This window comes from Scyliorhinus canicula, chromosome 14, assembly GCF_902713615.1.
Source record: "Scyliorhinus canicula chromosome 14, sScyCan1.1, whole genome shotgun sequence".
Classification (NCBI taxonomy): domain Eukaryota; kingdom Metazoa; phylum Chordata; class Chondrichthyes; order Carcharhiniformes; family Scyliorhinidae; genus Scyliorhinus; species Scyliorhinus canicula.
This window is the reverse complement of record NC_052159.1, coordinates 18,872,305-19,016,483: the sequence shown is the minus strand read 5'-3', so window position 1 is coordinate 19,016,483 and position 144,179 is coordinate 18,872,305. Positions and strand designations below refer to the sequence as shown.

Here is a 144,179-nt window from a genome sequence, read left to right as displayed (position 1 = left end):
CCAGTCATCCAACCTGAGTAAGCCATCTTGAACCACCTCCTCAGCCATGAGAAAGGTAGTCTCAACATCAACAGCTTGTATTTATATAGTACCTTTCATGTAAATATTGCTGATTGGTTGGCAAATTGACTCTGACTGGTCGAATCATTGCCATGGAGAAAGCATCAGGGAAGTATAAGCCCCCAAAGTTCCTGGATAATTAAAAACATTTTGCAAGGTTTGATCATATTCCTTTTGTTTGCAGAGATCAAGTCCCTGTATATGAATGTATGTCCCTTCCAGAAAGTGTAAATGAGCCACGTTACACATCTGAGTTTGATTGGTAGTGTGGCTATTAACGCACTCAGAATTGATCAGCAAGTTCTGCCCAACTACAGAATCATATCTAACAGTAGGCGTGTTGTTTCGGGTTTTGCAGGCATGGGCTGGTTGAGTATGGTCAGTAATCTGCCTGTTCCGAAAAACCAAACATAGAACATAGAACATAGAACAGTACAGCACAGAACAGGCCCTTCGGCCCTCGATGTTGTGCCGAACAATGATCACCCTACTTAAACCCACGTAACCTGTATACCCATAACCCAACAATCCCCCCATTAACCTTACACTACGGGCAATTTAGCATGGCCAATCCACCTAACCCGCACATCTTTGGACTGTGGGAGGAAACCGGAGCACCCGGAGGAAACCCACGCACACACGGGGAGGACGTGCAGACTCCACACAGACAGTGACCCAGCCGGGAATCGAACCTGGGACCCTGGAGCTGTGAAGCATTGATGCTAACCACCATGCTACCGTGAGGCCCCCAAAGGAACATATTGTTTGATTCCATCAGTCAATTGTTGGGGCTACAGCCTCCAAACCTAGCGCTGCATCAGCACTGAAATTCATCCTTTTAACAAGGAACTTCGAAAGAGCATCATCAAACAAAATCTGATGCCAAGCCAAAAAAGGAGGTATTAGGGTAGATAGCTTTAAGGATTGTCGTACAGAAGCAACGAGAGATAGGAAGTGGTGAGATTTAGAAAGGTAATTCCAGAGTTTAGGATCTCGGCAGACGAAAGCAGAACTGCCAGTGGAGGAGCGATCAAAATGGGGAAGGCTCGAGAGTTCAGAATTTGAGGAGTGCAGACAGCCTGGAGGGATGTCGGTCTGGAGGAGATTATAAAGATAGGAAGGGGGGAGGTCACGGTGCGATGTGAGAAAAAACATGAACATTCGTCAGCACAATCTTCGGTGGGCGTGCAACATGTCAGCAAAGGTCCTGCTGGCACAGCAAGGAAAGTAACAGGAATGTTGCACTTTGCAAACCTCCTGCAGGCCCCAGTTAACTTCGCTGTCGGGATCTGATGATGCCATTGCACATCCAGTGGTTGTTCCTGCCACTTGCCCCGCTCAGCAGAACAAGTTAAAATAGACGATAGTGAGGTCAGTGTCAGACGTTAACAGCTCACCCTCTCAGTCAGCTTTGTAACGTCCTCCTGTTCAGTTCTTTTGGCGGGCAATTTGGCTCTGGGAGGGACTCACTGTTAAGTCACGTTCCATCCTCTGCAGCTGCTCATCAATACGCATGATTCAGCAAAGGTTAGAAAGTAATCAGGAGTAAGACACAAGGCACGCTGTGCATCTACCAAAGCTTTCTGTGTATTGAGAATGATAGTTGAATGAAGAGAACAAAACTAATAAAAAGAGCAAGGTGGTTCACGTCGGGCAGGAGTTGGCTGCACATTTTTGCTTTTCGCATCGTAATCCAATTGCTTTTTAAATTTTGCGATTGAACCAGCCTCCAGCACACTCTCAGGCAATGCTTTCCAGATCTTCACCACTCGCTGTGCGAGAAAGATTCATCTCAAGTCTCCATTGCTTCTTTTGTTAAACACCTTGGGCGGGATTTTCAGTCCCGCCGCACCCGTAAACGGGTGCAGGGCGCACCCCCCACTGGCAGCGGGATTCTCCGTCCCACCGGCCGACCAATGGGGTTCCCATTGCGGGCACCCCCACGCCATCGGGAAGTTCGGCGGCGTGAGTGCGCTGCCGGCAAAATGGAGAATCCCGTCAATGGAGAATCCAGTCCCTTACATCTGTGCACTTGCGTTCTACATCCTTCAACCCATAGGGACACTTTGTGATTGAAAACTTCCACCAAATCACCTCTCAGCCTTCTCTTCTGTAAGGAAAACAGTCACAGACACTTCCTTGAAATTAGTGCCATGGGATTTGTTTTATACTCAGCTGAGAAGACTGAAGGGGCCTCAGTTTTGTTGAGGTACGACATCCCTGGCAGTGTAGCACATCATCAGTATTGTACACTGGAGTTTTAGTCAAGATTTTCTGCGCATGTCTCAAGATTGGGACTTGAACTTACAACTGACAGCCTCAGGGCTCTACCACATTAGGCAAGGCTGGGGGGTTGGGGGGGGGGGGGGGTGGCTAGGGGGAAATCTTCATTGTTAGTCCAGCGTCGCCATCAATGTCTGCCAGATGCTGTTGGACCAAGTATTTGCATGCATCATTTTGACAAGCTTTGACAAGGTGTAGCTTTAAACAACAAAGTCTGGGATGTCTTTCACTGTTTAAAGGGAAAAGTACAGAGAGAAAGTGAAAGATCTGAGCTCTGGGTCAGGTGGCATATGGTTACTTGCAAAATTGACATCAATCACACGGTGATTAAAAAGTTCCTGCTTGCAGCTTCAATTATCTCATTGCTCCAAATTCCCATATTTGCAGGAATTTCTTTCCTGTATTCTGCAATTGAAAGCAAAACCAGGTCAAGGGCAGTTCATCGCCGGGAACAAGTTGGAAAAGGAGAGAAGGCAGAGGAAGTAAAAAGGAAGAGAGAGAAGACAAGGCCAGAGAAAATTGTGGAGGAAGGGAAAATAAAGGATGGAGAAGAGGTGCAAAGGGGGAAAAAAATGACTGAGAGGGAAAGAGAGGGTGAGGAAGGGAGGCAATATGGAGAGACGGAGCAGGAAAAGCAGTAAATGAGAGACAGACCGACTGAGGAGAAGGGCATCTTCAATGACAACTTGCATTTATATAGCGTTTCTTCTTATTCTTCGGTGATTACCCACATGATTATCCACCGAAGAAACTCCATGTTAGTAGCCATGGGTTCTGGGGCCCTTGTGTGGCTACCGAGCCTGGACCTAGAGCCGCATCTTCGACCGCACACTTGGAAGGTGTTTGCGGGAGGTGGGATGGGTACTTGGACTCTGGATCGCTGGAATTCCATTCTCAGGCTCCTTCTCTGGGCATGCTCTTGCCGCCGGGTATCCTTGAAGGATTGTGTCCCTTTGATGAGGAAGTTCCTCCGAGTGGGTCTATTTTGAGCGAGGGATTCCCAGGCGGGAGTTAAAACATCGCAATGGGCTTCACAGGAATGTCATCAAACAAATATTCTTGTTTAACGAGGGGGGGTGAAAGGTTATCAGGGGTCGGCAGGAATGTGGAGTTGAGGTTCTAATCAAATCAGCCATGATATACTGAATGGCGGAGCAGGCTTGAGGGGCCGAGTGGCCTACTCCTGTTCCCAGTTCGTACGGTCGTATGTATATTTGACACCAAGGCAGAGCGAGATATTGCGACAGGTGACCGAATGGTTTTAAGGAATGTCTTAAAGGAGCAGAGGGAGGAAAGCTTTAGGGAGGAAATTCCAGAACTTAGGAAAGGGGCAGCTGAAGGTGCCGTGCGATAGCGGGCAATGGAAATCAGCAATGCACAAGATGCAACCTTTGTGAGTGAGTAACTGTTACAAGGACTAGAACCTGTCACTACAGTGGTGTTTATAAGTTAATGAGGTATTGCGGACTCAATGGAGAAAACTACTGTTCCATGTTAGTAAATTATAGAAACAAATTCACTGTTTCCATATCTGTCCTGGTATCTTTTCATTCATCAGTGCACAGAGCGGAAGATGTAGAGAATATAGTTTACAGAAGTCTGCTTATAATTGTGGGGAACCTTTCTCTTTACCTCTCAGCTGGAGCCATGAGGCAAAGCAATTTGTGATTCCGAGACGCATTGTAGATTTGCACACCGTTGTGCAATAAACAATCTCCTGTGCTAAAGTCCAGTCAGGCTTCCATCTGGTTTCCAGTAAAAAAAGTCCTTCGATATCTCCACATCCCGAGTTCCCAACCCTGGATGCTGTCTCACTGAAAAGTGCACCTTTGGCAAAATGAACTGTTGACCGCTGGATTAAAAAAAACACTATTTCTCCACCAACCTGGAACGTTGGGCTAGATTTTCCTGGAGGAGGCAGGAACGTTGAGACAGGAGACTTCCCATCAGATCTGTCTTCTTTCAAAAGGCCTCACCACTGCATCATGCCCACATTTTAATTCTGGGGGCAGGATGGGGACAGGCTTGCTGCCTCTGGAGGCAGGTCCGAGGCACCAATAGAGATGGGCAGATGTCCAGGCCGGCAGGCTGAAGTGCCAACCTCCAAAGGCCAGTGATGGAGTGGTGATGCCACCTGACCAGTAATCCAGAAGCTCAGGTTAATGCTTTGGGGACGTGGGTTCAAATCCTCCCATTGCTGCTGGTGGGATTGAAAAACTAGCTAAATTGGTAGAGCCTGAGACTCTTCATCACAGGGGATGCGTTTGTGCCCCATGTTGGCGGAACATTGCCCTCCCACACCTCAGGCGGGATTCTCCAATAATGGGAGTATGTCCCCACGCCGGCGTGAAAAGCAGCGGCAACAGGCTGAGTGTCAACCTGCAAATCCTCCCTGACACACCTCTGGTGTTCAGGCCGGAAAGTGGAGCTGAGTCTACAAAAGATCAGCCATGATCTCATTGAATGGCTGAGCAGGCTAGAGGGGCCAGATGGCCTATTCCTGCTTCTAGTTCTTATGTTCAACCACTCCGGCGTCAACGGTCCCCGATAATGGGGAATGCTCCCCTTCCTGGGGGGTTAGGTCAGTGTCGGAGTGGTCCCCGCAGCTCCAGACGGCGCGGATCGGCTGGCGCGAGTTCACGAATGCGTGATTCCGCGCATGAGCGCGGGGGTTCCCTTCGCCACACCAGCCCCCGGGCAATATGGAGGAGCCCTACAGGGCCCGGTGCGGTGGAACATAGGCCCCTAAGGAACCAGCCCGTCCGCCGATCGGTAGGCGCTTTCACGGGCTAGGCCACCGTGGGGGCCCCCGCCCGGGGTCGGATACCCTGGCCCCTCCCCTTCACCTCCAGGACGGCCCCTGCAGACACACCTTCCAGGTCCCGTCGTGTGGGACCTGGGTAACCCACGCTGGGGGTACTCGGCCGAACTCGGCGGCCATTCGGCCCATCGGGGCCCGGAGAATCGCTGGGGGGGGGGGGGTGCGCTTTGAACGCCCCCTGACTGGCGTCGCGGCAACCCCGCAGGCGCTCAAGAATCGGCGGGGGACGATAGGGAAGCGCACGGTTCCCGCGTCCCCCCCCCAGGGATTCTCCGACCAGAGAATCCCGGCCCACATGCCCCCCATTTTCCTCTCACGGGTCCCATGTCACCCTCATATGCCTGCCATGCCCCCTTGTCTTCACAATGGGCAGACCTTGTTTTAAATTCATTCAGGGGATGTAGGCATCACTGGATGGGTCAGTGTCTATTCCATCCAATTCTCTTTCCACACCTCGTGGTTCACTGAGGCAGACCTTTGCCTGTTTTCATAACCAGTAATTCCTGGAACAGGCCATTAGTCTGATGCCAGGGGCTTATAGCTTGAGTGCACCACTCCACATCAAATATGGCTCCCGTTCTTACCGCCAGCCAGAGGTGTCAGGGAGGATTTGCAGGTTGACACTCAGCCTGTTTGGCCACAATATAAATGCACCTTCCTTGGCCATCAAGTCCTGGGGTGGGACTCGAAACTGGAGCTTCTGGCTCAGAGGCAAGAGCACTATCCACTGCGTCACAATACCTCCAATCAGCATATATTGCCCATCCCTAATTACCCTTGGGAAGATGGTGGTGAGCTGCCTTCTTGAACTGCTGCAATGTGGTGTAGGTATACCATCAATGTTGTTAGGGAGGGAGTTCCTAGATTGTGACCTAGCAACAGTGAAGGAATCGCGATGTATTTCCAAGCCAGGATAATATGTGACTTGGAGGGGAGCTTCCAGGTGGTCGGGTTCTCGTGTGTCGGCTGCCCTTGTCCTTCTAGATGGATGTGGTTGCTTTGTCCCAGATGCTGTTGAGCATCTAGAGTGTTGTTGGACCTACATTCATCCAGGCAAGTGGAGAGTATTCCATCAAGTCATTCCTGCCTTGTGCCTTGTTTTGGGAAGTCAGGAGGTGAGTTACTCACCGCAGAATTCCCTGCCTCTAACTGGCTCTTGTAGCCACAGTATTTATGTGGTTAGTCCAGTTAAATTTCTGACCAATGGTAACCCGCAGGATGTTGATAGTGGGGGTTTTAGTGATGGCTATGCCATTGAGTCTCAAGGGAAGGTGGTTAGATTCTCTCTTCGTGGAGGTGGTCATTACCTGGAACGTGTGTGGCATGAATGCTACTTGCCATTTGACAGCACAATCTTTGATATTGTTCAGGTCTTGCTGTATTTATGACACAAAGCTGAGTGGGAGGGTGAGCTGTGAGGAGGTTGCAGATATCCCTCAGTGTGATTTGGTCAAGTTGAGTGAGTCGGTAAATTAACGGCAGATGGAGTTTTATTTGGATAAATGTGAGGTTATCCACTTGGGTAGCAAAAACGGGAATTCTATTATCTGAACTTTTATCTGAATGGCCATAAACTAGGAGAGGGGAATGTGAAACGAGACATGGGTGTCCTCGTACACCAGTCACTGAAGGTAAGCATGCAGGTACAGCAGGCAGTAAAGAAGGCAAATGGTATGTTGGCCTTCACAGCGAGAGGATTTGCGTACAGGAGCAAGGATGTCTTGCTGCAATTATACAGGACCTTGATGAGGCTACACCTGGAATATTGTGTGCAGTTTTGATCTCCTTATCTGAGGAAGTATGTGCTTATTATCGGGGGAATACAGAGAGGCTTACCAGCCTGATTCTTGGGACAGTGGGACTGATGTATGAGGAGAGATTGAGTCGATTAGGATTCAATTCACTGGAGTTCAGAAGCATGGGGGGGACCTCATAGAAACCTATAAAATTCTAACAGGACTAGACAGGGTGGTTGCAAGAAGGATGTTTCCAATGGTGGGTGCTCCCAAACTGTTTAATCTCTCCTCATACATCAACCCTTTCATCCCCGGAATCAATCTGGTGAGCCTCCTCTGAATTGCCACCACATCCTTCCTCAAATAAGGATATTAAAACTGGACACAGTCCTCCAAATGTGGATGCTGTCAGACCTGCTGCAATTGTCCTGTATTTCTTGTTTTTGTTTGTTTAGAGATGTTCCTTCAACAGGGTGTGGTACATAGATACATATAGATACATAGAATTTACTTATTTGGTGATATGATTTGCAGCGCTGTCTGCCATTGGGGCAGAACACCGGCTTACCATTGGCCCTGGTTGGTCATGTGCCTCTCGACTGATTGGTTGAGACCAGTCATGTGACAGCTCTCCGATTTGTCGAGAGGCTGAGTTAACCACGCCTCCTTGCCGAGGTATAAATAGTCAAACACCCGGTGGTCGTCCATTTTATTGACAACCGCAGGGCTAAGTTCTAGTTTATTAAAGCCTAACTTTTGTAAAGCAACTCGTCTCTCGTGCAATTGATGGCTCATCACAGGGTAAGATAGTGAACTCCGAAAGCCCGTTCAAACACTCTGCTGAAATTACTACAGATCACGTGGTGTTCCACCAGAGGGCCATATTACTTGAATACATCACAGAGGTTGGGCCGAGGACACTACCCTGAGGGACTTTTGCGGTAATGTCTCAGAATTGAGATGATTGACCTCCAACAACTACAATTACCTTCCTTTGTGCCAAGTCTGAATCCAACCAGCAGCGAGTTTTCCCCCTGATTCCCATTGATCCCAGTTTTGCTCGAGCACCTTGATGCCACGCTCGGTCAAATACTGCCTCCATGTCAAGAGCACCTCCCCCCTGGAGTTCAGCTCCTTTGTCTATGTTTGAACAAAGGCTGTAATGAGGTCTGGAGTAGAGTGGACCTGAGTGAACCCAAACTGAGCATCAGTGAGCAGGTCATTCCTGAGCAAAGGATCTCAGGAGCCATGTCCCAAAAATGAACCTGGAAAGAAACTTCTAAGAATCTAATAGAGCGCTCGTTCAAACACACTTCAATCTGGAAAACTCTCATTCAAATATTTAAGTCCACTCAAGTGGTTAAATTGTTGTTGAAGCAAACAAACATTTATTTAACCACACAACACAGGACGGCTGGAGAGGACTTAAATATCGAGATGTTACTCTCACGCAATATTGGAATATGTGGTAAATTCTGCAATCCAACCTCCCGATACAGAATTTCCTGCAATCAAGGAATTCAGGTGCAGAGGTCAGAGTGCCCAGTATCAATTTCCAACCACTAATTCAAAAGAAGGGAAAATCACATAGGGAATTCTCGTCAAACGCAGCTAAATTATTGACATGTGCTCCTGACACACACAGCTCTGTGCGAGGAGCACTTTTTAAAAAACAACATGGGATGTGGGCATCTCTAATAAGGTCAGGATTTGTTGTCCACCCCTAAATGCCCTTGGGAAGCTGGTAGATGAGCCACTTTGTTGAACCACTGCAACCCATGTAGTAAAGGTAGATGCACAGTGCTGTTAGGAAGGGGCATTAATGGATTTTGATGCAGTGGCAATGAAGGAATGCAATCTCCAAATCAGGATGAAATGCAACTAGAAGGAAAACTAGGTGGTGGCGCCCCCCCCTGAAACTTTGTAAAAGCTACCCTAAGTGCAAACTTCAAGTAAAAGAGATTATTTCTAACTTAATAGAGCTGGGCGGCAGATCCTAAGTGCAGAGCCAAGAGCTTGCACGTACAGTCAACCCCCTGGTTAATAATTTCATTCTAATTCATACCATTGTCCCACTGGCACCTCATTGAGACAATACAGCAGATGGTGTGATGCTGAGTCCTATTGACTAGGAAATTCCCAAGTTTCAGTGCCCAAGCTATAAGAGTAGGTGTAGCGGATTTGAATCACAGTGTTGGTAGATGGAGCATGTTAAATTGTGCTGTATGAATCAGCACCCTCAGGAGAAGGCAACGATAGAAGCAACAAAATTCATTATTGCTGATTTTAATGTCTCCAAAAACATCTTTAAAGTCCAGGGTGTGGAACATTCACTGCATCTATTTCTCTCTCTTCAGGTACCATGATCTAAGAAGGGATTGGCGAACAGGGACCACCATGTTAATCTTGCTCGCTAGGCGGGGATTAACCTCATCAGTGGTACGTCCATCCGGTTTGTGAGGTTCTTTAAAATGATTGTTCTTTATCTCTCTCGAACTCTTTTACCATCCATCTTTCCCATCAGCATCAGACTTTTGAAATCATGATTTCTTATTTTGTGGTACACGAAATCCCAACTTTCTCTTGGCCAGAGTTCTTTTGGTCTGGGTTCACTCGTCCCTCTTCATTGACAGTGTTGCTTTGCCAAGACATCTTCATTATTCACCTCGAATCCACAACTCTACAGCCTCAATTCTTCACCGCATTGCTTCACTAATCACCCAACACTTGTAATAACAATTTTAATAATAATTAATTGCATTTATATAGCGCTTTTTCTTAAATTTAGAGTACCCAATTTTTTTTTTCCAATTTAGGAGCAATTTCGCGCAGCCAATCCACCTGGGCTGCACATCTTTGAGTTGAGGGGGTGAGACCCATGCAAACACGAGGAGAATGCGCAAACTCCACATGGACAGTGACCCGAGGCAGAACCCGGGTCCTCAATGCCATAGGCAGCAGTGCTAAGCATTGTTAATGTAATGAAATGTCGCACAGAGATTAACAAGAACATTGCCAGAAGAAAGTTGGCACAAAAAGGGAGTTAGTAGGAGATGTGTTCAAAAGATAGGTCAGAGAGATAGATGTTAAGAAGTATCTCAAAAGGAGGAGAATAAATGAGGTGGAGAGACGGAGACATTTAGGGCGGGAATTCCACAGCTTCGGGTCCGGACAGTTGAAGACATGCCCACCAAGAGGCCAGAACTGGAGGAGCACAGAGATATTGGAGGGGTTGTAATAGTGGAGGAGGTAGAATGATCCGGCCTTCCAGAGGCTTGAACACAAGATTGAGAATCCTTTGGGAGACAATGGAGTTAAGCAAACTCAATGGATGAACAAGACTTGGTGTGCGTTAGAATACAGACAGCAAAATTTTAGATGAGCTTAAGATGCAAGGTAGTGGGGTGAGCATTAGAATACTCAAATCTGGAAGCAACTAAAACTAAACAATGGCTTTACATAGAGGATGATGTGGAGATGCCGGCGTTGGACTGGGGTGAGCACAGTAAGAAGTCTTACAACACCAGGTTAAAGTCCAACAGGTTTGTTTCAAACACGAGCTTTCGGAGCACGGCTCCTTCTTCAGGTGAATGGAAAGGCTTGTTCCAGAAATGTTTATATAGACACATTCGGTTGCTGCACTGCAGATCTCGCGGTCTGCTGTTCCGGTTCATTGGTCGTGTCCCTGGGTTCGCTGTCGGCCTCTTGGGGTCTGTGGAAGAATTCCCGGAGCCTCATTCGCCTGATGAATTCCTCCGTATCTGCCGCGGATGTCCCGAAGCGTGGTACATTGGCGAGACCATGCAGACACTGCGACAACGAATAAACGGGCATCGTGCGACTATCAACAGGCAGGACTGTTCCCTTCCAGTTGGGGAACACTTCAGCAGTCAAGGACATTCAGCCTCTGATCTCCGGGTCAGCATTCTACAAGGAGGCCTTCAGGAGACGCGACAACGCAAAATTGCTGAGCAAAAACTTATAGCTAAGTTCCGCACGCATGAATGCGGACTCAACCGGGATCTGGGATTCATGTCGCATTACATTCGGCCCCCACCAACAAGCCTGGACTTGCAGAGGCCTACCGACTGAACTGGCTTGGGACAATTCACACCTCTTTAACCTGGAGTTACCTCTCTCTCTGCATCTTTGATGATTTGATTGCCTGCAGGTGCTCGCATTCCGGGGCATCTCTGACTGTGTCTATATAAACATTTCTGGAACAAGCCTTTCCATTCACCTGAAGAAGGAGCCGTGCTCCGAAAGCTCGTGTTTGAAACAAACCTGTTGGACTTTAACCTGGTGTTGTAAGACTTCTTACTTTACATAGAGGATTATATGGACTATTTTTGTTTTTGACCTAGGTGACAGTACTTACCAATAGGTTTGAAGCTCCACATCCTCTTCCTCCTCTCTGTACCTGTCCTGTGTTGAAATCGAGACTAATCTTGCTGTCATACACAAGGGCCTCAAAATAACCCAGTTCCTTCCTTCCTTCCCTCAGACTTCACTTGGATTTGCTTCTGAATTCCAAGTTCCCCACAAACTAATTATCAGAACAGAAGAAATAGGCGGCACGGTGGCACCGTGGTTAGCACTGCTGCCTCACAGCGCCAGGGACCTGAGCCCAATTCTGGCCTTGGGTGATTGTCAGTGTGCAGTTTGCACGTTCTCCCTTTTTCTGTGTGAGTTTCACAGAACATAGAACAATTCAGCACAGTTCAGGCAATTCAGCCCACAATCATGTGCCGACCACTTGGTGGAGTTGCAGATGATACTAAGATTGGTGGAGTTGCAGATAGCAAGGAGGACTGTCAGAGAATACAGCAAAATGTAGATAGATTGGAGAGTTGGGCAGAGAAATGGCAGATGGAGTTCAATCCAGGCAAATGCGAGGTGATGCATTTTGGAAGATCTAATTCAAGAGCGGACTACACGGTCAATGGAAGAATCCTGGGGAAAATTGATGTAAAGAAATATCTGGGATTTCAGGTCCATTGTACCCTGAAGGTGGCAACGCAGGTCGATAGAGTGGTCAAGAAGGCATACAGCATGCTTGCCTTCATCGGACGGGGTATTGAGTACAAGAGTTGGCAGGTCATGTTACAGTTGTATAGGACTTTGGTTAGGCCACATTTGGAATACTGCGTGCAGTTCTGGTCGCCACATTACCAGAAGGATGTGGATGCTTTAGAGAGGGTGCAGAGGAGGTTCACCAGGATGTTGCTTGGTATGGAGGGTGCTAGATATGAAGAAAGGCTGAGTAGATTAGTATTGTTTTCGTTGGAAAGACAGAGGTTGAGGGGGGACCTGATTGAGGTCTACAAAATTATGAGAGGTATGGACAGGGTGGATAGCAACAAGCTTTTCCCAAGAGTGGGGGTGTCAGTTACAAGGGGTCACGATTTCAAGGTGAGAGGGGGCAAGTTTAAAGGGGATGTGCGTGGAAAGTTTTTTACACAGAGGGTGGTGGGTGCCTGGAACGCTTTGCCAGCGGAGGTGGTAGAGGCGGGCATGATAGCATCATTTAAGATGCATCTAGACAGATATATGAACGGGCAGGGAACAGAGGGAAGTAGATCCTTGGAAAATAAGCGACAGGTTTAGATAATGGATCTGGATCGGCACAGGCTGGGAGGGCCGAAGGGCCTGTTCCTGTGCTGTAATTGTCTTTGTTCTTTGTTTCATCTAAGATCAACCTAACCTACACCCTTCAATTTACTGCTGTCCATGTGCCTGTCCAAGAGTCGCTTAAATGTCCCTAATGACTCTGACTCCACCATCTCCACTGGCAGTGCATTCCACACACCCACCACTCTTTGTGTAAAGAACCGACCTCTGACCTCTCTCCTATACCTTCTTCCAATCACCTTCAAATTGTGTCCCCTCGTGACGGCCATTTCTGCCCTGGGGAAAAGTCTCTGGCTATCCAGTCTATCCATGCCTCTCATCACCTTGTACACCTCTATCAAGTCACCTCTCCTCCTTCTTTACTCCAGTGTTCTTTTCCTCCTGGTGCTCCGGTTTCTTCCCACTGTGCAAAGATGTGCAGGTTAATAGTGTTGCGGGGATAAGCTGGAGGAGTGGGCCTAGGTAGGGTGCTCTTTTGGAGAGCTGTGCAGGCCTGATGGGCTGAATGGCCTCCTTCTGCACTGCAGGGATTCTATGGCTAGACCACATGTCCAGTTGAGTCTGATCCACTGTTCAATATGATTATGGCTGATTTGAGGCTTCATTTCTCTACTCGCTCTCCATATCCCTTAATTCCCTGAGGGGCCATAAATCCCTGCCTTGAATGTATTTAATTTTGGAATATCCACAACCCTCTGGGGCTGAGAATTCTGGAGATTCATAACTCTTTGAGTAAAGTAATACCTCCTCATACTACAACCTGATTTATTTATCTCCCTTTTGGCATTTCTGAATTCAATGTTCTTCTGCATTATGGGCCTTGACTTCGTCACTTAGTTTCCTCAATTTAAAAAAGAAACAATTTCTCATTAAAATCGGCAGCTCAGGAGGCTTTGTGTTGGAAGGCAGTGCATCTTATCTCATTGCTTAATGGTGAACCATTAAAAAATAAACATTCAGAGCCAAGGTCTGGTCGTCAAAGAACATAGATGTTATTGCCGTGTTGGGCTTCTAATGAGGGTGTGGGTGTGACACATTGTAAGACAAAGTGGGCTTGGAAATAGAATTGTACCACTTATAATGAGTTTTAAAAATGTATTATGCTCTCGTTCAGCGCAAACGATGTTGTCATGCCAGCCCAAATCAGACAAGCTAATTGTTATCCAGTTAATACCCAATATGTTGAGCCTAATGGCCAACAAATGCAGTTTCAGATTTCAGACTTATTAAAGGGGGTGGAAAACTCAAGATTGGACTCGCAAAGGGGTCAAATCAGGTTTTTGGCAGGAACAATTACGCTCACCCTTCACCTGTTTGTACGCAACGACTAAAACTTTGCATCGTTTGCTTTTTTTTAGTGGTTCTGAGTGGTTGTCAGGGGCTGGCGGGGGGGGTGGGGTAGGTGGACCTTTTATTGACTTGCACAGCAAATGCAAAACAACGTCTCTACTTCCTACGGAGGCGAAAGAAATTTGGCATATCTGCATCGATTCTCACAAACCTCTACAGATGTACCATAGAGCGCAACCTATCCGGCTGCATCACGGTTCGGTATGGCAACTGCTCGGCCCAAGATCATGAGAAACCGCAGAGTGTGGTGAACTCAGCTCAACGCATTACATGAGCTTGCCACCCCCACATTGATTCTGTATACACATGCCGCTGCCTCACGAAGGTAGACAGCATTGCCAGAGACCCTTCCCACCCAGGCATTGCCTTCTTCCAGACCCTTCCATCAGGCAGACGATACGGAAGTCTGAAGACCCACACATCCAGACATATGAAGTAGCTTCTTCCCCACAGCTACTAGACTCCTCAACAACTCTCCCTTGGACTGATCTGTTCCCTGTAAGAACACTATTCACGATGCCATAAGCTGCATCATGTATTTGCTTTGTTTGGCCCTTGTTCAGCACTGTAACCAATCACTATTTGTCGATGTACTATTTGTCAATGTACTCTGTCGATTATTCTTTTTGTCTACTATGTACGTACTGTGTACGTTTCCTTGGCTGCAGAAAAATACTTTTCACTGAAATTCGGTAAATGTGACAATAAATCAATCAAAGCTATGTGTAGATATTTTTGAGACTGATTTGTGACTGTCTACTCTTTCTCCTACAATAACGCAGTGAGACCTATGATGACAAACGGAGTGACAATGCATTAAAAGATAATTCAATTAGCCAGGAAACCATTTTGGATCCTTAGCTGCTTCATTCAATTATCAAGCCATTTGATTCTTCTCAACTTGCCTTTCCAGTACAGTTTCAGCTTTACCTGGTGACTAGTTTTATATATAGACGAATAAAAAAGGTTCCCAGCGAAAAGTATTGGAGTTGGCTGAGGTTTCACCTTTCATAAGATAGTGGCTCAAATGGTTGCTGCTAACTCGGTAATATCTCCCAGCTGGGTCTGATTTACTGGGACTTACGAATAACAAATAAGAAAATCTACCCTGCATTGTTCCCCAATCTGACATTTCCTTTAAACTAAAGTTACTTTGTAAATCTAATTTAAGTTCCAACTTCTCTTTTAATTGGACCAATTAGGTTACACTCGGTTGCCCTCATGTCATCTGACCCAAGAATCTAACTCTTTTAAAGAGGTACAGTTAATGGAAAATTAAATCATAACATAAAAACAAAGGAAACCTGACAAATTAAGTCGTAATATTAGGAGTATGCCTACCAAACGCTTTACGAACACAGCTATGCACCAGGTTGCCCTCCGCCAGGGTTAAATTCCGCTCCCTTGCTGACCTCCTCTGCTATATTTAGCTGCATTTTAGAAAAATTATGGTCTGTACTTCTCAACGTCGATAAATATTTCTCTGTGGTGCTTATCTGGAACCCTGTTTTTTGCTGAATTTGTAGATCTCAGCAAGCAGTGGTGGTGGTTGTTATCGATGGTGTAGGGTGGTGGTGGGTGGGGGGGTTGCGGAGGAAAACGTCAAGCCAGTGCACCCTTTAACATCCAGGTTCACTCAAGATGCATGGTCATTTCTGTGATGAAGCATTACACCTGAAACATTGACCTGTGTGTCCTCCACACTTTGATTGCACCTCTAGGTATCTCCAAGCAATTTCATTTTTGGTTTGGGCTGAATTATTTCTTTGCTTTCAAATCAAAATGGTATCAACTGCATTGACTTTGATATTTCAAAGCAATGGTGGTGCCTATTACTCATGTGCTCCTGTCAGGGTGTTCTTAAAAATACATGGGGCAGAATTCTCCGACCCCCCGGGGGGTCGGAGAATCGCCCGGGGTCGGTGTCAATCCCACCCCCGCCGTGTCCCGAATTCTCCACCCCCAGAGATTCGGCGGGGGCATGAATTGCACAGCGCCGATCGGCGGGCTCCCCGCGGCGATTCTCCGGCCCGCGATGGGCCGAAGTCCCGCCGCTGACAGGCCTTTCCCACCGGTGTGGTTTAAACCACCTCTGGTAACGGCGGGATTGGCGGCGCGGGCGGGCTCCTGCGGGGGGGTGCGGGGCGATCTGACCCCGGTGGTTGCCCCCACAGTGGCCTGGCCCGCGATCGGGGCCCACCAATCAGCGGGCGGGCCTGTGCCATGGGGGCACTCTTTTTCTTCCGCCCCGCCATGGCCTTCACCATGGCGGGGGCAGAAGAGACCTCCTCCCCTGCGCATGCGCTGGTATGATGTCAACAGCAGCTGATGCACCGGCGCATGCGTGGACTTCCGCCGGCCGGCGAAGGCCTTTCAGCCCCGGTTGGCGGGGCACCAAAGGCCGTTCGCGCCAGCCAGCGGAGCGGGAGCCACTCCGCGCAGGCCTAGCCCCTAAAGGTGCGAAGAATTCTGCACCTTTGGGGAGGCCCGACGCCGGAGTGGTTCACGCCACCAGGACCCCCCCCCCCCCCCCCCCCCCCCCTCTCCCGCTGGGTAGGGGAGAATCCCGGCCATGGTTCCTTGCCTCACACTGTTTCCATTCAATTATCAAGCTATTTGGTTCTTCCCTGTTGCAAACTGATTTTCCGCTAATTTCAGACTCCTGAGGCAGAACAGGCTAGGCGAATGCAAATTTGAAGGCCTTGACAGGAAAACTCAAGAAGCTCAACATCATCCAGGACATAGCACCCACTTATTTGGCAACTGAACCACCACCTTAAACATTCACACCCTCCTACATCGGCGCACCCTGGCTGTCATGTGTACTGCATGCAAGATGCAACGGAGCAACCCTCCAACGCACCTTCAACAGCTCCTTTTAAGAGAAGGCTGAGATCTGAGCTGATAGAGATCTTTGAAATGGTGAAGGGGTTCAATAGGGTAGACATGGAAAAGGCGTTACCACCAATAGGGTTTTCAGAAACTAGCGACCATAAATATAATTCAATCAATGCAATAGGGAATTCAGAAGAAAACATTACCCAAAGAGTGTTAAGAATGTGTAAGGTGCTCCCACAAAGAATAGTTGAGGCAAGTAGGATAGATGTGTTTCAGGGGAAACTAGATGAGCATATGAGAAAGAAAGTAATAGAAGAGTCTGTTGATAGAGTTAGATTAAGATAGGGTGGGAGGCGATTTATGTGGAGCATGAACCAGCATAGACCAGTTGGGCTGAATGGCCTGTGTTATGCTGCAGTTGTAACGTGACACTCAAAAGTCAGATGGGAGGAAGTTCCAAATACTTAGGGATACTTATTGTGGCTTATGGTGATCTTGTAGTCAGAGATTTGTGGGGCAGGCAACTAATTGGAAATCTTCAGAACTGAATGTTTTCAACATGAGGGACAAGAATACAAGAATGTGTGGAACACAGAATTAACCAACAGGGACATTCCATCCTCAGAGGATTCAGAATCCACAATTTCCCATGGATCTGAACCAATCTGTTAATCTCGTGGTGAATTTTTCTACTTTTTGGGCAGGATTCTCCAGTCCCCCAGACGAGTTTCCTCAGCAACACCCCGTTCGCTGGAGGCGGGAGATGTCATGAAGCGAGATCCATTTGCCGCCCAATTATCCTGAGGCCCACGGTCGAACTCCTGCGGTATGGGAGACGTCGCCATGGCACCGTTTAGCACTGGTCTGCACAAACATGGACTAGGCGAAATGGCAGCTGGTGGGTCTCCCAGACCTTTGGAGGCCCCCTGGGGGTTGTGTTCTGGGCAGGGTGGTACCTTGGCACTCCCGCTGTCACCTCAGCATCTTGGCACTGCCAACCTGGCACCTTGACAGTTCCACCTGGGCACTCTGGCAGTACCAGGCTGACAGGGGCACTGCCAGGTTGCCCATGACAGGGATTGGGCCCAGGGGCAACCTGCTCTCAAGGGGTGGGGTGAGGGGGGGGGGTTCAAGGACCCTCTAAGAGGTAAGTTGGGGGGGGTCAGGAGGCTGCGGTGGGGTGGCTGAGGGGGTCGAGAGATCGGAGCGGCATTTGAAAATGGCACCCCGATCTCTTCCTTGTCAGTGCAGCCTCGGCAGGATGTTCCCCGCAGGGCCCCCCAAAAAAATAAAGTCCTGTTTGATCGCAAGGTCATTCTTGGCATTGAGAAACATCCCACTATTCACACCTAAAACAAACTTTTTTTTTCCGTTAAATTATGCCCCAGATATATTCCATCTGAAGTAATGAATACAAAACATACTGCGGGGAGAGACAATCTTAATTTTCCTATGGTAACTGCAGCCTTCCTGAATACCCATATCAGCCATGATTGAATGGTGGAGCAGACTCGATGGGCCGAATGGCCGAATTCTGCTCTTATGTTTTATGGTCTTATGAATGTTGCCTTGTCTGGCTAAAAAATACCTTGTTGGACGTGATTTTTTGGTGGATCTTTCTTCTGCCAACTGTTACAATATTGAGCAGAGATTCGCCCCTTTCCTCCAGGTCATTTCCTACAACCCTGGACATGAAAGAGGAAACACCTAAATTAAAAGCACAATGTTGAGGGGCGGCACTTAGCACTGATGCCAACGGCGCTGAGGCTCCAGGTTTGATCCCAACCCTGGGTCACTATCTGTGTGGAGTTTGCACATTCTCCCCATGTCTGCGTGGGTCTCAACCCCACAACCCAAAGATGCGCACGTTAGGTGGATTGGCCACGCTAAATTTATTTTTTTTAAATATAAAAAATAAACATTTTTAAAAAAGCAAAATGTTGCGGGTGCTGGAAGTGTGAAATAAAAACAAAAAATGCTGGATAGACTCAGGAGGTCAGGCAGCATCTGTGGAGAGAGAAACAGAATTAACGTTTCGAGTCCAATGTGACTCTACTTGTAGAGGGGTCAATTTAGTAGAAAAACCTCATAGTCAGATAAATATTCCATCTCTCATATTAACTTCCATCTTCTCTTTCTGCTGTGGATAATTATCTTCTGAACTTGAAAACAGAAACGGCAAGGAATACACAGCAGGCCAGTCATCATGATGGAAACATAGAAAGCTTGTGGCACTGAAGGAGGCCATTTTGTTTTGTGGATTTTCTTAAGGTCTAATCTATACTGGGAAGGTTTCAATCTCCTCGTGAGAAATCAAGTCTGACTCAGGTAGGTTTATCCAACATTACTTTCTTTTCACTATATACGTGATAAGCTACTAGGTAAGTACATCTATCCCTTGTGCTCAGATAATTCCATCTTTCTAACTGAGTCTCTGACTGCTGTTGATACCTCAGAATACACATCACTAGCTCATTACTATAGGTATTAACCCAATATGTTATATCTTCCCCCAAGTATAATGTCAGTTAGCTCAGTTGGCTGAAATGCTGGGCCGGGATTCTCCCCTACCCGGCGGGGCGTGGGGTCCCGGCGTAGCGGAGTGGCGCCAACCACTCCGGCGTCAGGCCTCCCCAAAGGTGTGGAATTCTCCGCATCTTTGGGGGCTAGGCCCGCGCCGGAGTGGTTGGCACCACGCTGACTGCCGGCAAAACCGGCGCCAAAGGCCTTTGACATCCGCCGGCTGGTGTCGGGGCTGGTCGAAAGGTAGGGGGATTCTCTTCCGCCTCCGCCATGGTGGAGGCCATGGCGGCGGTGGAAGAAAAAGAGTGCCCCCATGGCACTAGCCCGCCTGCCGATTGGTGGGCCCCGATCGCGGGCCTGGCCACTGTGGGGGCACCCCCCCAGGGTCCGATCGCCCGGCCCCCCCCCCCCCCCCCAGGACCCCAGGGGCCTGCTCGCGCCGCCAACTCCGCTGCCACCAGAGGTGGTTGAAACCACGGCGGCGGGTTTGGCCTCTCAGCGGCGGGACTTCGGCCCATCGCAGGCCGGAGAATCGCCGCAGGGGGCTCGCCGATCGGCGCGGAGGGCACGCCAATCGGCGTGGCGCGATTCCCCCTCCCGCCAATTCCCGGGTGGCGGAGAATTCCGGCCATGGCTGGTGCGGGATTTTCGCCAGCCCTGGGCGATTCTCTGACCCTGCGGGGGGTGGGAGAATTTCGCCCCGGTTTGTGATGCAGAGCAGTGATGCAGAGTAATGACAATTACTGCACTAGCTGAGGTTATTCAGGAACTTCTCAATTTTGCCTGTCACCTGAGGTGTGGTAACCCTCAGATTAATTCACCACCAGTCAGCTCTCCCCCTCAAAGGAGAAAGCCTGTGGTCCTCTGGGATTATGGTGACATTTAACACTGTTAAATTATTTCTTAAATAATTCAAATTACATTTACACTCCCACCATCATCCCCAACCCCCAAATCCAAAGTTCACAGTTGTCCTTACACCCTCCCTAATCTTGTTCTTGTCACCATAGAGTGAGGATGATGGTCTTGAACCAGTTCATTGACTGGCATTCCATTCAGTGAGGTGATTGATGTCGTCTTCGGAGAGGTTATCATCAAACTCATTTGTTTTTGCCACCTTTAATAAGATTAGAGCTTTCCTGTTTCCTCTGAACTGTTCTAACCAGAATTGGACAAGAGAGTAAGGTGGTTTGTCTGATCGTCTAAGGATTTGTGCCTTCAAACTTTTGGACTTGAACACAGACTTTCTGACCTGGTACTAATGGAGCTATTAGTCTTCACTCTATGCCTTGAGTTATACCACAGAGCCATAGAAAGGTTACAGTGCAGAAAGAGGTCATTTAGCTCATCGTGTCTGCATTGGCAAAAAAAATAGAAAAAAATAAACTAACCCTTGATTTTAATCCCACTTTCCAGCACCTGGTCCATTGCCTTGCAGGTCACAGCACTTCAGATGTAGATCCAGGTACCTTTTAAATGACATTTGAATAACATTTCAACCTCAAACACAGGCAGTGAATTCCAGATGCCCACCACCCTCTGGGTGGAAATGTTTTTCCTCATGTCCCCTATAATCCACTCACCAATCACCTTAACCCGTGCCCCCTAAATTCTCCTCAGCTAGGGGAAACAGGCCTCCACTGTCTACCGTGTCTAAGCCCCTCATAATTTTTGCACATCTCAATTAGATCTCCCCTTAGCATCCACTGATCCAAGGAAAACCGCCCTAACCGACCCAATCTCTCCTCATCGCTGCAATTTTGAAAACCTGGCAATCTCCTCTACACTCTCTCCAGAGAAATTTTGTCCTCACTTTAATGTGGTGACCAGAACTGCACACAGAACTCCAAATGTGGCCTAACCAGCGTTTTATGCAGTCCCACCATTCCAGCACTGCTATTGTATTCAATAGCTCGCCCAATAAAGGGAAGCGTTCCATATGCTTTCTTGACCACCTTGTCCTACCACCTTAAAGGACCAGTGGAGATGCACTCCGAAGTCTCTCATTTCCTCCACCCCTCTCAATATCTTTCTGTTTATTGAGCATTCCCTTGCTTTGTTTGCCCTCCCGTTACCTCGCACTTTTCCGGATTGAATTCCATTTGGCACTTCTCTGCCCACTCATTGAAAGCATTGATATCATTCTGGAGTCAACAGCTATCCACTTGACTATCAACTGCACGGCCAATTCTTGTGTCATCTGCACATTTCCCAATCATGGGCGGGATTTTCCGTAGCCCGACGTCGAAATTGAGAACGGCGATCAGGTGGAGAATGGCTCTTGATGTAAAATCGGGGCATGCGCTGGTTTGCCGCCGGTTGGTGATTCTCCACGCACTCCAAATCGGCGCCATTGGGACGCGTGCGCGCGCAGTCACAACCCCATCGGACCGCCATCAGCCAGCCCAATACACGACATCTTGACATTACCTCATTACCACTTCAGTATTATGATTGACTTTAAAAAACGTTATGCTAAAGCTTTCATCCTCCAAAAAGCTTTTGCATGCACTCCCACTTCCTGATTCAAATATTGATCTTCTAATTAACAATTCACTGATCAGCAGGACCACGCATTTATTATTTACTCTCGTTCATAATATTAACATTTCTATTAGCTTTCCCCTTCTCTTTCTTTTCTCTGGTGGCTCTATACTACGTCCAACGACGGCATGTCCACATCATGGCCAATGTGTGACTCCAGACTGCAGAACCATAGCAATGTGGTTATCACTTAAATGCCCTCTGAATTGGGCCGGCAATCTGCTCAATGGCATGAAAATAGCACCGAGGAAACCCCTTGATCAACCTTGCAATTAGTAATGAAGTAGGATTGACTGAGGTCCACCAGGAGTTCCTTTCATCACGGAGTGGGCAGTCCACTTTTACAGTTGGCTGGTTTTAAAATAACTTGGTCATCGAAAAATCCAAGGCATGCAATTGGTTTTCACAAAACAGGCCCTTAACAAATCAGCAGCTGATTTTTCAATCCATCCAGTTTCCTGCCACTGGATGTTTTCAGAATGATAGTTCAAACTCTTTTGGAGACTCATTTCCTGGGGTTGTTGCCAATCGGCACCGGAGTAATGTTGCCAATTAATAATGATGCCCTTTAGAGTCACCAGGTATCAAATGATACCACCACAAGGCCTTACAGAATATCGATCAAAGGACCACACAACCAGTTAGTCAGCTTAAGTTCAAAGATGGTTTATTTACACACAAGGATTACTTCAACATGCAACACAAAACACTACAAGTTAAACTACACCTAACAACTACAATAACCTATACTTAACTTTAGGGCAACCGGCTCTATGCAGATGGATAAGGCCTTTGTCTGGATCTTGCGTGGCTGGGTGGAAGAAGTGGCTCTGTTTCTGCTGGGCTCATCCGTTTGGTAGTGATCGTTGGTCTTGAACTTGTCTGTCTGGTTGTTATGCTGCACTTGGGTAGTGATCGTTGGTCTTGAACTTGTCTGTCTGGTTGTTATGCTGCACTTGGGTTGGCATAGGCTGGATCCAGGAGAGACTGAGCACATGGCTGTGCCTCTACTTATCCCTCTGGGATTTTGCGCTCTTTGGGGCGGTCCTTATCTTGGACCCAATAATTCAACAGGCTTCGATCACTGCTTTTGATTTTGGCCAATAAAGGGGCGGGTGCCTTGATGGCTGGGCATGCCCTTAGCAGCCATTGACCTTGGCTGTTTGGGCTCCCTGTGTCAAGGGTGTGGCGCCGATTAGTTTGCATCTGTATCGGTTACCTGAGTTCAGTTCTTTTGTTCTGCTGAAATGGGACATTAGAATACAAACGAGCGGGGGTTTCAATCGCAGCTAGCTATCTAGGTTGCAACAAGCTCTGAGTGTGTCTGAGTCCTGGGTTGGCCATAATTCCCATGGTCCTTTGCAGGTGGCCATCTGAGATGGCTACAGGGTTGAAATGGAAAATCCTGGCAATATTTTCCAAGTCAGTCGAAAATAAAATCTGCCGCCATGTATAATAGACTGGTGACCCAACAGCAACAACTTGAATGAAATGAAATGAGGGCGGCATTCTGTGGTCCTGAGGCGAAGTGTTGACGCCGTCGGAAATGCCGTCAGTTTTCTCGACGGTATCAACACGGCCTCAGGATCAGCAATTCTGGTCCCTACAGGCCGCTCCAGCTGCTGATCCCAGCGTCAACTGGGCGCCGCGGGATCCGCGCATGCGCAGTGACACCGGCACTAACGCGCGCATGCGCAGTGGCTCCCTTCAACGCGCCGGCCCCGACGCAACACAGCGCAGGGCTACAGGGGCCGGCGCGGAAGAAAGGAGGCTCCCAGCCAGTGTGGCCAGCCCGCCGATCGGTGGCACCCGATCGCAGGCCAGGCCACATCGGAGGCCCCCCTTCCCCCCGGGGTCAGACCCCTCCCTTCCCCCTCACAGGCCACCCACCGACTCTGCCACACCGAGTGGATGGCGTCAGTGGGACTAGGCTTTTTTACAACGGCCGCTTGACCCATCCCGGGCTGAGAATCGGCGGGGGGCTGCATAGAGCAGCCCCCGACCAGCGCCGGGCCAACCTCTCCGGTGCCAATGGCGCCGATTCTCCGCTCTGCAGATATCGTGTGCCGGTGTCGAGGTGGCATGGTGCGATTCGCGCTGGTTGCGGGGATTCTCTGGCCCGGCCCCGGGCTGAGAGAATCCCGCCCCTTATATTTACAAGGGGGGCAAATCTCTGGAAAAACTTCCAAGTGCGATACCGAGCAGGAATTGCCGTGAGCTTCCCAGCACTTGGCTCAGTGAGGCCGGCAACGCAATTCAATGTTATTGGTCCACTTAACGAGGCCTCACGGGCTTCACTCTGCAAATGAAGGCTCGCCAGCTGATTCGCCAGGACCACCCCACTCGCCAGCCCTCCCGCTAACAAGGTCGAGCAGCGCTTTGCAGCACTTGCTGAGTACCTCCAGCCAGCTCGTAACAATGCTGCCCAGGAGACTGGCCCCATGATTCGGGGATGCTGATCTGGGGAGGCTCCTGGACATGGTGGAGGCCAAGAGAGATGTCCTGTTCGCCCGAGGGTCCTGGAGGGTGAGCCACAAGGCAGCCGGTGCTGCCTGGGATGAAGTGGCAGCAGCTGTCAGCTCAGGCAGTGTGACCAGGCGGTCTGGCCAGCAGTGCAGGAAGGGCAACGACCTACATTGGGCAGCACGAGTGAATGGTGACCAACGCCCTGAATCCACCAAGGGAGCATCCACCCCTCAGGAAGGTAGGGAGTTGGTGTGGGATGGGTGGGGGAGCAGCATCATCAGGAGTGGGGTTTGTACAGTACATTAAACACCTTTTTGCAAAACCATCATGATGCCTTGTCACTTCCTTCCACAATATGGGCTGACTCCCGGACCTTTTGCCCATCTCCCTAGCGCACCTCCCCCCCCCCCCCCCCCCCCCCAACGCTATGGCAGCCCACCCCTACAGAGGGTCCCCCACTTCCCACCGAACACTGGGGCGGCAAGCCCATCGCCCCCGGGCTATTTGCCTGTGAGCAAAGATGGCTACTCACCCCCTCGGCTCCCCACAGGAGCCCTTCCGCCAGGTTCACATTTTTCTAAAGGAGTACTAATCGGCGCCAGTGTGAGCACTTGCTGGAGAGGCCAATGAATGACAGCAGGCCATTGGATATGGGGTGACTCTTGTTAATTGTGTGGAAATGGGGCATGAGTGGTGATAATTGGTTTCTCGCCACGCCATGGCGAGATCCCGATTTTGCCTATGGGAGCGGGCCAGTTGCATCACAAACTGTTTGGCGCTTGGCGCGGATCTAGTTTTTGGCCTCTCCCTCTATTCACCGGCCTTGTTTCGCCTGCGCGAGAGCGTAACGAACACTGAGAATCGCGCCCATAGTGCCTTTTACGTGATAAAGGTTGGGATTTTCTTCCCGTTTGCTGGCATCTGGATTCTTTGGTCTGGCTGGCAGTGCACAGTCTCCTACGGCCTTCCCTGCCGCTTGGGGTGGATTCAGTGGGAAATCCCGTTGACAAGCGGCAGGAGGAGAGAATCCCACTGCCAGTGAATAGCGGGCCAAAATTCTCCGTCCTCGCTAGCAGCGGTAGTGGGACGCACTCATGATGGAGAATCTTGCCCCAAATGTCCCAAAAAACTGTGCAGCAGCTTATAAATCCAAATGAGCCAGATAATAATAATAATCACAAGTAGGCATGAGGAGATATTGGGTCAAATTACCAAAACCTTGGTCAAAGAGTTAGGTTTTAAAGAGTGGTTTACAGGAGGAACGTGAGGTAATGAAGTGAAGAGGGACTTCCAGGGCCTTGGGCCTAGATGATTAAAGGCACAGAGTTTAAAGTTAGAAAAGCTTAAAATGCCAGAAATAAATTAACACAGAAATTTTGGGAGGTGTTGTGGGACTCGTGAAGTTTACAGAGATAGGATGGGGCAAGATTCACTATGAGCCTGTTTTGTGCTATTGATGTAATCCAATTATTTCCCCCTAACATCTACCTTTCATCTTTTTTCACACTTCAATGTCATCTGGCACTAATAGCTAGGTTTCGCCTTTTTATTATCAGTCAAGAAAACACTGGATCTCAAGACGCAATCCCACGCTCACATCCTACTTTCTGCCTGAAAAACCTGTTTGGTTTTCTAGCTGCAGATGGTAGTTTGTTGGGAGAGGGGGTGGAGTGGCAGGGTGGTGTTGGGAGGAGGATGGCGAAAGGACGGGCAATTATTCCACCAGCCTAAGGGAGGATTGGAAATCTTCTGCGACAGTCACAAAAGTTGATTGAGTCCCAGGAAGTTAGCGTAAGGACTTGACGCAGGACCCTTGCTGCTTGCCGTAAGGAAGTCAACTCCAGGCACACGTCAGGCTGGTAATATAATGCTGCTTGGCATATGAAGTAAATCTGAGCAGCTGTAAGTATAAACTTCAGGAGATCATATTCACCTCAGGCAGCTGAAGCAAAGTGAACACGGTCACTAATCATTTCGGGGCCTTGGGATCAAGCTGCTTGCATTTCCTTTCCCCTAATTCATACCATTTTCATTTTGTATCGTACACATGTGAAAAATCACCAACCACTGGTGTTGATTATGAATAACTCAATAACATTGCCCACCAATTATAACATTGACCCCGAAGGTCAGCACCGAGATTTGCTTCTATTTGCTTTGATTAGGGTGAGCTTTCCTTTTGAAGCCATTTTCTTACCCACTCCCACTGACTGTACACGTTGGCTACAAGATACTGGACAGGCGGCCACATCAATGGCCTATGTCATGGGCCTCCAGCAATGGTACACTTGACAGCAGCCACCAGCAAATATAACACAAATACATTCCCCATGACAGGGAATGGCCGTTGCAGACCACCTGACCAGTTTAGAAGTTGAGAAATCCACTATACAGTATTGTACAATAATTCTCTTACCCGCCAATGTGATGAATGGTTACTGTACCCTGAACACCATGCCCCTTTAAGACCGGGTTTGGAACTCTGGGGGACTCCGCCTCCGGCTCCACCCACTAGGGAGTCGTATATAAGGTGATGCCCTGTAGGTGGCACTCAGAAAGCACATGCCTTGGTAACTGGTTAGTTCTCTGCTTATCTTAGACTTTATTTACCATTCCACACTTTCGTGTCGTTATTGAGGGTACTACACCCATCCAAAAGATTATTCAGCTCCATCTTCAGTTACCACTCACCTGCAATGAATCAGTTTCTAATCTTCCCTCTTTGTGGGATAAATGCCTTATTTTTAAATGTTATTCCTTTCTCAGAGGTACAAAGCCAATGTGCAGAGTGTTCGGGATAAACCCATAATCCATTTCCAAAAACCAATTCAAATTCAAATTGAATCCAATTCACAATCCCCACAAAAGAGACATTCCAGCATCAGAGTATAGTACAGAATACATACAGTGCAGAAGGAGGCCATTCGGCCTATCGAGTCTGCACCGACCCTCTAAAAGAGCAACCGATCTAGGCTCACACCCCCAGTCTTTCCGCACCTAACCTACACATCTTTGGACACTAATGAGCAATTTATCACGTCCAATCCACCTAACCTGCACCCCTTTGGACTTTCGGATGAAACTAGAGCACCCACACTGGAAACTGGAAACCCACACAGACGAGGGGAGAAAGTGAAAACTGCACAGTCACCTGAGGTTGGAATTGGACCTGGGTCCCTGGTGCTGTGAGGCAGCAGTGCTAACCACTGTGCCACCGTGCCACCCCCTAGATCCAAGCTGACATGCACAGGCATAACACCTGATCGGGCAGCGTGCTGCAGCAGTGGTTAGCACTGCTGCCTCATGGCGCTGAGGTCCCTGGTACGAACCCGGCTCTGGGTTACTGTCCGTGTGGAGTTTGCACATTCTCCGGTATTTGCGTGGGTTTCGCTCCCACAACCCAAAGATGTGCAGGGTAGGTGGATTCGCCATGCTAAATTGCCCCTGAATTGGAAAAAATGAATTGGTACACCTGGGGCGGGATTCTCAGAAATCCGGCGGGCGGACCGTACTGGCGCCGAGGAGTGGCGTGAAGCACTTCGGCATTGGGCCGCCAGGAAGGTGCGGAATCCTCCGCACCTTCAGGGACTAGGCCGGCGCCAGAGGGGTTGGCGCCACGCCAACCGGCGCTGAAGGGCCTCCACTGGCCGGCGCGAGTTGGTGCATGCGCGGGACCGCCAACATGTTCTGGCGTGATCCCAGCGCATGCGCAGGGGGGTTCTTCTCCACGCCGGCCATAGCGGTCCGTTACAGCGGCCGGTGCGGAGGGAAAGAGTGCCCCCACGGCACAGGCCCGCCCGCAGATCTGTGGGCCCCAATCACGGGCCGGGCCACCGGGCCCACCCCGGGGCCTGATCCCCCCCCGCACCCCCTCCCCCCCCAAAGTACTCCGCAGGCCGGTAAGGACCTTGTTTGATTTGTGCCGGCGGGACTGGCCGAAAACGGGCAGCCACTCGGCCCACCACGAAGCGGCGGATTGCTGGGCGGGCCACTGCCAATGGCCGCCGTCCGGCACAATACAATTCCCCTCCCTGCCGAAAAACCGACGCCAGAGAATCCGGCAGCCGGCGTTGTGGTGGCAGGGCGGGATTCAGGCCGCTCCCCGGCGATTTTCCGGCCCGGCAGGGAATTGGAAAGTCCTGACCCTGATCTCCCGCTTGATCCAACACTTGACCTTAAATCTTCACAAGGCAACAACTCATGTCAATGTGATTGATGTTGGCAAATGGCTGACCTTGGGCTGAACCCAGCTCTGACCACTTTATTCTCCATTGTGCTGTGTCAGGAGACGTCAGTGAATATTTTCATCTTTTAACAAATGTGGCCCAATCTCCTGTCTTTTCAGAAATGAGGCAAACCGTCAGTCTGATGTGACCACCATCTGTCCCAAGAGTTGAATCTCTGACTCGAGCTAATGTTCCCTCCTTGGGGCCATTGGGATATTTTGGAATGGGGGTTCCCAGCTTCCGTGAAGTCTGCCTGTAGCGGACGGCTGAGATACTGTACACAGTGATAATACCCTGAGCCGCTCGCAAGAATTGGAAAAGACTTTTATTCTGGATTTGACCTCTCACTGCTGTTGTCATGTTGGAAACAAGAGACAAAGAGGCAATGTTTGAATTTAGCACTGCTACAGGTGAAAAGAAAAAATAATTTGGTTTACGTTAGTTCTATGATATGGGGGGCAGCACGGTGGCCAAGTGGTTAGCACAACCGCCTCACAGCGCTGAGGTCCCAGGTTCGATCCCGGCTCTGGGTCACTGTCTGTGTGGAGTTTGCACATTCTCCCCGTGTCTGCGTGGGTTTCGCCCCCACAACCCAAAGATGTGCAAAGTAGGTGGATTGGCCACGCTAAATTGCCCCTTAATTGGAAAGAATAATTGGGTAATCTAAATTTATAAAAAAAAAGTTCTATGATATGAATATCATTTCAACATGCCTGCTCATTGGAGACACAAGTAGTAAGTAAATGGCAGACTTGTTAAGTGCATTGGTGTAACCATTTAACAATGGAGGAAGTGAACAAAATATCAGCAGTATAAGAGAAAACAAAAATAAGTCAAAAGGAGGAATCTGATAGATTTAATATAATGAATGGTAGCACGGTAGCATAGTGGTTAGAATAATTGCTTCACGGCTCCAGGTTCGATTCCCGGCTTGGGTCGTCGTCTATGCGGAGTCTGAACGTTCTCCCCGTGTCTGCGTGGGTTTCCTCCGGGTGCTCCGTTTTCCTCCCACAGTCCAAAGATGTGCAGGTTAGGTGGATTGGCCGTGCTAAATTGCCCTTACTGTCCAAAATTTCCCTTAGTGTTGGGTGGGGTTACTGGTTTATGGGGATAGGGTGGAGGTGTTAACCTTGGGTAGGGTGCTCTTTCCAGGAGCCGGTGCAGACTCAATGGGACTGTTCTCGGGAAGGATTGAACATCAGCTGGAACTCCCAATGAGAAATTGCAAATGGCTCCGTCTCGTGCATGTCCATTTTTCTCCCAGGACCCAGTGGCTCCAATCAAAATAAACCTTCATCGAAGGCTCCTTTTGAGATTATCCCAAAGGCGACATTTTGATTTTCACGGGATACGTTTTGGTTTTCAGCGGCTCCTGGAAAGCAAAACCTTCATGAAAGGATATTGAAGAAATAAGAAGCTTGGTACCAGGCAGGCTGCCAGGAATCCAATAACAATTAAAACATTTTCATTCATTCAACACCTACCACCACGCCCCCTACCCCCCGACTCCCCACCCGCTAACCCCCCTCCTCCAGTGGCTGAAGCTAAAGCAAACTCAAGGCCTGGAAAGCCAGGCTGTTCTGGATCAGCTAGATTGCCAACATTTTCCACACATCAACACTTCTTTAAAAAGGAAAATGAAACAGAAGCGCACACACAAGAACAGCCAAAAGCGGTTTGCCGCGGGTTCTCCGTAGGCGGAGGGTGCAAACAACAGGAAACCCAGTTGACAGCGGCTTGACTGGAAGATCCCGCAGCCGGCCATAAGCCATAGGAACAGAATTAGTCCATTCAGCCCATTGAGTCTGCTCTGCCATTCAAACATGGCTGATATGTTTCTCGTTCTCATCCCCATTCTCCTGCCTTCTCCCCACAACCCCTGATCCCCTTATTAATCAAGAACCGATCTATCTCTGTCTAAAAGACACTCAGTGATTTGACCTCCACAGCCTTCTGCGGTAAAGAGTTCCACAGATTCACCACCCTCTGGCTGAAGAAATTCCTCCTCATCTCAGTTTTTAAGGCCAGTGGGCTGCCTCCACGGCCGCGAAATAGGCCGCGGGGGATGAAAATCCCACTTCCTGGGTGGGATTCTCCTTTCCGGGGACTACTAAATCCCCACGCCGACGGGAAATCCGGCGCGAACTACTCCGGCATCAACAGCCTACGGAAGTGTGGAATTCTCTGCACTTCCGGGGGCTAGGTGGACGGCGGATGGGTTGGTGACCCGCCAGCCGGCGCCGAAGGGACCGTGCGAGTTTGTTCTTGCGCCAAAGGGCCGGCGTGTTCTCGCGCATGCACGGAACCACGGGCGTGTTTTGGCACATGCACGGCACAGGCCCTCCCGCAGATCGGTGGGCACCAATTGCAGGCCTGGCCACCGTGAGCCCACCCCCACCCCGGGGACGGATCTCCCGTGCTCCCCCCACCTCCCCCCCCCCCCCCCCCCCACGCCGAGGATCGCCCCCACAGACCTACCTGCCAGGTCCCGCCGTGTGGGACCATGCCTGACCCACGCTGGCGGGACTGGCCAAAAACAGATGGCCGCTCGGCCCATCGGGGCCCGGATAATCGCCGGGGGGGGGGGGGCGGGTGCCGCTGCCAATGGCCCCTGAGCGGCGTGGTGTGAATCCTGCCCCGCCGGGGAATACGGCAGCTGGCGTCAGAGCGGCGGGGTGGGATTCGCACCCCCCCCCCCCCCCCCCCCCCGCGGATTCTCCGACCCGGCGGTGGGCCGGAGAATACCGCTGCCTATCTCTGGAGGAACAACAAGAGTGGGTGACACCTGTGATTGGAGGAGCAACTTCCCCAATGAACAGGAAATGATTTACGACAGCACACATCAGAATGAATTAGCTCAAGTGCGTTATGTTTAATCATTGACTGACTGCATTGATGCTTTGAGGCAAGGGTAGAGCTGATGCCAGTCTAAATCACGATGGGTCCCATACAAACACCCGCCGCAAATATTTTCAGATCGTGCTTAGTGGGGTAGGCGGTGGCATTTTGCATTGCATGGCACACAACCCTGGCAGTCAGATAGCGCCCGACGATGGTCTCCTGACACTGACCCTGAGCATCGCGACCTGGCACTGACTTCCTCTGAACCAGAAAATCAATCATTGTCCTCGGGCAGGCTAAAGTGTCTCAAATGAGAGTTGTCTTCAAAGTTTAATCTTCCTCAAACCCCGCACGGTGTTTTAAATTGAACTTTGACCTCAAGTCTCCATCAGAGGTCAAGGGGCCACAATCCCAACGACCTGACCCGAGGTGTTCGGAGCCTCAATGATCTCTTCCTCCTCAGAAGCTGACTGGCCCGCTCTGCATTTGCAGGACTTTCCTTTTTGTTTAAATTTCTGTTCAATGACATTCGTGACAATAATGTAGACTCTTTGTCAATGCATTGGGGAAGAGTTGGGAGGGGATAAACGTCCAGCTTCACCACCCGGGGTGTTAAGACCCGCTATTATAGAGCTCGTCCGAACTCCATAGTATTGGTTTCAACTCGTTTGTCCACAGTACCACCAAGCCATTTGATCATCCCTGCTGAACGTCAGTTAAACCGTATTAGTTAATTCCAAAACTAGCGAGCACAAATAGAAGGCAGTCACTGATGAATCCAACAAATAAATCAGGATAAACGGCTTTACCCAGATAGTGGTTAAAATGGGGAAACCTGCTGCTCAACGTAGCAAAGAGCATAGGTGCATTTAAGGGGAACCTAGACAAGTAACATGAGGGAGAAAGGACGAGAAGGATATGTTGATAGAATGATTCATAGTCGGACTGGCGGAGGTGTGTTTGGAACGTAAACACCTGCCAATACCTGCTGGGCCAAATGGCCTGTTCCTGTGTTATAATTTCTCTGCGATTCTATGCATTTTTCTCAGCATACCTATCGCAAAAGTCTCACTATATTGCATTCAACAACTTTTGCAATGATGCCCGAATCTCGGATGCATTTTGGTCAACTTTAATGGGCGCTGACCACTCAGCAGATTAACATGCGCAAAATAAATCAGCGGTAAAAGTCCTTTATTATTTCGCAGCAGGATTTGAAGGCATTTTATCGAACGTTCCTGTGCACCTTAGCTTCACCCTGCCCTCCGAAGGATCGCATTCCAAACCCTTGCTCGTTAAATAATTCCATTTGGTCCCCACTGTTATCGCTGCATTTCTTTGTGTTCATCATTAAGCCTAATTAGCCAATCAAAACATTAGCCTGGCCGCGGACGACAAAGATTGAGGAATGGGCTGATATTATCATGCCTATAATTAGAGACATCAGTGTTTCTGGTGTATGGGATGTTGATGTAAGACACATGGGTTGTGGGCACTGGTAGTGATTAAAGTACAATGAGAAAATGAACGAATGCTAAAAGCAATTTTATCTTCACCCTATTTATACTGTAACACATGGACATGTTTCCAGCACTGACAGAGTGGCTGTACATTTCACAATAATGAGGGAAATACTCCATTAGTTCCTGTTCTCTACAAGGGCAATCGGAGATCCGATGAATTGGGATAAGGGAAAAAGAGAGTTCCATTTAACTAACATCCACCAGAGCAGATCATGCAGTCGATTGCACCATGTTAATTGTTATGGACCTGGGGATATATTCCTGCTGGTTCCTTGTCTCGTGATGCGTAGTGATGTCAGCAGAATGTTTGCAGGGGCTTTGATTGCATGAGAAACACCCTTAATAAACCTCTCATCATGTTTTACAAGATTCCATAACTCAGGCTGGTTCAGCACAGTGGGCTAAACAGCTGGCTTGTAATGCAGAACAATACCAGCAGCGCGGGTTTAATTCCCGTACCGACCTCCCCGAACAGGCACCGGAATGTGGCGACTAGGGGCTTTTCACAATAACTTCATTGAAGCCTATTTGTCACAATAAGTGATTATTATATTATTATTATTATTATACCTCCTCTCTCTGCGGCAACAATACTTAGAAATTGTGTTATTCCTCCAATTGTTCTGAAGTTGAAACCATCATTGTTGTGTCTGGAATTCACTGTTCCAGTGCTCTGCTGGCTGGGCTCCCACCTTACACCCTCCCTGTAAACTGAGCTCATCCTAAAACTCTGCTGCTCCTATCCTAACTCGCACTAAATCCTATCCACCCAACATTCCCATGATCACTCACCCACACTGACCCTCAGCCCGGCAACGTCTCCGTTTTTACACACACTAAACACATTAAAGAAGCTACCCCCTATGGACAAGCCCTCCATATACACATGATATGCTCTGACGTGGAGGAACAAAACAGACATCAACAGACGCTGAAAGATGCCCTTGTACAAATGGCATATGGCGCTCGATTCATCGATCGACAGTTCCAACTCGCCACAGCAAAAACCGCACTGACCTCCTCAGAAGGCAAACACAGGACACAACCGACAGAGTACCCTTCATCGTCCAGTAGTTCCCCGGAGCAGAGAAACTACAACATCTTCTTCGCAGCCTTCAACACATCATCGATGAAGACGAACATCTGGCCAAGGTCATGCCCACACCCCCACTATTTGCCTTCAAACAACCGCGCAACCCCAAACAGACAATTGTTTGCAGCAAACTACCCAGCCTTCAGAAGAACAGCGACCACGACACCACACAACCCTGCCATGGCAACATCTGCAAAACATGCCAGATCGTCAACATGGGTATCACCATTACACATGATAACACCAACCACCAGGTATGCGGTACATACTCGTGCGACTTAGCCAACGTTGTCTACTTCACACGCTGCAGGAAAGGATGTCCCGAGACATGGTACATTGGTGAGATCATGCAGACGCTGCGACAACGGATGAATGTGCATCACGCAACAATCACCAGTTAGGAATGTTCCCGTCCAGTCGGGGAACACTTCAGCAGTCAAGGGCATTCAGCCTCTGATCTTTGGGTATGCGTTCTCCAAGGCGGCCTTCAGGACGCGCGACAACGCAGACTTTGCCGAGCAGAAACTTACAGCCAAGTTCCGCACACATGAGTGCGGCCTCAACCGGGACCTTGGATTCACGTCACATTACATTCACCCCCACCATCTGGCCTGGGCTTGCAAAATCCTACCAACTGTCCTGGCTTGAGACAATTCACACCTCTTTAACCTGTGAATATCCCTCTCTCCAGTTGCACAGTCTCGACCTGTACAGACTTAATTACCTGCAAAGACTCGCATTCAAAGTATCGTCTTGCATCATTGGCTTTGTCTATATATATGTTTCTGGAACCCACCTCTTCATTCACCTGAGGAAGGAGCAGTGCTCCGAAAGCTAGTGATTCGAAACAAACCTGTTGGACTTTAAGCTGGTGTTGTAGGACTTCTTACTGTGTCCATTTTTAAAGTCTCATCTTTCTTTACACATTGTTCCATGGTCTCACCCCTCGCTATCTCTGTGACCTCCTCCAGCCCTACAATCTCCAAAAATCCTGCACTTCTCCAAACCTGGAATATCCATAATTTTCTTTGCTCCACCATTGGTGACTATGTCTTCAGCTACCCAAACCCAAGATTATAGAATTATTAATATCACTTTGTAATGGCTTGTTGGCAAATATCTGATATTGACCCTGTCAAGACATTTGACTATTTTAAACATAAGTTGTTGTTCTTCATAGAATTTACAGTGCAGAAGGAGGCCATTAAGCCCATCGAGTCTGCACCGGCTCTTGGAAAGAGCACCCTACCCAAGGTCAACAACTCCACCCTATCCCCATAACCCAGTAACCCCACCCAACACTAAGGGCAATTTTGGACACTAAGGGCAATTTAGCATGGCCAATCTACCTAACCTGCACATCTTTGGACTGTGGGAGGAAACCGGAGCACCCGGAGGCAACCCACGCACACACAGGGAGGATGTGCAGACTCCGCACAGACAGTGACCCAAGCCGGAATCGAACCTGGGACCCTGGAGCTATGAAGCGATTGTGCTATCCACAATGCTACCGTGCTGTTCTGTCAGCAACATAATTAATATATATATATAATATATTATATATATATATAATATATAAATAGTTGTCTATTTTGAGCATTCTAATTATGAGGAAAGATTGGATAGGCTAGGGTTGTTTTCCTTGGATCTGAAGAATCTGAGGGGAGACCTAAATGAAGTCACTAAAATTATGAGGGGTCGAGATAGGGTGGATAGGAAAGCCATGTTCCCCATTGTTGATTGGCCCACAACCAGCTGCATAGTTTAAGGGTAAAAGGTTGAAGAGGGGAGTCAAGGGGAAATGTTTTCTGGGACTCGTTGCCTAGAATGGGGGAGAGGCAGAAACCCTCATAACATTTGATATGTGCTTGGATACGCATTTGAAGTGCCATAAGCTATAGGGTGACGAACCAAGAGCTGGATTAAGGCTGGTGCAAACACGAAGGGCAGAATGGTCTCCTCCATGCATAGATATCTATGTATCTATGATATCAGGAAAATCCCAATCATGGCAAGATTTGAGAATTATGGAATCTGTTCTTTTTTTAAAATTTGGAGTACCCAATTCATTGTTTCCAATTAAGAGGCAATTTAGCGTGGCCAATTCACCCACCCTGCACATCTTTTGGGGGTGAAACCCACACTAACACGGGGAGAATGTGCAAACTACACACGGACAGTGGCCCAGAGCCGGGATCGAACCTGGGACCTCGGCGCAGTGAGGCTGCAGCACTAACCACTGCGCCACCGTGCTGCCCGAAGATTTGACAATTCTAGGCACAAAGTCACCTTTCCCCAAAAATGCTGCAATTACCCACTGGCATGTCTTATATTAATCATGGCCTACTAGGCCAGCATTTATTGCCCATCCTTAATCGTCCTTGGGAAGGAGGTGGTGAGCCGTGTTCCTGAACCTCAGTCCATGTGGTGTAGGTATCTGGTTTGCAATTGGATGAATTATCAGTTCTAATGAATGGATTACATTTGCAATGGCAACCCACCCACGGCTAGCGAACTGCAAACTTGAACCAGACTTGGAAGCTATAATAGGTGCAGCTTGTTCTGCAAATCACACTGCTCCTTGTGGAGCATGTCTCACGAGGGAGTTGGGAGGGTAAAGAGAGGGGGATTTAAGTCAGGCCAATTGAGCAGGCGAGAAAATAAAGTCCTTCAATTTTGACATTTTTGAAGAAGAGGAGTGTGATTTTCTGTTTGTACCCATCCCGAGACCAGAAATTCCCATTGGAGGTTAATGGATTTTTAAATAGGAATTATTTTAGGAACATAGGGATTAAGAGCAGAAGTAGGCAATTCAGCCCTTCGAGCCTGTTCCGCATACAATCAGATCTTGGCTGATCTTAGCACAATCGCTTCACAGCTCCAGGGTCCCAGGTTCGATTCCCGGCTTGGGCCACTGTCTGTGCGGAGTCTGCACGTTCTCCCCGTGTGGGCGTGGGTTTCCTCCGGGTGCTCCGGTTTCCTCCCACAGTCCAAAGATGTGCAGGTTGGGTGGATTGGCCATGCTAAATCGCCCTTAGTGTCCAAAATTGCCCTTAGTGTTGGGTGGGGTTACTGGGTTATGGGGATAGGGTGGAGGTGTGGGCTTGGGTAGTGTGCTCTTTCCAAGAGCTGGTGCAGGCTCGATGGGCCGAATGGCCTCCTTCTGCACTGTAATTTCTATGATTCTATGATCTCTTCCTAGTCTCAAAACCACCTCCCTTCTTATTCCCCATATCTCTTTCACCCTTTTTTTGAAATCAGAAATCTATCTATCTCCTTCTTGAAACCATTCAATGATTCAGACTCCACTGCACTGTAGGTCAGTGAGTTACACAAATTCACCACCCTCTGCGAGATGTCGTTCCTCCTCAGCTCAGTTTTAAATCTCCCACCATTCAACCTATATCTGTGATCTGTCATTCTAGATTGCCCTACAAGAGGGAACCTTTGGTCTATGTTTACTTTATCAAACCCTTTTTGTTCTTTATGTACCTCGATCAGATCCTTTCTCATACTTCTAAACTCCAACGAATATAAGCCCAAACTGTTTAATCGCTCCTCTTATGTCATCCCTTTCATCCCCGGAGTCAATCTGGTGAATCTCCTCTGAACTGCCTCCAATGTACCACATCCATCCTCAAATAAGAGATCAAAACTGGGCACCGTACTCCAGATGTGGTCTCACCAACACCCTATACTCCACCACGAGTATTTCCATGACGGACAGGACCAGGCAATTTACCCCCGATTATTATTATTTTATTATACAATTAGAGTATCCAATTCATTTTTTCCAATTAAGGGGCAATTTAGCGTGTCCAATCCACCTACCCTGCATATCTTTGGGTCGTGGGAGCGAAACCCACGCAAACACGAGGAGCATGTGCAAACTCCACACGGACAGTGACCCAGAGCCGGGATCGAACCTGGGATCTCGGCGCCGTGAGGCAACGGTGCTAACCACTGCACCACCGTGCTGCCCTATTTTTTGTGTATCTTAGAGTTCTGAGTGAAGTAAGTAAATTTTTAAAATGGAGCTAATTTATTAGTTGCTTCTTTCTTCTCATGCTTGTAAAATTTCAGCACTGCATGACTTTCCAACACATAACACTGAATAGGATTGTGACATAAAGGGCACAGTTCTCCGGAAAGATTTTGAAGTGCTGTAGAGAGTGGGAATTGCCGCGAGGCTCCCGGCACTCGGCCCAGCGAGGCCAGCATAGAAATTCAACTTTAATTGGTCCACTTAACGAGGCCTCACGGGCTTCTCATCGCAAATGCAGGCTCGCCAGCTGATTCGACAGCACCCCGCTCGCCAGCCCTCCCGCTAACAAGGTCGAGCAGCACTAAAGCTGCACTTGCCCAGCTAACCCAATCCAGCTCACAACAATGGCGCCGAGGAGATTTGAGGATGCTGACCTGGGGAGGCTGCTGGACACCGTGGTGGCCAGGAGGGATGTCCTGTTCCTGGAGGGTCTCAAGGCAGCCAGTGCTGCCTGGGATGAGGTGGCGGCAGCTGTCAACTCTGGAAGTATGACCAAGAAGACTGGCCTCCAGCTCCGGAAAAAGGTCAATGACCTACACCGGGCAGCATGAGTGAGTAGACACCAATCCCCCCCCCCCCCCCCCCCACTACCCCTTCCCCTTCCCCCCTAGGGAGCATCCACCCTCCAACTCTCCGTGTGACCCCCCAGCACTCCCTCCACCACCCCTCTCCCCTCAACCACCCCAACTCCTCTCTCACACCCTTCTCCACCACTGGGAACCACGCTTGTGGCTAATGATGGCCTCTCCTCAGGAAAAGCTCTCCCATAACCATCGGGAGGGAGCCCAGACTGGCGGAGGGTTGCCATACATATGAATCCTCACATCCTTCGAGGAGCGGGCCCTGGAAGTGACGGGTGTTGTCGAGGACAGAGCGGTGACCCACACAGAGGCTGGCGGATGGCGCAGAGGTGAGGAACCACCAGGCTCCACCCGGGCAATGTGGCAAAGGTGAGTTGTTATTGCCTTAGTGACTGACCCATCCCTCTCATTGGCCACATGTCCATTCTCCTGCAGGTCATCCTGCCGACGGCGCCAGCTCATCCTGGGTGACGCCCTCTCCTGACTGTCAGAACACCTCGGAGGAGAGCTCCAACGATGGAACTGTTATAGTCGCGTGACAGCCGTCATCCCCACCCTCCATCAGAGCAGATACACGCACCTTGGTGAGACATATCAGTCGACAGGCCTCTGGGGCACAATCTGGTGAGCACCACATCGCTGTGCTGATGCACGTAAGGTGGAGGTAGGAACCCCCAGGCGAGACAGGAGTCGGAGGGCTTCTGTGAGGGAACTGAATGCCAACCCGGGCCCTTCCCATGGGGCGGCAACTGTGGCCACCAGCTCCCCTGAGTTCTAGCCCTCTGATGAGGCCATGCCTCGGGGTCAGCACACAGGGCAGGGCAGCATGGCTGTGCATGTGCCGTCGTCAAGTGAGCCGGGGCGCTCTGACCCGCCAGGGTATTCGAAGACAGCGGGACGAGGTAAGCAGCTGGCTGCCTCCACCTCAGATGTGCGTCTTGGGGAAACACCAAGATGTAGCGGTAGAGCTAGGAGGGCCAGGCATGTTGAGGATCATTGAGAACACTGGGTGAGTGGGTGGCGGTGGGTGGAGGTTGGGGGTGGGGAGGGGGTTTGGGGGGCAGCACCATCAGGAGTGGGGTATTGTACAGCACATTAAACATCTTTGCGCACAACCATTATGATGCCTCTGTCACTTCTTTCCGCAATGCAGGATGACCACCGGACACTTTGCCAATCTGTCCAGGCATCCCCCTCCCTTGCTGCTCACCCACCCTCCAGCCGTGGACATGTCCCTGGAGCTTTGCCCCATCCCCTGGGTGTTCGGATGTTGCGTGTGTGGTGTTGCCTCCCGCTGTGTTTATGCACAGTGTCCAGGCATCAAGGTGTGATTGGGATGCCAGGCAATGACTCCTATGTGCGACATGGCCCGCCTACCCATGGGAATCCACTTGGCATCTGTGAAGTGCTTACTTAACCATGATTGCCAATTCCTTATTAACGATAGCCTTCAGCCATGCAGCCAGAGGCCTTGCCATTTGGTGGGGGTTATAGGTCGTCGTTGGGGCAGACGGGTAGGGACAGGGGTTTCCCGGAATGGGTATACACGATACAGTGGTTGGCATGGTGGTGCCATGAGCAGTTGCCACCCGGTTGCTCCCCCAGCCCAACCCCCATGGCAGCCCACCCCTGTCTCGGGTCCCTATTCCTGACAGAGCACTGGGTTGGTGGGCCCAGCATTCCTGGACTTGTTGCCTGTGAGCAGAGATGGCTACCCACCTCCTCGGCTCCCCACAGAAGCCCTTCCACCAGGTTTACGTTTTTCAAAAGGATTACTAATCAGCGCCAGCATGAGCACTCGCTGGGGTGGTCCCTGAATCATGGGAGGCCACTGGATATGGGGTGTCTCTTGTTAATTGTATGGAAATGGGGCGTAAGTGGTGATAATTGGTTTCTCGCCACCCTACGGCGAGATCCCGATTTCACACACTGGAGCGGGCCGTTGCATCGCAAACTGTTTGCCGTTGCTATTCACCGGCCTAATTATGCTAAAACGAGAGCACAACAAGGCCGGAGAATCGTTCCCAAAATCTTTTAAAACAAAGAGGCTTAAAATAAATTGCTATTTAGCAATCATTTGATTTGCACCAAATGTGTTTCAGCATTTTTGAGATTTTTGGGTTTGCTGAGGTTTAAATAGTGGACTCAACAAGTTCATACCTGCAGCTCAAGTTTGCTTACTCTATGGCAAGCAACTCAACTCCTGACCAAACTCTTTCCACAAATCAGGAATGCGACAGAATATTTTCCACTTGGCTGGAGTTTTCTTTTATAAATTTAGAATGCCCAATTATTATTGTTTTCCCAATTAAGGGACAATTTAGCGTATCCAATCCACTGAACTTGCACATCTTTGGGTCGTGGGGGTGAGACCCACTCAGACATGGGAAGAATGTGCAAGCTCCACACGGACAATGACCCGCCAGGATCGAACCCGAGTCCTCAGCACCATAGGCAGCAGTGCTAACCACTGCATCACCGGGCCATCACCACTTTGCTGGAAAGGTTCAACTCCTAAAACACTCAAGAAGCTTGACACCATCCCGGAGAAAGAAGCCCACATGCACCTCATTCAATATTCACATGTTCCATTACTGGTGCACATTGGCAGCAACATGCACCTGCAACATAATGTTACTTATTAGGGCTTCTTCATTGATACCTCCTAAATCCCATAACCTTGACTGCTTGGGAGGCCAATAAGGGTGGAAGGAGCATGGGAGCAACATCACCTCTATGTCCCCCTCCAAGTTATGACCAAAGACGCTTCCCACCTGGGTTATTCTCTCTTCCAACTTCTTCCATCGGCCAGGAGATACAAAAGTCAGAGAACACACACTAACAAGTTCAAAAACAGCTTCTTCCCTGCTGTTACCAGATTCCCTGAATGACCGTCTGTTGCTACCACAGTGTGACCTTAACCCGTATGCGGTGAACAAATGACTGCAAGTCTACTTTGTTTCAATCAAACAGTATTTATTCGCATTCATACAATGTTAAACAATCACACCATCAACATAGGTTATACTACAGAGTACTACAAGTTCATACAAGACCTTAACTTAACTTTAAAGTGACGAGCAAGTCCCAGACAGACATTGGCCTATATCTGTGAGCTGAATCCTGTAGTCCTCAATGTCCAATCTTTGGTCTGATTTGTTCCTGGTTCTGGTCTTGCTTCTGTAGGTAGCGCGATGGTCTTCCTCATGGTGGCTGGTGATGATCACCGTTGTGCCGCTGTTACTATACAGAGAGCGATTCTGGGGTGGCGCAGTGCCTTTTAACTCATTGATTTTGCGCCCTTTTAGGCGGTCTCTTGGAGGCTACCAATCAATCGATCAGGGTTCGATCACCCTGATCGATCAAGTCCAATCAGGTCCTGCTATCTTGATTGTGGGGCGTGCACTCACCGGCCATGTCTGTAGGTGTCTGGGGCACATAGACCCTTCCAAATAAGGAATGTAGGTGCCATTGTGTCTGATAGATGAGTATGATTGACATAATAGTTCTATTTCCCCGGGATGGTTTGGAGATGGCCTTTTTATGGCCTGTGTATTAAAGAGTCTGGGCTGCAGTTTATTCATCAATGTTTATTTGAGCTGCAGCCTGCTTGTCTTTAAACCTGGCCAATTCTCCCAGCATCCTATGCAGGACACAACCCTTAGGTGGCCGTTCGGCCACACCTCTTCTTAACTGAAATGATCTCTTCACATATCTTCTCTACTGAGTAGTATCACACTCCGCATGCTCACACGATGCCTGTGTCTATGTATTTAAATTGCGTATTTATCGTACGTCCTATGTTTTTCAAGTATGGAACGATCTGTCTGGACTGTAGGCAGAACAATACCTTTCATTGTACCTCGGTACAAGTGACAATAAATCAAATTCACTTCAAGTTACACTCCATCCTGACTTGGGACAATACTGCTGTTCCTTCACTATCACAGAGTGAAAATATTGGAACTCCTTCCCTAAAATGACTACAAGTTTACCTGCAACACATGGACTGCAGTGGTTCATGTGGGCAACTCACCGTCACCTTCTCACGGGCAATTCAGGATGTATAATACATACTGGCCTTGCCAGCGATACCACATTCCATGATTTAATTTTTTTAAATATTGATCTTGCATCGCGGTTTAGTAACCCATTTAGAATTATGTGGGAACGTAGGATGCCAGCTTCAGATTTGGTGCACGACAACCTCCAGTTAAACCAACAGAATGCTCCCGCTTTAATGCACCTTTCTCTTTCAGTGACTGATCGTCGTGTGCCAAATTTTGATCATCCTCTGTCTCACCTAATTACCCCCCAGGCAGTGAAGTTGAAAATCATCATTACAAATACGGTAAATTGGGCAGCACGGTGGCACAGTGGTTAGCATTGCTGCCTACGGCGCTGAGGACCCGGGTTCGAATCCCGGCCCTGGGTCACTGTCCGTGTGGAGTTTGCACATTCTCCCCGTATCTGCGTGGGTTTCACCCCCACAACCCAAAAGATGTGCAGGATAGGTGGATTGGCCATTCTAAATTGCCCCTTAATTGGAAAAAATAATTGGGTACTCTAAATTAAAAAAAAACAAATACGGTAAATCTTCTTCCTTTGAATTTGAAATGAGATGAAACTTGCTCCTTGCATAAACAAATAACAAGTTTGTCCGAACAAATCAGACTTTGACTGTAAAGTGTATTATAAGGCACAGGGGAAGCTTGTTTGAGGGCAGGGCTGATCAAAGTGCGTGTATCATTAAATTTGCACAATGCTAAATTGATTATTCCAATAACAGCAATGCTAGAAATGAAACAGGGCAAGTCACGAGGGGACATAGTTTTAATGTGATTGGAGGAAGGTATAGGGGAGATGTCCGAGGTAGGTTCTTTACACAGGGAGTGGTGGGTGTGTGGAATGCACTGCCAGCAGAGGTGGTGGAGTCAGAGTCATTAGGGACATTTAAGCGACTCTTAGACAGGCACATGGACAGCAGTAAATTGAAGGGTTGATCTTGGATTGGGATAAATGGTCGGCACAACATCGTGGGCTGAAGGGCCTGTACAGTTTGTGGAGTTGAGCATTATTAATGTTTGCTATCCATTCTGAGGATATTGCTGGTGGCAAAGCCGCCATTCATCCCGCGTCGCCCTTGAGGAGATGGTGATGGGTCTCCTGTTAAACCACTACTGCCCGCGTGGTAAAGGTGCTCCTCCTGCTGACAGGGAGGGAGTTCCAGAGTTTTGCCTCAGTGACCATGGAGGAAGAGGGATATGTGTACAAATCAGGATGGAAGTCATGGCGTCCCCACGCCCCTTGTACTCCTGCATGGTGGAGTTACAGGTCTGTGCGATACTGCCAAAGAACTGAGTTGAAAAGGCAATGGTAACAAGGAATGGTGCACCAATCGAGGTTGATATGAACCGGGCTGTTTAGCCCTGGACCTTACATTTCACTGCCGTGCCCCCATTAGCAGTCAGTCAATGCAGCACTGTGATTGTCAATCAGTCTGAGTGATCAATCCAAATGATGCTGAGGAGATTTTGCGAAAGTACCAACATGCTGATACCATTCTTTTCAATCTCTCTTCAAAAGTGCATTGTTTATTTTTGTTCCAAAATGTGAATAGTGTGATGGCCCAATGCCCGTTCTGAGCTGCCTGGAGACCACTCATACTCATTTCACATCGAAGTGTTGGCAGCTGCCAGGTGGATGAGACTTTTAATATGTGCAGTTGGCAGCTTGACTGACTTGGCGCTAAATACCAGCTTTTGTCAGTGGCGTGCACAAGCCACATTGGACCACTAAGTGATGAGTTCTCCCGTTTTAATATTCAAGTTAAAATGTAATGGGATTTCCAGAGCGTCACAGTGACAAAGCCACAGCGATCTTCATTTGTGCAGCTAAGGAGGGCCGGGTATTGGTTCAAAGTTGTTTGTAAATAAAGCAATTTATAAGGAGGTAAATTGATGAAATAATGCCACTGACACAGGCCTTCACCTGTTGGTTTTTAATTCTATCAATGTACAGTTTGATGCCACAAAGCCATGCCCCCGGAATGCTAATTAACAGAAAGGAGTTAAACTAAAGAAAAATCATGTGGACTGTCAATCCAACTTTGAGATAGACCATAGAACATAGAACAGTACAGCACAGTACAGGCCCTTCAGCCCACGATGTTGTGCCGACCATTTATCCCAATCCAAGATCAACCCTTCAATTTACTGCTGTCCATGTGCCTGTCTAAGAGTCGCTTAAATGTCCCTAATGACACTGACTCCACCACCTCTGCTGGCAGTGCATTCCACACACCCACCACTCCCTGTGTAAAGAACCTACCTCGGACATCTCCCCTATACCTTCCTCCTGTCACATTAAAACTATGTCCCCTCGTGACAGCTATTTCCACCCTGGGGAAAAGTCTCAGGCTATCCACCCTATCCATCCATGCCTCTCATCACCTTGTACACCTTTATCAAGTCACCTGTCTACTATAGATAGAAGATATTTTCTAACAGAATCTACTTTCTGAAAGGTCATTATCTGGGCCTTTTCTGCATGCTTGCTGCCAGTCTCAGGAATAATACTGTGGCTACAAGAGCAGGTCAAAGGCTAGGAATCTTGAGGTGAGTAACTCATTTTCTGACTCCCAAAGCCTGTCCACCATCTACAAGGTACAAGTCAGGCGTGTAATGGAATACTCTCCACCTGCCTGGACAACGTTCAGGAAGCTCGACACCATCCATGACAAAGCAGTCTACTTGATTGCTCCTCCTTCCACAAACATTCAAATCCTCCATCACCGTTGAACATTGGCTGCCGTGTGAACCTTCTCAAAGATGCACTGCAGGAACTCGCCAAGGTTCCTTTGGCAGCACCTTCCAAATCCATGACCGTGACCATCTAGAAGGACTGGTTACCTGGGAATACCACCACCTGGAGGTTTCACTCCGAGCCACTTACCACCCTGATTTGGAAATACATCGCCGTTCCTTCACTGGAACTCCATCCTTAACAGCACTGTGGGTGTACCTCCACCTCAAGGACTGCAGTGGTTCATGAAGGCAGCTCAACACCACCTTCTGAAGAGTGGAGAGATGGAGAATAAGTGGCGCCTAGTCACTGAAACCCACATCCCATAAAATGAAGTGAAAAAGGAACTGGCAGGCGGAAGGCATGGGAGGCACTGGAAAGAAGTGTCTCTGGCAATCAAGTGAGTTACTAAATTGAGTGCGGGGGTGGGGAGTTGTTGGTGCAGATGAGGAGAGCATCACTGTGAGAGGAACATAGAACATACATACAGCGCGGAAGGAGGCCATTCAGCTCATTGAGTCTGCACTGACCCACATTAAGCCCTCACTTCTACCCTATCCCCGTAACCCAATAACCCCTCCTAACCTTTTTGGCCACTAAGGCCAATTCATCATGGCCAATTCACCTAACCTGCACGTTTTTGGACTGTGGGAGGAAACCGGAGCACCCGGAGGGAACCGTAGAATCACGGGAGCGGCATTGCGCTGGATTTCGGCATCAACGCCAATTCTCCGCCCCCGCGCTGATCTCAATTTCGGCGCAGAGGCATAGAGAATCACGCCACTGATGTTTATATTAATAATAATCTTTATTGTCACAATAAGGCTTACATTAACACCGCAATGAAGTTACTGTGAAAAGCCCCTAGTCGCCACACTCTGGCACCTGTTCAGGTACACGGAGGGAGAGTTAACTAACAAGAACATCTTTCGGGACTTGTGGGAGGAAACCGGAGCACCCAGGGGAAACCCACGCAGACACGGGGTAAACATGCAGACTCTGCACAGACAGTGACCCAGCGGGGAACTGAACCTGGGACCCTGGCGCTGTGAAGCCACAGTGCTATCCACTTGTGCTACCGTGTTGCCCTGGAAGGAAAGGGAAAATCTGGGGCGAGGGAGGCACCGTGATTGCTGGCTGCCTTGTGTGACCCAGACTTCGCAATTCTGCTCTGGGCATTATTCATCCCCTTCCTGCGGACTTCATTCTTCTTTACTTAGTATATGTGGCACAAAGGCCATTGCATTGTGCTGAACAATACCGAGTGAAATCAGTTCTGATCCAAAGAGAACTTCATAAATCTTTAGCAGGCATATTGCCTGAATCAGAGGCTGAATGGGGCTGGGTCCATTATTTCCAACCTCCCCCGCCCCCCCTCCCGTCCTCACCATCACCATGTTTACTAAACCTCGCTTCAAAAGAATATGTTACAACGTTGTTTCAAAAATACCTATTATCTCAACAAATTTGGATGTTAATTCAATCCATTTGGATATCATTTTATAGGATGAATATCAAAACAATATGCATCTTGATAAACTCTGAAATATATTGACTAAATACATTTTTAATGAAAGATATTTGTAACACATTTATCATACTATCAAGGAACTGTGGCCAGCGTAATTTGGAAATGTTTTGTGAAGGCACATGTTTAATTCAATATTTAAATAGGAACACAATCAAAGATCTAACGGTATTCATTACACACCATATATAGGCTCGGCCTGGATAATAAATATTTATATTCTAACAACTAGAGGGTTGGCAGCTCTGTAATGTCAAGAGACTTGAAACCAGAGAATTTCGAAATAGCTGGTTGATGTTGCAGTTTGAGTTGCAAACAAAGGCTATTTCACCCAGGAGACTGAGGTTACTTATTGTCGAGGCGACACGGGGCCTGTTGGACAGTCATCCGACTTTCTAAGGCGTAAAGTGATTTAAACATCTCCCAAGTTCAACAGAACTTCATGTTGACCTCCGCACAATCCTTGCCTGTCCTTCCATTAACTCAAGTCCAGCTGTTGCCATTCATTCCTTAGCCCCAACCCCCAATTCAGCCAAAACACCTACATCTGTCCTACGCCAAGTACTGCTCACCCATATTGCCAGTCTTTGCTGACCCGCGTGGCTCCTCGCGTCTCCTGGTGAGCTCGCAATTGATTGGGGTGAGTGACAGAAGGGATGTGGAAAGAAGGTAGGTAAAGTTGAGCTCCATTTTCTTACATTGGCAGAAGCTCTAACACAGACTGAATGCGATGAATTCCGATAAAAGTAGAACTCACACTGATAAAGAACCTTTCATTACCTCAGAACATCCCAACATGCTTTATAGTCATGCACTTTTTGAAGAGCAAATTCTTTACTGTTTTTTGGGGGGTGCACGGTGGCACAGTGGTTAGCACTGCTGCCTCACAGCACCAGAGACCAGGGTTCAATTTCGGCCTTGAGTGACTATCTGTGTGCAATTTGCACTTTCTCCTCATGTCTGCGTGGATTTCCTCCGGGTGCACTGGTTTCCTCCCGCAGTCCAAAGATGAGCAGGTTAGGTGGATTGGCTACGGTAGATTGCCCCTTAGTTCCAGGGATGTGTGGGGGATTGGGTGATTGGGCAGGGGAGTGGGCCTGGGTAGGGCCCTCTCTCAGAGGGTCGGTGCAGACTCAATGGGCCGAATGGCCTCCTTCTGCAGTGTAGGGATTCTATGAAAATTCTATGACGTGCATGTTGCAGGAAATGGGACTGTCAGTTTGTGCACACCAAGATCCTGCGAACAGCAATGAGATAATGGGCAGATAAACTGCTTCACTGATGTTGGTTGAAGGACAAATACTGACCATGGCACTGGGGGAGAACACCCGAGTTCTACTTTAAAATAGCTGATCTCTTTACTTCCACTGGAGTTGGAGAAATAGAACATAGAACATGCAGTGCAGAAGGAGGCCATTCGGCCCATCAAATCTGCACTGACCCACTTAAGCCCTCACTTCCACCCTATCCCCGTAACCCAATGACCCCTCCGAACCTTTTTGGTCACTAAGGGCAGTTTAGCATGGCCAATCCACCGAACCTGCACATCTTTGGACTGTGGGAGCAAACCGGAGCACCCAAAATAAACCCACGCCGACACGGGGAGAACGTGCAGACTCCGCACAGACAGTGACCCAGCGGGGAATCGAACCTGGGGCCCTGGCGCTGTGAAGCCACAGTGCTATCCACTTGTGCTGTCATGCTGCCCTGGGACCTTGGCTGAGCATGATATCCAAAAGACAGCACTCTCTCAGTGGCGCACTGGGAGCCTCAGCCTGGACTGTGGGCCCCAGTCTCTGGAGTGGAACTTGAACCCACGACTTTCCGACTATGGGACAAGTGCGACCAGCTGAGCTCAGGCTGATAATTGACTCCATTCTGGCCGTGGAAATCAAGTCACTCCCTCAAAGAAACACCAGAAAACTGCGTCACCGTATTTTGCGTGTACTGTCCGCAGCAAGGTCGCTTCAGATTTTACAAGAACTGATCAAATTCAGTTCATTTCAAATCAGTTTGGATTACGTAGAATCACAAAGAATATTGCAACACAGCAGAAGACCATTCAGCTCGACTAGTCTCTGCTGGTTTTTATGTTCCACGTCACCCTTCTCCCACCCATCTCTTTAGAAACATACATAGAAAATAGAAGCAAGGGGATGCCATTCGGCCCTTCGATCAACGTACATCCTATACCAGCGTACATCCTTTTGATTCTCCCTCACGTACCGATCTAACTTCCCCTTACATGCATCTTGGTCATTCACCGGAATCACTCCATGTGGTAACAAGCCCCACGTTTAAGCCACTTTCTGCATTCAGAAGCTCCCCAAGATTCATTATTGGATTCATTAGCGACTCCCTTAATTCAGATTGTCCCCAGTTCTGGATTTTCCCACAATCCAATGCGGATTGAAATTAATTTCTACGGAGCAAATTCTCACCATTTTCAAACTAGATTGAAGACCTTGGGCTGGATTCCCCCAAAAAGGGGCTATGTCCCCCACGCTGGTGTAAAAACGCTGGCGTTGCACTCCCCAGCTTCCTGCAAAAAATAAATAACGATTCACTTACCTTCTGGGGGCTAGCAGGGACCCAGGGAGCTTCACGCAGCTTTGGCTGTGGATACAGATGGGATTGGATTGGATTTGTTTATTGTCACGTGTAGCGAGGTACAGTGAAAAGTGTTTTTCTGTGAGCAGCTTAACAGATCATTAAGTACAGGCCCCCGCACTTCCGGTTGCGAGTCCGCACATGCGCAGGGCGGCGGCCTCCAGCGGCCACGCTGAGCACCATGGCGCACTCAGACCGTGGACCAAAATGGACAATGTAGGCCCCCCCGATCGGCCGCACACCACTGCATCAGACTGGCCCGATCGCTGCCCCGGCCGCCCATAAGGCCCCCTCCGCCATTGCTCGATGCCCCTCCCCCCCACCATGGACTGAGTCCGCAGCCGCCACACGAGAGTCCCGACTGGCCATACCACATTAGTTCCATGCTGTCGGGAACTCGGCCGGTCGGAAGCGGAGTATGGCCGGGAGGACTTCTGGAAATGGCCCCCCAGCTGCGCGCAGTAATTCGCGGACGAGCGATTGTCCAGGCCCGATTCGGTCGGGAACTTTCGACTTTCGGCCCCCACGCCAAACACGATTTCGCCACAGGGCTGCGGAGAATCCAGCCGCTCTGGTCCAAAGATGTGCAGATTAGGTGGATTGACCATGCTAAATTCCCCCTTAGTCTCCGAAGGCTAGGTGGGGTTACGGGATGGGGCACGGGAGTGGGCCGGGTAGGGTGCTCTTTTGGAGGGTCGGTGCAGACTCAATGGGCCTCCTTCTGCACTGCCTCTGATTCTATCTGTGATTAAGAGTGCAACAATATCCTTGACTGACCTTCAGTTATGTTTGAATGGTGAGTGGCTTTGTTTCCAAGACTTGACAGCGTTGAGCAGTTCAGCTGACATGGGTGATAGAAAGCTCAGAAAATCTGTAAAAGAATGGGAAATGCTGTTTACCCTTTTAACCCAGGGCAATGCACTTGATTGGATGAATATTGATTGTGGTTATTAAAGGAGTGATGTCCTTTAAATACATGAAATAGCAAATTGCTTCAGCTTAAATTGAGCCCTGTCCAGGGTACAGCCACAGCTACCAGCATTTGCATAAAAACGTCTTATTTCAAGAGCGGCCGATGTATTTGACCAACCTGCCATTTTGAATCGATCTGCAGGCAGGTGTGAGTGACAGCCTGCTATCTCTAGTGCTTTTGGCAATCACGGCAAATTGCTCAAAAAGAATATCTTGGGCGGGCTTCTCCGACCGTTCAGGGCAGTGGGATTCTCCGGTCCCTCTGCAGTGAATGGGAGATTTGGCAGAGCGCAGAATTCTCCATCCCGCTCTCACAGCGGTAGCGGCGCAGACTCGCGACAGAGAATCTCTTCCATGACATCCAATTACAAAAATATCCTGCATTTATATAGTGCCTTTGATGCCCACCGGATGTCCCAAAGCACTTCACAAACAATGACGTACTTTTTGACGTGTAGTCACTGTTGAAATGTGTGAAAGGCAGTAGCTGGTTCGTGCATCGCCAGCCCCCACAAACAGCAAAGTGAGAATGAAAAGGGAGCCTTTTTTTGTGTGACGTCAACTGAGGGGTAAATATTGGCCAAGGCACCAGAGATAACTCCACTGCTCTTCCTTGAAATAGTGCTGTGGGGTCCTTTAAATCCACACAAGCAGGGAGGACCTCAGTTTAACCTGTCATCTGAAAGGCAGCTACTACAACTGCAGCACTTCCTCAGCCCTGTTAGCCTTGATTTTGGTATGCAACCCCTGAAGTAATAATAATCTTTATTAGTGTCTCAAGGAGGCTTACATTAACACTGCAATGAAGTTGCTATGAAACTCCCCTAGTCGCCACATTCCGGCGCTTCTTCAGGTACACGGAGGGAGAATTCAGATGGTCCAATTCACCTAACAAGCACGTCTTTCGGGACTTGTGGGAGGAACCTGGAGCACCCGGAGGAAACCCACGTAGGCACAGGGAGAACGTGCAGACTCCTCACAGGCTGGAATGGAAACCTACAAGTGTACGCGTCAGAGATGAGAGTACCACATACTGAGCCTCAGCTGACACATCCAAAATAAGCTTAAAAAAAAATAAAGGGCTGGATTCTCCTGCCCCGCTGCAAGAACGCACTGGTGAGCCACGTACAATGGAGAACTCCATGGACCTCGGACAGGATTCTCCGGTCACCGGGCGGACGTGGCCGGAGAATCCTGACCAATGCATTGACAATGACACAAGCTTCCACCCCCAGAATGATGATGAAAGACTCGCCTTTTCGGTGATTGGGGCTGAAGCCAGTGACAGTAAGGGTCATTTTGATTTTGTGCAATAGTGTAACCAGAGAATTGGCAAGAGGATGGGCCTGCCGTACATCTCCCCTGATTTTGTAGCATGGAACACACCCATTTCACACAATCGCGACGCCTTTTTACAGCGACGCTGAAGAGGGAAATATCATCTAAGATATTAAAATCAAAAGGTTAAGATTGCCCCACATCTGTTGGCTCTGGCCTTGAACCGAATCTTTGTTTCAGCTGGCTTTAACCGGAATGAATAAAAAAAACAGTAATTCAGGATGAAATATTTGAATTGACACGTCTGAGCCGATTTGAGAGCTGCCTCGTCTGATTACCCTGCATCATGGAAGGTTTGTGCATCGAGACTCAGTTCCAGTTTTTATTTCTGGTAAAAAAAACTTCTGAAGTTCTCAATGAAAATAGTGTCATTTGTCTCCTCTCATGAGGTTACAACTGCGCTATTATTATTTTGCCGCTATAGGAGGAACAGTTTTATTAAACAAAAGAAAAAGGTGGCTTATTAGAGCAACACTCAGACACACTTGCAAGAGTGTCACGCAGTGTCTGGAGGCGAGCATCAGGCAAGCCTGAAGCATATATCGTGGAAGCTTTAACTATTCACTGGGGAGCCCCGTGTTCTTTGTTGGAGGAAAAGCTTGAATATCTGTTCAAGGAACGTAAGGTTTGTATCAGGAGAAGTCTGGATAACTGCGCACTGTCAGAGTTGCTGTCTGTCAGATGAGGCCTTATGCCAAGTCCCCCATCTGCCCTCTAAAGTGTATACAAAAGATCCCATGGCATAAGAAAGGAAACTTCCCTTTTTGAAGCACCTTTGATAATCTTGGGTTTACCAGAAGCACTTGACAGCCAATGAAGTGTCTTTTCCAGTGTAGTTACTTTTGTAATTGTGGTGATATGAGTGGGAGGACTGCCATTGGTGCAGAGCATTGGTTCCCCATTGGCTCTGGCTGGTCATGTGCCTCTCGTCTGATTGGCTGGGACTAGCCATGTGACTGCTCACCAATTGGTCGAGAGGCAAGTAGACCCTGCCTCCGAGGCGGGGTATAAGTACCCAGGTTTCCCGGTGGTCGGCCTTTCTCTGTAGTCGACCACCGGGCTAACAACTAGCTGATTAAAGCCACAGTTTGGATCTTCATCGTGTCTCGCGTCCAATTGATGGTACATCAGTAATGTAGGAAACCTGGAAGTCAATTTGCACACAGCGTTCTTCCTCAAAGAGATAATGGCCGGGTGACGTGCTTTGCTGCTTAGGCTTAGGCATTGAATGTGGATGAAATATTATCTTGAGACCCTTTGCACCCATCGCGAGGGATAATGAGATTTAGTATGACATCACATGTAAAAGACAGCACCTCCAACAGCACGACACTTTGTACTCCAAAAAATAATTATTTCAGGGGATGTGGGCATCACTGGCGAGGCCACCATTTGTTGCCCATTCTTAATTGCCCTCGAACTGAGTGGCTTGCTGGGCAATTTCAGAAGGCAGTTAAGCGTCAACCACATTGCTGGGGGTCTGCTGTTACATGTAGGTCAGACCGGGTAAGGACGGCAGATTTCCTTCCCTAAAAGACATTAGTGAACCAGATGGGTTTTTAGAATAATTGGCGATGGTTTCATGCTCACTATTGCTGAGGATACCTTTGTAATTCCATATTTATTAATTGAATTTAAATTCCATCAGCTGCTGTGCTGGGATTTGAACCCATGTTCCCAGAGCCTCGGCCTCTTCATTAGTATGTTCAGGTTTCTCGTGCGTGTTCTGAACCCATAACTTTCTGACTCAAATGCGGGAGTGTTACCATATTGATTATGATTTGATTTATAGTCACATGTACCGAAGTAGAGTGAAAAGTATTTTTCTGCGGCCGAGGGAAAGTACACAGTACATGCATAGAAGACAAAAAGAATAATCAATAGAGAATTGACAAATGGTACATCGACAAACAGTGAATTGTTACAGTGTAGAACAAGGGGCCAAACAAAGCAAATACAGGAGCAAGAGCAGCATAGGACATCGTGAATAGTGTTCTTACAGGGAACAAATCAGTCTGAGGGGGAGTCACTGAGGAGTCTTGTAGCTGTGGGGAAGAAGCTGTTCCTATGTCAGGATGTCCGGGTCTTCAGACTTCTGTACCTTCTGCCTGATGGAAGGGTCTGGAAGAAGGCAATGCCTGGGTGGGAGGGGTATCTGATAATGCTGTTTGCCTTCCTGAGGCAACGGGAAGTGTATACAGAATCAATGTGGAGGTGGCAAGCTTGTATGATGTGTTTTGCTAAGTTCACCACAGTCTGCAGTTTCTTGCAATCTTGGGCCGAGCAGGTGCCATACCAGGCTGTGGATGGAGCCGGCTAGGATGCTGTTCATCGCACATCTGTTATGGGCCAGGGTTTAGGGAACCCCAAAGTGTATCATGGAGTTCACCTGACCCACAACTTTTAATAGATTGTGGTATGGGGAGCACACGGCCCACTCTACAGGTGTGGTACACCAGAAATGGAAAAGTATTTTTCGAAACAAAACAATGTTTATTCTATGAACTCAAGTTAACCTTTTTAAAACACACTATGAACAACCATCAATTCAAAAACAATCCCTAAAGAATGCAACACTAAGTAATTCTTACTTTCCTTTTAACATCCATAAGAATTAAAAACACCTTTTAACAGAAAGACATCAGGCTTAACTTCACGACTGAGAACAGTTATCATGTTGAAATCAGCAAATGGACATTCATAAACTTGTAGAGATTCACACACACATCCTTCTGTGATTGCAGCTTCTCCAAAACTAAAATGAAACCAAACCCACCCTGCAGCAAAAAGCCTAAAGCGAAAGCAAAAAGCTGACAGACAGCCCAGCTCCACCCACTCTCTGACATCACTGCAGTAGTAAAAACCCTTTTCGTAAAGGTACTCTCACTACAGATATTTATCTACTCTCACATCTGCAGAAGTTTGTGAGAGTCGATGCAGACATGCCAAATTTCTTTAGCTTCTGTGCTGCCTCAGTATTGGCGATGGAAATATTCTCAGTGATATCTATAATGCTCAGATTACTGGATTAATACCCTGGGCGTGATTCAGCGGACCTAAAGCCAAGTCTGCTGTCTGGCATCTTTGGTAAGGTCATTCTTGGCGGCTGAAGCGTCGCTGAATTGCACCTCACCTTTCTCTGCATGGGGTGGGGATTCTCTGTCCTGGGACACTCCGATCACATTCCTGATGGGGTGGGGTGGGGGGTGGGGGGTGTTGTGTAAATACATGCAAATGGGTCCTAATAAACCATTTGCATCGATTTAGCTCCCTGCGCTCCGGCCTCCCGCGGTCCCCGCAGCCGGGATTCACGTGGAGGCGGATCACTCGTGGTTTTTGCCAGTGTGGCCTTGGTGTGGTGAACCTCGTGGTGGGCCAAGTGGGCCCTTGGTCCATTGCAAGGTCCACCATGCTAGGGCCATGCTGGCAGAGACCATCAGAGTACATCTGAGGGCCACTCCCCTCCCAACAGTACACTGCCTCCCCACACCTCCTTTAACAGCCCCCCCAGGGCCCCTGTAATAGGGGGACCCCCACAGGGACTCCTGGAATTTTTTCTTTTAAATTTAGGGTAACCGATTATTTTTTTTTCAATTAAGGGGCAATTTCACGTGGCCAATCCATCTAACCTGCACATCTTTGGGTTGTGAGGGTGAAACCCACGCAGACATAGGAAGATTGTGCAAACTCCACATGGACAGTGACCCAGGGCCGGGATTCGAACCGGGTACTCAATGCCATAGTCCCAGTGCTAACCACTGCGCCACATGCCGTCCCGGGACTCCTGTAATTGGGGGGCCCCCACTAGGACTCCTGTAATAGGGAGATGCTCCTGTAATGGGGGGACCGCTGCCTAAAGGAGCACCCTGCACACACCCCCCACACTCAGAAACCCCCCCACACAGACTCCACACCCTCCCAGAAAAGGGACCCTGTCTGAAGCTAGAGAGGAGCCCAGACTGGGGCAGTGGGAAGCATTATAGCTGCAATATTTATCTTGCAGCTCCACCTGACCATACCTCGAAGGAGAGCAGCTATAGCCTGTATCTGGCTCCCTCAGATCCGTTAGCTGAAAGTCATTCAAAGCTTTTCAGTAGTGGTTTGTGATTGACAGCTTCTACAAACCATCTGCAGCTTTGATTCATTCATCTCCCTTCATAGTTGAGTGACCCCAATGTTTGGAAACATTGCCCACATCAAAGAGAGGTAAGTGCATTCCAGCACTGTGCTTTCCAATCACTCATGCGTGTGATTTCACTGCACTTACATCTCTGACCTAGAGGACTCCTATAGGGTGCGATGTGACCAGCCCCCCCCCCCCCCACCCCTCACCCATACCCCACTCGCATTAGGGTCAGGGTCTCAAAATCGCAAAGGTCTCTTTGTCGCTAGAAAGGGCCATTTAACCCATGCCCTCTGCCAGACAGTAACCCAAACAATCTCGGAGTTTCATTTAAATCCTAGTCCAGGGGATTGGAGAATCACTGGATGGCCGGTGAAGAGAGTGTCGGGCTCGCGTGGGTCATTCAGACCCATTCCCATTCATTTGCATCTTCCCGCTGGCGTGTGGTCGCGAATCACGATCTCGTTGCCAGTGAGCGTTGAAGCATCACGTTCGGATGTGCGCCTGGCACAGTCCCAATTTCCCCGACGCCCGGTTTCCTGTTCCATCGGAAAACGGGCTTCGGGCATTGCAGGTCTGAGGGTCCAGTCCTTCATCAGTGAACACAAAAAGTATTTATTAATAAGAATTGTACAGCAGCCTCTTGGCAGTCGCCAGCTTCCAGAATGCCTCTGCCCAGAAGCCTCTCTCACCATGGGGTGAATCCCCACTCTGAGCCCTGACTGGTCACTGTTATAACTCCCACAGCACCCACGGTGACGACCCGGTTAATCTCGTGGAGAATCGTGGAGTACGAGCTGCCCCACTGAGGGGCCTTTGCAATGCGAAGCACTGTGTCACATACCGCTTTGTGTGCATTTATTGTAACATACCCCCGGGAAACATCATCTAATTCGAGTTGGGGGATAAATGTGACCCAAACCCAGCTTTGTGTAGCATTGACCTCCTGCCAACTTTACATACAGGTTTTCAGCTCTCGTGATTGGATATTTATCCAGCTTAGCTGCCTGATTAACTCCTAGCTTATAGTCGCCGCAAATGCGGATGACATTGGTGAGTTTCAATGTGGGGGCTATGGGTATTCCCCATTCCAAACTGGCTGAATAATTCCTAATTTACTCAGTATCCACTTTCTCTTATAAGGCACAATGTACCGGTTTTGCTATAAAGAATTCAGGAGTTGCCTGTGGATCAACATAAATCTTCACTTGTAACCATTTGGTTTTGCCTAATTCATCATGCGAGACACTCATCAGTTTGGGCAGGTCCCCCTCCCTACTCGAAAACTCTCAGCCCAATTCAACTTGATTTCTTGAAGCCAATTGCGATTGAGAAGGCGTGGTCCTTCACCCATCAGTATTAGCACTGGGAGCTGAGTAAACTGCTGTCCATGGCTTACAGCTACCGTTGTGGTGGCTTTTATTTTCATTGCTACTCCCGTATGAGTCTTCAACTTGGCAGACGTTCTCTTTCAGTTCAATGGTTGGACTCCCTCCCTTCGGTACTGAAATGTATGCTCGCCCATCACAGTGGCTGACGCCTCTGTATCCACTCCAATCTAAAGAGGCTTCCCATTTACCTGGAGTGTTACAATAATATGTCGATCTTAGATTAAACAGAGTGAATACCCGAATGATTGATGCTAAACTCTTCCACATTGTACACTTGGAACACCTTGGGCGGAATTCTCCAACCCCCCGCCGGGTCGGAGAATTGCCGGGATGAGGTGTGAATCCTGCCCCCGCCGACTGCCGAATTCTCCGGCGCCGGAGATTTGGCGGGGGCGGGAATAGCGCCGTGCCAGTCGGCGGCCTCCCCCCCGGCGATTCTCCAGCCCGCGATGGGCCCAGTTCCCACCTGTTTTTGCCGGGTCCCGCCGGAGTAAATCAAGGTACGCGCCGGCCGTGTAAGCCTCCTCAATGGCCGGCGCAAAGGTGAACCCCTTGCGCATGCGCAGGGATGATGTCAGCAGATGCTGATGCTCCCGCGCATGCGCGGACCCGCGCTGGCCGGCGGAGTCCCTTCGGCCCCGGCTGGTGCGCCGCCAAAGGCCTTCCACGCCGGCCAGCATCGCGCAAATCACTCCAGCGCCATCCTAGCCCCTGAAGGTGCGGAGGATTCCGCACCTTTGGGGCGGCCCAACGCTGGAGTGGTTTCCGGAGAATCCCGCCCCTTGTTTTAGAGTACCCAATTCATTTTGTTTCTAATTAAAGGGCAATTTAATGTGGCCAATCCACCTACCCTGCACATCTTTGGGTTGTGGGGGCGATACCCACGCAAACACGGGGAGAATGTGCAAACTCCACATGAACAGTGACCAAGAGCCGGGATCGAATCTGGGACCTTGGTGCCGTGAGGAAGCAGTGCTATCCACTGTGCCACCATGCTGCCTAAGGAACACCTTGGTTGATCGATTACTCGGCGATCTTGATTTCGCACTGCCTTATTGTTTCCTGCTTCACAGTTGCTTGATTGGTTTTGGTGCCACAGTTGGCTTCATGTTCCTGCCCTAACTGGTGAACGGCACCATTTTGTGCACTCTGCAGCTCTTGTGCACCTTTTCAGGGTTTTCCATGGCCAGTGCTACCTCCATTGCTCATTTAAAATTTATGTAAAACTCTGCAAACAATCTGCATTCAATAGTGTTGTTGCTCACACCACAGGCTAACCTATCCCGTAGCATGTCATTTAGGGTGGTTCCAAAATCACAGTACACCAATAATTGCTTCAGCTGAACAACGTAAGTTGTGTTCAATTTGCTTGGGGCACTCATGCTCAAATTAAATTTGAATCATTGGAGTATAACTGATGGTTGATGTTGCAATTAAGCCTTCACTAAATCCACAAGCTCACCAAATGATTTGGGATCAGGCATGGTTGAGGCTGTAGGACTGTAAATAAGGTGGTCTGATTTCCACAAACACTGAGGAAAATTGCTTTGTGATTTGCCTCCTCTCTCATTTCGTTTGCTTGGAAATAATACCCGAGTCGCTTGGCATATTGTGGCCAGTCCTCCGTGGAGGAGTCAAATGGTTCTCTTCACCCAAAGAGAGGCATTCTGGTGAGTACGTTTTTTTTTTGAGACTTATATTGAAACAGGATACTCACTGGGGTTGGGCCAGAGGCAGTGTCAGGATAATTTGCCCTCATCGCTAAATGTAAAGATGCACTTTTACAGACTGAATTAGTGAACATAAAAGGTGTTTATGAATAAGAATTGTACAACAGCCTCATCAAACAGGTCTGTTTAATTGTCAAGATCTGAAGATATTTAAAAAAATATTCAGCTCTTTAGACTGCAGCTGGCAGTGAGAATTTAAAAAACCTCTGGTCTGTTGCTCTGATTGACAAACTAGACGGTATAGCATCTGTTCCAATAGCTTCAATAGATAGTTGTTGACATCTCCCGAAGAGCTCTTTCTCAAAGTTTGGCTAAGTTTCAGAGCCTACAATTATTTCAGCAGGGGATTCTGAGTTGCAATTTGATTGACGGGTTAAAGAATATATCAAAGGATTTGGTTTGTTTGAGGGATTGAGGTGTGTTTGTTTTTATCAGCAATTCAGCACTTGATATTTAAAATATTTAAACAAGATTCCATGAATGGAAATTTTATTACGATCAAGTTTGTATAGTAAGAGCAGTATTAATTTTTTGAACTTTATCATATTTAATTTCCACATGGTCCCTGAGGTCTGCACATAGTGGATGTTGAGGAAGTTGGCATTGAGTTGGCATGGGGGTATAAGGGACCACAGGGAGTGAAGGGTTAAGGCTGGATAGGCAAACTCCTTTAATTGCAACTGGGATTAAGTTCATCACTTGCCCACCCCTATGGCCAATGAGGATATGCTTCCAGGGTTACTGGCTCTATTATATGATGAATTAGTCCCCCAGAATGGAGATCACATCATTTGGGGGCCATTCTAGTGAGGAAAGGGGAAATTTCCTAAGTTACCCTCAGTCATAAAATTCCGGGACTTCAAAAAATAAATGAGCACAATCCCTGAGTCAGATGATCTCAACCAAAGTGGTGTTAGGTTGCTAAAATGGGCAGCAGTTTTCCTGGGGTTGGAATGGGCAGCAAAACAATCCAGGATTCCTGCTCTTGATCAGAAACACCACCTCTGAAACGTTGACATCAAGCTTGAATGCAGCATCTTTTAAAATGGATGTTGGCAGGGAGTGGGAACAAAGCTTGGGTCGATCTTCACATGATCTCAGGCAGCATGTTAAAATTATTGAAAGGCTTCGGGCCTGCAGAGGATGCCCAGCAGGCCTCAATCTTCTTAGAAAGCAGAAGCAGCCAGACATTAATCAGCAGCCATAGCAACAACTAACTTGTAGTGGACAATTCATTGACGTAGTGCTGCTGAAAGGTTTTTGCTGCCTAGACGTGCCGTGGATTAGCTGATCGAGTGCAGACCAATATCGCCACTGTCTTTCACACACATGGAAAACCAATAGAACATAGCCCATCTCGTTTTGTGCAGACAAGATCTGCTCGCTAAGATTCCATGCAAACCATATTTTGTGGGTGGGTTAATTTGAAGCATTCCAGGCGTGGTTTCTGACCTTCACCAGTGCCATCTTGTTCATCCTCTGGATCAAAGGGGTGATAACTATAATAATATCCACTCATTTATATAATGAGATGCAAACAAGCAGTGATTGACACATAGGATGACCAGTAAGCATACAACACAGTACAGCCAATCACCAGACAGGACACTACCACTATAAAGCCAGAGGGCACTAGGTTTCCCACTCTCTCTGGACCTAGCCACTGAGACAGTCAGAGTCCACGACTAGCCAGTGCAAACACCATGTGGTAGCTAGTAAGTCTGGTCAGGCTACTACAAGGTCACCAGTCAGATCAGTATAGTGTCGACCCACAGCTGAATACGTATAGCAGTTCTATAGTTGAATAAAACAGTGTTGGACCTTCTCCAGTGTTAGATGTCTGTTTCTAACTTCCCTGCATCGAGTGCAGTCCACATCGAACCAACCTGCCTAACACATCAATAACTCTGGTGCAGAAACCCTCTGCCTTCATGTCAGTTTGATTAAAATACTCCACTTGCATTTTCATTGCGCAACTTTATTACATCAAAATGTTTCAGAATGCATGAAACGGAGAGTGAGTTTTTTTCTTGCAAGTGGCTGCATAGCCGCTGCAGCTGTGAAATTGTTTTGCACTTTTCCATTTTCTTTTGCAATACATGTACAAGTTTATACTTCTTCCGACGGTGACTTCCCGGGTGCTGCAATCACCTGGGACTCGACTCTGGATTTGATTTCTCTTCTCAGGCAGCTGTGTTCAGACCTATTTCTGCACAGCTCCAGGAGTCTGCGGGCTGACTCCAGACATTAACTGAACATTCTGGGAACAGGTTAGTGCTTTTTATTGAGTGCTGCTTTGCAGTCACTTGCGATTGAATAGTTGGGGCAAATTTGCATCTTGCCACTTGATGAACTTTGATGGATGGCCACAAAAGATTCGCAAATTCTTGCACAGAGTTTCAGGAGCAGTTGATAATCAATTGGGCCAAATCTCGCCCATGACAAGCCAGAGATGCCCGTCGACAGCAGTAATTGAACATTCCGAGATTTGCATGAATTTGAATCTTCCCATTAAATCTTTTAATGGCTCTCGATTGCCCATGAACTCAGGAAAAAAAAAATGCCACTTAAGGTAAAAGAGGCATTGCAGTGGATACGTGAGCTAATTGACAAAGCTTGATGGATCGTCATTAGAAATTCACAGATTTATCACAGGCATTTGTGATGCTTCACAACGATCTGAGCAGCAGTGGGAGAAGGAGGTGTAGGAACAGTCTCATTTAACATGTTTTCCAAGTCCATGAAATGACCCGAAGTGTCACCACTGAATGTATAATATGTGACAAAAAAAATGAATGTAACATTTTAAAGTCACCTGATTTATAGTGACACTGGCGCCCAAAGATCCAGGGGCATTAACTTCACTGCAAAGTCCAGCATCGCCAGAAAGCTGGTCATTGGCACAACTGAAAAAGGCAAAAAAGAAGAGTTCCCTCATCAACTGGGTCTAATAAAACCAAATGTAAGGATGGCATGTTATTAGTATGAAATAATCTTGATGTATAACTCATAATTACATTCAGATCACATCAGATAACGTCTTTGACTACCTTCGAACAAATAGCATGGAAGACACATGTTAGCACAGTGGTTAGCACAATTGCTTCACAGCTCCGAGGTCCCAGGCTCGATTCCCAGCTTGGGTCACTGTCTGTGCGGACTCTGCACGTTCTCCCCGTGTCTGCGTGGGTTTTCTCCGGGTGCTCCGGTTTCCTCCCACAGTCCAAAGATGTGAGGGTTAGGTGGTTTGGCCATACTAAATTGCCCTTAGTGTCCAGAAAAAGGGTTAAGTGGGGGTTACAGGGATGGGGTGGATGGGTGGGATTGAGTGAGGTGCTCTTTCTCGGGGCCGATGCAGACTCGATGAGCCGGGTGGCCTCCTTCTGCACTGTAAATTCTATGATTCTATAACAAAAGTAACCAAACAGATGGACTTGTTTTAAAAAAAAAGTTTTGTTTCTATGATGTGGGCTTGTATGGGTGAGGAAAGAAAGAGACCATAACACATTGTGGGATTGCAGACATGTCCAGCAATATAAACCAGTGAACCAGATGAGCTTCATTCCCCGCAATTAGTTAACAGATTACCAAATACTTTTATTTTTTTCTTGCACGGGATTTGGGTGCCCTTGGCTGGGCCTCCATTTATTGCCCATCCTTAATTGCCCTTGATTGTGGGGCTGGGCCGCCTTCTAGAGCCGCTGCAGTCAATGTGGTGTAGGGAGGGAGTCCGAGGATTTTGACCCAGCGACAGTGAAGGAACGGCCGATATATTCCCAAGTGAGGATGGTGTGTGCTTTGGGGGGGAACTTGCTGGTGGCGGTGTTTCAGTGTGCTTGCGGCCCTTGTCATTCTAGATAATAGACGTCACTGGTTTGGAAGTTGCTGTCGAAAATACGAGCACATTTTCTCTAGTTTCCATTCATTCACTACCATGGAAAAGCTTCAATCACTCAGGCTCATATTAATGAAACACCGAAGGGTTCAAACTACCCAACTCTTCTTACATTTCAGAAACACAATGAGACACCCATCCATATTTGTCACCATGAATATTTGGAGAATCAAAATGTCTTAAAAATAAAAATTAACACTGCCGAGTCACAACTAAATTTTCACATATTATGCCCACACAAGTTTACATTTAAGGTTGACAAACTCGATCTCAGTTGTCTTCTAAGAGAAACCAGATGGATACGTCAGGTAAAGATGGTTGGTGTTGGTTTAAGAGTTTAGCGTAAGGTAGCATTGCGATTGTGACGAGTAGTTGCAGAGGCTTGAGTTCAAATCCGATCATGGCAGCTGGGAAATTAAATTCAATTAATTAAATTAATCTAGAATTAAAAGTAAGCTTCTATCAGCATTGGCAACCCTGAAGTGATTAGATTATTGCTTGGATGGGCCATGATTCAAGAACCTGGCTCACCTCCACCTCCTCAATGGCAATTAGAGATGGGCACCAGCTGGTGGTTTAAAAGAGTTTAGAGTAAAATTTGGCTCATTATTGCCCTTTAGAGGATGAAATCTATTGGCGTACCTGTTCTGGCCTATTTGGGACTCGAGGCCCACAGAAAATAACCCAGCAAGTCACTGTATGTTCTATGTTCTATGTTCTAAGCCACTTGGTTGTACTCAAAGCCAACTCATTACCACCTTCTTTTGGAGAAGAAATCCTAGCTTTGTGAGTATCGCTCACTTCTCACAAAAGAGTGAAAAAAGAAAAATCGAGGTGCCAGTTTTAAACTTGGTCAGGGAATGGAGAGTCGTGGGGATAAGCTGGGAAAGTGGAGTTGAGGATTATCACATCAGATCAGTCACAATCTCATTGAATGGCGGAGCAGACCCGATGGGCCGAATAGCATATTTCTGCTCCTGCGTCTTATGGTCTCATGCATTAATTACTTTTGAGCAAATAACGTTGGAAACATTCAGCAGGTCGGGCTATATCCAAAGACACAAACTGTCCAGTATTTTCTGGGGTGGGATTCTCTGCCACGCTGTCCCCACGCTGTCGTGAAAACTGTGGGGCGGGATTTTCTCAGCCCCCGCCGGGTTGGAGAATCGCCGGGCTCGAATCACGCGACGCCACCCCGATTTCGCCATTGGGGTGCGGAGAATCCAGCCCCTGGTTTCATTTCAGCCTTTCTAGAATCCCTGTAGTGTTTCAGTTTTGTCTTAGTTCTGTCTTGGCTATGTTTCACATTTCAATGTTTTTGTCCGTTGAATAGGAGCCAACAGGGATGGAAAAGACCACAGTAGTTTATCGAGGAATTGCAACCCTCAAAAGTTGCAACTTAATACAGTTGCTGTATTCATAGAAAAACTATTGTCAGATACAATTTACATTCCTTTAAGTAATAAGGAATAAACATTTAGGATCTGAAATGTTGCTGTTTGTGACAAAAGTGCAGCATCAGTTTGCTTGTTATTTTAAAATGCACATATGTATTTCAAATATCTGGAGCAACATCTCTATTAAAGTAGGGAGCATAATAAATGTCATTGTCTGAAGTACTGGTCATGTAATATTGCACAGTGTCACTTATTGACCCAAATTGGCACATGGGCGGGATTCTCCCAGCCCTGGGCCGGGCCGGAGAATCCCCGTGGACGGGCCACGCTGCCCCGAAGCCGGCACGTGATTCTCCGCAGAGCAGAGAATGGGCGCCATTGGCACCGGCGTGGGGGGGGGGGGGGGGGGGGGTGGGGGGAGGGTGGGTGGGTGGGTGGGTGGGGGGGGGGGGGAGGGGTGGAGGGGTCCGACCCCTCGGGGGCCTCCAATGTGTCCTGGGCTCTGTGGCTGAGGACCTCCTTTCCTATGCGCTGGCCCCTGTAGTCCTGAGCCATGTTGCGTCGAGGCCGGCGCGTTGAAGAAGGCCACTGCGCATGTCCTCGTTGGCGCCGGAGCAACTGCGCATGGACGGATCCTGCGCCATACAGTTCGCACCGGGATTGGCAGCTGGAGCTGCGCGAACCGCTCCAGCGCCGTGCTGGCCCTCTGTAGGGGCCAGAATGAGTCCTGGGAGCGGCCCATTCACGCCGTAGTAAAACGCGACGGCATTTACGACGGCGTGGGAACTCTGCCACAGGATGGGAGAATCCTGCCCAACATGATTGAGCACTCAATGGAAAACTCCTGTCTAGGAGAAGGGCTCAACTGGTTGGAAAATCGTACGTCCCCAGTTTCTAAGATTTTGCCTAATCATTTTAAAATGTTGGAAAATCAGGGTTGCGGTCTCATGGGCAGCACGGTGGCACAGTGGCTAGCACAGTTGCTTCACAGATCCAGGGTCCCTGGTTCGATTCCCCGCTGGGTCACTGTCTGTGTGGAGTTTGCACGTTCTTTCCGTGTCTGTGTGGGTTTCCTCCGGGTGCTCCAGTTTCCTCCCATCGTCCAAAGATGTGCAGGTTAGGTGGATTGTCAATGATAATTTGGCCTTAGTGCCCCCAAAAAAGGTTAGGTGGGGTTACTGGGTTATGGGGTTAGGGTGGAAGCATGGGCTTAAGTAGGGTGCTCTTTCCAAGAGCTGCAGACTTGATGGGCCGAAAGGCCTCCTTCTGCACTGTAAATTCTATGATTCTATGATTTTCCTGTTGGATGAATGTCAGAGATTTCAAACGCTAAACTATGTGAGCAGTTCCAGCCATGTTATAAAACATGAGGGTGAACCTCAAGTAGTTTCATAGAATCCCTACAGTGCAGAAGGAGGCCATCCGGCCCATCGAGTCTGCACCGGCCGTTCAAAAGACCACCCCACCTACGTCCAATCCTCCACCCTATTCCTGCAACCCCACCCGAAGGGACAATTTCGCATGACCAACCCACCTAACCACCACATCTTTGGACTGTGGGAGGAAACCGGAGCACCCAGAGGAAACCCATGCAGACACGGGGAGAGCGTGCAAACTCCACACAGGCAGTCACCTGAGGTTGGAATCGAATCCGGGTACCTGGTGCTGTGAGGCAGCAGTGCCAACCATTATGCCACCGTGCCATCCCGTTTCTACCCAGTTTCTACCAGAGATTGGATTACAGCCTGGAGGTCGCTCCTTAATATCAGTTGTGTTCTGTACATAGAATTATACAGCTCTGAAGGACATTTGGCCCATCATTCCTATACTAGCTCTGTGAAAGAAAAAGAATGCTTCGACTCACTGTTCAGCTCTTCCCCTGGAGCCCTGTCAACATTTCATTATTAAGAATACAGCCAATTTCCTTTTGACCGTTAATGCTGAATCGGCTTCCAGTCCCCTTATTGCAGAAAATACGGAGGCTGGGGATTGAGGGTGATTTAGAGATGTGGATCAGAAATTGGCTAGTTGAAAGAAGACAGAGAGTGGTAGTTGATGGGAAATGTTCAGAATGGAGTTCAGTTACGAGTGGCGTACCACAAGGATCTGTTCTGGGGCCGTTGCTGTTTGTCATTTTTATAAATGACCTAGAGGAGGGCGCAGAAGGATGGGTGAGTAAATTTGCAGACGACACTAAAGTCGGTGGAGTTGTAGACAGTGCGGAAGGATGTTGCAGGTTACAGAGGGACATAGATAAGCTGCAGAGCTGGGCTGAGAGGTGGCAAATGGAGTTTAATGTGGAGAAGTGTGAGGTGATTCACTTTGGAAAGAATAACAGGAATGCGGAATATTTGGCTAATGGTAAAATTCTTGGTAGTGTGGATGAGCAGAGGGATCTCGGTGTCCATGTACATAGATCCCTGAAAGTTGCCACCCAGGTTGATAGGGTTGTGAAGAAGGCCTATGGTGTGTTGGCCTTTATTGGTAGAGGGATTGAGTTCCGGAGCCATGAGGTCATGATGCAGCTGTACCAAACTCTGGTACGGCCGCATTTGGAGTATTGCGTACAGTTCTGGTCGCCTCATTATAGGAAGGACGTGGAAGCTTTGGAACGGGTGCAGAGGAGATTTACCAGGATGTTGCCTGGTATGGAGGGAAAATCTTATGAGGAAAGGCTGATGGACTTGAGGTTGTTTTCGTTAGAGAGAAGAAGGTTAAGAGGTGACTTAATAGAGGCATACAAAATGATCAGAGGGTTAGATAGGGTGGACAGCGAGAGCCTTCTCCCGCGGATGGAGGTGGCTAGCACGAGGGGACATAGCCTTAAATTGAGGGGTAATAGATATAGGACAGAGGTCAGAGGTGGGTTTTTTACGCAAAGAGTGGTGAGGCCGTGGAATGCCCTACCTGCAACAGTAGTGAACTCGCCAACATTGAGGGCATTTAAAAATTTATTGGATAAGCATATGGATGATAAGGGCATAGTGTAGTTAGATGGCCTTTAGTTTTTTTTTTCCATGTCGGTGCAACATCGAGGGCCGAAGGGCCTGTACTGCGCTGTATCGTTCTATGTTCTATGTTCTATGTTCAGGCAGTGTATATTAGATCTGAACAACATGTTGTGGAAAAGATTTCTCCTCAACTGTTCAGCTTCTTCATGCAGCTGTTTAATGTGGTGTGAATTTTTTTTAAATTAGTTTTTAATTATTTACAGTATGCAGTGAAATGTGGAAGTTATAACACCAAACAGTCGCAGTGATTTTAAATGATACATAACCTAGGAGCCCACTCAAATTGGCGAGTTGATTTCCTTTCTTTGAAGTGGTGGTTGATGGGTTGTATGCCAATTATTTGCTGGTTAAGTAATATCAGAGGACTGATGAGTTTATTTAATGGTGCAGACGGGGAGTTTGCATTATTAATGATGGATGGTATCATTTTAAGCTATTTTCAGGATAAAGTTGGCAACTTACAATTGGATTAAACTGATGGTTAGTCCACTGCTTGGCGAAAAGAATTATGAGAATACAAATATGGATAATTGAAAACTTCAATTGACTGGAAGTTGTCCTGAACATTAGATGTTACTGTTCTCTGCCCTTCGTCCTAAGGATGTAAAAACAATGCTTTGAATTCAAGAAATACGTGGCAGCATTTGTAGAGGGAGGGACGGAACAGTGACTAGGCCGCGTTTCCCCTATAGGAGTGGAGAACAGGCCAGGATTGTTTCAAGGGTCCCTAACCCACACCGGAGGGAGCAGTGGGGGGAGAGGAGGGGAGGGGAGGGGAAGATAGCCAATCGCTGTGATGGTCACTTAGGGTGCCCTCCTTAATTAGTCAGGAGACGGGCTCACCAACCAACTAAGAATTGCGGGTGGACTCTCAAAGGCAAATGGCCATGTTACGGCCTAGCTGTTTGTAAAGAGCAGCTGATGGCAATGGAGGGTAACAAAGAGAGAGGGTGCTTCGAAATGGAGGTGCGTTCTCCTCGATTTAAAAAAAACCTTAAATTAAAGAATGGACCCTGCAACTAAATTCTAGTCTCCTCTCCCATAATCCTACCTCGGTGGCTATGCCTTCAGCTTCTTCGCCTTCCTGCTTTGAATCTCCTCCGCCTGCCTCTTATCCTTTAACATTTCCCTTAAAATCCACTTCTTAAACAAAGGGCAAGATTCTCTGTTTGGGTGACTATGTTCTCCCGACAGGTGAATTGCGACTGATTTGCGCTCCCCGCCATGCAAATTTATGCTTGGCGAGGATTACGAGGGATTCCCGCAGCAATCGCGCTACCGGCGGCAGGCAGCGAAAAATCGAGGCCAAAGCTTTTGGTCACTCATCCAAGTAAAACTCTACCTTTAGTTCAGGGTCCATTCCTCGGTTACACCTCTGCAAAGAGCTTTCCTGACGTTTGACAATGTTGAACGTGCTGTATAATTGCAAATTCTGGCCTTTAATCCTTGTCCGCTGGTGCTGCATCACTCTCAGATGTGCCGAGGTTAGGGATGCACATTGTTAAAAATGGACTATTGCATTTCTCACTCCTTTGAAATGAGTTCAGTACTTTTATCTACTCTGTTATTTAAGTCACCTGCTCAACCTGTTACCACATCAATAGCAGAAATACAACTTATTGCATTTGAGGAATGTTCCTGTTTATAGCAATCAACTTCACTTTTACATTTTTCCAGCTGGATCAGTTCACACATCTGTTGAATGTTTGAAGAGCCACATTTCTCCAGTACTGAAGGAGCATGCAAGGGACTTTGAGGGGAAAATACATGAGAGACAGCTTTGGTGTGAGTCAATTTTTTAAATTGAACCAAAGAATTAAATACTGCCAACCTGAATTGATATTCAGGCCAATGTTAATATCTCAAAGGGTGAACAGGCTGCATTTCATTTCTCATCGGGGGCTGTATTCTCTATAGCCCGACGCCAAAATCGTGTTTGGCGATCAGGCGGAGAATGGATTTTCGCGGCGAAATCGAGGCCAGCGGCGGTTTGACGCCTGTCCGCCATGCCCCGCCCCCTCCAAAGTGCCATCAGCGTGATGCATGCCGTTTCAACGCCGTTGGCATGTGCTCCGCCCCCGATGGGCCGAGTTCCCGACACCGCAGGTCACGCGTGGTATCAGCCGTGCAGGAACCCGGCGTGACGGCTGCGGACTGTGTTCTGCGCCGCCACACTCAGCCGGGATCAGTGCCTCTGGCTGCGGGTGGCTTCTGCAATGGCTGGGGGGACTGGTGGGGGCTGGCCATGGGGTGGGCTCTGGGGTCACGGTTGGTGGATTGGGGTCACGCACGGCCGGCGTCATGTTGTACGGTGCGACCGGTGCAGGTCGTCAGTCGTCCGTATGCACGGCCCGGAACCCGGCCCTTTTCAGCGTGATCCATGGGCGTTTCACCCAACGTTGGTGCTAGCCCCTCAGCAGTACCAGAATCGGTGAGCGGTTTGCACCGATTTGCCGATTGTGAAACAGGAACGGATAATCCAGCCCTTTAGAATGATGAAACCTTTTGTTTCCACTTGAGGAGAGCAAATCTAGAGTTCATCAATGGACGACAGTCACCAAGAGATTCAAGACGTGATCGAAAAGCAACATCTTTACCCATAGTGAGAATCTGGACCTTACTGTCACAGTGAGTAGCTGAGAAGAATAGTATCCATTCATAGTATTCTGTCTATTATGAAGGTTCTGTGAGTAGACTTAAGCTAGGAAGGATGAGAGATTTTGTGTGGAGTTTCCATGCAACATGGAATAGTTGGATTAAAGGCCTGTTTCTGTGCTGCTTATTTTATATAATTCCATTCATGTAAAGCTTTGTACAAATACTCTGCCTGTAGGTTTTTTAAAATGTAATCGTTCAGGGAATGTGGGCATTGCCAGTTGTGCCAGAATTTATTGCCCTACCCTAATTGCCCTTGATGGGGCAGTTAAGAGTCAACCACATTGCTGTGTGTGTGGAGTCACATGTCGGCCAGACTAGATAAGAGCAGATTTCCTTCCCTAAAGGAGATGAGTCAGCCAGATGGGTTTTTACAAAAGTGATTTCATGGTCATCATTAGAGTTTTCATTCCAGATTATTATTGAAGTAAAACTTGGTCATCTGCTATGATGGGATTCGAACCCAGTTCCCCAGAGCTTTATCCTGGCTCTACCACGAGAACACTGCCTCGCATCACTTAACCGTATTGCTGCTAATCCTTCTCCCTAAACAGGTGGGACTCTAGGCAAGGGTGGGAACAAGAGTTTGAGTAAGAGTGGCACCACAAAAGGAAAACCTCAGTAGCTTGGGCTGACTCATATTTTCTGAGCTTGGGGATTTTGTGTCTCTATAAAGGAGGAGGATGATACTCGAGGTAGGTCCGTCAATATCAGTATCACTCTGGTACCATGATGTGTTAGGCAGGTTGGTTCGATGTGGACTGCACTTGATGCAGTGTGGCGAGAGACAGACCTCTAACACTGGAGAAGATCCAACATGATTTTGTTCAACGATATAACTAATATACATGCTCAGCTGTGGGTCGACACTATACTGAACTGACTGGAGACCTTGTACTAGCCTGAGCAGACTTACTAGCTACCGCATGGTGTTTGCACTTGCTAGCTCGTGGACTCTGACTGTCTCAGTGGCTGGGTCCAGAGAGAGCGGGAAACCTAGTGCCCTCTGGCTTTATAGTGGTAGTGTCCTGTCTGGTGATTGGCTGCACTGTGCTGTGTGCTTACTGGTCACCCTGTGTGTCAATCACTACCTGTCTCCACTTCATTATATACAGGAGTGGATAATATGACAGAGTGGAGCTGGTCATTTCCATTCTTAAAAATGTAAGAAATGCCAGAACAGAAACAGAACGTTCAGTTCATAAAGACTGGCCGCATCAGGGGATGTGGTCGAAACTGGCAAAGCCAGCATTTGTTGCCTATCCCTCATCACCCTGCCGATGGACTGAGTGGCTTTTGATGCCATTTCTGAGTCAACCACATTGTTATGGATCTGGATTCTTATGTAGGTCTGACCAGGTAAGGGTGGCAGATTTCCTTCCCTCAAGGGTGTTCGTGAACCAGATGGGTTATTGAAAAAATGACGATCAACAATAGTTTCATGGTCACCATTAGACAAGCTTTTCAAGATTATGAATTGAATTTAAAATCCACTCATGGCCATGGTGGGATTTGAATCCTTGAACCCAGATTGTCACTGGACTAGTAATCCAGAGACCCAGGGTAATGCTCTGGGGACCTGAATTCAAATCCCACCATGGCATGTGGTAGAATTAGAATTCAACAAAAATCTGGAATTAAAAGTCTAGTGACGACCATGAAACCATTGTCAATTGTCATAAAAACCCATCTGGTTCACTCATTTCCTTGAGGGAAGGAAATCTGTCGTCCTTACCTTGTCTGGCCGACATGTGACTCCAGACCCACAGCAATGTGGTTGACTCTGAAATTCCCTCAGGATGGGCAATGAATACTATCCCAGCCAGCGACGCCCACATCCCATGGACGGATAGAATAAAAGTCCCACCTCAGCCAGTCTCCATGTATAATTATTTCACCATGGGTTTTGCACATTACCTACTTCAGAGAACATTAGTTTCCTGAAACATCAATCAAGCTGTATATTTAAAAAAATATTTCTGAAGTATTTAAAAATTCCACATAGACAGGAATCCAAAAGGGTTCATATAGCTTTCAATTAATTGGTAACCACATGTTATCAGACAACATAAAAGAGATAGAAATAAATTTGCCTCAGTAATGAACACCTGAGTGAAGTCTTCTTTAGAATTTCACCTCATTAGTTTATCAATGATGCTCAATTAGGAAAACAAAAGTACTTTTAAGGGATTTATATTTGTATTGGTGTGGTAGCAACCACTGCTGTATATATTAGGGTATGTACGGTCAGGTCCTGTACTACAGGTACGGGGGCAGTCCCTGCCTGCTGGCTCTGCCCAATAGGCGGAGTATAAATATGTGTGCTCCCTGTACAGCAGCCATTTTGCCAGCTGCTGTAGGAGGCCACACATCTTAGTGTAATAAAGCCTCAGTTGTATTCAACTCTCGTCTTTGTGCAATTGATCATGCATCAATTGATACAGCTTTAAGTGGGTTTAATTTAGCGTTTCTGTGCTTGGAAGAGTGAAACCTAATTAGATTCATCCAACCAAATATACATGTATGTGTAGGGGTTGGTTGAGCTCCATATGTGTTTTTATTGTGCTTTGAGACAGCATGAAGAATAAATACACCAGCAATGGTTGCTTAGTAACTGGGGCCTTGTAAGGTAGAGAAGCTTTTAAGTTTTAGCTTAGCTAATTTGATTGCAAATGGAGATAGGTAGTGAGAGAGAAGGCAGCTCTCACAGATCTGCTGGAAGCAATTGGTTTGACAAGGCTAAAGAGGGAGCATCTCTCTCAGACGTCCGAGACAAAAAGCCAAACTATGGAGTAATGATTAAGAAAACTGATGCCAGAAATCTAAAGTCCAACTGGCTTAGTAAACTAGAGAAATGAAAAGACATGTCTAAGAAGTCTATAGTTAGGTGAACAGAGATAAAGCTATGATTCAGAAGAATTCAATCGTGGGTAAGTGAACACTCCACACAACCCAAGTGGATTCCTGTGAGTGGGCGGGCGGTAGCAGTATTGAAACTTTTAGTGGTGAAATTATTACTCTTGTGGATCAAGGGTATCTTTCTTGTCATGAAAAGTTGCAATTTTATACATTCATACGTCCCAATTTCCTATTTTTTGTTTCCCCAAAAATGTATCGGCAACATGATTACGGAATGTTTCTGTTCTGAAACATTTGTGCCCTAATTGGCTTTGCGTCATGAAAATTTATAGACTTTGCAACCAAAGTTCTTTGTGTTATTCTCTATAATCACACAAGAATTGGACAGGGATGGAAGGGAATTAATGGAATCAGCATGCCTTTCAGATTTGAGTGATGTATTCAGCTTCAAACAGAGCGGGGTTGAATTATTCATTGATTCATTAGCCCGCTGTAGAATGTGACTGGAGTGGGGGCAATTCTTGTGCCATGTAATTGCGGATTTTGCATTGTGAAAGAATTTTGGTCGCTTTCCTTCAATGCAACAGATCACAATGATAAATATGGCCAATGATAAATGTGGCTACGAGCAGGGGCTCGGAATTCTGCGGAGACTCCCCTACGGCGGTTCACAAGGCACAAGTCAGGAGTGGGATAGAATAACCTCCACTAGGGCAGCACGGTGGCACAGTGGTTAGCATTGCTGCCTACGGCGCTGAGGACCCGGGTTCGAATCCCGGCCCTGGGTCACTGTCCGTGTGGAGTTTGCACATTCTCCCCGTGTCTGCGTGGGTTTCACCCCCACAACCCAAAGATGTGCAGGATAGGTAGATTGGCCACTCTCTAAATTGGCCCTGAATTGGAAAAAATAATTGGGTACTCTAAATTTAAAAAAAAGAATAACCTCCACTGGACCGGATGCGGGCAGCTCCAGCAACACTTAAGAAGTTCACCACCATTCCGGACAATGCAATCCGCATCCACCACTTTGACCATTCACTCCCTCCACCACTGACGCACAGAGGCAGCAGTGTGTCAGGTTCACAAGCTCTATTGCAGCAATTCACCAAATTTCCTTTGACAGCAGCTTCCAAACCTGCAGCCTCTACCACTTGGAAAGATAAGGGGAGCAGATGCATGGGAACACCACCACCTGCAAATCCCCCTCCAAGTCACACACTATCCTGACTTGGTACCTTCTCTGTTGTTGAATTAAAATCCTGGAACTCCTTCCCTCACAGCACCTGCCTTCTGGATTATTAGTCCAGCGATGTTGCCAGTGGGTCACCATCTTTATACCCTGGTCTGATATTAGAATGCCACATGTTGAGCATCCTAGTCAAAGCATTAAAATTTGCCGTTCTGACTAAGAAATCACCTTTGAAGACCACTGCCATGTCCTTAGTCCCACCCCCATCAGTCTTACTTTTCACCATTTCGGCATTGTAATGTCAACATTACAGGACCCTGAGTAGAAATGCACCAACACATCTCAAATGATCTCAGAATCCCTGTTCTCTGGTTACTGACCCTCATGTCAGCAGAAAGAGTTTCTCCTGTTGAATGTGGTAAAAAAACACTCATCATTTTCAACAATTCTTTTATAACAATAAAATCTTTGTTGTCACAAGTAGGCTTACATTAACACTGCAATGAAGTTACTGTGAAAAGCCCCTAGTCGCCACATTCCGGCACCTGTTTGGGTACACAGAGGGAGAATTCAGAATGTCCAATTACCGAACAGCATGTCTTTCGGGACTTGGGAGGAAACAGGAGCACCCGCAGGAAACCCACACAGACACGGGGAGAACGTGCAGACTCCGCTCAAACAGTGACCCAAGCCGGGAATTAAACCTGGGACCCTGGCGCTGTGGAGCCCTCCCCATTAACTTTTTCCAGAAAGAAGAATCCTAGTATAGTTCCTCCACTGGTATCTTATCCCTGGTGTATGTACATATATTGATGTGTACGTACACAATATATATTTATTTATATATGCAATTGTAAAAGTTAAAAGATGTTCAATTTTTTAACCTTATAACCCCTTGGCGAGAAGAGATATCTTTTGTTTGTGTCAAGATATCTGGAATATATTCCATACAATTACTGCTGAATGGTCCATTCTTTGCAGCAGCGTTTAATAAATGTTCCTGCGTTATTATTTTACTGCAAGATGAAAAGCTCTGGAGGGCTGCAGCCCTCTCGTCCTCCTCAACTCTAAACCTTGGATTTAAAACGATGTTTCAGACTGTTTTAATCCAGAGTTGACAATTTACCAAGTGGTCTGTGTTACACCGCTTTGATCTCGGGGACCTTTCCAAAATTCTGTCTGGAGCAAGCAGCAAGGGGCCCCCAATATATCTGCAGTTCATTAGAAACCTTTAGCAGTTCTCAACAATTAGGCTTGTCAGGCGATGTAACTCAACTTTTATGAAAACTTTAACTAATCACTCGCAAAAGAGGAATGGCAGATTCTTAACAATTTGTTACAACAGGGGTCACCCCAGAATCCTGGGCCATTACTTTCCTTGTGAGAGTCCGTAAAGCCAGCAAAGTAATTAATCAGCCTGACAAGTTTTATAAGCAATTTAACTTGTTAGTTATTGTAACGCATTAAACCACTGCATCTACCAAAACGATGGCAAAGTTAAGTAACCTGTAGCCACCTGTTTTTCTATCGGACTCTTGTGTAGAAAAGGCCACAGGTGGGATTCTCCGTTTCTGAGACTAAGGGTTGGATTCTCCAATTCCGGAGTGTCTAGCCTTAGCCCGGTGGGGGGCTCGCAGCCGCGCCAAGTAAAACTCCTGGTGTTCCCGACAGAAACGCCTGAGACTGGCCGGGTACGTGGCCGCGCATGCGCACGACGGTGACCTGCAGCGGTCACACCGTACAACATGGCGCCGGGCGTGCCAGATAGTGCCCCACTGTAACCCCCCTCGCCACCTCCAGACTGCCCCCTAACAGTCCCCCAGACCCCGCCGAAGCCTCCCCGGGCATTGGAACGGCTCCCACCCGACTGTGGTTGTGCTGGACAGTCCGCAGCCGCCACTCGAAGTTGACAAAACCTCAGACCCCAAGTGATCCACGCCGTGGGGAAGTCGGGCCATTGGGGGCGGAGCATCGGGGAGGGCCTTCAGGTGACGTCCTGAGGCCGTCCCAACTGTTATGGGCCAGGGTTTAGAGAACCCCAAAGTGTATCATGGAGTTCACCTGACCCACAACTTTTACTGGATTGTGGTATGGGGACCACACGGCCCACTCTACAGGTGTTGTGTTTCAGAAATTTTAAAGTAATTTTTAAAGCAAAGCAATATTTCTTCTATACTCAGTTAACCTTTTTAAAACATACAGTGAAAATCTTTGCAACCATCAGTTCAAATAAATCCGCCAAAGAGTACAACACTCTATAGATAACCCTTAATAAACTCCCAAACAACATCTGGAAGACAAAAGACCCTTTTTAACACAGATCAGGTTCAAATTCACTACTGAGAGCAGTCAGCACTTTGAAATCACCCAATTGATCTGGTGACTGTCTTTAGTTTGCAGAGAGATCGAAATGACACCTTCTTTGGCTGGCTTCAGCTCCAACACTAAAACAAAACAAAAAAGCACAGACACACCCAAGCTTTTTCTCAAAGCGAAACCAAAAAGCAGAGCCAGAGTTCAGCTCCACCCATACTCTGATATAATTACAGCCACTTGAGCAGTCAAACATTTCTTAAAGTGACACAACGGAATGCAGCGTACTCACAGATGAGGCCGCTTTGGAGCGGGTGGTGCATCTGAAAACAGGAACCGCCCCCAATTTTGGCGTCAAAACGGATTCTCCGGCCAATTGCTGAATGCGATTTGAGCATCAGCAATTGGAGAATTCTGCCCTATGTGTTAATGCCAACGCAGATTACATGGACTTTTACGACAGAAAAGCCGGCGCCACACCTGGACCGATTCCGCTACTGTTGAGGGGCTAGCACCGGTGGAACACAATTGATTCCAATGAAAAATGGATTCACCGGGTCAATGACTGACACTCGGGACCAGCTGCAGCCGCATATACACATTACACTCCCCACACACTCATCCCAGTCAACAACTGGTTGTGCCATCTGGGAGCGCGCCCACACAGCTGATGGGACGGCTGGGGCCAGAGAGCACCCTGTGGTGTCACCTATATGACCCGCGGCACTAAGTTCACAGTGGGCTGCTAGCGGTGTGCGCAGCTGCATGGCTGCTCTGTCGGCTGGGGCAATAATGTTCCAAGCCCATCCACCCCGCAACCACAGACCACCTCATGGCCACCCCCATTCCCCCCCCCCCCCCCCACCCGGCCCCAGCAGAAGCCCCCTGGCCAGCGGCACAACTATCACCAAACATGGCAACGTTGGACACCTTCCATAGCCACCCCCCTTCCTCAGAAGCCACGACGCTGGTTTCACAATTTTTAAAAGCACAAGTGAACCACGCCATAGAGAACTCGGCCTATTGGAGGTAGCGCATCGCGGAGGCCCTGGAGAATACTGGGTTGGGCCTGCTGATGATATGCAAACGGTGTCTACTGCACGTGCGTTCCGGATCATATTGACATCTCTGTCGAAGTGCTGGAGCATTGCGATTTGCTGCCTGCCGCGATTTTGGTGTCAGGACTGATTCCCTGCCCAATCACCTTTCCCAATTTCCCCGTCGGCTAACGGAGAATCCCACCCCAGGTCTCGGCTATTTCAATTCAGAAAGTTGTCATTCTCTTGGATGGTTGAAGTGATTCTTTTGAATGTTAATGCTCATGTGCACACGTTGATTAAAATACTAACACAACGCTGCATAATTTAGAATGAGATTCAACATGTTTTAAGTAAGGAGTGATGAGGAAGCAGTTGGATATAGCTATTCTGTTCTTTACTTCAGTTTGTTTTCTCCCCCTCGTCTCTTCTCCCCTGACTACAGTTCCACAGGAATTCACTGCCCATTGATTATCTTGCCCAAGTAACCACTCTCCACATGTGACTGTGGTAGTCATCGTTGAACCATTGTTCTCAAGTGGCTGGATCCCAATCTTGTTTCTTTCCATCCAACATCCACACACATAGAACATAGAACAGTACAGCACAGAACAGGCCCTTCGGCCCTCGATGTTGTGCCGAGCCATGATCACCCTACTTAAACCCACGTAACCCGTATACCCATAACCCAACAATCCCCCCATTAACCTTACACTACGGGCAATTTAGCATGGCCAATCCACCTAACCCGCACATCTTTGGACTGTGGGAGGAAACCGGAGCACCCGGAGGAAACCCACGCACACACGGGGAGGACGTGCAGACTCCACACAGACAGTGACCCAGCCGGGAATCGAACCTGGGACCCTGGAGCTGTGAAGCATTGATGCTAACCACCATGCTACCGTGAGGCCCGTGCACTGGCGACGCTGGCTGCACTCCAACCAGGGTATGCGGCTCACATTTAAGATGCATATAAACTAAACGGCCAGCATTCTCTTTCTTCCCTTACATCGGGGTAAGAAAAATATTGCATGTTTTTCTGAGTTCCTACCCACGATCCCTCCTACTCAATCTGCTGCTCATAATTTTCAGTGTGCCCGCCAACACATGACGAGGCAATCTTTTAGCAATAAACAAACATGGGAAGTATGTCAACTGACATATTTTCCATTATTTGAGCCAGACCAATGATGAACATGTGGATGTCTGTTTGTCCTCAGTATTTGGTCTGGTGATCACAGGGCCTTTAATTTTGTTAGTTTACAGAGCCAAACAGAAGCAGCAGAGTGAAAATTAGAACCAAAATTCAATTTTTTTGGCAGTAGCCTAGAGATTTCCCAGCAGCAAAATGCCTCCCCCATTCCCCACCCCCACAATCTCAGCATGTGACAAGGCTCCGCTGACAGAATTTAAAAAAAAAAAAAGTAAATGACCACAGTTTTGGAAATTGGCAGCAGTGATGCACCCTGATCCTGCAATAGCAGAACGTTTTACTGGGAGCTCCTCAACTTTCGATCAATTGATGTCAAAGGATCTTACTGGCAAATCTCAACTGTTATCTGACGGCAAGGCCAAAATACTGGCAAACGGGCCTTCACCCAGCATTAACCACAATCCATCTTACTGGATGCCAATAAAATCCTTCCAGGCCTCAGGGTCATTCACTGCCCAACTAGAACCACCCACTCCAAGGAACACCATACTCCTAACACACGGCTAATCCCACTTCTGCACAATCGCTCAACCCCTTCCCTGCCTCGACTCATGTGATGCATCCATCTCTTTGTCACCTCTAACCCTGACCATTCCATTGCACTCCTGGCTGGCCTCCTACATTCCGCCCTCTGTAAGCTTGAGGTCATCCAAAACTCACACCAAGTTCCGTTCACCCTTTGACCCCCTCATTAGGCCCTTTGTTCTCTTGGCCTACATTGCTCCTCAGTTCAGCAACACCTACATTTTAAAATTCGCATTCTTATTTCCAATTCCCTCACCCCTTCCTTTCTGTGTAATTATCTTCCAACTCCACATCTCTGGTTTAGCTCACTGGGCTAAATCGCTGGCTTTTAAAGCAGACCAAGCAGGCCAGCAGCGCGGTTCGATTCCCGTTCCAGCCTCCCCGGACAGGCGCCGGAATGTGGCGACTAGGGGCTTTTCACAGTAACGTCATTTGAAGCCTACTTGTGACAATAAGCGATTTTCATTACATTCACATCCCTCTGAAATGGGAAGGCAACGTATTATCTAAATGGAGAGAAACGTCAGAGACCTTCGATGCAGAGAGATCTGGGTGTCCTCGTGCATGAAATCTAGCGCGCAGGTACAGCAGGTAAGAAGGAAGGCAAATGGGATTTTGGCCTTTATAGCTAAAGGAATAGAATATAAATGTCAGGAAGTATTACTGCAACCGTACAAGGCATTGGTGAGAACGCACCTGGAGTACTGTGTGGAGTTTTGGTCCCCTTATTTGTGGAGGGATGTATAGAACATAGAACATAGAACAGTACTGCACAGAACAGGCCCTTCGGCCCTCAATGTTGTGCCGAGCCATGATAACCCTACTCAAACCCACATATCCACCCTATACCCGTAACCCAACAACCCCCCCCTTAACCTTACTTTTATTAGGACACTACGGGCAATTTAGCATGGCCAATCCACCTAACCCGCACATCTTTGGACTGTGGGAGGAAACCGGAGCACCCGGAGGAAACCCACGCACAGACGGGGAGGACGTGCAGACTCCACACAGACAGTGACCCAGCCGGGAATCGAACCTGGGACCCTGGAGCTGTGAAGCATTTATGCTAACCACCATGCTACCCTGCTGCCCCTCAATTAAGTTACTGTGAAAAGCCACTAGTCGCCACATTCCGGCGCCTGTTCGGGGAGGCTGGTACGGGAATCGAACCGTGCTGCTGGCCTCTCTGGGTCTGCTTTCAATGTGGTTGTATTGGAGGCAGTTCACTGGATTGATTCCAGAGATGCGGGTTTTGTCTTATGAAGACGGATTGAGCAGTTTATGCCGATACCCTCTCGCGTTTAGAAGGATGAGAGGAGATTTAATTGATGTATATATGGAGTGGAATTCTCTGGTCATCGGGATTCCCTTTTCCCGCTGGCAGCGTACCCCTGCCCACGGCAATGTGGAGTGGCTTAAATGCAAAATCCCATTGACAGGGGGCGTGAAGATAGAATCTCGCCACCAGCCACTAATGTGCCACCGAGAAGAACGCGGCTGGGGGGCCACAGAATCCCACCCAAGAAGATAAAAGTTATTTGATATGTTGGGTACTCTGGATCCGTGGAGACTGCGTTTACCTCAGCAGTAACACATACAGGCTACCAACACTTGAAATAGTACAACACTATTTTATTAAACTAGAAACTGTTGAACATACTTTCACGGTGGGTCGACACTATGTGAGTTTAAACTAATTACGTATGCCTATCCTAACCAGTCTATGATCTCAGCACATGGTAAAGATCTGTGCTGTAAGCTGTGAGCTCTGTCCTTCTTAGAGGCTGCATCCCGAATGAGCGGGGAAAACTAGTGCCCTCTGTCTTTATAGTGAGTGTGCTCTAACTGGTGACTGGCTGCGGTGTGTGTGTTGATTGGTCTTGCTGTGTGTCAATCAGTGTGTGTCTGCACCATCATATACTGGTGTGTAAATTATGACATTATTGACAAATTAGACGTGGATGCTTCCACTTGTGAGGCAACCCAGAACGCGAGGCCATAGTTTTAGGATAAGGAGTAGCAGATTTAAAACAGAGGTGAGGAGAAATTCTTCTCTCAAAAGGTCATGAATCTATGGAATTCACTAGCCCAGAGTATCCGGGACATTGAGTAAATTTAAGGAGGAGATGGACAGATTTGTAATGCATAATGGGTTCAAGGGTTGTGGAGAATGGGCAGAAAAGTGGAGTTGAGGCCGGGCGGAGATCAGCAACGACCGTATTGAATGGCGGAGTGGGCTTGAGAGGCTGAATTGCCAATTCCTGCTCCAAGTTCTTATATTACTCCGATTCTGGCCTCTTGAACATTCCCAATTTAATTAATCCATCCCTGGTGGTCATGCCTTCAATTGCTGAAGACATGGGGCGGTACACTCCCGCAACTGGCCGGATGGCCCGACGTTGGCATCAAGAGCGGCGCGAACCACTCCGGCGTCGGGCCGACCGGAAGGTGCGAAATCCTCTGCACTTTCTGGGGCTAGGCTGGCACCATGGGGTTGACGCGCTGGCCATGGCGGAGCCCTACAGAGGCTGGCGCGGAAGGAAAGAGTGCCTCCACGGCACAGGCCCGCCCGCAGATCGGTGGGCCCCGATCGCGGGCCAGGCCACCTGTGGGGCCACCCCGGGACCGTATCCCCCACCGCCCCCCCCCCCCCCGCCACCCCACCCCCCCCCCCCCCCCACCCCCCCACCCCCTGTGGACTCACCTAGCCAGCCGACAAGCCAGGTACCGCCATGATGGACCATGTCCATTTCGCGCCAGCGGGACTGGCCAGGAAACGATGGCCGCTTGGCCCATCGTGGCCCGAAGAATTGCTGGGGAGGGCGCTGCCAACCACCCCCGACTGGCACAGTGTAAACCCCGCCCACGCCCAAAATACGGCGCCAGAGAATGCTTCTCTATCTCGCTTTCTTCTTTAAGCCACTCACTCCTCAAAGGCTATCTCTCTAACCAAGTTTTTGCTCATGCTCTCTAATATCCCCTATGTGGCTCCATATCAAATGTTGCTTCATAACTCGCCTGCAAGGCACTAAGGTAATGTTATTTAATTTAACGTGCTATATGAATTCATGTTGTTGTTGAAAGGATAAACACACCTTCACAGCCCAGATGTATGATTTGCATCTTCAATTGAAAAGAAGACATTTGCAAAGATATAAGTGAAAGATTGGTAACTGTGAGACTAATTGGATAGATTTCACGAAGAGACAGCACAGGAATGATGAGCCGAATGGCCTCCTTCTGAGTTGCATGTTTCTGTTGAATGAGTCCGAATCGCTGGGTTCCCAGGAGAGGATAAAGACCAGACAACTCCAAAATGGAAGTGGGAGGAGTGAAATTTCTATGAAATGACTGTAGCCAGTGTTACTGGATGCACATACATCCATGTGAGATTCATTTGCCTGTTAGTTTAGCCAATTAAAATAGATAGGCTAAGGTATTCATTAAAGGAGCGTATGGAGAAATATTGTATGATTACACTGAGTGCCAATCCAATAGTATTGATACTCATCTTCTATTGTTTTTAGTTGGTTTGTAACCTTGTTATGATAATTCTCTCAATTTCCCAGATATTTAAGGTTGAGCACAAATAATAAACTTTGGGGGGCGATTCTTTGAGCCCCGCGCTGGGCCGGAGAATTGCCGCAACCGCGCCACGATTCTCTGGCCTGGATGGGCTGAGCGGCCGCGCGGCTACGACAGAGTCCCGCCAGCGCTGTTCACCCCTGGTTGCTGCTGGTGGGAAATCTGCGTGAACGGTCGGGAAGGCGGCCTGTGGGCTGGGGGGGGGGGGGGGGGGGGGGGGGTCCCCATCCCCGGGGAAAGGCCTCCAATGGGGCCTGGCCCACGATCAGGGCCCACCGATCGGCTGGCCGGCTTCTCTCCCCGCGGGCTTACTTTCTTCCGCTTCCGGCCCCTGAACACCGACGCCATGTTGAGTCGGGGACAGCGCGCGGGAGAAATCCCCCGCGCAAGCGCAGGTTAGCGCGGCCCAACTGCGCATGCGCGGGTTGGAGCGGCGCCCATTTGGCACTGGGATGGGAGGCTGGTGCAGTGTGAACTGCTTCAGTGCCGTGCTGACCCTCTGTGGGGGGCAGAATCGGTCGGACCGGGGCCCAGTACGCGCCGTTGTGAAACGGGACGGCGTTCACGACGGTGCGAACACTTGGGCTCCATTTGGGAGAATCGCCCCCTTGATTCCCAACTGTAGGCATAGCTCAAGGCGCAAAAAAATGCTGCTCTTCTCCAGAGCCAGGGGGGCGGGCTTGATACCACTGGTTGTGGAGGTGTCTGCAGACTGCTAAGCCCAGTATGAAACCTTCTCAATGGTCACATACATAGATACAAATTGATATTACACCCAACTGTTTTAATTAGAACTTTAGAAACCATGAACTGGTTCATGGCTTTTATACTAGTTAATCAAATCCCTTAACTCACAGCAGACCCACGTGGACTGAATACATATTCATCTCATAATGACCCACCTCCCAGTGGCTGAGTTAAAGCTGCAACTGTATAAAAGCAGCATGGCATGATGTACTTCTGTCCCTACGTCAGCTGGTTGTGGATTCAGGCCCCACCCTCGAGAATGGAGCGTAAATATCGGCCGGTGCTCTCGTACTGAGGGAACCCTGCACAGTCAGAACTGCGATCTTTAGGGTGAATCTGAGACTCCCCCTGCTCCTCTCTGGGCTCCGCGGTTCTGAGGTAGATTCGCCATTTCCCAGAGCCAGATTCCCGATCTGGTCGAGAATAAAGCGTCTGTTGTGTTCGGATTTCAATGTCTAGTAAGGAATCGATAGAACTGCTCGTGACGTGTCCAAACCAGAATATTTATTAATACACACGTGGTAAGAAAACGATCTGATACAGAGCAAGTTATCATGGAATTTCTTTAGTCTCCTGTGGAACTACCCCTATGCATGACTGTCCTCGGGTACGTCTTATAACCTTCTTGGGGATCATCGGATCTGCACGCACTTATATCTGAGTGTCTTGTCACATGACCTATCTACAATACGGTTTACAAGCATATCACCACAGCCGAGGGGAAAACAGTTGAGATACTCCGATCCCCTGCCAGTGGCCTCAGTGTGCGAGCCATCCCACGCTGGCGGGAGGATGCAAATCCATTTCCATTTGATTAACAGACTGGAAGTGCAGTTCACCACCCTCCCGTTATGCACCGGCCCCCAAAGCGGGATCTCCACCGGCCATGGTGCAAGTTTACCTAAGCATGGCCCTAACCTGATGGACCCCGAAGTGAGACAAACGGGTCAGTGCATAAATGAGGTGCACCTCAAAGTCCACCAGAAGGCCCCCCTCCCCCCCACAAAACAAATCACACCCTCCCCACTCCACTGACAAGTAGCGGTATCCTACCTCCCCCCCCCCTTCACCACACGAATAATGGGTTATTCCCCCCCCCCCGCCACAGTATGCGTGCATGAGGGTGACCCGCCATCAAACACCTGTCTCTGGAGTAATAAAGGGGTCAATCACTGGATAATGCAATGTATTGCTGTGTGAAATTGAATAGAGGATTTGCATTTCAAAGGCGGCCAAGGAATTCAAAGCCCTCTGAAGTGTACTTGGCTTTCGATGAAGCCGCTGGCATTTGCAACAGCTGCTGCTTTAAACACTTTTGTCTGAGGCAGCAGATGTTAGGGAAGGGTAAGTGAAAATGCAGTGATCTTTCACTTTAGTGCCTGGAATGCGCGTCAGTTTTCAGGCAGGGGTGATTGATGGGAGTCTCTGATGGGGGTCTTTGCTGGGGGGGTCTGATGGGGAGGGTGGTGCTGGGTGGGGTCAGTGGGGGGCGGGGTCAGGGCATCCTCATGCGTGCATGCTGAGGGCGGAGGTGACCTGTTATTCTCATGGTGGTGGTGGTGGTTGGGGGGGGGGGGGGGGGTGGCGCGGGGGAATGAATGCCCCTACTTGCCAGCAGAGGGGGGGCCTGGTACTGGGACCTCGGTATTGGGCCAGCCAAAATGGAATCTGGCTAGCTCTCCCTCGTGCAGAAATTATCATGGTAAAGTGGACGAGGGGGTTGGGGGGGGAGAGAATCGGATACCGGGCCCCGCTCCGAGCACTAGCAGAGACCAGTCTCAATTCTCCGCTGACGGGATCACATAGGCTCCGGAACGGAAAATCCAGGCCACTATTTTAAAGGGGAGGAGAGTTTTCCCCTGTGTCCCACTAAATATCTATTACTTAACCAACATTATCGAAACGGGTGATCTGGCCACTAACATACTTCAGCTTGTTGGGATTTGCTGTGTATTAATTGACTGCTGCATTTCCTATATTCCAACAGTGTCTGTATTGGAAAAGTACTTCATAGGTTGTAAAACAGTTTGGAACATCCTGAGGTCATAAATGATGTTATATAACTACATATTCTTTCTCTCTGTTCACTTACAGTGACAGCTTCAGATGTAGAGAGTGACAGGCACCGATACTGTTCTATTCACAAATACCAATGCAGGCAGATATGTCACAGTCCCCGTCAAAGGCAGACACAGATACAGACCGACACATTAAAACCCCAGATACAACATAAGCCCGATAGCTACAGGGTGAAGACACAGCCTCAGGCCCAGACACAGTCCCAGTCCAGGCCAGACACATGGCTGCAGAGGCATACACAAGAGCATGGCCCCAGCTTGAGACGCAGGCAGACTTAACACCTCCGCTGCCCATTACCACCCGTCCTTCGTTCCCCGCACCTCCCCCACCCCCACCCCCGACCCTAATTCCCAAAACTGCTTTGGCAACGGCCTCTGTTGAAGGCACAGACACACACTCCCTGCTACGGCGATTATTATTATTATTATTACAGCATTACGGGGCTAGGTTGGAAGTATGGCCTTAAGTGGGGACTCGATGGGCCGAATGGCCTTCTTCTGCAGTGTACGCTCTGTGATGATATGATGCTAATGTGGTGCTGCTGTTAAATTATGCCTGACTGAATGATTTGAATTATCAAAGAATACCAACAGTGCAGAAGGAGGCCATTCCACCGTTCGTGTCTACACCGACCCTCTGAAAGAGCACCCTATCGAGGCCCACCCCTTCACCCTGTCCCCATAACCCCGTGCATTGATCATGGCCAATCCACCCAACCTGCACATCTGTGGAATGTATGAGGAAGCGGGAGCGCCCGGACGAAACCCGCGCAGACACGGGGAGAACGGGCCAACTCCACACAGACAGCCACCCAAGGCTGGAATTGAACCTGGGACCCTGGTGAGACACAAAGGTCGTGCATGTCGGGAAGACTAGGTACAGGGGCAAGAACGATATCCAAAGCAGTTTGGCAACAAAATTCTCCTGCAAACGCTTTTGGCGTCTTGGAGGGAACAGCATACCATGGGGGCAATTAGGGATGGGCAATAAATGCTGGCCCAGCAGGTGATGTCCACATACCATGAGCAATCTTTAAAAAATATGCTGCAAAACCAGGAGTAACCTGCACAGGTTAGCTCCTGAATGCAAGGAACTTGGCAGAAATGTTATCAGACACATTTTGACACTAAGCCACATTCCAGAGGTACTCGGACAGTTGACCAGTCCAAGGTGTGTTTTCAAAGGGGGAGGGGCGAGGGAGAGGGGTGGAGAGGTTGAGTGAGGGAATTCCTGAACTTTCGAGCTGGAGGCCCTGCTGCCACTAGAGGGGCGGGGAAAATTGTGGATGCAATAAAAGGGAAGAGAGTATGAAGGCCGGAAATCTGAAATGAAAATAATAAATGCCTGGAATAGAGCACGGATCAGTCAACATCTGAAAGCGATCAAACCGAAATGGGAAAATGTGTAGAGCCCTCGGATGAGGACATCATTGACTTCATGTTACAAATTTGGCATGTCCACATTGACTCCTACCAACTTTTACAGATGCACCATAGAAAGCATCCTATCGGGCTGCATCACAGCCGGGTATGGCAACTGCTCGGCCCAAGACCGCAAATAACTTTAGAGAGTCGTGGACACCGCCCAGTCCATCACACGAACCTGCCTCCCATCCATTGACTCCATCTACACGTCCTGCTGCCTGGGGAAAGCGGGCAGCATAATCAAAGACCCCTCCCACCCGGCTTACTCACTCTTCCAACTTCTTCCATCGGGCAGGAGATACAAAAGTCTGAGAACACGCACGAACAGACTCAAAAACAGCTTCTTCCCCACTGTCAGCAGACTCCTAAACGACCCTTTTATGGACTGACCTCATTAACACTACACCCTGTATGCTTCATCCGATGCCGGTGTTTATGTAGTTACATTTTGCACCTTGTGCTACCCTATTATGTATTTTCTTTTTATTTTATTTTCTTATTATGTACTTAATGGTCTGTTCAGTTGCTCGCAGAAAAATACTTTTCACTGCACCTCGGTACGCGTGACAATAAACCAATCAAATCCAAGATAGGCGGGAAGAGATGCCAAATGTGTTGCTAGCCTCACTAATACCTGTTTTACTCTATTGCACAAACTTGATATCTGCCCCGTTCTGCTCAGGGGCCGGAATCTCCAACCCCCCGCCGGGTCGGAGAATCCCTGGGGGGGGGGGGGCGGCGCGGATCCAGTCCCGCCGCCCCGATGCCAGCTGCTGTATTCTCTGGCGCTGTTTTACGGGTGGGGGTGGGAGTCACGCCAAGTCGGTAGGGGATCGTTGGCAGCGGCCCCCCCCCGGCAATTCTCCGGGCCCCTATGGGCGAGCGGCCATCTGTTTTTGGCCAGCATCACCGGCGTGGGTTACGCATGGTCCCACATGGCGGCCCTTCGGTGCCGACTGCAGCGGCGCCAACCCCTCTGGCGTCAACCGAGCCCCCGAAAGGGTGGATAATTCCGCCCTTTCGGGGGCTGTTGATGCCGGAGTGGTTGGCGCGGGTTCCCCCGCCGGCGTGGGGACTTAGTCGACTGGAAGGGAGAATCCTGATCCAGGCATCTACATCTCAACTCTTACCCACTGCTCATGATAATGGCAGCACAGATGAAGTTTCCCGACCAAAACATTGAGTTGTCTATTTCTCCTCTCGCCAATGGTCTCACCGCACATTTTATTTCACAAATGCTTACATGACAATATTAATATTATCTCAGTGTCAGCATTTTTCCTTTGCCCACCAACATCCAATTAAACTTTTTAATGTCCTTTCACTTCTGTCTATTTATCCATTCTAACCTCCATTATCTCCTCGTAACCACACTGAACCCTTGAACAATCGAGAATGTAACAGTCGCTGTACCCATGGGAACGGCACTCACTATCAGTCAGCTGGGGTGTCTCTTCTAATTCTCCCTCCATCTCCCCCCCCCCCCTCCACCAGCCCCTGCCCCCCCCCCCCCACACACACACTCAGAGCACTGTCACCATCTTCCCGAGAATGGAGACCCCCTGCGACACCCCCCCACAAAGAACCAACGAGGAAGAAATCAATCTCGAGCAGCTTTTTAGTGTGTGTGGGGGGGAGGGGGGGGGGGGGGGGGTCAACATGTAACTTAGGCAGGCGTTAAAAAAACAACTTGCACAACGTGCGCAGGTTATTGTAATTTGTTTTACCCCCAAAAAATAAATTTTCCCACAACAATTGAATCATTTTCACAGTGGATGAATCTATTTATTATGATATCAATTATTAATTAGTACAACACCAATGACCTGTGATATCCCTGCCTTTTGCTGTAACCAATTAACACCTGGATGGGTTCCCTTCCTCGCCAGCCAACCCACCAGCAGCAGCAGTCATCATTATTCCCAGGCATCCAAGACATTGAAGGTACATGTCACCTCGGTGCTAATGGGTTAAATAATGTACTAACATAAATCCCTATAGTGCTTTCTAATTTACGTTGCTGCTGTCAAAACTTCGCTTAACAAGTGCACAGGGATTTCTCTTACTTGCTCGGTGAAGAAATACCAACTCAGGGCCAAAAAGCCTTAACGTAATAACATGCATGAGTGCACTCAAAGTAATGGGAGCATTTCTATTGCTGTGCACTTCAAATAGCTCTTTGATAGCCCAATAAAACTGTATCCTTATAAAATTTCATGTTAAAATTACTTCTCTGTACCTGTTCACCAACCTGATTGCCTTAGGTCACTCTGAGAAAACTGCAGCTTGTTGTTTTTTTTATAATTCCAACCATAAGAGAACTATATATGTTTCAGCAGGTGCGCTGTCAGTTTAATTTTATTTGGAGCTGAACAATGCATCAATGCGCGAAAGGGTAGGAATTGTAAAAATATGTGACGGCAAACTGACTGAAGTGCAGGCTTTTTCATTTGTTTACCCCTTCGCTACTCTGCAAAGAGGAAGGAAGCCGGACAGGCGGATTTTTAATCAGTGAGGGAGTCAAGGGTTATGGGGGAACGAGGCGGGAAAGTGGAGTTGAGCATCATTGTATCAGATCAGGGACGATCTCATTGAATTCATGGTGGAGCAGTGCCGATGGGCCGAATGGCCTGCTACTACATCGTATGGAGCTGAATTTTATGGGCCCATCGTGGAAGGGCTGGGAAATGCGACGGGCCATTCAGAAGTCCAATGACTTACACCGCCAGACAATTCCACCCCATGGTCTTACGGAACAATCTGTGCTTTGTATTCCTCTAGAATCTTGCCACGTCTTTCGAAAACATCTGAAACCCTCCACAGGCAAAACATCGCCACAAAGTGCTTTGCCTTTTTATTTTCCTGGTGAACCCATTTTGCACACCGCAGCATCCCATAAACTTGAAAACCGACGAATGCCCCATCGATCATTTTTGATGCTTTTGGCTAAAGGGGAAATATATAGACAGGACATCAAGAGGATTTGGGTTAAGGATTTCAGACAGACCAATATACCAACTTCATTGCAATTGAAGGCAAATAAAGCATGAAAATACTGCTTTAAGAAGACCTGTCTGAAACAAAAGATATCCCTGCGCTTGAATGACCAATGTGTAGATCTGTCCTGTTGCCATTATTACCTGGGGATTGAAGAAGCTCTCACTTGGTAAGAAAATGCCTTGAGAAAAGGTGGACAGTGATGTTACTGAACAGCCTGGATTTGAACAAACATCCTGGCCAGAAATATGCTTCCTAGAGATAGGAAAGGAATCCTTAACCCATAAATAGATCTCGTGAGGGTCATGAGTGACCAATGAAAATTGGAGGAAATATCGAGAGCCAGAGAAAACTCAAACTGATAGTAAGTTCCGTTTTCCACTCACTGCAATGGTAAATGTTTTGAAATTTTGCAAGTCTCACCCTTTGAGACGCCACTTGTGCCACATTCAAGGAGGTTTTCAACCTACCATTTCTGGAATTAAAATTGGCTGGTTTCTGAAATAGGCAACCAATCTGTAACATAATTGAGAATGATCAAGTTAGATCACAAATCAACCATCATCTTGTTGAATAGCAGAACAGGCTTGAACGGTTAAATGGCCTTCTCCTGTTCCTACATTCCTGCCTAGATTGGCAGTTCTCCGATTAAACCTATTTAAAATTTCAAGGCATCTGGAAGCTGTGATGACAGTGATGAAATTCACTACCCGGAGGTACCAAACCCGATTGTATTTCAATCTAAGCTTTAGTTATTTCTGTAATATTTCCACCTAGTTGATCATTTTTGAAATTAATTTTCGGGATGTGGCCGTCGCTGACTAAGCCAGTATTTACTGAACATCTCTAGTTGCCTTTCAGAAGATGGTGGGTGAGCTGCCCTCTTGAGCCGTTGCATAAGTGTAGGTACACCCACAGTGCTGTTAGGGAGGAAATCCCAGGATTTTGACCCAGCGACAGTGAAGGAACGGCAATATATTTTTCCAAGTCAGGATGGTGAGTGGCTTGGAGGTTAACTTCCAGGTGGCTGTGTTCTCATGTGTCTGGCCCTTGTCCTTCCAGATGGTTGTGCCTTTGGGAGGTTCTGTCGAAGGAGCCTTGGTGAGTTCCTGCAGTGCATCTTGTAGATGGTACACACGGCTGCCACTGTTCATCAGTGGTGGGGGGGGGAGTGAATGTTTGTGGAACGGGGAGCAATCAAGTGGGCTGCTTTGTCCTGGATGGTGTAGAGCTTCTTGAGTGTTGTTGGAGCTGCACTCATCCAAGCAAGTGGAGAATATTCCCTCACACTCTTGACTTGGGCATTATAGATGCTGGACAGGCTTTGAGGAGTCTCTGTGACACAACCACTTGACTGAGAATTCAAGTCTTACCAGGGTAAGGGGCATTTGTTCCAGAGATGAAAGAGGCCCTTCTACTTGGGTTTAGAGCACCAGTTGCAAGCGTTGCCATGTCAGGTATGCCATGGATTAGATGCAAGTAGATGCCTACCATACCTGGATAATGTACCTGGCATCAGGAGAACAGTCCCGACTGGACCAGTGCAATTTTCCCACTCCACCCCTCCTGATCCATTTGGAGATTTCCAATTTGATGCCAAATCGCGTGCAGTTGCAGGCCGGGTAAGTAATAATAATAATTGTGTTGTTCCTCGTGTCTTAATAAAGCTCGTAGTCTCAAATGTGGAGAAGATGCTTTATTGTGAATTTGTTCTCTCTTCAGAGCTTAACTTACGGATACCTCAAATGCTGCCGGCTTGTGTGTCTGTGTCCTGCTACCAGTTCTGCCTTCCGTGAAGTGTGTTCTCACTTCCTGTCTCTGTGTATTTATAGCTCTCCCGTGCTCCCTCTAGTGTTTGCTCAGTTGTATTGCATCTAGTCAAATCTACAATCACCACATCCTCCCTTTTCTCTTTACATATTTTCTGTACATTGTTAAAGAAAATTGTACAAAACAGTTACTTATGATATGTGTATCTATACAGGTGATGGTGCTATTGCATATTGTACAAAGCCAATTTATATTTATGAGTCCAATCTTAATAAAAACATTTATGAGTCCAAACTTGATGAATTTGTTCAGAGTTTTTTTTTCTTCTTTTGTTGTTGTTGACGTGGTGATATTGATATTGCAACTCCGTTGTGAATGTTGTTGGTGTTCCTTGTTATTTTAAGTAACCAATGCGTCATCCCGAGGTGTTTGCATGGTCGAACCACTGATGTTGACTGACATGGACTTTTTTTCTGTGCTTGTGGTATCGATTTATTATCTCATCCGCCTTGAATGCTGGTGTGCTTGCTTGTTCTGGAGCAGATGTGAGTTTGTGCGATTCGTTGTCATCCCATGGCATGTTTGTAGTCTTGTCATTGTTTTGCAGTGTGCTGTGGCATTGTCCTTCATGTGCAGAGTTGTACCATTGTGTACAAGCCGTTGTTTCATTGCCGTTGTTTCTGTCGTTCCTGTCTTTGTTGTTTTCGTTGCCGTTCTTGTTGCTGTTTTTGTCGTTTCTGTCTTTGTTGTTGTCGCTATCTTTGTTCCTGTCTTTGTTGTTTTCGTTGCCGTTCTTGTTGCTGTTTTTGTTGCTGTTTTTGTCGTTTCTGTCTTTGTTGTTGTCGCTATCTTTGTTATGCTTCTTGTTGGTTTTCTTGTTCTTCTTGTAGTTTTTGTCGTTGTTGTTGTAGTTTTTGTTGGTGCTGTTGTTCTTGTTTCTGCAGTGCTTCTTGCGATTTTTGTTGTTCTTGTCGCGCTTCATGTTGCTTTTGTTCTTGCTGTTGTTGTTCTCGTTTCTGCTGTGCTTCTTTTGGCTTTTGTTTTTCTTGTTATGCTCAATGAGTGTCCCGTGTGGATAATTTGAGTCATTGAACGTTTCGTCTCGAGAATGGTGAGAATGATCTGATGTTGCATCGATGCTGGTGACATCAGTCATTTGTGGAGGATTTGATTCCTCGTCTTTGCTTTCTTGGTGCTCCTCTTCTGGAGTCAAATTCTTCTTGATTTCATTTGACGCGGTCTCTCTGGATTCTTGCCGCTCCTCTTCCGGAGTCAAAATCTTCATGATTACAATTGACGTGGTGTCTCTGGACTCTTGGCGCTCCTCTTCTGGAGTCAAAATCTGCATGGTTTCTTTTGGCGTGGTCTCACTGGACTCTTGGGTGGCCCGACTCTGTGCTTCTGTACAGACAAGCTGAGAACTGTCAGTCTCGCTGTGATCCTGTACGTCGAGTGTGATCACCTTGTCACTGTTTTCGCATGCAGTGGGTAGATGTACGTTGTCTTTTTCTTGTTCATGTGAGCTTGGTAGACTTTCATAGTCTGCTTGCGGTTGCTCAGATACAGCGGGTTTACCTTCATGGTCTTGTTCATGCATGGTGTTCGCCAGGGAGTGTTTGCTTGCTTCCCTTTTGGAGTCTTTCATCACTCGCACTGTGGAGCCTGTCATCGCTCGCTTTGTGGAGTCTTTCTGTGCTCTCTGTGTGGCGTCGTCTTCGTCTTGGGTATTGCTGTCATCCAATGTATCGACGATCTGCCATGGCATCATGGTGTTGGATTCATCTACCACGAGTAGATTCGTGTTGAGCTTTGCGACCGTGTCGCTGATGCTGTGATCAGCATATCCGAATAACTCAGCCATGTCTGAGTAGTATTCTTCGAAAACCAAATCATCTTGGTTGGATTCATCCACCACGAGTAGATTTGTGTTGAACTTTGCGACCGTGTCGCTGATGCTGTGATCATCATATCCGAATAACTCATCCATGTCTGAGTAGTACTCTTTGAAAAACAAACCATTTTTTGTTGTTTCGGAAATCTTTTTGTTCTCTTCACTTTGGGTTGTGCAGACTGCTTTTTTCAGGGTGTTGTGCGAGTTGTTTTTAACTGCTGGTTTAAGTTCAGGCGTTTTTCTGTGTTCTTTTCTTTTTGATCTGGACTGGATTTCAGCATTTTGGCTTTGTGAAAAATTCATGTTATTCCTTCTTTTCAATCTGTACTTTTCACTCGCGATTTGTTGTTCTTTTAGTGAATTTTTAAGTTTTGCATCACTCAGTCTCTGTGCAGTTTGGCCTCTGAGCATGCCTTGCTGTTCAAATTTCTGGCAGTACTCTTCAAATTTGTTTAGTATTGTTTGTAAGCTGTTGCGGTCTTCATCTTTTGAGTATTTAAATCCATTGTATACTTTCCTAGCTTCATGTCCTGCGATGAGCATTGCTATTTTAAGTTCGTCTGGGGCTGCTGCTACATCATTAGCTATGATATAAATATTGAACATTTGTTTAAACATTTTCCAGACATTTCTTACATTGCCAGTCGTGTTCAGCTGAGGTGGGTATCCATGCCACATCCTCCAATCACTCCAATCAGCGATGTCTTCCCAAGTCGAATATCCAGTGAGAGATTTCCATGGCATTTTGTTCTTTCTGTATCTGCAGCTGAGTTGTCCTGTAGTAAGCGTCTGAAGCCACTCCTGGTACCATGTGTTGTTCCTCGTGTCCTAATAAAGCTCGTAGTCTCAAATGTGGAGAAGATGCTTTATTGTGAATTTGTTCTCTCTTCAGAGCTTAACTTACGGCTACCTCAAATGCTGCCTGCTTGTGTATCTGTGTCCTGCTACCAGTTCTGCCTTCCGTGAAGTGTGTCCTCACTTCCTGTCCCGGTGTATTTATAGCTCTCCCGTGCTCCCTCTAGTGTTTGCTCAGTTGTACTGCATCTAGTCAAATCTACGATCACCACAATAATAATCTTCATTAGTGTCATAAGTAGGCTTACATTAACACTGCAATGAAGTCACTGTGAAAATCTCCTCATCGCCACACAATGGCGCCTGTTTGGGTACACAGAGGGAGAATTCAGAATGTCCAAATCACCTAACAGCACGTCTTTCGGGACTTGTGGAAGGAAACCGCAGCACCCGGAGGAAACCCACGCAGACACGGGGAGAACGTGCAGACTCCGCACAGACCGTGACCCAAGCTGGGAATCGAACCTGGGACCCTGGCACCTGTGAAGCAACAGTGCTAACCACTGTGCGGAGTGCTTCTGAGACGACCGACCCGCTTTTCAATAAGAGTTATTCTTCCTCCTGCGCCGTGCTAACAGGGTGGAAGAGATGGGATGTGCTTGGAGCAATTCGAAGATCTCCAAGCTGAAGAATCCTCAGTTGTCAGTCCATTCAGAAACTCTTTTGTCCAGAGTGGGATCTTATTGTGCAGCTGAAGCCAAGACACCCACTGGACCAGCCCCGGTCTCAGAGCAAACAAGTAGTTTAGTGCAAAGTTCTGGCTTTGCTGTTTCTCTCCCATTGATCTTGTTACCACCTTGTGCAGGTCCTGCCTAATTTATGTACTCCAGCTGGATTTCTTAAATTGCACTTGCGGTACATCCCCAAGGGGAAGCCTCTTTCCTCTGTAAATGGAAAAGTCATATTTGTTGCTAATACTGGCTGTAAAACTGGAAACATTTTCTCTCTCAATCCAGTCTGTCAACCATCATTTAGATATACATTCTTTTCAAATAAAACAAAGTAACGTCAGTTTTTATATATATTTTATGATTCCAGGCCAAAACAATAATAAAAAAAAAGTCAAGTTTTGAATGTACATTATTATTCGGGATTGAATTGACCTCTTCTGAACAACTTGATTAAGTTCACTAGGGATTGCTGTACGAAGATGGATTAATACAATAATCGATCACATACTCAGCCGTGAATTGAGAGCTGTCCAGCTCTGTTGCTGAATTGAGTCATAATACAATATCCCCTTCACTTTCAGCCAAGTCCTGGGTGTATTGGGAATTGTATTGCAGTTATAAACTTTCAGCCCAATTGCTTCAGCTTTCTTTTTGACTGCGGAAAGTCACTTGTGGGGCCCGTTCTATCGAACTGGAGTGACAGGAATTATCTGTCTTAATTGTTCAGTTGAGAATCCCGGCATGAATCATTCTTAAGTGAAAGAGCTATTTGAACAGGCTGAAATTGTTCGCTCCAGTGGCGGTAGGTAGTGTCACAGAGTCATAGAGGCCTCCAGCACAGAAAACGCCCTTCAGCCCATCACATCAAAAACAACCACCTAAATATTTCCTCCCATTTTCAAGCATTTAGCCCATATCCGTGTTTGCCTTGGCATCACAAGTGCACATCTAATAACGACCTTATTATTGTCACCAATATGAAGTTACTGTGAAAAGCCCCTAGTCGCCACATTCCGGCACCTGTTCGGGTAAGCTGGTACGAGAATTGAACCTGTGCTGCTGGCCTTGTTCTACGTTACAAACCAGCTGTCTTAGCCCACTGAGCTAAACTAGCCCGTTAAATACAGCCCGTTAAATACTTTCTAAATACTTTTTAAATGTTATGAGGGTCACCGCCTCCACCACCCTTTCAGGCAGCGAGTTCCAGACTTTCACCATCCTCTGGGTGAAAATGTTTTTCCTCACATCCCCTCTAAACCTCCTGCCCCTTACCTTCAATCTATGCTCCCTGGTCATTGATTCCTCTACCAAGGGGAAATGTTCCTTCCTGTCCACTCTGTCAATACCCCTCATAATTTTATACATCTCAATCATGTCCCCCCTCAGTCTCCTCTGCTCCAAGGAAAATAACCCCTGTCTATCTTCAGAACGTAACCTCTCCAGCCCAGGGAACACCTTGGTAAACCTCCACCCTTTTCAGTGCTATCACATCCCTCCTACAATGTGGATTCCAGAACTGGGCACAATATTCTAGCTGTGCCCTAACTAACATTTAATACAGTTCTAGCATAACCTCCCTACTCTTAAACTCTATGCCTCAACGTCCAGTACTTTCCTGGGGCGGAGAAACTACGACATCTTCTTCGCAGCCTCCAACACATCATCAGCGAGGATGGACATCTTGCCAAGGTCATCCCCACACCCCCACTACTGGCCTTCAAACAACCGCGCAACCTCAAACAAACCATTGTTTGCAGCAAATTACCCAGCCTTCAGAACAGCAACCACAACACCACAAAACCCTGCCAGGGTAATCTCTGCAAGACATGCCAGATCATCGACATGGACACCACCATTACACGTGGAAACACCACCCACCAGGTACGCGGCGCATACTCGTGCGACTCGACCAATGTAGTCTACCTCATACGCTGCAGGAAAGGATGTCCCGAAGCGTGGTACATTGGCGAGACCATGCAGACACTGCGACAACGAATAAACGGGCATCGTGCGACTATCAACAGGCAGGACTGTTCCCTTCCAGTTGGGGAACACTTCAGCAGTCAAGGACATTCAGCCTCTGATCTCCGGGTCAGCATTCTACAAGGAGGCCTTCAGGAGACGCGACAACGCAAAATTGCTGAGCAAAAACTTATAGCTAAGTTCCGCACGCATGAATGCGGACTCAACCGGGATCTGGGATTCATGTCGCATTACATTCGGCCCCCACCAACAAGCCTGAACTTGCAGAGGCCTACCGACTGAACTGGCTTGGGACAATTCACACCTCTTTAACCTGGAGTTACCCCCTCTCTCTCTGCATCTTTGATGATTTGATTGCCTGCAGGTGCTCGCATTCCGGGGCATCTCTGACTGTGTCTATATAAACATTTCTGGAACAAGCCTTTCCATTCACCTGAAGAAGGAGCCGTGCTCCGAAAGCTCGTGTTTGAAACAAACCTGTTGGACTTTAACCTGGTGTTGTAAGACTTCTTACTGTGCTCAACGAATAAAGGCAAGGGTACTCGTCTATATAATGTTCACACACTCTGTCATCGAGGGCAGGTATCCTGCACTGCAGATTTTATCCACAAATGTACATTCACATCCAAAAACCTGCCCATCACACTTCAGGTAGGGCACACATGAATTTTGCACTGTAAAGGAATGCGACCAGGGATGAGGGAGAAATGAGAGAAACTGGGATTGTTAAAACCATAAGACGCAAGCGCAGAAGTAGGCTATTCGGCCCATCAAGTCTTCTCCACCTTTTAATGAGATCATGACTGATCTGATATAATCCTCAACTCTATTTTCCTGCCTTATCCCCATAAACCTTGATTCTGTTAATGATTAAAAATCTGCCTTTGAAAATTCTTAATGACCCAGCCTCTACAGCTCTCTGCGGTAAAGAATTCTACAGATTCACTGACCCCTGAGGCAAGAAATTCCTCCTCACCTCTGTCTTAAATTGGATGACTCGTTTCTCTGAGATTATGCCCTCTGATCCGAGACTCTCCCACAAGGGGAAACATCCTTTCAGCATCTGCCCTGACAAGTCCCCCTAGTTCAGAGATGGCTAAGGAAAGATTCCATAGAGGTGTTCAAAATTATGAAAGGTTTTGATATAGTAAGCAAGGAGAAAAAATGTATTCACTGAAACCAGAGGACACACACTAAAGATAATTGGGAAAAGAAACCGAGTGGCGATGAGGTGAATTTATTTTACACAATGAGCTGTTCTGATCTGGAATTCACTGTCTGAAACGATGGTGGAAGCAGATTCAATAAGAGCTTTCAAAAGGGAATCGGATCAATACCTGAAAAGGAAAAACATAATTGCAGAGCTCTTGGATAGGAGAGGGGTGCATGACTAATTGGATTACTCTTTCGAAGAGATGGCACAGACATGATCTCCTTATATTTCTCTGAACTGGAAAAGAAAGGAGAAAGAAAGTGATTTCCTGCTGGTGAGCAGATTGTGACTCAAGGGGGCTGGTTCTGGATTGTTTAGCAAAGAGCTAGCATAGCCCTGGCAGGTCAAGTGACCTTTTTCCATACTGCAAATCTTGTTGTTCTGTCTCTTCTGACCACAGATTGTCTTCTGTCTGATAAGGTAATTTGATTTGGTGGTCTTAAAGGGATACATCACATTACACACCGCTGCACCTTACTAATTACAGATGTTTGTAAATTTATTTATTGGTTCATCATTGGGTCATCATTTGTGACTCCTCAGATACTGAAGCAGTCCATGTCCATATGTAGCAGGACTCAGACATCAGTCAGGCTTGGGTTGTTAAGCGGCAAGTAGCAAATGCCACGCAATGGCTGTCTCTAATAAGAGAGAATCTAACCATCGCCCTTAACATTCAATGGCATTACCAGTGCTGAATCGCCCACTGTCAACATCCTGGCCATACCATTGACCAGAAACTGAATTGCACCAACTATATAAATACTGTGACTACAAAAGCAGGTCAGAGGCTGGGATTCTGTGGAGAGTAACTCACTTTCCGACTCCCCAAGGCACAAGTAAGGAATGTGATGGAAAATTCTCCACTTGCCTGGATGAGTGCAGCCCCATCAATACTCAAGAAGCTTGACTCCATCCAGGATAAAGAAGCCCACTTGATTACCACACCGTCCACCATCGAAGCACAGTGGCAGCAGTGTGTACCATCTATAAGATGCCCTGCAGCAACTTATCAAGGCTCCTACAACAGTACCTTGCAAACCCAAAACCTCCATTATTTAGAAGAGGAAGGGTAGCAGATACATGGGAACACCACCACCTGCAAGTTCCCCTCCAAGCCACTCAGCATCCTGACATGGAAATGTGTCGCCATTCCTTCATTGTCACTGGGTCAAAATCCTGGAACTCTTTCCCCAACAGCACGGTGGGTGTACCTACACAATAGGGATTGCAGCAGTTCAAGAAGGCAACTCACCACCACCTTCTCAAGGGCAATTAGAGATGGACAATGGAAATTCTGATCTAGCTGTCACCCATGTCCCATGAAAGGATAATAAAACATTTATAAAATGTGCATTATCTGAAAGACTGTGAGCAATATCAGAGTAAGACTTGTATCGAATACAGTTATTAAAACTACTGGTTTTATAGAGTACAATAAATTCTGAATTATGTTCGATATATAGATTTGTTTAAATTGTCTGTTTTTAAAAAATCTCTAACAGTTCTCTTTATATCTGCAGTTTCAATTCACATCGTGTTAAAAATTAAACAATATAATCAATCCAATTCAAAGCATACTTTGGGTAAAAGCTAAATAGCCTCTCGTATTTTGGCACTGCAGAAGTCAATAAATTAAATTGAATCCTGCAATAGTGTTAAACAGTAAGTAACTTATTTGGAAAAAACAATTGCTTAGCTTTGCTTATTAAAGAATACTCCACAGGGTGCGACAGTGATTGGTGTGAATGAGTTACCTGAGTCACAGGTGAGGAGGAACATCTCTGCCTTGTCTCTATACTCCAGCAGGCCATCCTGAGAATCCCGGGTTTTCATGGAGTCGGGCTGACTCTGGAAGCCGAATAAAATGACGGCTGGTACCCGATTCTCGGATTCCCATTCCTGGTGCCAGCAATTTTTACTGGCGCAGAATAAGAAGGTGGGTAGCAAGTCCGCATCCCACACTCCCGACCTAGCTGTTTCCGTTGTTGGTTCAGCCATCTCGTAACCCCCTGCAATTTGTGCAGAGGCTGGTTAGCTTCTCAAGGACTCGTGGTTCATGCTTCCTGAAAAGAGTCATGAACCATGGTCTGGATTCGAGAACCCTTTGACAGGTGAGTTTAAAAGCTCTTACCTTGCCCGCTCTATGCCCCCCTGGCATCTCCATTCCCCCTCCAAACTCCCCATTCCCGCTAACATCTCCAATGTCCCCATCCCGCTCCATACTCGCCGAAACCTCCAAGCCCACTCACCCAGAATGAATTTGGTACAGAACTTAAGTGGCATGACAAATTTTCAGGTGGTCATGGAAAGAAAACACCCATTCCGGGGCAACATTCTCCCCTACCCTGCGGGGCGAGGGGTCCCTGCGTAGCGGAGTAGCGCTATTCTCCGCACCTTTAGGGGCTAGGCCCACGCCGGAGTGGCTCCCGCTCCGCCGACTGGCGCCAACGGCCTTTGGCGCCTCGCTGATCAGCGTCGGGGATGGCCGAATGGCCTTCGCCGGTCGGCGTGAGTCCGCGCATGCGCCGGAGCGTCAGCGGCCGCTGACGTCACCACCGGCGCATGCGCGGTGGAGGGGGTCTCTTCCACCGCCGCTATGTTGGAGGTCGTGGCGGCGGCGGAAGAAAAACAGTGCCCCCATGGCACAGGCCCGCCCGCCAATCGGTGGGCCCCGATCGCGGGCCAGGCCACCATGGGGGACACCCCCCGGGGTCCGATCGCCCCGCGCCCCCCCAGGACCCCGGGGCCCGTTCGCGCTGCCTGCTCCCGCCGGCACAGAGGTGGTTTAAACCATGTCGGCGGGAGAGGCCTGACAGTGGCGAGACTTCAGCCCATCGCGGGCCGGAGAATCACCGCGGGGGGCCCGCCGATTGGCGGGGCGCGATTCCCACCCCCGCCGATTCCCGGGTGGCGGAGAATTACGGCCACGGCGGGGGCGGGATTTACACCGGCCCCGGGCGGTTTCCCGACCCTGCAGTGGGTCGGAGAATTCCGCCCCTGCTTTGAAAAAAATGTTCCTTTTAAAACTTTGTAAACATGTCCAAATAAGTATACAGATATTGAAAGAACAGATCAAAGAAGGAATAGCTTGTTTTAACCTCATAAAGATATCAATCATTCAAAGTTAAAACTCTATTTCAGCCTTGGAGCTCAGCCAAGCATTCACAATGAGACCATCTAGCAACTATGTCAATAGAAACTGAGACCAGACCTCTGTTTCTACCTTTGATTTATTGATATCTTCATAAAGTTTTAATAAATTATTCTTTATTTGATCTGTTTTGTTAATGTCTGTATGTTTATTTGGACACGATTAAGAGGTGTGGCACGAGGTAAACCTTGACTGGCAGTTTCTGACTGACACTTTTAAAATGTTGAAAGGGTAGCTTTTTTTTTTTCAAGCTGATTTCTGAATGGGTGTTTTTTCAGGAGCATTTGAAGACTTGCTATTTCCATTCTATGGCTCAATTGTTCCATGCATAGTGCATACTGGGTAAATGGGCATGGTGGATTCCCATAGGAGGGAGCATGGGAAGCAGATGGGAGAATGAGGGGGTATGCGAGTTTGAGGGGTAGAGGGCCTAACATCCTTTAATACAACTGGACTGATGTCCCAGAGAAGTGAGAAGCATCCTAACCAGCTGTGTCATTACTCACACATCTTCAAACTGCCTCCGGGGTCCTGCCCTTGCCCCCCTGGGATGTCCCGCGGGGCTATTTGTATGGAAACCAATCTGCTGACCCAGGAAATTTCCTCCCTCGACTTCCCACCTCATTAACAAAAATTTGGACCCTAGTGCCCCACTCAGACGTAGCTATGGAAATAGTGTTGTGAATCAATGCTGCGCCCCCGACCCAAGTAGATGGTTCAGGCAGTGAGTGTCCATGAGTGTTTGAGCGCAGGGCCATTAGAACTGACCCTGTTGGAGCAAACCTGCACAGATAGGCCTTCCTCTGAGATCAGCGAATGGCAATTAGGGACCATGCCTCAGGACCATGGTTGAATCGGCCCCTTCTCGCTGGCTTGGGAACTGCAGCTGAATTCAACTCAATCAGCAGGGAGGGCAGGGCTGGAATCAGCAGCTCTTTTTGCTTTCTCTTGCTCGGCACCTTACCAACCAACTTTCTATTGGTAGCTCGGAGCAAAAGTGTCAAAACCTGGCAAAATGGGAAGTCAAGTGATTCAGATCTGGGTCCTCAGCTGGTCAAGACTTTTCCTTTTTGCAAGTTTGACTGCAAAGGCGAAGTTATCGCGGCCAATTCCGCCCCTGAAACTGATTATCCGATGATTGTCACACTCCCATCTGTGGAAGCTTGCTGTGTGTAAATTGGTCTCTGCATTTCCTCCATTACAACAGTAACTGCACTTCAAAAAGTCTGTGACTGGCTGCAGAGGTCAAGAAAGGTTTTACGTATCGATGCAAGCCCTTTCTCGTCGTGATTAAATAATATGCAGATGATTATTTCATTACTCACTTAAATTATTTCTTTTTGTTGCAATATGTACTTCAATCAACAGACATCCTGCCTGAATGAATAACTATCACACCACACGGTGCAGACTTGAGTTTGATGGACACTTCAGTTGGACATTGAGTGGCAGCAGCCTTTTACGCAGGTTAATATCACTTACCATCGCCCAGCAACAGCATCTGCCATCTAATCGCACACAATTATCAGTCAATTGCTGTAGGTTTGGGTATTGACAGCATGGCATCACTTGAAGGGACATCGGCCTGCCATCAATAGCGTTGCATTTTGTCGCGCAGGGTTGCCAGCAAAGCTTTAATGGAATAATGCAACATCTTTTCCACAGATCGGGGGTGGGAGGGGGTCACTGGGGGTGGGGAGGAGAGTAGCTGAAATCCTCTGTAGAACTCCTGTTTTGTTTTACCCCGTTGTTTGGATGTGATCGCCTGCAAACAAATAGGTGGATTGAATGAGAGAACGTTGACATGCCTATCATGGAGCCCTAATGTTAACAAACACTGGGTTGTCATGCACATCATGCCTGAGCAGGCTGAATAGAAGGTGCTATTTAAAGCTACCCCACAGTCAATTAAAATACAGTAATGATGACATCTCCAGCATACATGATGATCAAAGCAGAGATTGCCCACACAGCTTCTGACATGAAAACAGTGTGTTTGGCGGCGGACTGACACAGAGTAACAGGTCAGGTAATTATGAGAAAATCTATGATGTATCTGTTCGAATTGCTTAGCTTTTCCCATTATCAGAGCCATCAGAGTGAGCAGCGCTTTTCACTGCCAGTGATAGCTCGTAAAGCTGGTGACACTGTGCTCCCCTGCTGCAGATGGCGGTTCAGGAAGGGCTGAATTAATTTGACAATAAATAGGTGACAGCAGTTTCTGGCTCTCCCAATTTTTAATTGTGCCAAGACAGCTTCCCCCCCCCCCCCCCCCCCCCCCCCCTCTCCTCCTTTCCCACATCTGGGATTCGCTCGGAAGCAGAGCCGTGATTAGTGATTCTCCTCAGCTTTGCTGCGGTTTGATTTGCATGATAATTAGTTGACATCAACAAATTTTATTTTTTCAAACCAAATTGCATACATTAATTATGGTGATTAAAGCATTCGGTGAACTTTGCCTTGATGTGTTTATTAAATTAATAAAGAACTTGACAGATGAGCGTGCAATACTCCTGGTGCAGAAAGCAGCCAAGGACATGAGTTTGTTTAAATGTGCAGCAAATTATCTGCTTCACCAACATTGCAATGACTCCTATTGTTAGCAGCTTTTCCCACTTTTCTTCTTCAACTAACCGCTTCCATTAATTAACCCATGGGTGACCAGAAGGCATTTTAAAATGCTGCCATTTTTTCTCCTCTGACAAGTGATTTCCTTGACTATTTTAACAGTGAGTGATATTGAGGAGAATCTTAACAGCTTTCACTTCTGGGTGGTAATAAGGATTCTTTATGGGCTCGATAAAACAATATAAGGTGCATATTATTAGGGAACAGAAGTGAGGGCACCATTTCACACAAAAGCAGGACGGGCAGCACGGTAGCATTGTGGATAGCACAAATGCTTCACAGCTCCAGGGTCCCAGGTTCGATTCCCGGCTTGGGTCACTGTCTGTGCGGAGTCTGCACATCCTCCCCGTGTGTGCGTGGGTTTCCTCCAGGTGCTCCGGTTTCCTCCCACAGTCCAAAGATGTACAGGTTAGGTGGATTGGCCATGCTAAATTGTCCCTTAGCATCCAAAATTGCCCTTAATGTTGGGTGGGGTTACTGGGTTATGGGGATAGGGTGGAGGTGTTGACCTTGGGTAGGATGCTCTTTCCAAGAGCCGGTGCAGACTCGATGGGCCGAATGGCCTCCTTCTGCACTGTAAATTCTATGAACATGGACTCTATGAACAGGATGCAGGGTGGACAAAAAAACAAAAGTGGAAAGAGAACCAGGTCGCATTGGGACAACCCAAATGTTGCTCAGGTTGGATCACTGAAGAAAGGTTGGCCAGAGTTCTCCCCTCTTTGCGATTCAATTATCCCATTGATAATCGGTGGGAAGATAGAATTCCACCGCCAGCGAATGCCGCGCGGCCAAGGAACACTCGGCAGGTGGACCGGAGAATCCCGCCCGCTAACTCTCTCTCCACAAAAGCTGCCAGGCCTGCGGAATGGGTGCTGCGGTTTCTGTTTTTATCGTCATGCTGACTTGGATTTTTTTTTTGGCCAACTCTTTATACTTGCGGCAGTTTGGGGGAGGCCTTTTGTACTTCTTTGATGGGCTGTGGGTGTTGCTGGCAAATTAGATTGTTCATCGACGAAAGAAGAACACGTCATGTTGACATTATGCAAAATGATCCGAGGTTACATTTTGATGGAAGTTACTTCAGGGTTTCCATCTGTGAACACAATCAAAGAAATACTTGTCAAACTGTTTTAATAAAGGTAACAACCGAGGTATTTTTGTTGATATTGTCCTGGACCAACAGTTGGTGGGTGTGTTTTCAAAAGCACCAGTTTGTGTCAGTTTATAAAGTGCAGATATCTGGGGCCAACAGTTGCAATGTGGCAATGTCACTGGCTTAGTAATCCACAGGGCAAGGCTAATGCTCTTGGGACATGGGTTCACAGTCCATCACGGGGGTCTCCATGAGAGGAAGGCACCCCCAGTCTGCAAGGACCTTCCAATGGAGCTTAAAAATTGAAGCTGGGTGGGAAAAGACACCTTAAATGGCTGCTTAAGGGCCTTACTTGGCGCATGGACGAGCTTCCCACCTGAGACACTATTGTAAAACCGTGTCAAATTCGGGGCAGGTGAGATTGTGGAGGGAATCACGTCCATACTATTATACGCTCATTCCCCCATCTTAAATTCAGAGTTAGCTGCATTTCCAATTTCTCCCTTCTCTCCTTCATTTGACTTAATCCTCGAAATAGATTCCGCTGTGAATTTTTAAATGCCCGAGTCTTTCGGCACAATTTCTTTCTTCATGCGGTGTTCCGATTCGAGGGAATGTATGGCTGGTACTCGGAGGAGATTTTACTTATGGATAAAATCCAGGCCATTGTCTTGTCATTGCTGTTGGTGGGAGTTTACTTTGTGAACATTGGCTGTTTTAGCCGTGCATTCTCTCCAACCACCAGGGAAAATAAGGCTGCTTCGCAATGACTAATAGTCAAGGACTTCAGGATCTTCCAAAGCATTTGATAACTAATTAGGCACTTCCGGGTGGGATTCTCCGACCTCCCGCCGGATTGGAGAATTGCCGAGGGGCGGCGTGAATCCCGCCCCCACCGGCTGCCGAATTCTCCGGCGCCGGGAATTTGGCAGGGGCGGGAATCGCGCCACGCCGGTCGGCTGCCGCTGGCAGCGCCCCCCCCCCCTCCCCCCCGGCGATTCTCCGGCCCACGATGGGCCGAGTGGCCGCCCGTTTTCGGCGGGTCACGCCAGCGTATGTTACGACAGGTATTTGCCGGCGGGACCTGACTCCGTGGGCAGCCTCCAGGGTCCTCGGGGGAGTGCAGGGGGATCTGGCCCCGGGGGTGCCCCCATGGTGACCTGGCCCGCAACTGGAGACCTTGATCCGCGGGCGGGCCTGTGCCATGGGCGCATTCTATTCCTCCGCGCCAGCCGGTGTAATGGTCTGCGCTGGCCAGGGCGGAGATGAACCCCCCCCTGCGCATGCGCTGGGATGACGCCAACTCGCGGCGGTCGGCAGAGGCCCTTCGGCGCCCGCTGGCATGGCGCCAAGCCCCTTCCGCGCCGGAGGGCAGGGCGCAAACCACTCCAGCGCCGGCCTAGCCCCTGAAGGTGCGGAGGATTCCGCAGCTTCGGGGTGGCCCAACGCCGGAGTGGTTCACGCCACTCCTTCGCGCCGTAGTTGCCCGCCCTGCCGGTTTCCGAAGAATCCCACCCGTGAAGTGTCATTGTGCTAATTTAAGAAAGATCAGGTTAATATAGTAACATGTACCAAATCTTTGAGGCTTTACCCAAGTTACAACCTACTAATATGCTGAAAGGCATTTGTTCTCAAGCAGGCCCAATAAGTAACTGCCACTCTAATAGAATGGCCCACGGTTGCTGCAAATTGTTCTCTCCATTCAGGCACCGGTAATTCCGTTAAACAAAAAGTTCAGCTAACTTTTTAAAATCCTTTTCTGTGATGGGATGCTGTCCATCCCTAATTGCTCTTGATCTTAGTGTTTTGCTGGGCCATTTCAGAGGGTAGCTAAGAGTCTGTGGTCTGGAGTTACATGTAGGCCAGACTAGGTAAGGATGGCAGATTTCCCTTTGCCGAAGGGCATTAGTGAACCAGATGCATTTTCAACAAGTGATGATCGTTCCATGGTCACCAATACTGAGACTATTATTGTACTCCAGATTTTAAATCCACTGTCCATTCTGGTAATAAACCAAATGAAGGAGAAAAGGGGGAGATCCTGAATTCAAAGTAATTTAACTCAAGTTTTTTGATAATTCAAGTACTTTGGTTGAATTATTGTTGGCTTAAATGCTTCATTGGAATTGTGAGCACAAAAATTATTCGAGTTGTCCTCTTCTTTTATTTCCTCTTGTGGGAGAGTCTGGTACCAGAGGGCAGCATCTCATATTATGGGGCCGCCCATTTCAGACAGAGATGAGGATGAATTTATTCTCTCAGAGGGTAATAAATGTGTGGAATTCTTTACGCAGAGGGCTATAGAGGCTGGGTCACTAAATATGCTTAAGGCTGAGAGAGACAGATGGTTAATCAGTAAGGGAATCAAGGGTAATGGGGATGAGGCAGGAGAGTGGAGTTGAGGATTATATCAGACCAGTAACGATCTCATTGAATGGCGGAGCAGACTCAATGGGCTGAATGGTCTACTTCTGCTCCTACGTCTTATGGTCTTATTGTCTTACAGTAGTCTGTATTATGATAAATGTTTGCAAGACAGATTAGGAGATGGTCTGTTCTTAGCTCTTCCGTCACTCATTCCGCCATGCATTGCTGATGATATAAAGATGAGTAAGAAAGCAATTGTGAGGAGGGTACAAAGTGTCTGCCAATGGATAGAGATGGGTTAAGTGAGTGGACTAAAGATTGGCTGGTGGATTATTGTTTGGAGAAATGCCTGGTTTCTATTTTGGAGGGGAGAATAATATTTAAATGGAGAGATTGCAGAAGGCCTCAGTACACAGGGATCTGCAACCATCACAAAAGGTTAGCATGCAGGTACAGCAAGTAATTTGCTAGACAAATGGAATGATTGCCTTTATTGCAAAGGGGATTGGATAAGTAGGGATAAAGCAAATTACTGCGGATGCTGGAGTCTGAAACATAAACAGAAAATGCTGGACAATCTCAGCAGGTCTGACAGCGCCTGTGGAGAGAGAACAGGGCTAACATTTCGAGCCTGGATGACTCTTTGTCAATGCTGAGTGACCTGCTGATAATAAATAGGGAAGTCTCGCTACACCAAAAGAGCAAATGCTGGAAAATCTCAGCAGGTCTGGCAGCATCTGCAAGGAGACAAAAGAGCTAACGTTTCGAATCCAGATGACCCTTTGTCAAAGCTTCAAAGTCTTGCTATATCTTCACAGGGCTGCACCTGGAGTACTGGATATAGTTTTGGCTTCCTTAAGGAGGGATATACTTCCAGATCAGAGAAAGTCCGCTCGACTGATTCCTGGGTTGAAGGAGTTGTCTTATGAGGAAAGATTGAGCAGGCTGGGCCTGTGTCCATTGGAGTTTAGAAGAATGAGAGGCGATTTTTATTAAAACATTTAAGATTCTGAGAAGGCTCGACAGGGTAGACGCTGAGAGGCTGTTTCCTCTCTTTGGATTTAAAAATAGGGACTTGCCGATTTAAGACCGAGATGCGGAAGAATTTCTTCCCTCAGAGTGTTGTCAGTTTTTGGAATTCTTTTCCACAGAGACATGGAGACTGAGCCATTGAATATATCAGCAGGGAAGTTCGGGATTTTTTGGAGATAGGCAAGAATACGAATTTGGGGCAGCAATCAGATCAAACATTATCTTGTTGAATGGTCGGGCAGGCTTGATGGGTGGAGTGACCTACTCCTTTTAATATAAACGGTTAATGTTAAATATGTAAATTGACAATCTACATCATCAGTGATGTAAGATCACATGACAACAGAGTATGCTGAGAGATAGTTCTATGCGAAGCCTCGGGCTGAGCTTTGTTCTGTCCATGGTCAGTAGAATGTTCAATATAAGGTTAAGTTTACCAACAGACATGCCTCCAGTAGCCTTTATTGATCCAGACCAATCACAACCTCAACTAAGATCCACAGCAGGGCAGCACGGTGGCCTAGTGGTTAGCACAGCTGCCTCACTGCGCTGAGGTCCCAGGTTCGATGCCGGCTCTGGGTCACTTTCCGTGTGGAGTTCGCACATTCTCCCCATGTCTGCATGGGTTTCTCCCCCACAACCCAAAAATGTGCAGAGTAAGTGGATTGGCCACGCTAAATTGCCCCTTAATTGGAAAAAATAATTGGGTAATCTAAATTTAAATAAATATTAAGATCCACAGCAATTGTTATAGATGGTGGCAGCAGAAAAGACCATGGAAAAAACACCAAGGACGTGATTATCCGGTTTTCCAGACCCGTGTTTCTCGGCGGTACGGCATTCGCTGGCGGTGGAATTCTATCTTCCCACCGATTGTCAATGGGATTTCCCATTGAAGCCGCCCCACGCTGTTGTGAAATGCGCGAGGGGGGGGGGGTGCGCTGCTGATGCAATTTAGCGTGGCCAATCCACCTACCCTGCATATCTTTTGTGTTGTGCGGGTGAGACCCACGCAGACATGGGGAGAATGTGGAAAATCCACATGGACAGCGACCCGGGGCCGGGATCGAACCCGGGTCCTTGGCGCTGTCAGGCAGCGGTGCTAACCACTGCTCCACCGGGCCGCCCTCAGGTGGGCTTTTATGACATTTGATGATAGTTTTTACGGTCACCATCGCTGAAAATAGCTTTGCAGTCCAGATTTACTCATTAAATTTACATCCCACCTTCCAGAGACATTACCCACCGTCTTGTAGAATATGTAAATGTTAACTGGGGCGGGATTCTCTGACCCCGGGCTGGGCGCAATTTATGCGACGCCACCCCGACGCCCGTACACCGATTCTCCGGTTACCAGAGAATTGGCGCCATTGGTTGGTGCGGCGCACCGGTCGGGGGCTACTCTACATGCCCCCCCCCCCCCCCCGGCAATTCTCCGCGCGGGATGGGTCGAGTGGCTGTCGAGATAGGCCGAGTCCCGCCGCCGCCGTTCACATCTGGTTCTACACGGCGGGACCTCAGCGTACATCCAGCGGGGGGGGGGGCGGACTGGTGGGGGGGGAGAGGGGGTCTGACCCTGGGGGGGGGGGCCTCCACCGTGGCCTGGCCCGCGATTGGGGCCTACCTATCGGGGGGGGCGGTTTCTCCTGGTGGGGGCCTCTTTTACTCCGCAGTGGGCCCCTGTAGCTCTACGCCATGTTGCGCCGGGGCCGGCGCAGAGAAGGAAACTAGCGCGCATGCGCGAGTTCACGCCGGTTGCAACCGTTACGACGGCGTCAACACTTAACCTCCGGATCAGAGAATCCAGCCCCTGGTCTCTGGGATGCAAAACTGGTTCACCACAGCTACAGCAGTGTGAACATTTCCTCCCAAAAGTACACACCACAGGTTAGAACAGTAACAATCCACTTGTATTGAATAATGTTCAAGTCCAGTAAGAATGGCAATATTGGGGAGATGGTGGTGTTGAAAATTGAAATTGAAAATCCCTTATTGCCACAAGTTGGATTTAAATGAACTTACTGTGAAAAGCCCCTAGTCGCCACATTCCGGCGCCTGTTCGGGGAGGCTGATACGGGAATTCAACCCGCACTGCTGGCCTGCCTTGGTCTGCTTTAAAAGCCAGCTATTTACCCTGTGCTAAACCAGCCCCTGCTATAGTGGCTACATGGCTAGACTAGTAATCCAGAGGCCCAGGCTAATGCTCCGGGAACATGGGTTCAAATCCCGTCATGGCAGCTGTTGGAATTCAAATGCAAAAGTTTATAATGGAGACCATGACAACTATGCCATAAAATCCCATCTGGTTCATTCATGTCCCTCAGGGAGGGAATTCTGCCACCCTTTCCTGGTCTGGCCGACATGTGATACCAGACCCCCTGCAATGTGGTTGACTCTTAACTACCATCTGAACTGGTTCAAGAGAAATTTGGGATGCGCAACAAATCCTGGCGTTGCCTGCAAAAGCAACATCATCCCATGAACCAATTAAGTAGCCGTATACTGTGCAGAGTAAGGACTCATGCACGGCAATGAGCGAACTGCTAATGCGTCTTTGATGAACTGAGGACCGTATAATGGGCAGGAGACGAAACAAAATAAAAAAACCTGCATTCATGTAGCACCTTTCATGACCTCGGGTCATCCCAATAAATTCCAGACAATCAACATAATCAGGAGAGGATTGAGAAGAGGGAATGAGAACTGAAATGGGAAAATAAGGTGAACAGAATTAAAATATTGGAATTTCTTTTGATATGTAAAACCATGCCGCAGCTGTTAATTTTTGTAATTTACAGTCAATATCATGCGTCCATATCCACTGCTAACCTTTGTATCATTTCATGACTGTCACAGTTTTTGTTTAACCATTAATCTCGGTGAGTCAAAATCAGCAGGCTCGTGGGCTTGGTGGGTGGATGAGGCAGCACTAAAGGAGTGAAACCTATTGTAACACGAGGCGGTAATACACCAGGCAGTAATAATTCCAGATCACAGCTGCAGTTGTCCCACAACTGACCTACGCTATGGCTAAGGTCCCCAGTAACTTCACACTTATTTAAGTAACTTCTGACCCCACCCCTGCTGATTTAGAGCAGTTACGCCCCCCCGCCCCCCACCGTCCCCCCGTCTCCCCCCCCCCACCGTGATTCTTTCTGTTTTCTTACTCATAGGTAGAACCTTAAGACACCAGCTCCGAGGAGAAACCTGCTCCCTTCTGACATTCAGTTAAAGACTATTTAAGGCTTTCAAGCCGAGACCAATTCCAACAGAGCAACTTGCGCCCTCCTGCATCTGACCTCCTGCCCTTTACCCTCACTTTCTGATTGACAGGAACGCAGGAGTGAAAAGGCAAGTGCTGAACAGGAGTACACAATCTGTCTGGCCCTGATTTCAATTTCCAGCCGAGATATAAAGCACTGGAAACCTTTGCACTGAACGGGGTGAGGAAAGTACATTTTTCAGCAGAAGTGTGGTCTGCTCACTAAGTGAAATGATAGCAGGGCATTTACGTTTTCGTGGTCTTTAAGGCGACCGAAGGGTATCTGCATAACTTTTGAAAATCCCTGTGAGAAGACTGCCAGGGGTTATCAGCGTGAGTATTATTCACAGGCAACCACATTACAGCAGCTGGTGGCTTAAAGGAGTTTGAGATTCTATTTGTATCCTTCCAACTGCCACGTGTGTCTCATGGTCAGCACTGAGATTGAACGTAAATCATAACCATAACTTTCCAAATATACTTTCATAAAGCACAGTTAAGTGAATTCCATCATAGGATTCGACAAATAAAATTAAATAAATTCCATAGAATCCCTGCAGTGCAGAAGGAGGCCATTCAGCCCATCGAGGTCTGCACCAGCCCTCTGAAAGAGCAGCCTACACAAACCCAGCTCCCCTGTCCCATCCCAATCACCCCAGTACCTAACCTGCACATCTTTGAACAATAAGGGAAAAATTAGCATGGCCAATACACCTACCCTGCACATCTTTGGACTGCTGGAGGAAACCCACGCAGACACGGGGTGAAAGTGCAAAATCCACATAGTCACCCAGGTCTGGAATTGAACCCAGGTCTCTGACACTGTGAGGCAGCAGTGCTGACCACTGTACCACTGTGCCGCCCATGGCTATCAGTGCAATGCAATCCTCCCAGAGGAAAATCCATTCAAATTTGGAAATGATTGAGACATAGAAATATGGAGAATAGGAGCAGGAGGAGGTCATTAAAGCCTGCTCCACCATTCATTATGATCATGGTTAATCATCCAACTCAATAGCCCAATCCCGTCTGATGAAATGAAAATCGCTTATTGTCACGAGTAGACTTCAAATGAAGTTACTGTGAAAAGCCCCTAGTCGCCACATTCCGGCGCCTGTCCGGGGAGGCTGGTACGGGAATCGAACCGTGCATCTGGCCTGCTTGGTCTGCTTTAAAAGCCAGCGGTTTAGCCGAGTGAGCACAATCAATGGACACGAAACGTAGGTGAAGTCCGAAACGAAAGGCTTTAATTAGCAAGAAGTGAGCCCGGCAGCAGACGTACAGGAAATGGCCTGGCTGCAGGGGAACATGGGTTCTTATACCCCGCCTTGTAGGCGGAGCTACCTTCCTCTTGGGCAATCGGGATAAGAAGCACACGATACTTGGGCCAATGGGCAGCGAGCCCTCTACACCAATGGCAGCTCACACTCCCAGGTACTGTAATACCCCTAATCATACTATCACACCATCTTCCCCTCCCCATATCCTTTCATCCTTTTCGCCCCAGGTGCTATATCAACTGCTTCTTGGTATTGGTGTTCCATTTTAAGATATATCAGATCAATACAGACCGTAGAATCCGTACAATGCAGAATGAGGCCCTTTGGCCTGTCGGATCTGCACCCATTGAGTCTACACTTAGTTCACTTTGAAAGTCAGCCCCTGGCCTGAGTAAGGTGATTGTTGCGAAAGCGGGTCACGTGCCAGCTTTTAAAGGGGCATATCTGAATTAAAGTTACCAAAGTGCATGGAGACAAAATTCTCCCCTGACAGATCGGACAGGTCCAGATGTGACGGAGAACTGCACAGTGGATAGATCTTAACATAATTAAAAAGCTGACGCCAAAACAAAAAAAGATTAAACTTTCAGAGAACATACAGTGCAGAAGGAGGCCATTCGGCCCATCAAGTCTGCACCGACCCACTTAAGCCCTCACTTCCACCCTATCCCAGTAATCCAATAACCCCTCCTAACCTTTTGGTCACTAAAGGCAATTTATCATGGGCAATCTACCAAATCTGCACGTTTTTGGATTGTGGGAGGAAACCGGAGCAACTGAAGGAAACCCACGCGCACACGGGGAAAACGTGCAGATTCCGCACAGTGACCCTGCGGGGAATCAAACCTGGGACCCTGGCGCTGTGAAGCCACAGTGCTATCCACTTGTGCTACCGTGCTGCCCGAAGTTGACCTTCATGGCCTCAGGGTCACAAAGTGCTTTAGAGCCAATCAAATACTCTCAAAGTGTTGCAGTGCCTGGAAATGCGCTATCCAATCTGTGATAATGACCATACAATCTGCATTTTTAAAGTAATGTCGATCAGCGGGCTGGGGTGGATTGGGGGTGGAGGAGGCTGGTTGGGGTGCTGAAATATATTGGCCAAGATAGGAAGGAGGACCCCCGCCCCCCCCCCTACTCTTCTTCAAGATAGTGCCATGGGATTTTTTCTGTCCATCTGGGGCGGCATGGTAGCACAATTTCCCCTTAGTGCCCAAAAGATTAGGCTAGGTTATGGGGATAGGGTGGGGGTGTGGACCGAGGTCGGATGCTCTTTCCGAGGATTGGTGTAGACTCGATGGGCCGAATGGCCTCCTTCTGCATTGCAGGGATTTAATAATTCTATGATCTGCAGACAGAGCAAACAGGTGCCTTGGTTTTAACATCCCTCTGAGGGTCTAGCACTCCCTTGATACTGCAGACTCTGCAAGAACATAAAAAATAGGAGCAGGAGGTGGCCATTCAGCCCTTCGAGCCTGCTCTGCCGTTCATTCTTATCATGGCAGAACATCCAACCATTAGCACCATCACCATGTGATGGGTTTATTGCTCTGCTGCGTCACTATTCTGTGGATAAAATACCACCACTGACCCTTTGTCTGACGAACAACAAGGGAAGAGAAAGAAGACACAGTGATGTCCATCCACAGAACAGGGACTGCAGATTATCCTGGCGAGTAATTACTGATCTCAGCAACAACTGACTATGTCGCACGTTCTTGAGGGGCCAAGATTCCAAAGATGAGTGGCACAATTCTCCAAAGTGTCTTAACCCATGGGCAGCACGGTGGCGCAGTGGTAGCACTGCAATCTCATGGCGCTGGCGTCCCAGGTTTGATCCCGGCTCTGGGTCACTGTCCGTGTGGAGTTTGCACATTCTCCCCGTGTTTGCGTGGGTAGATGGATTGAACCGGCTAAATGACCCCTTAATGATTTGGGTACTTTAAATTTTTTAAAAAAGGGTCTTAACCCATAATTATTTTTAAACCCATATGGCCGGAAGAGATTATCTGGTCATTGATCTGGTTGCTGCTTCTGGGATCTTCCTGTGCGCAAATTGGCTGCTGCGTTCCCAACGCTACAGCAGATAAGTACTTCTCAGCCTGCAGTCATGGTATAACAGATACAACAGTTCAACATTAAAACAAAAATGGCAAAAATATATTCAAGGCGCTGGGTAATTTATTGTTGCATAGCAGGTCAAACTAGCACAAGATTAGCACAGTAACATCCAAAATTGGAGCAGGGAATAATGAAAACTTGCGATTATCAAAGACCGTTTCTCATTGAAAGCCAATGGTAGTGTTTGGAGACCTTTTGATGTCACGAATTGTTGGGTTCACGGACTTTAACCGGATCTTTTAGTCCCTTCTTGCGACTCAAAAATTCATTAATGATCGTGTTTTTTTTTTCAAACCGTCCTAGTGAGACTCTACATGCGTATAAACTCTCTGTTGCAGGGTTCTCAATGCCACCCTTTGAAAAAAATAAAATAAATCCTGCTTCAGAAAGCAGCAACTGAAAAAAAAAAGATCATTATCATCGAAACAGGCCAAGCTTTCCATTCTGTCACACGACTGCCTTGAAACAAAGAGAGCAAGGCATGCTTCCCTTATAGAAACCAACAGTTGGTAAGAGACTTGAAATGAGTGCGGGGATACTGTTTGCCTAGAGTGTGCCTGAGGATCAAGGGCGTCAGACTTACCACAGAACGAGTCTGTCAGCTGGCATCTTGCGGTAATTGTTTCCCATGGCAGGGCCCGAAGAGCCAGGGAAAAGAATGCTCTCGTCAACACCAGAATCAATTTCGCAGTGACTGAATTGTAATTGTTTCATGAGGATCACCTACTTGTTGCTCGACCTGAGAACGATCCACACCGTGATTGGCACTCATTGACCAGGGATTTACAAGGAAGGGTTTCCTTATTCATTGCTGCAAAGTAGGCTAATCCTCTACAGGGTTACAAAGCCCATCTGTTCAGACCTGGGCCGAATCATTTATATATAGAAATATATATATATATATTAAAAATTCTCTCTTTCTCTAATTCAATTCCACTGTAACGAGCAAAGTAGAAAGTGATGCCCAGCAAGACACATTTTTTTTTTTGACCTATTGTAACAATGGTGAAAATAATTTGAGAAATTGGGATTAATGCCCCCGCTCTGTATCTTAATTCTCTTATGCAAACTGCATTTTTTTTTGCTGCAAGTGTATTCAATCTGCCTGATGAATGCTCATTATCTTCAGTCCCTCTGTACACACTGGGCACAGCATAATCAAAGCCTGGGGGTATGTATTAATTATCCTTTTGAATAGCGATGAAATATTAAAAGATCTCCTTTAGGCTCACATCATCAGCAGATGAAACAAAGCCCCTCACAGCTTGTGAGGAGCAGCACACATGTGCTTTTACATCTGTTCAGGATATTTCAGTTTGATGCTCAACAAGGCATGTCCATGCTTTAAATGTCAATATTCAGTCTAACCAGGTACAAGTGTTTCTGTAAAAGCCTCTTTAACCCGTGGTCTGCGGCCAGTTTGAAATGCGGGACTCTGCTTAATGGGTTCCGGTGTTTCTGTACCTCTTAGACACGGAGACCAAAGGTTTAATCGTGATTTTTTTGGGGGGGGGGGGCATGATGCAAAACGGGTGACAGCAATGTACCGGCTGTCTGCACTGCTCCTCTGCCAGGTTTTTAATATCCATTGTGAGGATATCAATCAGGCCGCTGACTGACTCGCGCCCTGTTCTGCCACCGTCACACAATTATTTACTGCCCTAGAGCGTCGCAGGAACCTTCCTCAGCCTCTGCTGGTCTGAGCCAGTCTGGGAACGTGAGCATCACAAATCGCCTCCTGGACGAGCGAGAGAGGGAAGGGGCGGGGGATCAATCAGTGTTCCCTCCATTTATTGCTGTCCGGTGATACATTCATGGACACATGGATAGAAAATAGAAACAGGAGAAGGCCGTTCGGCCCTTCGAGTCCTGATTCCGCCTTCCTCCCCATATCCCTTGATTCCTATAGAAATATACAAAGAATATAACTGAATAAAGAATATAATACTAGGCATGATAGCACAGTACCACGCATGGTAGCACAGTAGTTAGCACTGTTGCTTCACAGCGGCAGGGACCTGGGTTCGATTCCCGGCTTCAGTCACTGTCTGTGCAGAGTCTGCATGTTCTTCCCGTGTCTGCGCAGGTTTCCTCCGGGTACTCCGGTTTCCTCCCACAAGTCCCGAAACATGTGCTTGTTGGGTGAATTGGTCAGGCTGAATTCTCCCTCTGTGTACCTGAACAGGCGCCGGAGTGTGGCAACTTAGAGGATTTAAAAAATAATAATAATCTTTATTGTCAAAAGTAGGCTTACATTAACACTGCAATGAAGTTACTGTGAAAAACCCCTCGTCGCCACATTTCGCGCCTGTTCGGGTACACAGAGGGAGAAATCAGAATGTCAAAATTACCTAACAACAAGGGTGAGATTCTCCGAACCCCTCGCCGGGCTGGAGAATTGCCAGGGGGCGGCTTGAATCCCACCCCGACCGCCGGCTGCCGGATTCTCCGGTGCCGGTTTTTCGATGGGGGCGGGAATCATTCCGCGCCTGTCGGGGGCCATTGGCAGCGTACCCTCCCCGGCAATTCTCCGGCCCATGATGGGCCGAGTGGCCGCCCATTTTTCATCCGGTCCTGCCGGTGTAAATTAGACCAGTTCCTTACTGGCGGGACCTGGCTCCCCGGGCGGCCAGCGGAGTCCGTGGGTGTCAGATACCTTGTCACCTTACAGTCTAAAAATTAAGTCTAAACCGTTCAGGAGAGATGTGAGGAAGGCATGCCCGGCACTGGAAGGATTCTGGAAGGGGGTGGCGGGGACGGTGTCGAGGGTGGTTGGATCCAGGGTCAAACCAGGGTGGGGACTTGCGATTTTTGAGTTGCGGTGGAGCCGGGAGTGCAGGAGGCGAAATAGGCCGGTGTCCTGGCCTTTGCATCCCCAGTAGCCCGGCGGAGAATCTTGCTGCAGTGGAAGGATGCGAGGCCCCCAAGTGTGGAGACCTGGATCAGTGACATGGCGGGATTTATAAAATTGGAGAGGGTCAAATTTTTACCTGAGAGGATCAATACAAGGGTTCTATAAACGGTGGCAGCCTTTTCTGGACTTCCTGGCTCAAAGATAGGTATCTTGGTCAAGAGCAGCAGCAACCCGGGGGGGGGGGGGGGGGAAGCTTCTTATTGTAGCTTCTATTTTTTTTTCCCTATGGTTATGTAACTTAACATTGTGTTAATTTAAGTTGTTAATATATTGTGTTGTTCATTGAGGAGGGGCGAATGTTTATGATTGCTATTATTATTGTTATTGTTGGTATTTTATCATGGTTCGATGTTGTTGTATAAATACAAAATTTTTCAATAAAAATTATTTTTTTTAAAAAAAGGAAGAACGTCTTCATTCAAAGGATGGGAAAAGTATGGAACTCTCTCCCACAAACAGCAGCTGAAGTGAGAACAGTTGTTAATTTTAAATCTGAGAGAGATTGTTTTTTTTTCAGCAATGATATTAAGAGATATGGGCCTTAGGCCACAGATCAGCCATGATGCCACTGAATGGTGGGACAGCCTTGAGGGGCTGAATGGCCTACCCCTGTTCCTATGGAAGGAGATATTAGGACAGGTTGGTCCTGGAGGTGGCTTTTAATTAAATGAAAAAATGAAATGAAATGAAAATCGCTTATTGTCACGAGTAGGCTTCAATGAAGTTACTGTGAAAAGCCCCTAGTCGCCACATTCCGGCGCCTGTCCGAGGAGGCTGGTACGGGAATCAAACCATGCTGCTGGCCTGCTTGGTAAGCCAGCAATTTAGCTGAGTGAGCTAAACCAGCCTCTCTTTTAAGGAGTGTCTTAGAACAAAGAACAGTACAGCACCGGATAGGGATATGGGTAGGGATAGGGAGATAGTGTGAGATGGAGCAGCTGAAGTAAAAGTTATTAGGCACTGCAGTCTCACGGCGCTGAAGTCCCAGGTTCGATCCCGGCTCTGGGTCACTGTCCCTGTGGAGTTTGCACATTCTCCCTGTGTTTGCGTGGGTACCCGCCGATTTCAGCCGCGTCCCACCGGCATCGTTCCCGTGTGGTCCTACCCGGCAAGACCTCGCCGTTCTGGCTGCGGGGGCCGTCCTGCTGGGGGGGATCCGACTCCGGTGGTGGGGGGGTGGGGGCCTTCACGGTGACCTGGCCTGCGATCGGGCGCAGGCTAATTCTGGGGGCGGACTATGTTCCTCCGTGCCGGGCCCCCCTAGGTCTCCGCCATGTTGCGTGGGAGCTGGCGCGAAGACAGCAACACATGCGCATGTGCGGTCCCACGCTGGCTGTGGCATGCATGCGCGGACCTGCGCCGGCCGTGCTGGTACCCGTATGGCATTTGGAGCTGCATGAAGTGCTCCAACGCCGTGCTGGCCCCCTGTGGGTTGGGCGATCGCTGCTCCTAGTGGCTAGTTAATGCCATCGTAAAACGCTCTGGCATTTACAATGGCGTCAACACTCTGCCGCTAAAATGGAGAATCCCAACCCATATGCTTTCCTGATTGCTTGCTTCACCTGCACAATAACTTTCTCTGATCTATTTACAAAACACTCAGGTCCCTCTGAAAACCAACAATTCACCTTTTTTCAAAAGAAATCTGTTTTTCCATTTTCCCTGCTGGGGTGTATAACTCACATTTCCCTATGACATACCCCAACTTCTGCATTCCTGTTCATCCATTACCCCTGCCTATATCCAGTATCCTAAATCTCCTTTTCCCACCCAGTTTTGTATCATCAGCAAACCTGGACAGACCAGTCTCGGTTTGTCTGAAACATTGAAATAGATTTTAAATGAAAATGAAATGAAAATGAAAATAGCTGAGGTCCGACCACTGATCGTTGTGATACCCCAATGGTTACAACCTGCCAACCTGAAAATGATCCATTCATTCTTACTCACTGTTTTCCATCTTGTAACCAATTTTCAATCAATATTACCCCCAGTCCATGAGCCCTAATTGTATCCCTCTTGTATGGCACCTTATTGAATGTTATTTGGAAATCCAAATATACCATATCTACCGGTTCTCCTTTATCTCTCCTGCCAGTTACAACCTCAAAAACACCAACAGATTTGTCAAATTAGATTTTCCTTTCATAAATCCACATTGACTCTGTCCATTCATATTAGCATTTTCTAAATGCTCTGGTATCACATCACTTTTAATAGATTCCAGCATTTTCTTCACCACTAATATCAGGTTGAATTACTTTGAGGCCCCTTCTCTCTCTCTCCCTTCTTGAATAGCAGGCTTGCATTTGCTACATTCCAATCCACAGAGACAATTCTTAAAATCAACAATTCTGGAGATCAAAACCAATCTACTTTTTTTAAAGGCTAGGCTGTGGGCCAACAGAATTTGTCAACTTTTAAACACCATTAATTCTCGAACACAATTTCTTTACTCATATAAATTTTTCGCACTGACTCAATCTTCATCGGACCCTTGGGGTGCGATCCACTGGTCGCGCTGTGCCCGAAAAGCAGCTCGCCGCGGCACAGCTCCGGGCAGCGTCCAGGCTCGCAACGCCTTGCGATATCTAACGTGATCACGCGAGACGTTGCAATGTAAATCCTGTCCATTCCGGGCAGGATCACGTTTTGGCAAATCTGCATATTCGAGCGAGACAGCTCAGTTACCCGAGGCCCGGAATCAATCTGTGTTCGCCTTGGAGATCTCTGGCCAGCGTCATGCAACACTGGTGTCCACAAACGGACTCCTGCTAAACACGCTCACTGTAGCATTTTGTTCTGTTTTAGTTCAATCGCGCCCTGGTTTCCTACCAGTGTTTTTCTTTATTCTTTCATGGTATGTTGGCATTGCTGGCATGGCCAGCATTTCATGTCTATGCCCAATTCACCAAACAAGTACGTCATTCAGGACTTATGGGATGAAACCGGAGCACCCGGAAGAAACCCACGCAGACATGGGGAGAATGTGCAGACTCCACACAGACAGTGACCAAAGGTGACACACGGGAAATCTCTTTCTTTAATGCAGTGAGTGGTTAAATTCTGGAATGCACGGTCTGAGTGGTGGTGGGAGGGGGGGGGGGGGGGGGGGGGGGGGGGGGGGTTGGTAGAGACAATCATGGCATTAAAAGCAAAATAGATAAGTTTGTGAAGAGAGATACATTTGCAAGGCTAAGGGAAATAGGTAGGGGAGCAGGACAATTACACTTGCAGAATACCAACACGGCTCGGTAAGCTGATTGGCCTTCTTCCATGTTTTCCGAACCTTTGATACAACAGGAGGTGGGATGAACGGGCAAAAGAGTAAGCCCAAGTGCGTCTCCGAATCAACACTTTCTGAACAGTGGGAATGAGGAGAGAATTTTTTTCTCCGAATTGTAGCCCTTCTGCCTGGGAGTGGTTGAAGTAAATAGTATAGATGCATTTAAGGAGAAACTACCCAAACATGTGGAGGTAGAGGGAGTCAAGGCTTATGATGATAGCCTTCGATGAGGAAAGAAGGGAGGAGACTTGAGTGGGGAAAAACACCAGCATGGACTTATTGGCCTGTTTCTGTGCCACCATGTTCATAACGTTTTACAGCACAAAAAGAGGTCCTTCAGCCTATAGTGTCTGTGCTGACCATCAAGCACCTAACTATTTTCTTCCCATTTGCCATCACTTGGCCCATAGTCTTGTATGCTAAGGGGTTTCAACTGCTCATCTAAATGCTTCTTAAATGTTGTGAGAGTTCTCGCCTCTACCACCTTTTCAGGCAGCAAGTTCCAGATTCCCACCACCCTCTGGGTGAAAAAGGTTATCCTCAAATCCCCTCCACGTCTCCTGACACTTACCTTAAATTAATGCCCCCCTCGTTATTGACCCCTCTACTAAGGGGAAATGTTCCTCCCCATCTACCCTATCCATATCCTTCATAATTTTGTACACCTCAGTCAGGTCCCCTTCAGCCTTCCCTGCTCTAAGGAAAACAACCCCAGCCTAACCAGACTCTCTTCATAGCTGAAACCATCTTGAAGTTGATGGGGTTTTTTTCTTGGGGGGAGGTGTCATGTGAGAGTACCTTTAAGAAATGGAAGTTTAAGCAATGTATCTTGAGGAAATGAAGCAGCTCATATTACTGAAGTGATGTCAGAGGGTGGGGGAGCTGAGCTGAGCTCACTTCTGCTTTTGTTTCAGTTTTGAGGAAAAGAGCTTGGGTGTGTCTGTGTTTGCAGTGAGCTGGATCTGCTGTGATCTCTGCCATGAAAGACTATCTCTCAATCATTTGGGTGATTTAAACTCATAATAGTAATGTCTTTAACCTGATGTGTTTCTGTTCAAAGGTGTTAAGTCTCTTGGATGTTTAAAGGAACAACTGAAGGATTATTTAATGTTGTATTATTTTCGGGGTTATCTTTGAAGTAAGGGGTGTTAAGTGATCCAATGTTTATTGAAAAAGTTAAGTTGAGTTCATGGAATAAACATAATTTTGTGTTTAAAAACCCACGTGTCCATAATTGTAATACTACACCTGGAGAACAAGCCGTGTGCTTCAATAGCAACAATATATTAAAGGGGGAGGTTGGTTGAACTCCACAATACCATTTGGGGTTCTGAAAACGCCTCTCCCATAACAATTGTGGGCTTGAGGGGGATAAAAGTCCATCTATTGGATTGGCTTTTGTGAACTTAAAGACAGTGAAGGTTTGTGCTTTTCCGTTGTGGTATTTTAGTTTAAGTGGGGAGAGTGTTGTGAACAATGGCTCTTTCAGAGGCTCAGAAGTTTTTGGGGGTGGAGAATGTCACACGCAGTACCTTACGGACAGAGACTGTTAGGTTTGGCAAAAACATTGCAGTTAACATTACCTGACAAAATGCAAAAAGATGAGGTAATTATCGTGGTTAAGCATTTAAAGTTGCCTGAGATAGAGTCTGACTCATTGGAAATGGTAAAAATTCAGTTGCGAATTAAACAAATGGAACATGAGAAAAAATTAAAGCGACTTGAATACGAAAGAGAGAGAGAGGAAAAAGAAAAGGAGAGAGAAGAAAGGAGAAAAGAAGGAATAGCTCTAGCAGAACAAAAAGAAACAGGAAGGGAGATACAGATCAGGGAAAAAGATAAAGAGAGGGAGTTTGAACTTCAGAAGGGCTGTTTAGCACAGGGCTAAATTGCTGGCTTTGAAAGCAGACCAAGGCAGGCCAGCAGCACGGTTCGATTCCCATAACAGCCTCCTCGAACAGGTGCCGGAATGTGGCGACTACGGGCTTTTCACAGTAACTTAATTTGAAGCCTACTTGTGGCAATAAGCGATTTTCATTTCATTTCATGAAACATGACAGTCAATTAAAATTGGCAGACGTAAAGGGAAATGTACAGTTGGATGATAGTGATGAGGATAGTGAGAAAGAGCGTCATAGTCAAAGGCTTGGTGGGAATCTATTTAAATACGTCCAAGCATTGCCAAGGTTTGACAAGAAGGAAGTGGGAAGCCTTTTTCATTTCATTTGAGAAGGTAGCAAAACAAATGAAATGGCCACAGGACATGTGGGTTTTACTGATTCAAACAAAGCTGGTAGGTAGAGCTAGTGAAGTGTTTGCATCACTACCGGAGGAGGTATCTGGAACGTATGAGGAGGTGAAGAAATCCACCTTAAGTGCATATGAGCTAGTGCCTGAAGCTTACAGACAAAGGTTTAGAAATGTAAGGAAATAATTTGGTCAAACATACATGGAGTTTGAAAGGCTCAAACAGAGTAATTTTGATAGGTGGATAAGGGCTTTGAAAATAGACCAAACGTATGAAGCTCTCAGAGAAATTATGGGCGCGATTCTCCCAAAACGGGAGAAATCGTAAAGCTGGCGTCAAACCCAGGCGGGTTTGACGCCAGCGCACCCCTTCCCGACCGGGAACCGATTCTGGTCCCCGGTCGGGGCTAGCAGCCCGACGCCGTAGGCTCCGGCATGACGGGCTTAACGAATATCGTTAAGCCCGCTTGCCGGAGTTAGCGCCGGCTGCGCGTCATATGACGTCAGCCGCGCATGCGCGGATTGGAAGACTCCAACCCGCGCATGCGCGGATGACGTCATCGCGTATTTGCGCGAAACCCGCGCATGCGCGGGCCGGGTTGCCCCTCAGCCGCCCCGCGAATGGATACTGCGGGGCGGCGGAAGGAGAAAGAGTGCGCGGGCATCGGGCCCGCTGCCCGCGATCGGTGCCCACTGATCGCGGGCCCATGGCACCCTTGGCACGGCCATGGTACTGCCGTGCCAATCGGTGCCATGGTTATGAAAAGCGAGTTTGTGACGCCGTTTTCACGAACGGCCAGACCAGGTGTGTTTGCCGTTCGTAAAAACGGCGTAAAGGGCTGGGACTTCGGCCCATCGAACAGCTGTGAATCGCTGCCGGCCGTAAAAAAACGGCGGCAGCGATTCGGGTCGGGAGTTGGGCGGGGGGTGGGGGAGAATAGCGGGAGGGCGGGAAAAATGTCGGGAAGGCCCTCCCGCTATTCTCCGACCCGTCGTGGGGGTCGGAGAATTTCGCCCTATACTTTTGGAGGAGTTAAAAAATTCAATTTGTGATGTAGTGACAACTCATGTGGAAGAACAGAGTATTAAAACTGCGAGATTATCAGCAGAAATGGCAGATGATTATGAATTAGGTCATAAATCAAAGATTGGTTTCCGACATCAGTTTCAGCCGGCGAGGGATAGAAACTGGGGACATGAGAAATACTCAAGTGGTAAAGGTAAAGGTGATCTGACGGGAGACAATAAAGAGAGTGTACCTCAGATTAAAAAAGAAATCCAGGAGGGTGGAAAAGAAATGAAAAGTTTCAGATGTTTTCACTGTAATAAACTAGGCCATGTAAAGTCACAGTGTTGGTGGTTGAAGAAAAGTACTGGAAAGGCTGATGTGGTAAAACAGGATAAGACAGTGGGATTTGTTAGAGTGGTAAAGGAAAGCCCAAGGGAAGCGAAGAAGGTGCAAACGATTGTACAGCCTGTTCAAGAAGTAATTGTCAAGAAGGTGCCAGATGTCTTTAAAGAATTTACTTGTGTAGGTAAAGTCTACTCATGTGTATCAGGAGGAGAAGGTAAAGAAGTCACAATTTTAAGAGATACAGGGGCTAGTCAATCTTTAATGGTAAGAGATTTGGAATTATGTCGTTTGAGAAGAATGTTGCCAGAAAAGGTGGTGATATGTGGAATTCAGGGTGAGAGGAGTAGCGTTCCATTATATAAGGTAAGGTTGGAAAGTCCAGTGAAGAGTGGTGAAGTGGTAGTAGGAGTAATAGAGAACGTATCTTGTCCAGGAATACAGTTTATCTTGGGTAATGATATAGCTGGATCGCAGGTGGGAGTGATGCCTACTGTGCTTGATAAGCCGGTGGAAAATCAGACAACTGAAGTGTTGAAGGACGAATATCCTGGGATTTTTCTGGATTGTGTAGTAACAAGATCACAAAGTCACAGGTTAAGACAAGAGGAGAAATCAAAGAGTGAAGATGAAGTTGAAGTGAAATTATCAAAAACGATTTTTGATCAGATGGTTGAAAAAGAACAAGAACAGGTGGAGGATGAGGCAGATATTTTTAGTTCAGGAAAATTGGCGGAGTTACAACAGAAAGATGTAGAAATAAAGCGGATATATCAGAAAGCATATACGGAAGAGGAATCTGAGAGTATACCAGACTGTTATTACCGTAAGAGTGATGTCTTGGTGAGAAAATGGAGACCTGTATATATGCAGGCAGATGAAAAGTGGGCAGAAGTTCATCAAGTAATATTGCCGGTAGGGTATAGAAAGGAGGTGTTGCAAGTTGCACATGAGGTACCAGTGGGAGGTCATTTAGGAACAAGGAAAACTCAAGCTAAAATCCAGAAACATTTTTATTGGCCTGGACTACATAACGATGGAGTTAAATTTTGTCAATCGTGTCACACATGACAAGTGATAGGGGAACCTCAAGCAGTGATAAAACCAGCACCCTTAATATCCATTCCAGCATTTGAGGAACCTTTTACAAGGGTCCTAATCGATTGTGTAGGACCGCTTCCTAAAACAAAAAGTGGGAATCAATATCTTTTGACTATAATGGATGTGTTTACTAGGTTTCTAGAGGCCACTGTGGGCAGCACGATAGCATTGTGGATAGCACAATTGCTTCACAGCTCCAGGGTCCCAGGTTCGATTCCGGCTTGGGTCACTGTCTGTACGGAGTCTGCACATCCTCCCCGTGTGTGCGTGGGTTTCCTCCGGGTGCTCTGATTTCCTCCCACAGTCCAAAGATGTGCAGGTTAGGTGGATTGGCCATTATAAATTGCCCTTAGTGTACAAAATGGCCCTTAGTGTTGGGTGAGGTTACTGGGTTATAGGGATAGGGTGGAGGTGTTGACCTTGGGTAGCGTGCTCTTTCCAGGAGCCGGTGCAGACTCGATGGGCCAAATGGCCTCCTTCTGCACTGTAAATTCTATGATAATCTATGATATTCCAGTACGTAATATTACAGCGAAAAGGATTGTGGAGGAGTTACTTAAATTCTTTACTAGATATGGACTACCCACAGAAATTCAATCGGATCAAGGATCAAATTTTACTTCAAATGTACTCAAAGAAGTTATGGATAGCTTAGGAATAAAACAATTTAAATCAACTGCGTACCATCCAGAATCGCAGGGAGTGTTAGAAAGGTGGCATCAGACATTAAAGACAATGATTTTAGGGAACGATTAAATAGAGCAGGTGAATTGGCTAGACAACATTTGAAAGTTGCACAAAATGTGACGAAACGGGTAGCGGACAAGAAATCCAAAGTTCGTAGTTTTGTCAGTGGGGATAAAGTTTTAGTGTTGTTACCAGTGGTAGGTGAGCCTTTAATAGCTATGTTTTGTGGACCGTATCAGATTGAAAGGAAATTAAGTGAGGTGAATAATGTGGTAAAAACACCAGATAGAAGGAAGACTCACCGAAAAGGTACTTTGAAACGGAAGGAGAGAAAATGGAGGTTTTAATGATTCCAACTCAGTGACGAACCAAATCCAGATGACTGTGAATTTGACATACCTCAAATTAAATTGGAAAATGAGGATGTTCTTAAAAATTGGGATGAATTGTTAAATTACTTTCCAGAGGAAAAACGAACTGACCTGAAAGAGTTATTGATATCACATGGGCAAGTTTGTAGAGATAAATTGGGAAGTACTAAAATGGCTATACATGATGTAGATGTGAGAAATGCTGTTCCTATCAAACAACATCCATATAAACTTAACCCTTTAAAATTGGCACAGGTTAACAGAGGGATTGAGAGTATGCTGAAAAATTGCATAATTGGAGTGGGTTGCAGCCAGTGGAGCTCACCCATAGTGATGGTACCTAAACCAGACGGTACCCAATGGTTGTGTGTGGACTATCGAAAGGTTAATGCAGTTACAAGAACGGACTCTTACCCTATCCCACGGTTGAAGGATTGCATTGAGAAAGTGGGACAATCTGCTTTTATTTCCAACTTCCAGACGTGGAAACAACATTTAAAACATCGTATGGAGTTCTTTGATCGACTTCAGGAGGCAGGTTTGGTGATGAACCTCGCCAAAAGTGAATTTGGAGAAGCCCGAATCACTTTCCTTGAGGAGTTTCCGATACCCTCAAGACGAAGAGGAATATTGCGATTTCTTAGCATGAGTGGATTTGATCGAACCTTTGTGCAAAAGGTTTGTGGCGTGATTACTCCACTGATGGATTTGCTAAAGAAACGTCAAAAATTTCAATGGACAGCGGACTTTCAACAGGTATGTGACTGCCTGAAAGCTGTGATAACCGATGCTCCTGTATTGGAGAATTGCAAGGGACTCTGTGATCAGATTGAACTGAAGAATCTAACTTTACAGAGAATTGCCAAGGCGTAGAGGAATGGATGGATCGTGCATTGACTTTCTTGTTCAAAGAGACTGTCAACCGAGAAGGATTTCGGTTGGAGGAAGAAGAACAGGAAAGATGGACTTTATTATTATGCCTGTTTGCATGTGTTGTTTTTTTTATTGTGAAACAAAAAAGTATATTTACTGTGCACATTTCTTAGTGGATGGTGCAAAAGTGAAAAATGAAACCATCGTGAAGTTGATGGTTTATTTTATTTTCTTGGGGGGAGGTGTCATGTGAGAGTATCTTTAAGAAATGGATGCTTAAGCAATGTACCTTTAAGAAATGCAGCAGCTCATATTACTGAAGTGATGTCAGAGGGTGGGGGAGCTGAGCTGAGCTCACTTCTGCTTTTGTTTCAGTTTTGAGAAAAAGAGCTTGGGTGTGTCTGTGTTTGCAGTGAGCTGGATCTGCTGTGATCTCTGCCAGGAAAGACTATCTCTGAATCATTTGGGTGATTTAAACTCATAATAGTAATGTCTTTAACCTGATGTGTTTCTGTTTAAAGGTGTTAAGTCTCTTGGATGTTTAAAGGAACAACTGAAGGATTATTTAGTGTTGTATTATTTTCGGGGTTATCTTTGAAGTAAGGGGTATTAAGTGATCCAATGTTTATTTAAAAAGTTGAGTTCATAGAATAAACATTGTTTTGTGTTTAAAAGCCCACGTGTCCATAATTGTAATACCACACCTGGAGAAGAAGCCGTGTGCTTCAAAAGCAACAATACATTAAAGGGGGAGGTTGATTGAACTCCGTGATACATTTTGGGGTTCTGAAAACGCCTCACCCATAACACAGCCCAGGCAACATCCTGGTGAATCCCCTCTGCATATCCTATGGTAATCCTGCAGAACATTAAATAAGAATTGAGAGAGATGGAAAATTGGCTGCTGATACCCTGCTACCCAGTTTAAGCTATCAACAAAGCCATGGTTAATTCCTGCACACTGTCATGTCTATCATTGCAATCCAGGATGCCACATGCAAGAGATGTACGAATGCAAACCATGGAGCTAAAAATACTTCCCGTGGTATTTGTAGTGAACATGTTAGCACACTCATACCAAATGCATCTGCGTTTCTGTTCTGTCTCATTTGTTAGTCTGTTTAGAATAAATTCGATCTGCCAGTCATAATTCAATAAGGGTCTGTGTTCCAGATTTGAACTCGCAATATTACTGCACTGCAAGTATTATGGGGTGTTATCTTGGTCTGTGTTAGCTGAAGGCACAAGCTTTCACTTCCAATGTGCTAATGCTGCACTTATTAGCCTGACAGTTAATATTTGTTCCTGGAATGATGAATTCTGAATAGAGTGGGGAAATTGCATTAAGAGGCATGAGATTGCCAAGAATTCGGCTGAGCAAGGCTTGAATGGGATGATGCATCCATTGCCTCAGTCTAGCCGCCTGGGTAGATTATTTCTAACATGGTAAAGATTATTTTCGGAAATATTTAGTTTCTTGTTCTGATGTTTGGAGATTTGTAGACTATTATCAGTTTTGCATTATTGTCATTCTCCACCGAATGCTCCGCAGAGAGGAATAAAATGCAAGAACGTGATAAATAGGAGGAGCAGTCGGCCATACAGCCCTTTTTGAGCCTGCTCAGCCATTCAATACGATCATGTCTGGTCTCAGTCTTCATCTCGATTTTCCCATACACTCCCCATATCCTTTGATTCCCTGAGATACCAAATGATCTGTCTGTAGAATTCCTACAATACAGAAGGAGGCCATTCGGCCATTGAGTCTGCACTAACCCTTTGAAAGGCCCACTCCCCCTGCCCTATCCCTGTAACCCCATAACCCCACCTAACCTGCACATCTTTGGAAACTAAGGGGCAATTTAGCACGGCCAATCCACCTAACCTGCACGTCTTTGGACAATATCCCAGCCTTAAACATAATCATCGACAGGGCATTCTCAACCAGCTGGGGGAGGGAATTCCAAAGATTTACAACCCTTTGACTGAAATTTCCCCCGTATCCTGTGACTGTCCTAGATTCTCCAGCCGGAGAAAACAATCTATTTACCTTGTCAAAGGCTTTCAGCATCATGTGCGTTTCAAAATGCAGATGGACAAAAGATTTAGGATCAGAATATGGGGCGGGATTCTCCGACCCCCCGCCGGGTCCCGGATTTTCCGCCACCCGAGATTCGGCGGGGGCGGGAATCGCGCCGCGCTGGTCGTCGGGCCCCCCGCGGCGATTCTCCGGCTCGCGATGGGCCGAAGTCCCGCCGCTGACAAGCCTCTCCCACTGGCGGGAATCAAAACACCACCGATCGGCAGGCGGGCCTGTGCCGTGGGGGCACTCTTTTTCTTCCGCCTTCGCCATGGTCTTCACCATGGCGGAGGCGGAAGTGACCCCCTCCCCTGTGCATGCGCCGGGATGACGTCAGCAGCCGCTGACGCTCCGGCGCATGCGCGGACTTACACTGGCAGGCGAAGTCCTTTCGGCCCCGGCTGGCGTGGCGCCAAAGGCTGTTCACGCCAGCCGGCGGAGCGCCAACCACTCCGGCGCGGGCCTAGCCCCTCAATGTGAGGGAATGGCCCCTAAAGATGTGGAGACTTCCGCACCTTTGGGGCGGCCCAATGCCAGAGTGGTTCACGCCACTCCAACATGCCGGGACCTCCCGCCCCGCCGGGTAGGGGAGAATCCCGGCCATTATCTGAAAGGGGTACAAATGGTAACGGTGGATGAAAACTGAATGCACATTTCCTTGTGTCTGATGTCAGTGGAGACATCAGCCCATTTAAAATAAATAGGTTAATGCCTATCTTAATATAGCCAACAAGGATTAGTGGACAGACACACACACATACACATACATACACTCTTTATGAATTCTGTGTATACTCTGTATGAATCCTGTGTGCACTCTCGTGTGGATCCTTGGTGCAATCTGTACGGATCCTGTGTACACTCTGCATGAATTCTGTGTACACTTTCGATGCATCCTGTGTAAACTCTGTATGAATTCTGTCTGTGCTCTGTATGGATCCAGTGCATGCTCTGTAAGAATCCTGGGCGGGATTCTCCCATCCCGCGGCAGAGTTGTAAATGCCGTCGTAAAACGATGGCGTGAACGGGCTGCTGCCAGGAGTAAGTCTGGCCCCTATAGGGGGCCAGCATGACGCTGGAGCAGTTCACGGCGCTCCAGCTGCCGATCCCGGCGCAAACTGGGCGCCGCAGGATCCGTGCATGCGCAGTGGCGCCGGTGCCAATACGCACATGCGCAGTGGCCTCCTTCAACGTGCCGGCCCTGATGCAACATGGCACAGGAGTACAGGGGCCGGCGTGGAAGAAAAGAGGCCGCGGGACTGAGAGGCCAGCCCGCTGATCGATGGGCCCCGATCACGGGCCAGGGAGCCCCTCACTCCCCCCACAGATCGCCACCCGACCCTTCCACGCAGAGTTCCCGCCGGCTGCGAGCAGGTGTGGACGGCGCTGGCAGAACTCAGCATTTTCACCACGGCCGCTCGGCCCATCCCAGGCCGGGAATGGGCGGGCCGGCCGTGTAGAGCGGCCCGCGACTGGCGCCGTGCCACGCATGCCGCCGCCAATGGCGCTGATTCGCTGCTCTGCGGAGAATCGCGTGCCGGTGTCGGGGCTGTGTGGCCCGGTCGCGGGGATTCTCCGGCCCGGCCCCCGACTGAGAGAATCCCGCCCGTGGGCACTCTGTATGAGCTGTGTGTGTTCTGTCTGGATCCTGGGTACACATTGTATGAATCCAGTGCGCGCTCTGTGATGCTCGATCAATGACTCCAGAAGCGAGATTGGATGACTATTGAAGGCTTTATTGGACGAGATGTTTTCCCCAGCAGCGCAGGTACAGAATGCAGCAGCTGGGGAGACACAGGCTCTTATACTGGGTGGAACCAGCAGGCAGGCTTCACCAATGATATTGCTGTCTCAGGTACCTCTCACACCAGTGGTCTTACAGCATCAACCTGGGTACCGTAATACCCCTAATACCGACTACCACACTCTGTAAGAATCCTGTGTGCAGTCTGCATGAATTCTGCGTACAGTGTGTATGAATCCTGTGGACACTCCGCATGCATCCTGTGGGTACTTTGTATGAATTCTATGTGCACTTTGGATTAAGAATCAGATTGCCAGGCTCCGGAATGAGTGTGAGGGCAGACTGGATGGAAGGCTTGCCTCAGTGCCCCCAGCACATTGTTGAATTAAATAGAAATTTAGATTAAAAAAGATCAAAACAAAAAACAGTCCTCCAGTTTACAGTTCTCAACCCCACACACCCCATACCCTTCATACCTACTATACAAACCCATGCCCCTCTACCCACCCCAGGGTCCCTTGTACCCCCAATGGCGGCACGGTTAGCACTGTTACTTCATAGTGCCAGGGACCTGGGGTCGGTTCCCAGCTTGGGTCACTGTCTGTGCAGAGTCTGCACATTCCCCCCGTGCCTGCGTGGGTTTCCTCCGGGTGCTCCCGTTTCCTCCCACAAGTCTTGAAAGATGTGCTTGTTAGGTGAATTGGATATTCTGAATTCTCCCTCTGTGTACCCGAACAGGTGCTGGAATGTGGCAACTGGGGGCTTTTCACAGTAACTTCATTGCAGTGTTAATGTAAGCCTACTCGTGACACTAATAAAGATTATTATTATTATTGTGCCTGACATTTCCACAGCCCTGTATGACCACTTTGCCAACTTTGTGCCAACTCATGCCTAACCATACCACCTCACCCATCGCCCATTGCTTTTCCCTCCTCCATGCCAACTCACATAGTAGAATCCCAGTAGAATTGCACACGTTCAAACACTGGCATCGCTCCAGTACCTTTGCTGTGAAAATCAGAAGTTTTATGCTGGGGAAGGGCCTTAGAATTTCTGCTATTTGTGTCACCATGGAAGGGCTCTCCACCATGGCGAAAATCTAGGCTTGTATAAATCTTGTGTGCACTCTGTACAAAGTCACCAATTTACACACTGCCTGAGCAAATTGAAATTCTTATGCTACGCACTAATTAAGAGTTTGGAATCTAGTTTCCCGGAAAAATTGACTTTTTCAAAATAATGCGCTGGTTTCTAAAGTGGGCGTAGGAATAATGCCGCATTCACCAAAATGACGTTTGATGGCGTAGAGCTGTGTGTTGTTACTCGTTTTAAGTCTCACACAGAAATAGCTGGATTCCACTCAGAAGCCATCATTTGGTTCATAGAACCGCCATTGTGTCCGACTTCAGGCGCTCATTCTCCTCCACTCTGAAATGAATGAAATGAAAATGAAATGAAAATTGCTTATTGTCACAAGTAGGCTTCAAATGAAGTTACTGTGAAAAGCCCCTAGTCGCCACATTCCGGCGCCTCTTCCGGCACTCTTGATCCTACTGTCCATTTTGATCACTGCAGAAGAGGAACTTCTACAGTGGCCACTTCGGGGACTACAGGCAAATCCCAAAGAAGAGGAACTCATGGAGGCCAAACTTCAACTGAGTCCTGAATATTTGGTTGGCAGGCCCGAGTGAAAGGAGGAGGTTGTGGGTAGGGGTGGGGATGGGGGTGGAGTGGGTGCTGGGTGTGAGAGACTGGAAAGAGGGGAGGGGGTGTATGATCTTGTGGTGCTGGGTGTGAGAGACTGGAAAGAGGGGAGGGAGTGTATGATCTTGTGGTGCTGGATGTGAGAGACTGGAAAGAGGGGAGGGGGTGTATGATCTTGTGGGAGGCTGGCCCCTGATGGTACAGGGTACCACAAAGGAGGTAACCAATGGCCCAACATCAGTCCGTACAGCTAAAGCTACGGGGTTACCTGCAGCACAGTGGGCTGAACAGCTGGCTGGTAAAGCAGAACAAGGCCAGCAGCATGGGTTCAATTCCCGTACCAGCCTCCCCGAACAGGCGCCGGAATGTGACGACTTGGGGCTTTTCACAGTAACTTCATTTGAAGCCTACTTGTGACAATAAGCGATTTTCATTTTCATGTGGTGCACCTCTCCCTACTCCAGGAAAAATAACAACATGGGAAGGAGAACATTTTGGGAACATTTAAGTGACTACCAGGAAAAGTGGTACGAATCCTTCATGAGTGCTCTTTACAAGTCAAGGATCAGCCTCTCCTCTCATTTTTACCTTTGCCTAATGTTCATAAGCCCAATTTTGCAACATGCAGAGCAGTGCTAGACTCAAAAGGTTTGCTTGTCGGGACTATCTACGTAGTTTGGACAACCTCTGCTCATTTTCACTGAAGCTAGGGCAAAAAGGAATTTTGTTCCCAATATTTAAGATGGCAAATGTGCTAAATACATTTTTCACATCAGTCTTCACCAATTATGAATATACTCTGGTTCCAGTTACTTTGGTGCAGGAATCTATAACACATGTCGAGGTCAGTCAAGCATGTGTTCTGAAGAAATGTACTGAGTGAAATATTTAAAGGGCATCTGGAGCATATGGGATACATGCTAAGATCCTGGAGGAAATGAGAGAGGAAAGGGGTAACCTTTTGGTTAATAGTTTGAAAAACTATAAGCACAGGGACTGCACTCGTGGTCGGAGGATAGAAAATATTAAACTGAGATTCATTGAAAGGAGTGAGGCAAAATGGTGGATTTTAATAATAATAATCTTTATTAGTATCGCAAGTAGGCATACATTAACAGCGCAATGAAGTTACTGTGAAAATCCCCCAACGACACATCAGCCAAAGATCTGGGCCTCAATTCTCCAGCCGCGGCGATTCACCTTTCCTGCCGGAGGCGCACTCCCAAGAGTGAGGTGGCTTCAATGGGAAGTCCCATTGACAAGTGGTGGAAAGACAGAATCCCACCGCCAGGAAATGACGTGCCGAGAAACACATGGCTGAGAGACTGGAGAATCCAGCCCCTGATGTGCTGAGGGTGCTCTGTGTCATTATATGCAGACATGCACATAATGATATACAGACAGGCAGCTAAAGAACACAGAGAACTGGACATGACCAATGAGCAGGCAGGACACTCAGCGGCGGTATCTCACTATAAAAGGCACGAGGCACTCACACTCCGCCTCTTTCCACTGATGAACATCTACAGAGTGAGTCAGGGTGTATGTACAGTATGACGCCTCCAGCACGTGGCTAAGAGCTAGTCTGGTTCAGTCAGGCAGCAGGGTAGCATGGTGGTTAGCATAAATGCTTCACAGCTCCAGGGTCCCAGGTTCGATTCCCGGCTGGGTCACTGTCTGTGTGGAGTCTGCACGTCCTCCCCCTGTGTGCGTGGGTTTCCTCCGGGTGCTCCGGTTTCCTCCCACAGTCCAAAGATGTGCGGGTTAGGTGGATTGGCCATGCTAAATTGCCCGTAGTGTCCTAATAAAAGTAAGGTTAAGGGGGGGGATACGTGGGTTTGAGTAGGGTGATCATGGCTCGGCACAACATTGAGGGCCGAAGAGCCTGTTCTGTGCTGTACTGTTCTATGTTCTATGTAACCACGCTTAGGTGGAATCGAACTCATAGTGAACTGTGCTAACTGTGCTACTGGTTCAGTAATTGAACTAACTTCAAGGTCTGGAGTATCTTTTGGTTAAAGCTGCATCCAGTTGCAGCCTGTGTTATCCCAGAGTACACGACACTCAGAGAGTACGCCAATCAACGTGTATAGCGACTGTGAAGAGGGAACAAGCTGTATGGATTCAGATGCCTGATGATGAAAAAAAATCGAAGAACGCTGCAGAACAGAAAGAAAAAGCCATTCAGCTCACTGTGTCCATGCTCGGCTCTTTGGGAGGAAGAATAAACAAGCGAAATGAAAAGTAAAGTGATGCCAAATGTGCAGCGATAGTGTGTGGCTGCTGCAGATGTACAAGTAAGTGAGCGTAAAGCAGAAATCGAGATTTCTGCTTCACTTTTCTTTCATATCTGAGCATTGGAAGAATGATTTGGACTGGTGGAAATTGGGGTGAGCTCAGGTGTCTGACCTGAAAACAGTCCCCTTTCCGCTCCTTTACCTTTGTCCTTTTGCTGATGTCATGTTGGAATGTTCAATGCAGCTGCATGTTGGACTGAGGGAGCAAAGTCTAAACTGTTGGGAACTAATGTTGAAAACGCTAACACAAGTAGACATGCATAGTATTGCCCTGGGGCACCAGGTCTACTGGCCCATCCACTTTCCACCTAGTACACAGCCACAGGATGTCACTGCCGAGTGTTGAACGAACACATTTGATTTGTGCAGCTGCAGGTGCTAAGCTTCAACTTGTGTCTGTACCAATGTGTGAATAAGCTAGTCTGATGTGTACCGTACACCTGCCAGATGGCAGGAAGGTGTCAACGGGTCATGGAATTCAAAAATCTATAACTATTCCGAGAGTTTTAGCCTGGAAATGCAACTCAATCTTTCCTGAAGTGTGGAATAAATAGGAAGAAGAGCCTGTAATTCCTACAACTAAAACATGCAAAAGCTTTCCCCAAGATCCTGCAAGCTTACATATGTTTCTCATTGCTGGTCAGTGATCAGCTTCAAAAGGTATCGTGCAGCAGCTAGTGAGGTGGTAGTGCTGAGATTCATCTTGCATCTCGCTGGCATTTATAATGTTTTTATCTTCTAGTTTAAAACAGCAAAAACATTTTGGGATAAATGATGTGAAACGACAGGAGACACCTTGTCGGAGGTGCACAAGTGATACATTTCCCTTTCGATCTGATGTTAACATTTTCATACAAGTTGACCATTAAATCATCATCTGCTAGTCTAGAGATAAAAAGGAAACTTGTCCTGCAGTTTGCCTCTAAGGAACCCACCAATGGAGCCTTTGACAAGACTAATGGAAAATTGTTAGCCGTTAAAATTAAGTGTGAAGAATTCTGTTCTGTTTGACACTTTGCAATCAATGCAGATACATCAAATAAACTCTAGGTTTTCCAGGATACATATTGATTTGGCAAATTAGGAAAATATATATTCCAATTCTCTTCTCGCACTCAGGCAGACGTTTTGTCTGCTTTCGCAGCTTGGAACAGGTCACCAAGGTTTTGATAGCTTGGGGGAGCTATAGATATATAGCTTGGCTGAGCAGGAGTCTCTCCCACTCTTACCGCCAGCCATTGGCACGGTGGAAGAATTTATAGCTTTACATTCAATCTGTTTGATTATGCACCTTCCTTGGCATCAAGTCCTGCCTGTGGGAGGAAGATGGAGGATTCGAACCCAGAGCTTCTGCATCAGGGGCAGGAATACTGCCCACTGTGTCACAAGACCTCCCTGCGTAAATACATATCGAAGTTCAGTATCCCAAATATATCCCAAATGTACAAATTGGTAAAAGGGCAGCACAGTAGAATAGTGGTTAGCACTGTGGCTTCATAGCGCCAGGGTCCCAGGTTCGATTCCCCGCTGGGTCACTGTCTGTGCGGAGTCTGTGCGTTCTCCCCATGTCTGTGTGGGTTTCCTCCGGGTGCTCTGGTTTCCTCCCACATTCCCGAAAGACGTGCCGTGAGGTAATTTGGACATTCCGAATTCTCCGTCAGAACAGAACAGCCGAACAGGAGGCGGAATGTGGCGACTAGGGGATTTTCACAGTAACCTCATCACAGTGATAATGTAATCCTAATTGTGGCACTAATAAAGATTATTAGATGGTGAATTAGCCTTGGTAGTTGTAAGAGCACTTCACACTCCTTGACTCACAAGTGCCTGCTCCAGGGCACACCTGCCATGCCTCAGAGGATGGTTAATTCACAGCAGCTCAAGGAACATTTGAAGCCTGAACCTAGAAGTTGCTTTTAAAAACCCACCATTATTCTTAGAATTCCCTCTATATCAAAAAAGGGTCGACATTCTAAATGGTGAACAGGGATTCTCACTCCCTGACTCCGATGCAGGCTTCGGTGGGTGCTATTCAGGTCAAACTATATTTTCAAGTTATCCCCCGGTATAACCCATACCTTCACTGAAGATTTTATCGACTTACCCCTTAGAAACATTGGTGTCCTGGGTCCTGCATTGCTAAGTAAGTAAAGTAGACTTTAGGAATAACCACTTTTTCAGGTTAAATTAACTTATTTTATTATTAGATTTTTTCTTTTAAAAGCTGCAAACACTTTCTTTACAGAAAGGTAAAAAGATCTTGCTTCTGGATCCTTCTGGTTGGTTGAAGGGACCTTCAGGCCCACCTTGACAATCGATCTTCTTTAAAGTCTGGTCTTTTTGAGATGTATTTGCTGGTTAGTTCTGTTGCTGTGTCTTGTCGATCCCATGTACTGAGCTATAAAAGCTGCCTCTGCTAGCTATCTCTCAGCTGACTCTGACTCCTGTTTAAATTCTAGTCTTCCTTAGATGTATAGCTTGTTTTAGCTCGGCTGCTTGTCTGAATCTTTCCCATGACCGAGCTGTGAGAGCTGAATATGCTTCTCTCCTCGCTCCTCTCGCTGAGTTCTCCTCCCCTTCTGATCTGCTTCTTCTCTCTGGGTTTATATTCTCTTTCTTACAATTATTAAGTTTTTATTACCTTATTGTAAATTAACTTATTTCACTTTGATTGTTAAAAAGTATCTTTGATCTAAACATTCTAATACAACTAAGTATTCATTTTGGGCATTGCCTCACCTCTCAGATCTGATTCCATTATCCTTTGTGATGTTCAAAGTTCCTTTGTGATATTCAAAGATGCTTTGGTTTCAATAGAGGTGTTACTTTTAATGCTTGTCATTTCAATAGTTTAATTTTCCAATTGTCCCCAGCTCATCTGATTTTAACTTTAAATTATGTTTCTCATAGACTGATAGTCTCCAATTTTCTTTTAATTTACTTGGTGTTAGTAGAATTTCACACTTAGAATTGACACCAAATTCAACTGAACATCATCAATCCTTTCCAGCTGTTTACTAAGAGAGTTAATTTCAATGAAGGTGTGAAACCTTTGCTTTTAGCTGTATGCTAAAAATCCACTTAATTATAACTTGAAAGATCTGCCTGTTTTAAACATTCATCACTTAATTCAATTGAAACTCTCATCCATGCTTTTCCAGATGCTTCCTAAGATAGTTACTTTCAATGAAGGTGTGAGCCATTGTTTTAGCTTAATACAAGAATCCTGTGTGTTTGATAAGCATGTTTGAGAGAAAAAATCTGCATTCTATAATCCTGCTCTTTGCAGCTGCTATTAACCCTTCATGGGATCTTCCCCTGTATCCTCTCATGTTTCTCTTAGACCAGATATTGCCAGACTTCCATGTTTCAAATGACACATTTTTCAGTATTTTCAAGAACAAAGTGTCACTGTAGAGACAGATGCCAACAATCAAAAGCAAAGATCTGAGCTTCAGTACTGAGGATGCTCTCCTGGCCAAGGGTATGTGTGTGGATCAGGAGAGGGCATCAGAGCACGACCTCACTAATGTTCACGGCAGAGGTCTGAGCTCTGGGGTTTGGGGTCTGGTGTGCCCAGGAGTGAGTGTGCAGAGCAAAGTTTTCCAGCACAACTGGCTCACTAGTCAGCGTTCTGAGAGAAGGTGGGACAGTCATGGTAAGGGTGGGGGAGGTTAGTGGGATTTGAGGGTCCCAGGATGGAAGCCCTAATGGATTGTCGGTCTCTGTTATTCTCCAATTCTTGCCGGATTTACAAATGTTTGCTGGTGTGGATCCCGCAGAGGCTGCCCTCACATTGCTGGTGGCAGCTGAGGCAAGCAGATGCCGGAGAAGATGGCAGCAGTGATGACGAAGGCTGGCGGCGGTACCCCTGGTACAGGAGGCTGCCGCACACCCTGAAAACCTGGACGGTCATCAGGCCAAGGAGGAACCCAGAGGGGGAGGCTAGTGATGGCCCTAGGTATACAGGCATCGTTGGTCTTTCGATCAGTTGCTGAACAGCATGTGCCGCAGGAGACTCTGTCTCAACAAAGAATGTTCAGGTTGTGTGTGACCATGACCTCCATATTTAGGAGCAACATCCTGGAGCACTTGGAGATCCCTGGCACATTTGAGGACTACCCCAGAACTACTGGTTGGCTCTTGGGGTACAAGGGGTACCCGCTGAGGTCCTGGCTGATGATCGAGGCGGACATCCATTATAACGCGGCCCATATTGCCACCCGTGTTGTCATTGAGCGGTGCTTCGGATTGCTGAAAATGTGGTTCCGATGCCTGGAGCGCTCTGGTGGTGACCTGCAGTACAGCCCCCAGAGGGTCTCCTACTTTGTGGTGGTCTGCTGGGCCCTCCACAACCAGGCACAGCAGCAAGGCAACATGCTGGAGGAGGAGGAGGAGCAGGGACATGCGGCCTCGTCTGAGCAGGAGGGAGGATGACCAGGAGGGGCTGGAGGACGATCCCGGGGAGGAGCCGCAGGTGGTGCCGGAGGATGGAGGACAGGCTGTGGCAAGGATCTGGCACAGCCGGAGGACCAGTGAGCCCTCATCCACACCAGATTCACATAGGACAAGGCTCCTCCCCCATTTCCTTCCTTTCCCCCACTGCCGAAGCCACTCCCTCCCACCCAGTCCCCCCATCCCATCACACCACCCCCTCTCCAACCACCCTGTTCCACCCTCCCAGGGTTTGTGTAACATCACCCGAGGGTGATGGGCCTGTGTTGGCACTGTCAGCAGGTCCATATACAGGGCAGGAGAGTGAGGGTCACTCGCTGTGAGAAAAGCTCTGCTGCTCCTCAGTTTATGCTGAAGTCTGACTCCTGTCTCTCTGCTGTTAGCGCTCTCACACCCACCCCGTAAATGGGGTCTGCACTGGGGGGCTGGGGGGCTGGGGGGTGTTGGGGAGCGGAGGGCAACAGGGGGTGGGGGTTCCGGCAGGCCCGCTGTGAAAATTAACGTGACAGAGGCTTCACATGTATCAGCTGTAGCATATTTTAATAGTGAACTATTGACATTTCCCTTCCTCCTCGCTGCAGATTGCCATCCCCACTCCCCACTCAGTGATCCTCAATCTTCTTCATCTTTCGTGGTCTACTGCTACGTCTAGGTGTGTCCCCGGGATGCACATCAGAGGGGGAGATACCTGCCAGTTTCCATGCCCTGTGGCTTTCGATGCCATTGGTGGATGTTCTCTGGTGGCACTGGAGCAGGAGGACCCCGGCTAACTTACCAGAGTCAAAGGCATCACCATGCTACCCTGTACTGCCCGTAGTCCTTGAGATACGCCTGTGTCAAGAGAAGAGGATTCGAGAAAACTGGATACTGCTGTCATCCCCTTGGTGGAATGTCCTGGGTTGACCTCCAGCACTGCGTCCTCCCTGTCGGGGGCCCGGGGGTCTCCATGGCATGGAGGGACAGCTAGAGTGAGCTCCAGGGGCCGCTGAGTCATCTGGCTTTTCCAGCCATTGACACCCTCAGTGATGCTCCTCTGTGACTGGACCGCGCTCTGGAGTGCCTCAGCAATGTCCACCTGTGTCTGCAACATGTTCCTCAGTGTCAGGCCATTCTCTGGAGTGACTGGGCAATGTCCACCTGCATCCGGAGCATGTCCCTCCACAACTGGGACATGATATCGAGGCCCTCAGCTACGGCCTTGTTCATTACCACTCAAGAAATGGATGATGTGCTCCAGGCTTTCCACTGCGAGCACCACCCTACCAGTGTTGACCTCGGTGCCACGCATGGTCGGCAAAATGTCCTGTGACCGAAGCATTTCAAACTCGACCAATCAGCTATGCAGTCGCTGGAATGTCGCTGAGAGCCACTCCTGAATGTCATGGCTGTGTCTTATCATCTGCTTCAGCTGTGGGAGAACCGTGTCCAGAGGCTCGGCATCCTGCTGGGACCCAGCTGACTCCTGGGATCCAACGGACCTCCGACTGCTGCCTCCCTTGGATGTTCATGCCTCCACCTGATGTGCATCAACATCTGTTTGGTGCTCACCAGATTATGCTTGTCCACTAATTCGGCCGCGGAGATGTGTGTCTCTACGCTGATGGAAGGTGGAGGGTGATAGCTGTGACTTATCAATGGTGTTCTCCTCGGAGTTCTCCGTGAGGTGGTCTCTTGGGTGGTGGGGACGAGTGGGGAATGACACCGGTGGTCCGGCCTCATCAGATGGAGATCCTGCGAGACAATGGCCATGTGGCCATTGAGAGGGAAGGTTCATTTGTCTGACGTGAACTACTCACTTGAGACAGGTCATCTGGGTGAAGGGACAGTGGATCCTCACCTCTCTGGTGCGTGCCAACCGTGCCAGTGACTGTTCTCTTCTCACTCAACTCCACGATCTTCAGGCTGTCCTCAAAGGGGTTGAGGGCTCGTAGCTCAGGTACCCGGCTGGACCTACCTCCCCCCACTACTCGGCTTGGATTTTCCCACGTATGATGGGCTATCTTGTCCTGCGGGGGAAAGAGAGGGCATTGTGAGCTGCATCCCTGATTGGTCAAGCGTGTCTATGGCAGGTGCGGGCAACGCACCTGGACATGAAGGGGCTGTGCTGGTGGGTGCCAGGGGGCTGTGAGGGAGAAGTATGAAGTTCAGTGTGGGGAGGGTGCATGGTGTCAGCAGTGATTTGTGCTGGGGGTAGGGGGTGGGGGATTTGGGGGGGGGGGTGGGGCTTGTGTATTGGAGAGGTGGCGGGTGGAACTGATGCCAGGAGAAAGGTGCTAACTTACCCTTGCAGCCTTGCAGTGGGAGTCATTGGTCATCTTCTCACATTGGACCGCCATACTCTTGGTCATGCTGCCCACATTGACAGCCGCTGCCAATGCCTCCCAGGCACCATTACTTACCGCCAACCCACTCGGGGGAACAGGATGTCCCGTCTCTCATCCACAGCATCGAGAAGCCTGGCCAGCTCAGCATCCCCAATGCGAGGAGCAGTATTGCGCGCTGCCATGCTTGTGTGTTGACTGGGAGTGAGTGGTTAGGGAGCGTTTAAAAGTATCTCCCCTTGTTAGCGGCGAGACACTGAGGTGGGGGTCTGGTGAATCAGACGGCGAGACAGTCAGTAATAGCAAGACTCAGGTGGGAGCTCATTTTTGACAATAAGTGCCATGGAATATGGGCCGCGATCTCGTCGTCCGGGAACATACCGCCAAACTCTGGTGCGGCCGCATTTGGAGTATTGCGTGCAATTCTGGTCGCCGCATTATAGGAAGGATGTGGAAGCATTGGAAAGGGTGCAGAGGACATTTACCAGAATGTTGCCTGGTATGGAGGGAAGATCTTATGAGGAAAGGCTGAGAGACTTGAGGCTGTTTTTGTTAGAGAGAAGAAGGTTAAGAGGTGACTTAATTGAGGCATGCAGGATGATCAGAGGATTAGATAGGGTGGACAGTGAGAGCCTTTTTCCTCGGATGGCGATGTATAGCACGAGTGGACATAGCTTTAAATTGAGGGGAGACAGATATAGGACAGGTGTCAGAGGTAGGTTCTTTACTCAGAGAGTAGTAAGGGTGTGGAATGCCCTGCCTGCAACAGTAGTGGACTCGCCAACACTAAGGGCATTCAAATGGTCATTGGATAGACATATGGATGATAAGGGAATGGTGTAGATGGGTTTTAGAGGGGTTTCACAGGACGGTGCAACATCGAGGGGCAAAGGGCCTGTACTGCGCTGTAATGTTCTATGTTCTATGTTCCATTTTGCAGCTGCCAGCAGTGCTGGTGTGAACTTCAGGGCCTCTGGTGAACAACCCATGAAGAAGAAGCTGAAATCAGGAAAAAAGCAGCATAGAGATGATAACCTGAGGTGTGAGTTTATTAATTGTGCCAGTCCAAATAAGGGGCGAAATTCTCCGACCCCACGAAGGGTCGGAGAATAGGCGGGAAGCGGCGTTATTTCCGCTCCCGCAGGTTTTTCAATTCTCCCGCCGGTCATAAACCGGCGTTGTGCAAATCCCGCCGGCAGCCTGTGAAAACAGCTGGCGCCGGCGGGATTTCATTTTTTAAAAAACTTACCTCAAATCTCCGGCCCGGATGGGCCGAAGTCCCGCCGCTGGGAGGCCTTCTCCCACCGCCGAGGTTTAAACCACCTTGGTGGCGGCGGGCTCAGTGGCGCGAGCAGGCCCCCGGGGTCCTGGGGGGGCGGGGGGCGATCGGAGCCGGGGGGGTGCCCCCACGGAGGCCTGGCCCGTGATTGGGG

General features: G+C 47.9%; 1 long non-coding RNA gene across 3 annotated transcripts; it reads right to left on the bottom strand.

Moving 5' to 3' along the window:
* Positions 1–29,541: 29,541 nt before the first annotated feature.
* Positions 29,542–116,078, bottom strand: LOC119977577. 3 transcript variants are annotated; one of them, XR_005463224.1, is made up of 8 exons: positions 115,896–116,078; positions 105,092–105,250; positions 103,009–103,291; positions 90,413–90,505; positions 61,873–61,963; positions 50,281–50,374; positions 49,465–49,509; positions 29,542–29,850 (listed from the first exon to the last, which is right to left on the bottom strand). It is a non-coding gene; the product is annotated as an uncharacterized LOC119977577 (long non-coding RNA). The 3 variants fall into 3 exon arrangements; XR_005463226.1 differs by lacking the exon at positions 61,873–61,963; XR_005463225.1 differs by lacking the exon at positions 90,413–90,505.
* Positions 116,079–144,179: the final 28,101 nt, after the last annotated feature.